Below are 144,179 nucleotides of genomic sequence, written 5' to 3'. Positions count from 1 at the left end.
TTCTGGAGCCGGAAACATGGCTGTAAAGTCCGGTTCTGGAGCCGGAAACATGGCTGAATGGGCCGGCTCTGGAGCCGGAATTGAAGCCAGAATCATGGCTGCTGGGTCCGGCGCGGAAGCCTGGACCCTGGCTGTGTAAACCAGATAATCCAGTATGGACGCAAAGCTGCGTGGGCCGGTACTGGAGCATGGAGGCATGGCTGCTGGGTCCGGCACTGGAGCCGGAACCATGGCTGTTGGGGCCTGTACTGGAGCCGGAACCATGGCTGCTGGGGTTCGGGCTGCTAGCCTGGCCTTGTGACGACTCCTCTTAGCAGCCTCCTGAATACTCCGTGGACCTCCATAAGCCAGACGAGTTCCGGAATACGACTCCTGGACAGGAGCAGGAACTGGGGCAGAAGCACGGGTTGACTTCAGGCGGAACCCACCAAGGCGTATGGTGCCAGGTTGGGAATTGGGAGACAGGGAGCTAGCATGCCTGGGGCAAGCAGGCCGGGAATCACATGCTTGAAGGAAGTCCAAAATCCAGTCAGGTAAGAACTCAACAAAACATGGTTTCTCTGCTGCCAACCGGAGCGCCTCTACCAGAGCGGCCCTCTTCTGCCGAACACTGGACGCTCCCTTCCACCAATCGAAGCAGCAAGCCAGATATAAAGTTAAATGCTGTAATTCAACCTCTCATGGATCATCTGCTGGTCCATTTTGTGGTCGGTTCGTACTGTCACGGTGTGCGAAGCAGGTAGGACCCAAATGCAGATTAAAGTGAGAATTCCTTTATTTCAAGGCTAGGTGCTAAACAAAGACAAAACAGAACACTCACCGACGAACTAGTCATGACTTTTTTTATTTTTTTTATTTTTTTTATTTTATTATATCAATCATATAAACAATATACAATATAACACTTTAAAAACATGATAGTCCCCCTCGCCGATCCCCAAAAAAGAAAGGACCCCAAGGCTTTCCATCACATCACATAAAACATAATTCCCCATTCAAACATCTCCCTTCATTATACATTTTAATTCCCTTTTCACTTTCATACATTAAACAAACATCTCAGTTTTCCATGCCTGTTCTCCCTCACACACCGAATCATCTCCCTATTACCCCACCTAATCGTGCTTTCACTCTCCCCATTCCCATTTATCACATATACCCACCAAATCACAACAAAGTCTCATAAAAAACAAACTCTCAATTCATATTTTGGCTTCCTTCAATTGTGTCCAAAATACATTCAAGCCCTGCCACATTCCCCCCACATTTCACCACCGTCAAACTACCTAATCATAATCCCACTCTCCCTTCTCCACCTCTCCCCGTATCTCTATTATCGCCAGTTTTTTTTTCTCTTCCCAATAATCCTCCCACTCTTCCAATGTTTCCCCCCTTTTCACTCCATACAGCCTTCGCAAAATAATCAGTCCATACACATCCTCCTCGCTCTCTACCCACTCACCCTTCCCATTCATCACCCCCACATTCACACCAAATTCCTCATAGTTCTCCTCTCTGAACCCCTCATTTTTCTTTCTAACTCTCTCATTCCTCTCCTCTGACTCTTCACCCTTCCCCTCCTTTTTTCCCTTCTTATCCTCATCTTCACTAATATCCTCTATCCCCATCTCTTCTTCCCTCTGTTTCCGCTCCTCCTCATCTTTATCCATCTTCTCCCCCCATCCCTCCCTCTCATCCTCCTCAATCTTCCCCTTCTCCATTCCCCCCTCCTCCTCTCTCTCTCCCTCTCTCTCACTCTCCCCTCCTCCATTTCTTCCTTCATCTTCATCATTTTTAGAAGCTCCTCCTCTTTTTTTCGCTGCTCTACCTCTTCCTCATCCTCTGTGTCTTTTTTACTCCCATCACTCCCTCTTTCTTCCACTCCCTCCATCCCCGCCTCATCATCGCCTTTTCCTCTTTCAACCTCCTTTTCATTCTCCTTCATCCTCTTTATATCTTTCCTCCCACTTGTTGCACCATCACTCCCACACACAGACCCTTCATCAACACCACCACCATCACCTTCATCACTTTCCCCATCATCATCCCCATTACTTCCCCCCCCCCCGTTGTCTTTTCCTTTCTACTTCACCCTCTCCTCCCACATCCTCACCACCATCCATCCTCCCCTCGTCATTTTTTCCCACACCTTCAGGCTCCAACCCACCCTCTCCACCCCCCTTTTTAGGGGGGGGGGGAGGGGGCTGAGAATTGGGGCCTTCCGGGGGGGGGAATGACTCCTCTTCCCCCTCTGCTCCCTTTTGGGGCCCTTGCTCCCTCCCTTCTCTCCTCTCCCTCCCCATCCCACAGTTCCTCGCGAGATGCCCCGACCCCCTACACCTATGACATATGATGGCCGGGCACTCTCTATAAATGTGCCCAGGCCTGAGGCAGAACCTGCAGACCTGGCTCTGCCTGTCATGCCTCACGTTAACATATTCAATACCCTCCACCCCTTCAAATTTTGTTGAGTAGGGGAGGGATTTCACCTCCTCCCCAAACTCCACCCTCAAAAATCTCGTGCCATCCACCACCCTTGTCCCCGGCAACATCCTCCTTATAATTTGGGACGCCGGTTTCACCCCCCACTGTGACAGCTTATCAAAAATCACCTTATCCCCCAAATAAACCGGCATGTACATAAAAGACACCACTGCTTCCTTTTTCCCTAATTCCCGTGCATCCACCTTCACCCCCCTCACCCTTACAACAATCTTTCCTTTCCCTCTTGTGTATGCATCGTTAATTCAAACACCCTTTCCCCTTTTACCCTACATCCCAAAACTCTCCCACACATTTCTTGCACCCCCACCATTAGTTCCATCATTGAAATTTTGATTTCCCCCCTTTCCACAGTAGCTTCAAGAGTCCACTCTGCTTTATATTCCACACCTCCTTCATCGTTCTCACTTCCCTCTTTCCCCGTTTCCTTTTTTCTTTTCATCTCTTTCATTCTTCCCTTCTTTGTTTTCCCCTCTTTCTCTTTCAGTATTCTTCTCTTTTTTCTCTTTCTTCTTCTTCTCTCCCCCTCCCTCCTCTTGGCTTTCTCCACCCGTCGTTTCCTTCTCTCCCGAGACGCCTTCTCCTTCATCACCTCCTGTTGCCGCCATATCGCTCACCTCTTCCTCTACTGCTACTGCAGCAGCGGCGGGGCCGGAGTTTACACTTCCCCACTCTCCACTTCCTCCTTCTTTTTCCTCCTTCTGTAGTGTCTTCTCCTTTTTTGTTCCACTCTTCCCATCAGCTTTCACCTTTCGTTCCTCATCCACTTCCATCTCCTCCTCCACCATCAAAGCATAGTCATCCTCTTTTCTCATTCTCCTCGATTTTACAGCATCCTCTTTTCTCATTCTCCTCAATTTTACAGACATCTCCATTTTTCCTGTACCCTCCTCCTCCTTCTCCTTATTTCTTCCACTCTTTCGATTAGTTTCCACCGTTATTTCCAGCTTCTCTTTTCCTCCACTATGCCCCTCCCCCTCCTTAGCAGGCATAGCTGCACTCACGGTTTAAGAACCCGTATTTCTTTACTTCTTGTTCCTTATTTTCCGCTCACAAATGTCCCCCCCCCGTCAGCAAAGCTGATTAGGGGGGTTTTATCCGGAAAAAAGTTCGTGTAATGTCTTTAAACACCCCTTTTTCCCCGGTTTTCTCCACCAAACAATTCGCTTTTTCCCCTCCTCCAGCTCACGGTTTCTGAATGCCCGTAATTCCTCTTTTCCTCTCCAATCCTCCAGTTCAGAACTCCCCCCCCGACAGCAATCCTGTTCAGGGGTATTCTTGCCGAAAAAATTCCCGTCAAAAAGCACTTTAATCCATTATTTAGTTCCCTCCGTCCAAACATTCCGTCCTCTGCTTCCGACGAACTGGTCATTACACAAGACGAACCGACAAAGACAGACAGAAAAACCAGAACTTAAATACACACAAGACTAATCACAGAAACAAGACACAGGTGAGGAGGGAGGAGAAAACACAGGGACACCAGGTGAACACAATCGGGTAAATTAGACACACCAGGGAAACTAACGACCGGGAACCACAGACAGATTTAAACAAGACACAACGCAGACAGAAACAGGCAAGACAGGAAGTGAAGACCTTTCAACCTAAAACATGAAACAAGACAAGACACCATAAAGACAGATCGTGACAGTTATTGCTGCTCTGGATCAGAACTGCAAGATGGAGAGACTGTCGTTCTTCAAGCATACACTGCAGTTGGTGATCAAAGATGGTCTGAAAGAAGCCAGTGGGCTGTCAGGTACACAGATAGCCAAGCTATCCTGCACAGCCAGCCTCCTCCATAGTAGCACCTCATTTAAAGACCGCTTTGAGTCCTGCTTTGGGGATGCCACAATTCCATCAGCAATTGCCACACGATGGAATTCAACTTTAAAGCAGGTAAAGGCGTATGTTAAATTTGACATGCAAAATCTCTCTTATATGTTGAACTCAGAGGGACACAAAGCCCTCATCTTATCCCAGCGAGATTATGCTCAGCTGAAAGAACTCATCGAAGTTCTTGACCCATTCCTGGAGGCAACCGACCTGACTCAGGGAGAGAAAACTGTCACAGCCAGTGTGGTTGTGCCCTGTGTTCTTTCTCTGCACTGCCATCTGCAGGAAATAAGAGGAAGAGTCAAATACTGTGGGCCCCTGGTGAGAGCTCTGGCGAGCTCCTTGAAAACAAGGTTCACAGAGATCTTCCAAGCAGTGAAGATGCCAGGATGCGAGCCAGCTGAAGGAAGAGGTCCCACCAAATTTCCTTTCACGACTGCCTACTTCATAGCATCAGTGTTAGACCCATCGTTTGGTTTCCAGTGGCTAAAACATGATGTGCAGCTGGACAGTGATGACAAAGATCAGCTAATGACTCAGATCATTGGTGAGACATGTTCACTTGTTATATATGTATGCAGGCTCTAACTTATACTAGCCATTATTAATTATAGTTATATGTGTACATGAATGTCTAGAAGTGGTTTATCTGTTTGTAGATATTGGGGTGTGTGTAGCCAAAATAAGAATACTCAATCCTTATGGAAAGAATTACCCAATTATAAGGCAATTTTTACACATTAGCCTCTTCAAGTAAAACAAATTAATATCATCTATAAATGGTATCACAAACAAAATAATAAGATCAGTAGCAGATTTATTCACAAAAGTATACCCTCTCATTTCAGATTGTATCAAGGCAGAGGGTGAGAAGCAAATGATCTCAACAGCAGACACAGCAGCAGGACCAGAACAAGGTGATGTTCCAGTGTCTCCTCCTGCTCCTGAAGCTCCTCAGAAGAAGCTGAGAATGTTCTCCCACTACAGCAAGACTCCCTCCTCCACCAACACAGTCGGTCTGTCCAGGCTCAGCTGACTGCATACCTTGACTTGATCGACAACCAGGCCTCAGACCCATGCTTCAAGTTTTGGCAACAAAATAAATCCCAGTTCCCTGTCCTCTATCAGTTTGCCACACAGGTATTCTCCATCCCTGCTTCCAGTGCACCCATTGAAAGGGTATTCAGTCATGGAGGCATTTTTATGAGGCCTCACCGTGCAAGGTTGAGTTGTTCGATGTTGTCAAATCTGATGCTTTTAAAATGCAACAAGGATGTTTAAGTGTGTGTGCCTGAGTGGGTGCTCATCTGCTCCTGACGCTAGCAGCTAAAAACATATTGTTATGCCAGACTAAAGTTCCCTGCCAGACTAGAGTGGCACAGTGACGCATCCTAAAACCCGGAAGTAAGCTGCGCATGGGTTCCTTCGACAAAGAAGCAATGCAATTTCTCCATAGGATTTTGGAAAATAGCTCGAAATAAGGTCTGTGGTTGACACACATTTAAGAGACAGATCACGTTTTGGATAATCTCCACGTGATCTGTCTCTTAAATGTGTCTCAACCACAGACCTTATTTCGAGCTATTTTCTAAAATCCTATGGAGAAAATGCATTGCTTCTTTGACGAAGGAACCGGAAGAAGTTTACTTCCGGGTTTTAGGATGCGTCACTGTGGCACTCTATTGGAATTGGCCTCATTCGGCTCTGCTGGTGTTGTTTGTGGTTTTCCGTACACCTGTAAGATGCTTTTTAAGTATTCTAAATGCATAATTTCAACTGGGTGTCTGTCCAATAGGGCCACATTATGGTAGGAGAGGGGACCCCATCACTTCACTAACATAGAGAGGAATTGGTTCTATGACTTTGTAATTCGAGCCAGATTCAAATTGGAAATTGAATGAAAATGTTACTTATATTGCGTAGAAAGCCCTGCATGCTTTCTCATGTTCTATTGTTCTTAATAATGTATTTTCAGTTTCTGTGGGTTTTCAAACCATTAAATAAGTTCAATTGTGACATTGTGTCATTGTGTTTAATGTATACCATTTTCATTTGTAAAGCAGCTCTTTGAAGATGCCAGAACGGAGCACTGGAGGCAATATTGGAACTGGACTCAACCTTGATGATGATAATAATAATAATAATTATTATTATTATTAGTAATAAGCTTTATATTTGTATAGCACCTTTTTTAATACAACAATTGTAGCCACACTCGCTTCACAGCAGTTCAATAGACACATTAGTATACCATGACAGGATAAAAGCAATGTAGAGGAGCTACAGCTACATTTCAACACATATATCCACTAAGATTAATACATGAAGACTTGTGACTCGGACTTGACTTGGACTCTTCTTGGATGACTCGGACTTGGACTCGGACTCGAACACAGGTAATGGTGACTCGGACTCGACACGAACACTCCTTGGGTGACTCGGACTTGGACTCGGACTCGAACACAGGTAATGATGACTCGGACTCGCACTCGACTCGGACACTCCTTGGGTGACTCGGACTTGGACTCGGACTCGACCACGACTCTCCCTAGGTGACTCGGACTTGGACTCGGACTCGAAGAGTGGGGACTCGAGAGTGACTTGGACTCGTGAATTGGTGACTTGACTACAACACTGCTACAATCCACTCCTACTTTTCTTCAGCACTCCGTTGCAGAAGCATTGACAGGCAAAACAAGTTCTTTTAAGAGCTACTTAGTAAAAGAGCAAACATTCCTGGTCCCCCTGGGCCCATCCTCCCTCTCCTCCGGATGGGGGAAACAGGGTGGGGGGCCAGTGTCAACCCGACATATGAGTTACGACCGGAGCTCACGGTGTGAGTTTTGCCGGGGATTAGAGCACGCAAACGCGGCTCTCACTCCCCAGGTGTCGTGCACTCATTGTGTCCGTCTCCCTCTGGCCCACAGGCAGTGGAGAGCGGACGTTCTCGCTGCTGCGGCCGAGGATGATTGGCTGGTCCAGGAGTTTTACTCTGTGGACCAAGCCCTTTATTTATTGGATCCGAGTGGCGGGTAGCAGTCAGGCGACTCCTTCCCCTCCATTCACGGATCACCATGTGGTTCCCCCGCCTTGTCTCCCTCTCCTCCGGCGGGGGAGACGGGGCGGGGGCCCGGGGTCAGCCCGGTAGCCGAGCCTAGGTCCGGCTGCCGGGCTGACGACGGGTCAACGGGTCCCTCTATCCGCCATCACGGCTCTGCCGTCGATAGGCGGTATTCTCCAGGAACTCCCGGAGATCATCGGAAAGGCAGCCGCCTAATGAGATCTCCCCGTTCCCCCGGTTCAGGAGAGCTCTCCTCCGGATGACATAAAAAAAGCTGCATAAGCGGCAGCCTCACAGCCTGTCGGTTGTTAGGCAGCAAAGCTTACGGCTCAAACCAGCTGTCTTTAAAACCTGTCGGTTAATTAGACAGCCCGGGTTTGTTTCCTATGTCACAAATGTGCCTCCGACACACACCTCCGCTCATTCCTCAAGCAGGTTTGAGCGTGAACCTCAATGTCCGTTTTACGAGTTTTCTCCTAAACGGCGACATGAGGAGAGCCGCTGTGTAATACAGCGTGTGGAGGTGCATAAGCCAGCTGTTTGTTACCTGTACGGTTAACAGACAGCGGGGCTCGCCGTTTGAGCCGGCTGTAACCTGTTAGTTAGCGTGGCAGCGGGGCTCGCGGCATAAGCCAGCTGTAATTAACCAGTAGGTTATTAAACAGCAGGGCTTGACGGTTAAACCTGATGCTCCTAACCTGTCGGTTATAGGCAGCACGGTTTTTCTCTGTCCCAGATGTGCCTATATTACACACGGTCGTAATGAGCCTAGGGCTGTTATTACGCACTGTGTGAATAGCACTGCACACACCTCCGCTCATTCCCTCAGCGGGTTTGAGCGTGAACGCGCCTCAATGTCCAGTTTACGAGCCTTCTCCGAAACAGAGACAGGATGAGAGCCGGTGTGAGATGCAGCGTGTGGAGGCCCCCTCGCAGCCTTTTCCGTCCGGGCCCCTCTTGGGCTGCTTCACGGGCAACGGCGGCGAGGGCTCTGACGTGGCTCGTCACCATGACAACCACAGCACATCCAAAACATGCGTGCGCTCTCAGAGTATTACTCAGAGTGGCGACGCGTGTAGTCGATGGACAGATTGATAAAATAATAAGCAGCAAGGCCCACCGGGTAAGCCGGCTGCCCCTAACCTGTCGGTTATAGGCAGCATGGCTCACTGCATAACCGGCTGTCTTTAAAACCTGTGGGTTTTAGGCAGCTCGGATTTTTTTCCTCTGTCCCAAACCTACCTCCTACACACGGTCGTAATGAGCCACGAGTGCCATTATTACAGTGTGGACAGCACTGCACACACCTCCGCTCATCCCTTAGGGGTGTTGAGCGTGAACGCACCTTAAATGTCCGGTTTACGAGCCTTAGGACATAAGGAGAGCCTGTGTGAAATGCAACGTCTGGAGGGCTCTGGCGTGGCTCGTCACCATGACAACCACAGCACATCCAGAGCAGGTTCGCGCCTTGAGTGACGGCGCGTGGGTTAGATGGACAGAGGGAAGTTAATATGCAGCAAGGCTCCCCGGTTAAGCCAGCTGCCAATAGCCTATTGGTTACTTGGCAGCATGGCTCGCTGCCTAAAGCCAGCTGGGTTTTTTAACTTATCGGTTAATAAAACAGCTGGGCTTGCTATTTCAAATCCGTCTACCGTAAACTTTTTGGGTTTAGGCAGCATGGATTTTTCCTCTGTCTCAGACACCTCCTACCCACGGTCATAATGAGCCCACGGAGGGCCATTATCACGCCTCGTGTGGACAGCACTGCACACACCTCCGCTCATCCCTTAGTGGTGTTGAGCGTGAACGCGCAGTTTACGAGTATTCTCCTAAACGACGACATATTGAGAGCCTGTGTGAAATGCAGCGTGTGGAGGGCTCTGGCATGGTTTGTCACCAACCACAGCACAGCCAGAGAATGTACACCCGGCGCTATCAGAGTACTGTATGGCAGTGGTTCCCAAACGGTGTGCCGCGGCACACTGGTGTGCCGTGAGGCAAGTCCGGGTGTGCCGTGGGATTTTGTGACAACCATACGTTATTATTGCAATATACAACTACACAAAAATAATTATTTTTTTATTTACTATAATATCAGTACTTTGTAGGTTTATATGTACGTAATCTGCGCGACTTGTGCGTCCACATCTCCACGTGCAGTGCTGCATAAACATGGCTGAGTCAGCGATAACTTTCGAGGGGGTGGGAGGTATGCCCAGAGACGTGCACACATAGACTCTAGGTCAGGCATCCTCAAACTACGGACTCCGGTCCGGATCCGGACCGAACCACCACTGTCTCCGGACTCTGAGCTAATTATACTTTTCATATGTATTATCTCTCTGTATTATATGTGAGACATCGCCACAACGTATTCGCAACGAGTCAAAATTCTCCGCTATGTCCACTGCAAACAGCGCTCTGCATGTCTGACTGTTCCACTGTGTTCCACCTGTGTGTGTCAACGCTTTGGTCCAATCACATTCAGCATCCAGTCAGCGTTTTTCCCCCCCAAACAATCTGCGAATCAGAGGCACAGTAGGGCGGGTCTTCGCGGAATGCGGGTGGGAAAAATGTGTGTGTCTCTTTCAACCTGTCTAAGTCAGTGCGAGAATAAAAAAATTCAGAGCGAGAGTTAACAGCTCATCTAGTTCCATCTGTACTGTAGCTAGTAGCCTAGTTTCACCTACCGGGGTGGCAACTGACACCCTAAAAATAGGCCTTGCCACCCCAGTTGGCAGCTTTGTTTTGAAAGAAAAGTTGTGGCTCATCGGACATTTATGAGAGAAAGTCTCTAATGTCCGAGTGCAAGTGAATGCAGCACAAGATGCACGTCATGCACGTCCCCCGGTCCTGGCGCGAGCGTGGACATACGTTTGGCGGCGATTTCATTTTGAACTGGACGGCGCAAAACGAGAAGCATTCGGACCCAAGCACTGAAGGAATGAGGTATTTGCGGTCTACAATGACAGAGAAGAGACTGTCAGTTTGGCTGTACTCAGCATTGAATCAAAACGTACTAAAGCTGTTGATCTTAATACGTTTGTGAGGCGTTTTGCTGAACAAGATGGTAATCGCCGCATTCATCTGTAATAGACATGTCAACTTGATGCTCTGCTCACGGATGAGCATACACAACTATTAAGATGATGACCTTACGTGTGTAAATATATTGTTTTCTTTGAGGGGGTCTGCCCCCAAAAAACTGTTTTAAGTCCTGAGAAAGTAAAATAAGACGGTGTGTAAAACTACACTGCCCAGCCAAAAAAAAGTAACCACTTTGATTTAACTAGGCCAGTAGGTAAGGACTTTCCACTGGATAATAACTGCAGTATAAAAGAATGCATGACTGAAGTGATGGAGACCATGTTGAAGGCAAACAAAAAGAGGAAATAACAGGTCAAATCAAGCAAATCCCCCTCTCAGATTCCACAGTAACCAGAAGAACATAAATACTGGCTGGTGATTTGATTCATCAGCTTTGTGATGGAATAAAAAATGCACAGTGCATTTCCTTAGCTGTGGGTGAGTCCACTGACACCACTGACAATGCTCAGTTGCTGGTGTTTGTGAGTTTTTATGATGAGGCAAAGGGGGAGTTTGTTGAAGATGTGTTGGGCCTGACGAACCTCAGTGGACACACAAGGGGGAATACATTTATAAAGCAATAATGGGAATGCTGAATGAAAGAGGGTGCAGCTGCCTTTATTCATAACTGCAGCTCTTACACTGCGACTCTGAGGGGTCAAACACAGACACAATAACAATGAAAACTGCTGCATACAGATTATTTTTGTTTTTGCAACCTCGTGTTAATGACCGTAATAAACTGACCTTTTTCTTATTGAAACATTTATTTTGGACCTTTAAGATTTGTATTTGAGTACCCCTGCTCTAGGTAGTGCTTGAGCACCTGCCCGTTTTGCCCACTTGACAGCAATGTGCCCTTTTGAAAGTTATTTTTTACATGTTTTTTTTTTGTTTTTTTTACAGTGTACTGTATGTGGCTCATGGTAACATCGATCAATTCTGGATTAAAAGCTTCTAATATATACAACAATGCCCCAAATGCGCGTTGTAATTTTGTCAGACATCCCCACACTTGCCCCGCGGCACTCCCATACGTGCTCTGGCTGCAGCCCTTCCCTTCCCTGCTCTCAACGTGAACGCGCAGCGCGCAGAGCTGACAGTCAGACAGGCCACGGTGGGTGTGTGGTGCAGCAGCACGCAGCAACACGATTAAAAGTGCCCTAGTGACGACCAAGTAAGTAACCACCAGGTAACAAATACAACGAGTGTATTGTTTAATCCCCTAAATCAGATGCCAAACTAAACTATACAGGGTTCGTACGGTCATTGAAAACCTGGAAAAGTCATGGGAATTCAAAATGCAAATTCCAGGCCCTGGAAAAGTTATGGAAAACAATATTTTTCCCAAAGTTTTGGAAAAGTCATGGAAATGTAACAAGTTGCGTCAAATATAATTTACATTTTATCTAATCGCCGAAATAATCTGCGGTCGCGAGCTGTTATGTGCCATCATGACGCGCATGGTGTTCTTTTTTAATATATGAAGCGCGAGCTGTGTGCTCGAGTCTTCTTGCCTGTCGGGCCGGCTGAACTCTGCTGCTCCGGGATGAGGGTCAGCTACATTATCTACGGTGTGTTCGTTAACTGTGCGGAGTCACTGTGGCACAGACTGAGCCGCTGGTGAACAGCTGTTAGAACGGGCCGTTCAGGTGTTCAGAGCAGAGCGGCAGAGCGTGATGTGAACTGAAAAGTGTTTCTGTCGCAATATCATTGTCACTATCTGCTAACGTTAGCTTTAGCCTTCGTTTTCTAATAGTTTTTTTCATAGGCTATAAACAGAGGTGGTATAAGTAAAGAGATTGTAGGCTACTAGAGTAGAAGTATACTCAGATCTTGTACTTTAGTAGAAGTACTCAGATCTTAATAAAAGTAGAAGTACTCAGATCTTGTACTTGAGTAAAAGTAGAAGTACCAGAGTGTAGGAATACTATGTTACAGTAAAAATCCTGCATTCAAAATGTTCCTCAAGTGAAAGTAGAAAAGTATTATAAAAATACTAAGAGGCATGAAAATACATTTTCAAAATGCTCAACAGTGCTGCCAAAATTATAAACTGACTGCTACACAATTAAAATAAATGCTTTTATATATTTCTATTAGATGTAACTCTTTGGCGTTTCTGTTATTATTACCTGCTGCTTTAGTTGTTCTGACTGCTAAAATCCTCTGTTATTCCTAATTTTAAAGCCGATATTCCGTGGGGTCGGGGGGCTCGGATCCTTGTCACCTTTTTCATACCTGATGAGTTTGCATCCCTGACTACAGTTGCTTTAGCGCGTAGAAGCTAGTAAGCCTACTATTTGATTTGTTTTAGATAGGCATCTGCATCAGACAGCATATGGTTATTGAAATAAATATATATGCAATTAAGACATACAAGATGTGCCTTTAATAAATCTCACACTGCTAAGGCAGCCGGCGGTTCCACCAGGGGCGTCAATCCCGGGGGGGGGGGGGGGATTTCGTCCCCCCCTTAGCTTCAGATTGGACCCCCCTAAGTCATTTAGAATAATACAAATACATGTTAAAATAATTAATTTTTTGATAATAAATCAGTAAAATCAGGCAAAAATAAGAATTAAATAACATAACCCTAACCTAACCCTAACCCTAAAACCGAAATAAAGTAACCAAAAACCGAAAAGAAACTAACAAAATCCAAATTTTTGCGCACAATTTCGGAGCGCACAATTTCGGAGCGCACAATTTCGGCTCGACCGCCACGACGACTCAGAAGGTGCCCTTTTTTTTCTCTTGAGCACCTGCCCCTATACATGTCTGTGCACGCCACTGGGTATGCCCATTATTTTGAGTTCGTCCGAAGAATAGAAAGGAATGTGACGGTGAGGTGCAAACTGTGTCCAGGCCAGCAGCTGTTATCCACTGCTGTAAACACCACGTGGTCAAACCTCAACACACACCTGCAAAGAACACATGCTAAGGTGAAGCTACCGCACAGCTATTTGTTGTTTGTTTATATCACGCAGTCTGTTCTTCTTCTCTGTTTTCCGGTTGTTGCCTGTTTTGAATGACAAATACACACTACCGCCGCCTGCTGGTAAGGAAAGTTATTGCCACGCACTCAGGCATGCGCAAGTTCGTACGTGCTCGGCGAGTAAAGTAACGAGTTACTTTATGTAGATAGTAACGAAGTAGTGTAATATATTACTTTTTTTAAAGTAATATGTAATATATTAAACATTTTTAGTAACGACCCCATCTCTGGAGTTGGCGTTCTCTACTCTGGTTTACATGAAGAACAACAGGAGGTCACGGCTCTCTGTTGAACAGGACTTGCGAGTGGCCCTCTCCTCAGTGCCACCAAGGATCAAAAAAATCTGCGCGCCCCGACAGGCACATGTATCTCACTAATTTGTAAGTCGGCAAAAATATTTACAATAGCACATGTTTCAATGCTGATTGCTGAAATGTTAATTTTGTGACCTGTCTGGTTTAAATGAGTGTGTTGCTGCTTTGATTAAACCTAATTTGATAAAGTTTCAAATTAATTTCTGAAATATTTCGTTAATAAATATTTCATGAGTAATATAGTTGTCTTTGTCACATTTTCTTTGGCATTAGTAAATAATTATGCACATTTACAGATATTTTACATGATATGAGTGATAACACGTGTTATAAGGGCTGTTTTGCACAATAGGTGTGCCTTGAGATTTTTACTTGTCCTTTGGTGTGCCTTGGGCACAAAAAGTTTGGGAACCACTGCTGTATGGTACTCAGGGTGGTGGCGAGTATGTCTGATGGACAGATGGATGAGCAGGCGGATGGGCAGAGGGTAGTCTCTGCAATTCGCCTCTCCCCCCCGCAGTTCTTCGGGATACAGGAAGTCCTGTCATCCCAGGAACAGTGTCTCGCGCTCCGTGCAGAGCGGCAGGAACTCTGGTTAAAGAAAGCCTTTTCCCGGGGTTCCTCAAAGGGAAGAAAATCAGGGGTTGTTACTCCCGCCATTTTCTGGTCCCGAAGGAGACGGGGCGGGGGGAATGAGACCCATCCTCGATCTGTCAGTGTCCAACAAGGGAATGGCCTTTTCCCATGCTGACGATCAAACTGGTGCTGGAGTGTGTTCACCAGGGAGGTGCACATCCATAGTCCTGAAGGAGGCTTACCTCCACGTAACCATCATCCCGAAACACAGCAAATTCCTGCGTTTCTCATTCCTGGCTCCACACACTTTTTTCAAAGTGGGTGGAGACGGTTGGAGCAGCTACTCAGAATGGGGATGAGGGTTATTTTGCCTGGACGACCGGCGGTGGCTGGCTCGCTCCAGGGAGGAAGCGGTTTTTCAGACGATACAGTTCATATCTCATCTGTCAAGCCTGGGTTTTCATTATCAACTGGAAGAAGAGCTGTCCTCTTCCCTCCCAGACATTTAACTGGGAGTGGAATTGAACTCAGCCCGCATGAGAGCGCGACTCTCACAGCAGAGAATGGAGAAAGTGACAGCTCTCCTCCGGTGCAGCTGTTAACCTGTCGGTTAGCAGGCAGCACGGTTTTTCCTCTGTCCCAGATGTGCCTACTACACACGGTCGTAATGAGCCCAGGGCTGTTATTATGCACTGTGTGAATAGCACTGCACACACCTCCGCTCATTCCTCAGCAGGTTTGAGCGTGAACGCGCCTCAATGTCCAGTTTACGAGCCTTCTCCGAAACAGAGACAGGATGAAAGCCGGTGTGAGATGCAGTGTGTGGAGGCCCCCTCGCAGCCTTTTCGGACCGGGCCCCTCTTGGGTTTTTCCCCGGCAACGGCGGCGAGGGCTCTGACGTGGCTCGTCACCATGACAACCACAGCACATCCAGAGCAGGTTGCGCGCTCTCAGAGTATTACTCAGAGTGGCGACGCGCGTGTTCGATGGACAGATGGATAATAATAAGCAGCAAGGCTCACCGGTTAAGCCGGCTGCCCCTGACCTGTCGGTTGTAGGCAGCATGGCTCGCTGCATAAACCGGCTGTCTTTAAAAAGCTATTGGTTTTTAAGCAGCTCGGACAGCTCTCCTCCGGCGCGTCACACCCCGCGGGGCGGTAACATCCCTCTCCGTGATGTAGCTGTTAGGTATGATATCAGCTGGTCACGTGGTTATCCCCCTGGGTCTCCTTCACAGTGAGGAGACTCCAGAGGTGGTTTATTTGCCTGCGTATCGACCCTGTGCGTCAGAGGAGACGGATGGTGTACATTCCTCCTTCCGTGGGTTTGGATTGAACCCACTGGTAAAATCTCCACCTCAGTGGGGGTGCCCCTGAGCAGAGTGACATCACACACCACAGTGTTCACAGACGCATCTCTCGCAGGCTGAGGAACGTGCATGTCGCAGGCAGTGGGGGGACAGTGGCTGGCTCACATGTCTCTCCATATAAACGTGCTGGAATTACTATATAGAAGTAATCCAGCACTTCGCCCTGTTGCTGTACAATCAACATGTGTTGATTCGAACAGACAACAAAGCAGCGGCGGCCTACATAAATCGCCAGGGAGGTGTTCGATCAGCGCAGCTGCTGAACACACATCCTACACAGCCAAATGGACAATGTTCCGTTTGTTGTGTAGGGAAAATCCTGGACCCCGTTGGGCCCCCTGCCTCGTGCTGTCGTTCCTCCAGCTGTTGCTGGACAGGAATTGGCTCATAGCACGGTCGAAACATATGCTGCTGCCATTTCATCTTGCCACGTAGATTGGTGTCAGCACGGTGTGTAGTCACCCTCTGACAAAACGTTTTCTACGGGGAGCACAGAGACTCAGACCTGTGTCACGCGCTTTGGCGCCTCAATGGGTTTTTGGCTGTAGTGCTGCGCGCACTGAGTAAAGCTCCATTTGAACCTTTAAATCAGGTTCCCCTGAAGTTTTTGTCAGCCAAAGTAGCTCTGCTCTTGGCTCTGACATCAGCTAAAAGGGTGAGTGATTGGTCTGCTCTCTCGGTGGCTCCGTCATGTCTCCGGATCCAAGGAGATGGCAGCTTAGCTGTTTTGCGCCCTAACCCGGTTTTTATGCCAAAGGTTATAACAAGCTCGTTATAGATCGAGAGTGATAACTTTGGATGGCTTCTTTCCTCCTCCTCACCTCCTTTACGGCGTTGCACGGAGGAATGACAGTGAAAGACATTTGCACTGCTGCATCTTGGTCTTCCCCCTGTTCTTTTATTCGTTTGTATTTGAGGGATTTCTCCCATTCCTCTCTGACACATTCAGTACTGTTTAGAGTTTTGAGAGGTCCTGATAATTTATTCCGGTAAATTATTCTGACCTCCTAATTGACCTTTCCGAAGTTATTGAGTCTATGTAAGTTTGCGGCTTGGCTCAGATCCACCAACGTCAGCAAGATCTCACCTCTACTAACTTCCCGAAGAACCAAGGTTTCAATTAACTGCTGTTTCAATTCAGACAACTCTCTTTTAATCTGTTTAAGCGATCCCGAAGGATTTTGATATCAGTAAATGGAGTGTGCTCCTACCTAAGTGTGTGTGGCAGGGTGCAATCTTACCTTTGACGCAGGAGAGGAGAGCACAGGTGTCTTTTAAAGGATCCCAATCCAACAGGTGGGATTCAGTTTATTTGAAGAAAAATAGGTCCAAACTAATACAGGGTTTTTACCTTCTCTCTCACAACATTATAATCATCCTAACAAAAAACCGTGCTGTGATCATGTTCAAATGAAACTTTAATTCACAGTCTTACATTTATTACCAAAATGTTTTAATTTCAACTGCCCATTTCAGTTGTGACATTTTAAAATTCTCCCGATAGAATTTAGAGGTATTTCCTCGTAAAAAGACCGGTGACAATAAAAAGCGCATTCAACTTTTCATTCACCCATTTATTCACATCAATTTCATACACTTTTTCCGACACAGACGGCGGATTAACACTCAAAAACCCATTCCTGTCCGCAAAATTCGGGGGACCAGATTTTTCCCCACAGGTCGCGGGATTTATAAAGGTTCATACACTTTTTCCGACACAGACGGCGGATTAACACTCAAAAACCCATTCCTGTCCGCAAAATTCGGGGGACCAGATGTTTCCCCACAGGTCGCGGTATTTATAAAGGTTCACACACTTTCTCTCATCAAATCATTCCACTCAGCCAACAACCAATAAATTCGAGAGATATTTACCCCGTCTAGAAAGACCTTACCGAGAGCTATTAACCCAGCTCTGAAGCACACAGCCTACCCGGAGAGAGTCTACCAGGGGTTACCCCCCCTCTCTCGCGCTCTCTCAAAAAACCAGTCTCTTTATGCTAAAAAAACTGGATCCTAAACCCAAAAAAACAAACTCCTCCTCTTACACCCAATTCAGTTGAAAACCGCGCATGCGCATAATGTACAAGGCTGAACATGTCCCAACATGTTCCACAGCTGTTATGGGATAAGACACCCTTTCATATGAGGTAAAAAGGACATGAACTCTCTTTGGCCTCTTAATGTGTCTCCTTAGTGTGAAGCCCCTCCCTGTGGACTGCTGCCAGAGGAGAGGAAGAAAACTCAACCTAAACAACCCACTTTGTTTTGTTTATACTGTAACTATAGAAAACCTAAAATATGAAGCATTTTCATTGTGGGTTATACAAGAATATAATTGATTATATTTGATTATAACTAACTTTCGTTTTTAAGTATTAAACATACTATGAAAACTCACAACAGTACTGAATAGCCTGCCAGAATGAGTAATGTCGGGGTTTTTCAATTGCATGCCCTCTCTCCTGCCTGTCGGCACTTAGAGAGCTGCCTTTTTTTCCCCTCTCTTGATCGTTTTTAACAAGTGAGACTCGATCTCTACTTTTTATAAACGACAGGTAGGCCGAGTAAGCCTACTTTCGTTCCCTGATGGAGAATATTCATTTTTTAATGCTATATTCCCTGGGAATGTGATGCTCCATTTACGCATGGCGAAATGGACATGGATTATTAACTGAGTAGGTGTGTTTTGTGCTTCTGGTAACGGATGGAACCAGTGGGGCGTAGACTACATCCTGCTTCGCCCTTAACCCAATAGCCTTAGAGGGCGAAGCCTTATACGATATAGAACTGGGGTTACGTAATGTAACCCAGCTTCTATGAGTATAGGCGCAGCCCTCTAAGGTTCGGGCCCCACAGGTTCCGCGAATAGCTGAAGAAAAGCTGTTGGAGTGGATTGTAGGGCCTACTTCCTATTTATACGGAAGTGAGCCCGGAGGTGGGGCCAGGGCTGCCCCTGGCCAACTTGGGGCCCCAAGCGACATTGTGAGATGAGGCCCCCCCCCCCCAACTGACAGGAGTGAAACTATTTTTTTTGGAAACAAAGTAGGCTGCTTTGCAAATATAATTCCTGTTTATTATTATTATCAACACAGTTACTTTTTTATACAGTGAGGTAAATGGTAAATGTGCATGTATGTCGTTCAGTATGCGTTAACAGGTGAATACGTCTGCATTTCCTGCCAAATACTAGCCTCAAAAAGATTAAAATATAATTAATGCAAATAAACTACTTCTACTAATAATAATAATCATAATCAATTCAATAATATAAATATATTATTTTATTATAATATTGTTGTAATATAGTCAAGACAAAACATGCTTATGACATGCTCAAAAACTGATATTTCTTAAATCTGTATTCAAATGTAGTTCCCTCTGTCAGCAATGTATCAACAACTACACACACATTTCTATCAGTATTTGTCTGTGTTGTGGTTGACATGATGATGACTGTCAGGAGTTAAGGGGAGAGGCTGAGCATCACCATGAAATGTGCAAATTGACATAAAAATGAATAAAAGGGGAAAAATGCTCCATGTTTTTTAGGCTGTAAACTTTAACTGTTATGTAAGCCAACTAGACAGACAGTGTATCACTCTTCCTCCTGTACATTAGCAGATAAAAGGCATAACATACTTGAATTAATGGTAAATAAAGAATGCTGGAAATAACTGCATCTCCATTAGCCTATATGCTCTGCAGAGACTGCCTTCTTCATGTCGTGAATTGCAGCTGATGTTTTAATATGGCAATTTGACTTATACAACATTCGCAAGTTGTTCATTTGACTCATACAATAACCCACCTTCGAGTGATGCTCTAGTTTCTTCATGTTTTGTTTTTTTTCCCTCTTGCTTGCTCCGGACTGAAACTGTCTTTTCACCGACATCTCTTCACCTGCACTAGTGGCCGTATCAAAGCCGTGATTGGTCAGATGTCGATTCATTGCAATGGTGTCGGGTTACAGACGTGCTCCCCTTGTCACCTCTCACTCTCGCGGGGGGTGCGCGGAGAACTGAGCGGAGAACTGCGCACAGCAGCTGAGGCCTCTGGGCGGGGCCCCCTGCACAAGGCGAGGCCCCATGCAGCCTGCGTGATTGGCCTGTAGGGAGGGGCGGCCCTGGGTGGGGCCCACGTCATAGGTGGGCGTGGAATAAGTCTGTCAGTGCTGCACACGTGCAGTGGGATTACCCAATAGCGATAGCCTTAGAGGGCTGCGCCTATACTCATAGAAGCTGGGTTACATTACGTAACCCCAGTTTCCCAATCAAACCACCACAGGAAGTAGAAGGTTGGTATGGTTATACGATTATATTACATATAATAAATAAGGCATTGGATGCCAACACTAACTGAAGCATGGACCGCTCTGCAATATGGAAAGGCCAATTCCAAGATTACAAAAGACGGGGATGTGAAAATTCTTCTTTGTCTCAAGGATATGGGCTCAGAACAGTCTCATAATACACACAGAAGGATTCACACTTGTATTTCATGATCCGCAAAAGGATTCACACTTGTATTTCCGGATCCACACTTGTGTTTTTCAATGCACACAGAAATGTATTCCGTTTCATATACATGTAAATAAAATCCAAACACAGAAAAAAGTTTTAGATATGTATTTTTGATCCTCACTTATTAGTTTTCCGTTTAAAACCTCTGAACCTTCAAACACAAACCGCTTTCTGTGCATGGATCGCTGTGCATTCGTGTGTGGGTTTTTTGAGACTCCCCTGACGGTCACCCGATTCGTACTTGTAATTTCTCTCATCTATAGCCAATCAGATGTCTCCTCCAGTCTAAGCCAATCACATGAGCTCGCCCCCACGAGGGTAGGATTTCTTGCATTCATAACACTTCATATACGCATTTTGCGCAGTCCGGTCAGCTCGCTAAACAGAGGGCGGAGCATCAGGTGATTATGCAGAGCTGCGTGTCTCCGTCAGACTCAGCAGCTGATCTGATCTCTCTCTCGCGTCGGGTTATACTTCACTCGCGTTTATGTCCATATCGATCAGATCCAGCTCTCCTGATCGGCCTTTATAGAGAGCACCGATCAAACTATTAAGAGTGAATATCGGCCGATAATGACCGGCGGGGCTCCCCCCGTTGACAGTTCACTGTCTAGCACTGGCTTCGTAGTGCACTGATCGATTAGGCACACTCACAACAACTTCATACAGACATAAATAAAGCAGCTGTATTCGCCATACAACACACATTTAAAACGGTTTTGCCTGCCGTTTTTGTGTACACACAAGCATTCATCAATGGTTCAGAAAGTGGCGCTGTACCTTAATACAATAATTTCCTGTTCGGAAAGTGGCAATGTACTGAGAGTGGAGGTGTCCTGAGATTAGCGCCTGTAGACAGGCTCCATGGACAGCGCAAAATGCGTACATGAAGCGCTACGTCATGAACGCAAGAAATCTACCCTCGTGGGGGCGCGCTCATGTGATTGGCTTAGAATTGAGGAGACATCTGATTGGCTATAGATAGAAACAATTACAAGTACGAATCGGCTGACCGTCAGGGGAGTCTCAAAAAACCCACACACGAATGCACAGCGATCCATGCACAGAAAGCGGTTTGTGTTTGCAGGTTCAGAGGTTTTAAACGGAAAACAAATATGTGTGGATCAAAAATACACATTTAAAACTTTTTTCTGTATTTGGATTGTATTTACATGTATATGAAACGGAACACATTTGTGTGTGCATTGAAAAACACAAGTGTGGATCCGGAAATACAAGTGTGAATCCTTCTGTGTGCATGTGTGTATTATGAGACTGTTCTGAACCCATACAAGGATGCTCCAGTTCAATCTCCTGTCTATTTTGCTAATCAATTGAGTACAAAGAGACCGGCTTAGGTTTGCAACTACAGTAGGCGGGATGTTTTTCTTTCAAACAGGATGGATGGTGGGTTTTGAAAGCCAGGAAGTGCAGCAGCTGTCCAAGTAATGGCTTAGTCACTGTTATTGATCCATAATCCTTTCAACTCCCACATAAATGTTTTAGTCATCGTGAGGAAACAATCGTACGTATTAGACACTTAAAAACATCTACCACATATTTTTTTTACCTTGATTGCAGCACCCAAAATATGAGAATGTGTACTTGAATACAACTAAATATTACACATTTTAATCAACAACAAAGTTTGATTGTGTAATTATCTAATTTATAAATAAATATAAATTCAGCCTACGATTTCACTTCTTAACTCACATTCTTAGTCCCCATCTGATCCAACAAATATTTCATAGACCAAATGTGTATTCTGGAGAATCCTACTATATATTATATATGTAAGATTGAGACGCTTAAGACCACTCTTTGTACATATATGAGGTTGTAGTGCCAGAAAAAGGGAGTCGGAGGCGGTGTATTAAGAACAGAGTTCTAATCTTTATTAGCCATTAATAACAGAGAGGTTATCCCATCAACTGCTCTGCTTGATGAGCTAGCAGGAATGGAAGCTAACGCTACAGGTGTTCCCACTAAAGGGTCCGTGTGGCAACACAATACGAGAGGTGAATTATGTCCAATAACGTGTCACCACACAAGCCCCCCCAGAATTCACGTGTAAACAAAATCCGTATGGCGGGGAGGAACAATCCGCCTGCCCCCACGAGACCTGCGCACCGGAGTCGGTACAGCGACCTCCGCCCGTGCGGCCCCTGACAGAGGAGGGACCGGAACAACAGGTCCACACTCCCTGACAGGAATCAAAGCTGGGGGTCGGCCCCGTCTCGGCGGCCGAGCCAGCACCACCGGCCGGTCCACGTCCAAGTGAGCAGCCTTCACCCGGTCAACCGAGACGTGCTCAGCCTTACCGCCCATGTCGACCACCAGGTGTTTTTCACCGTGTTCCAAAACCCGGAAAGGTCCATCGTAAGGGGGCTGCAGGGGGCCTCTGTGTGCGTCGTGACGAATGAAGACGTGCCCAGCCGAGCGTAGCTCCGCGGGAACTCGAGACCCTGGCGCACCGTGCTGAGTAGTCGGGACTGGAGTGAAAGCCTCCGCCGCGTCACGCAGAAAAACTCGCTGGGCCGTGGCAGACCAGGGAGCTGATGCATTTGGGAGGAAATCCCCCGGAACTCTCAGCTGCTGACCGTAGACCATCTCCGCTGTAGAACACTGCAGATCTTCCTTAGGTGCGGTCCTCAGGCCCAGCATCACCATGGGCAGCTTGTCGACCCAGTTACCGTCCGTAAGGCCGGCCTTGAGGGCCGCCGGCCTTGAGGGCCGCCTTCATGGAGCGATGGAAGCGCTCGCAGAGGCCGTTAGCCTGAGGGTGATAAGCGGTAGTCCTGTGCAGCTTAACCCCCAAACCGCCTGCCACAGCGTTCCAGAGCTCGGACGTGAACTGAGAGCCCCTGTCTGAGGAAATGTCTGACGGGGTGCCAAAACGACACACCCACGTTGCAATGAAGGCCCGGGCAACATCTGCGGCTGATGTCGAAACGAGCGGAACCGCCTCCGGCCAACGGGTCGTTCTGTCCACCATGGTGAGGAGGTAGGAAAACCCCTGAGAGGAAGGCAATGGACCAACCAGGTCAATGTTGACGTGATCAAACCTCCTCTCAGGCACCAGGAAACGCTCCAACGGGGCCTTCGTGTGACGGTGCACCTTAGCGCGTTGACAAGCCACGCACTCCCTGGCCCAAGTCCTCACGTCCCTTTTCAGTCCTTGCCAAACGAACTTCGCCGCTACCAAACGTACTGAAGGTTTAACGCTGGGGTGTGACAGGCCGTGCACAGCCTCGAACACAGGACGCCTCCAGCTGGCAGGGACGATAGGCCGCGCCAGGCCCGTAGAGACGTCACACAGGAGAGTAATGCCCGCGTCGCCGAACACCACGTCCTCCAAGCGCAGGCCCGCGCTCTCCACCTTCAGAGCCCGGAATCGCCGGGATCTGTGACCTGGTCCGCCACCATGCGAGTATAGTCCAGGCCCAACTGGACGGCACCGATGACGACCCTGGAGAGGCAATCAGCAACCAGGTTCGACTTGCCAGCCACGTGCTTAATGTCCGTAGTGAACTCCGATATGTAGGACAGCTGTCGCTGCTGACGTGCCGACCAAGGCTCCGCCACTTTTGACATGGCGAAGGTGAGCGGCTTGTGGTCGACAAACGCCGTAAATTCACGGCCTTCCAGCATGAAACGGAAGTGCCGCACGGCCAAATAAAGTCCGAGGAGCTCCCGGTCAAAGGCGCTGTATTTGCGTTCTCTAGGCGTCAGCTGGCGGCTGAAAAAGGCGAGCGGCTGCCAAGCGCCCTCCACCCACTGCTCGTGCACTGCGCCGACCGCGTAGTCCGACGCGTCCGTGGTGATGGAGATGGGAGCCGTAGATGATGGGTGTGCCAGCAAAGCCGCCTGAGCCAACGCGGTCTTGACCTCAGCAAAAGCGCCGTCCGCCTCTGCTGTCCAGTCGATCTCCTGGACGGGGGTCTTGCCTTTCAACGCTTCATACAGCGGCCGCATGATGTGTGCGGCCCGGGCAATGAAACGGTGGTAGAAAGTCACCATCCCCAGAAACTCACGAAGCGACCGGGCTGTGAGTGGGCGAGGAAAAGCCGCAACAGCCTCCACCTTCGCTGGCAAAGGTGTCGCACCGCCCTTGGTGACGCGGTGCCCCAGGAAATCGATGTCCGACACCCCGAACTGGCACTTTGCAGGATTGATGATTAATCCGTGTTCGTTGAGCCGTGTGAAAAGGGCTCGGAGGTGGGACAGGTGCTCCTGCACTGAAGCGCTGGCGACGAGTATGTCGTCGAGGTAGACAAACACAAACGGCAGGTCCCGCAGCACCGAATCCATCAGGCGCTGGAACGTCTGAGCGGCATTCTTGAGTCCAAAAGGCATCCGCAGGAACTCAAAAAGTCCAAAAGGCGTTATCACTGCTGTCTTGGGAATGTCCAGGGGGTGCATGGGCACCTGGTGGTATCCACGCACCAGGTCCACCTTGGAAAACACCCCCGTACCGGCCTGATGCGCCGAAAAATCCTGAATGTGCGGCACAGGCGTAGTGGCGTCGTTGAGTCGGCGGTAATCCCCGCACGGGCGGCACCCGCCGTTCGGTTTGGGAACGACGTGCAGGGGGGAAGCCCAAGGACTGTCGGAGCGGCGGACAATGCCCAGGTGCTCCATGGTTGCGAACTCCGCCCTCGCCACAGCCAGCTTAGAAGGGTTCAACCGCCGGGCCCTGGCTTAGACAGGAGGCCCCCCGGTAGTGACGTGGTGTAAGCGCAGAGAAGGTGGGTAGCGACAGGTCTGGAAACTCGGCCAACAGTCTGAGAAACGTGTCTGCCCCTGACAGCGAGCCTGACAGCCCGTCGTACGCTGCGCTGCCAAGTGTGCACACGAGGGAAGAAAACGTTAAGGCATCAACCAAACGCCTATTCTTAACGTCCACTAAGAGTCCATGAGCACACATAAAATCCGCTCCGAGGAGGGGAAAAGAAATGTCCGCTGTCACGAAATCCCAGCTGAAACGCTGTCCTCCGATGCACAGACACATAGGCCTCACGCCGTACGTGCGAATGGGACCGCCGTTAGCCGTCGTCAATCGCGGTCCGTGCCCCCCACGGGCAACGTCTTCACTCGACGCTGGAACTACGCTCCGTTGAGCGCCCGTGTCACACAGAAATAGGCTCCCCTAAACGCTGTCGCTGACGAAGAGGAGCCTGCACGTGCCGCCGACGCTCAGAGCCACTACTGAGCGCCGGCCCCTCCGTTTCCCGGGGGTTTGTAGCTGCACGGAGCGATGCATCTCTTCGCCCTTGTCCCGAAACGTGCGTGGTAAACGCACTCTCCGGCGTCTCCACGCCGGCTCGCCACAGCCGTGTCCGGCCTCCGCCACGCTTTCTTGACTGCAGGTGGGCCGCTGAGCGTCGCGGCTAACGTCTCTGCACCGGGCTGTTGTGTAGCCAGGAAAAAACGATCTGCTTCCTCAGCCAAAGCACGGGGCTCCGTGACAGGCGTGTTGGCCAGCGCCGTCTGTACCCGGGGAGGCAAGTGACGCAGGAAAATCTCGGTGAATAAAATCCGGGGATCCTCCCCCCCTAGCAGATTTAGCATTTTCTCCATTAGCTGAGATGGCTTGCTGTCTCCTAGGCCTTGAATGTCAAGTAACTGGCGAGCCCTCTCCTTAGCAGATAAGCTAAATGTCTTAAGGAGAAGGGCCTTAATCGCCTCATATTTGCCATGATGTGGGGGAGCTGCGATGAATCCCACCAACCTGGACGACGCAGAGCTGCCCAGCGCTGCTACAACATGGTAGTATTTCAGGTCCCCGTCACGGACCTGTCGGCAGGCGAAGTGCGCCTCCACATGTGCGAACCATGCCTCCGCGGCGTGCTCCCAGAATTCCGGCAGCTTTACGAACACATTCAGCCATGCTCGTTAATTTCCCGGAAACTTTCTCGGAAAAGTCGGGGTCACCAGTGTAGTGCCAGGGAGTCGGAGGCGGTGTATTAAGAACAGAGTTCTAATCTGTATTAGCCATTAATAACAGAGAGGTTATCACATCAACTGCTCTGCTTGATGAGCTAGCAGGAATGGAAGCTAACGCTACAGGTGTTCCCACTAAAGGGTCCGTGTGGCAACACAATACGAGAGGTGAATTATGTCCAATAACGTGTCACCAAAAGGTTTAATTTGTTAATTGGATAATGGAGAACTTTACAGATGTCTCAAACTGCTGAAACGTAGTTAACACATGTCTATTATCACAGACAGTAATATCAGCAACTCCTCTATAATTCAGTTGAAACCTGTAATAATAACAGTTCTGATAACGAACATGTGAAAAACATGGATGAAAATAATAAACCAACATTAAATTCACAAGGTTAGTTCTATATCTGCATGGAGCAGATCCTGGTTTGATTACACTGCAGATTTCCTTGTTAATTTTCCAGCTTTTCAGGGAGAATTGCTCTTTTCAACAAATTACGCTACCGTTTTTTTCATTTTATCCATGTCTGTAAGTGTGAATGCCCATGATACATTCATACACTGCTGGCAATACAGTGATTATTCATCATGACAAGTAACACCTACTATGTGTGGGTGGTAGAACATCGAGTGATTCGAGTCATATGTACATGTTTCGGCAGGCAAGCTGTGTGATTTTACACAAATCATGTGGCTGTTTTCCACCAGGTGCATGAACGTCTAAATTAAATGTTTTTTGCAAAAGGAAAAGTACATGAGGCTACATGTTAAGTAGTCCTCCAGGCTTTTTTGTCTGCCGTAATACAATGACGCTACTGACATTATAATGCTGTGGTGCCGAGTCAAGCTAACTAAATGTAGGCAAGTTAAGACAGGAAGTGCAATGATATGGCCTTCACAATAAAGTTTAAAAGTACAAAAAAAGTCAACTTAAACGTGGGGTAGGTAATTTTGGAGAAACCAGCTCGAGTGCACTTGAATTTGAAAATACACAACCGGAAAAATCTGCCACTTCCTTACAGAAGTAAGTGCGCGTTTGTTTGTGTTGGCGGAGGGGCTCTCCTCCGCCAACACAAACAAACGCGCACATGACCAATGAGGGCATGAGATAAGTTTGTGCACAGATGGAAAGCTGACAGGCAGGTAGGCCATCCAGTTATTTTAGCCGGGCCGGCTAAAATGATTGGTCGCCAAAGCATTTCATATAGAGAGGCGAAGTCCCTCACCTTCCGGTGGGACTCATGGGACCTTATTTCGGAAAAAGTATGCATTGAAGTCAATCTAGGGGTCATTCCAGAATTGGAGGACAATTTAGACACCAACATTTTTGAAAAATGAGCCTTTTATTTTATAATTTGTTTGTATGTATTTAGGAAAAACAGATAATAAACCATCAAAAAAAGTGATTTGCCCAGCTAGGCATCAAATTAATATTTTCCAATGAAGAATTACCCCTGTTACTCTAATTATAGTAACAGGGTTGAAAGTAACAGGGTTGAAAATCAATGCTAATTTGAGCTTTAACCTCAGGAATTATTGCTAGATGTAGCATGTAATGCTACTTTCAAGGTAAGGACAAACTTGGATATCTAATGCAAGAAAGATAACTTTTAAATGAATATGCTTTATTCTGATAATATCAGTAACAGGGTTGAGTGTGTCAGAGTGCCACACTCTTTTAAGACTGAAAAGATTGTAAAAATATGAAAAATAAAAGAGAGGACTTAGTTTTGGTCTACCCATGGCACTAGCACATGGCTTGCTGATGTCCTTTCCACTGTGTCATCTGACTTACAGTTTTTTCACTTCCTGTGCCAATCTAAAAAGGTTTGGGTAACAGGGTTGAACGCATGTTGAGGGACACACCTTCTGTGCAAAATTACTGTTATCTAAAATATGTTTATGATTTAACAAATTGATTTTACCATTACAAGAGACATATATCAATAGAATAACACCAAAAAAAGTAAATAAAATCCCTATTTTAAATGTTATATTTGACATGCAAGTTGGTCACCAAGAAGCGGGGACAAGAGAAAAATGCCATTTTAGGGGATGTTCGAGAGCTATTTGATAATTTAAATAATATTTTGAAACCACTTTTTCTACAACTTTATATACATTGTGTCTCAATACAAGTATGTTTAACACAACAAGTGCATGTTTTAGCATTTTGGGCATGGATTATTAGATTTTTTATATGGGGGACATGAAATGTCCTCCAATTCTGGAATGACCCGGAGAGAGAAATATTATCTTTTGATCCCGTTTGAATTGTGCCACGAATTACACATATGATGTTTGTCAATCTTAAATAATAATTTCCATGTCAAAAAAGTCACAGTTTGTCGTAAAACTGTTGAAATATAAGACTATGAAAAATACGCAACTAGAAAGACTACAAATCCCAGAATCCCGGTCCCGCATGCTGGCTCTTACGAACCAACAAACTCCCCTTTTGTGTATGTACAGCTCTCAACATGCCCAGACTTGTAGTGATTTTCACCTCTTTTAATACTTTTCGCCTCATTCTGAAAGAAAGAAGTGAAATGTGCCAACGTGACGGCCGTCTTGGTGTGTGGTGTGAGACGGGAGGTGTAGGTCATTGAGCAGTTCACACAAAAAAAAGTGTTACTTCACCGTTTTACGATACATTTTTTTTTTTTTTACTTGTAAAATTATCTTTTAAATTGACAAATATCATATGTGTAATTCACGGCACAATTCAAACGGGATCGAAAGATAATCTTTCTCTCTCCATTGACTTCAATGCATAACTTTTCAGAAATAAGGGCCCATGGAAGTCCCCCGGAAAGGGAGGGACTTCGCCTCTCTATATTCATTGCTATCGGGATGTTAAGAGCATTCCATGGAATAGAGTGGCGAAGTCCCTCCCCTTCCGGTGATCCCGTTTGAATTGTGCCACGAATTACACATATGATGTTTGTCAATCTTAAATAATAATTTCCATGTCAAAAAAGTCACAGTTTGTCGTAAAACTGTTGAAATATAAGACTATGAAAAATACGCAACTAGAAAGACTACAAATCCCAGAATCCCGGTCCCGCATGCTGGCTCTTACGAACCAACAAACTCCCCTTTTGTGTATGTACAGCTCTCAACATGCCCAGACTTGTAGTGATTTTCACCTCTTTTAATACTTTTCGCCTCATTCTGAAAGAAAGAAGTGAAATGTGCCAACGTGACGGCCATCTTGGTGTGTGGTGTGAGACGGGAGGTGTAGGTCATTGAGCAGTTCACACAAAAAAAAGTGTTACTTCACCGTTTTACGACACATTTATTTTTTTTTTACTTGTAAAATTATCTTTTAAATTGACAAATATCATATGTGTAATTCACGGCACAATTCAAACGGGATCGAAAGATAATCTTTCTCTCTCCATTGACTTCAATGCATAACTTTTCAGAAATAAGGGCCGATGGAAGTCCCCCGGAAAGGGAGGGACTTCGCCTCTCTATATTCATTGCTATCGGGATGTTAAGAGCATTCCATGGAATAGAGTGGCGAAGTCCCTCCCCTTCCGGTGATCCCGTTTGAATTGTGCCACGAATTACACATATGATGTTTGTCAATCTTAAATAATAATTTCCATGTCAAAAAAGTCACAGTTTGTCGTAAAACTGTTGAAATATAAGACTATGAAAAATACGCAACTAGAAAGACTACAAATCCCAGAATCCCGGTCCCGCATGCTGGCTCTTACGAACCAACAAACTCCCCTTTTGTGTATGTACAGCTCTCAACATGCCCAGACTTGTAGTGATTTTCACCTCTTTTAATACTTTTCGCCTCATTCTGAAAGAAAGAAGTGAAATGTGCCAACGTGACGGCCGTCTTGGTGTGTGGTGTGAGACGGGAGGTGTAGGTCATTGAGCAGTTCACACAAAAAAAAGTGTTACTTCACCGTTTTACGACACATTTTTTTTTTTTCTACTTGTAAAATTATCTTTTAAATTGACAAATATCATATGTGTAATTCACGGCACAATTCAAACGGGATCGAAAGATAATCTTTCTCTCTCCATTGACTTCAATGCATAACTTTTCAGAAATAAGGGCCCATGGAAGTCCCCCGGAAAGGGAGGGACTTCGCCTCTCTATATTCATTGCTATCGGGATGTTAAGAGCATTCCATGGAATAGAGTGGCGAAGTCCCTCCCCTTCCGGTGATCCCGTTTGAATTGTGCCACGAATTACACATATGATAATTGTCAATTTAAAAGATAATATGCCAGTCAAAAAAAAAAAGGTGTCGTAAAACTGTAAAGTAACACAGTTTTTTGTGTGAAACGGTCAATGAACTACATCTCTGGTCTTGCACAACAACACACGTCACCAAGATGGCCGTCACTACTGTCTTGTCAAAAAAGGGATTGACTACCCTCACTATCACCACAATGAAACACGTCCAGGAGAATGTCTTGCAAAGCTGCCTGCCTGCCTTCCTTTGATTCTCTCTGAACTGCCTGATCTGTTTAATGTTTAATGTCAACCATTTGTGCAGATAGCATGAAGTATAAAAGATCGCCGATGCTAATGTGGCGTTAGCATTTCTCCCCGGACTTAAATGGTGTATTATAGAATGATCACACCGGTGTGACAGTACTCTTCAAAGGGTTCACGAAATATGACTACTACTCTTGCTGTTTAACATTTTGGGTTACTTAATGCTTCCCGTCTGATGAAAGGACCAGGAGTGGTTGGATCAAGTTAGCTACCTAGCTAGTAGCAAGCACGTTAGTTAGCATTACAGTCTTAGCCTTGTCATTTTTATTAGCCTTAACATCAAGTAACATCAAGTAACCCAAAATGTTAAACAGTAAGAGTAGTCATATTTCGTGAACCCTTTGAAGAGTACTGTCACACCGGTGTGATCATTCTATAATACACCATTTAAGCCCGGGGGAGAAATGCTAACGCTAACGCTACATTAGCATCTGCAATCTTTTCTATTTCATGCTATCTGCACAAATGGTTGACATTAAACATTAAAAAGATCAGGCAGTTCAGAGAGAATCAAAGGAAGGCAGGCAGCTTTGCATGACATTCTTCTGGACGTGTTTCATTGTGGTGATAGTGAGGGTAGTCAATCCCTTTTTTGACAAGACAGTAGTGACAGCCATCTTGGTGACGTGTGTTGTGCTAGTCTGCGAGACCAGAGATGTAGTTCATTGAGCGGATTCACACAAAAATGTGTTATTTCACAGTTTTACGACACATTTTTATTTTTGTTGACTTGCAAAATTATTTTTTAAATTGACAAACATCATATGTGTAATTCGTGGCACAATTCAAACGGGATCGAAAGATAATCTTCGTCACTATTCTTTCACACACACATACGGGTATTGGGCCGAGGGCGACACCGTACTTCCGGTATCCGCCATTTCACATGAGGTGCAAGTAGAATATCATAGTCTATTGCCTTAATAAATATCTAGTCAACTCTAAAATACCACATATATGCAATGGCATGATACTATTATTGTGACAAGTGGGGTATTCACCTGGTGTTTCCAGAAATTAGATGTAGATGCAGCCAAAATCGACGAAGGCCACTTTCGAGGGTCGTTTTTCCATACATCTGCAGGCAGTCTGTAAGGGCAATCCGACAACCTACACAGCTCTAGTTTACGCTGGTAACGACCTAGAGCACACCCCTCAAGTCCAGAGATGTAATCCGAAGACATGCAGCGATTTCTTCGGTCGTTAATTCAGAAAAAAAACCTAGTGTGCTCTGCCTGGCCACGTTAGCCAGCTGTTTATATTTGCACCTCCAGGATATTTGCACCTCCAGGAAAATGGCGTATTTATATATATATATATATGGCGCGCGTTGCATTGTGGGTAGCTCGTGACGTCACTGTGTGTGAAAGAATCCCTACCTTTAATTAAGAAAAATCTAATGATAATGCAATAAAACAACAAAGCCTAACAATATCGCAAATAATAATAATAATTATATAATACATTTATTATTTATTGTCATTTATGGACATTTATGGACATTTCGCGCATTATGTTGTCAAGCTGTTTGCTTCCTCCCACATTATTTTGAAAACCTCTTAGGGAAGTTGGTTGTAGGTAATGCTGTCTCGCACTACAGTAGTGTATTGCTTTACCTTTTGAATAAGTGAACGGCTTACAAGAAGAAGAAGCATAACTTTTTTTCATAGCTTCGCCTTTTCCTCTACGTTATGGAGGCTCGGGCTCATTTCTACCGCGAGGAAATCAACAGTACGATGTGGGAAGTCCCGGAGAAATTCACACGGCTCAAACAGATAGGAACCGGGGCGTACGGCTCGGTGTGGTGAGTGTCGTCTACCTTAACGCTGTATCAAATGTGTGTCGTAGTTTGAACCTGACTGTGTGTAAACACTGCTTGGTCTGAGAGCCCAGCATTCATAAATGTGAGCTGTACACGCAGCCTGTGGTGGGCCTGGGTTATATCCATAGACTGTATCCTATAATGTACTGTACTGTACACTAACACACGGCCAACACGGACACAGCTATACCTCACACTATAACACCTGGTATTTTATACAGCGCATCCTGGCAGCATCATGTGTTAGCGTAAAGAAAACACATTGCATTACCCGTACCTTTTTAATTTATATGCAATTTATGCTGCTAGATGTTGCTATTTTAGATTAAATATGGCCACTTTCCACTTTCCTTTCTTCATGCACTCTTTTAAAATGTACATAAATAGCACAGAGAAGCCACATAAACAGATATGTGCATATAACATGCTTTCTATTTACATGTATATGCATTGCACAGGTTTGAACTGATATACATTAGACACACCCATCACTTAACATTATTGATTTACAGGTACCCTGTTGTTTATCTAGCTGACTGGATAAATATAATCAGTGTAATGGTCAATTAACCTGCAATTTCATACATTTGGTATACTTTGTGGTATTAAGTATTTTTATTTATCAGTCATATTGCTTTAAGAGATCAAAAACAAAAAAGCCTTTCAAGCCATAATGTTAATGATGGACCATTTTAAATCCACGCTAATAAGGATATCTTTAACATGTCAGATGGGGCAAAGTATTAAAAGTTGGTATAATTACAATTTAGATACATACAAGGCTGCTGTCAAGTTTCATATGGAAAATATCCACATTAAAAAACTTGGAATAATAACCTACACTTTATCCAAGATGTTACAAATAATTAATGCGTCCAAGTTCCCCCAGCAAAACCCCACCAAAGACATTTTTGCACAGCCACCAATCGATCTTCTCCAGACTTCCATTAATGTTATTGTGAATATTTAATTCCTTTATCAATTACAGAGTACACTACCTTGTTGCTCTACCACAACTGTGCCCTTATCTTATTACTGTGGCAGACCACACACTTTAGTCATTCAGTCAAATATTATTTACATTATTTATTCTTTCCACTGCACCATCATTTGTTACATTTTACTATCCATATTACAACACATACATTTCTGTAAATCACAGCGCCACAAAGAGGATAATTTGTTCATTTTATTACACAGATGCTTGAAAAGACAGATTGTACATACAGTACTATTCAGAAAACACTGTGTTATGGCTAGTTTTGGTTTAACGCCACACTCAAATTCAGTTTGATGAAGATGGTAATAGATCATCTTTCTATCTACTGACCAATGGCAAGGTGAACATGTTGAGAGCCAAAGTCACAAGGGTTTGAATCCGCTTTGATGATTCTGTCAGGGTTGCAGTTGTAGGCTTGTTAACTGTGGGTACCACTGATGTAAGCATTATAGTGTGGGAGTGGTGGTCTGTCAGAGCAAAAATATCTGACCTTTAAAGGAAGCACCAGCTGATGAACTTGGATCAAACCACCACCATTAGCTGTATTTTTGACAGATAATGGTGGTGGTTTGATCCATAAGAGCTTATCTCTCATTATTCATCTAGTGTGAAATTAGAACCACAGCAAGAAAAGAACATATTAATGAAAGAAATAACAGTTTCATCACAAATATATGTGTTAGATGAACTGTATGCTTTGTGGATGTTTATCTGGCTTGCTGCGTGTCAAATTGATAATGCAATATCCTACATTTGTGCGTCCTCCACAGCACTATGGTGCACAAGAGATGTGTGTCATTTGTGTTGGTGGATGTGGCTCCAAATAGCCTAACAAGCTTGTCCGCCTACGATTTGTTGCCCTGCAGATCACAGCAGACATCACGAGTTGCCAAACATTTACATGTTCATACTCAATAAACCACAGATCCCCCTTCACTCTGTTAGAGATTGAGTCCCACGTACAGTGCCTCCATCTGAGAACCTGTTTGCATTCGAGAGTGAAACTCTTTTTCTAACTGCTCTGACTTCAAAAGAGTGAAATCTTAGTGATACTAGAAGAGACACGCAGAGTGCAAGAGAATGACTTGTTTTTCCATCTCCCCTCACAGCTCATCAATAAATGAGAAGAATAAAGAGAAAGTGGCCATCAAGAAGCTCCACAGGCCCTTCCAGTCCGAGATCTTTGCTAAGAGGGCATACCGAGAGCTCAGACTGCTCAAACACATGAAGCATGAAAACGTAGGAATAAATATCGCTTCCATAATAAATTGCTATATAAGATATGATTATATCCTGTTAATGCTTCAGCTTATTGCGTCTGCTCCCATGCGTGTAACAGTCACCTCGCTCTTTCATTCCAACCAGGTGATAGGACTCATCGATGTGTTTTCACCCGCCACAACCCTTGATGAAATGCAGGACTTGTGAGTATTATTCCTAATATTAGCAAAGCCCTCAGGCTGAGACAGGCAACATCTCTTCAGAGGAGAAGTATGTGCTTTGAACAGAAAGTGTGACGATGTATGAACAAAGGATCACTTTAATGTTACAGTGTTTCCCCTACCATTGTCTTGGAGGGGCGCTGCACCCCGCCAACGGAGCCCCGCGCCCCCCCTGAAATTCAAGGTGTTTTTAAAAAAAAAAAGTATATATTGCACCAAATTGCAAATAATCTATCTACTGTCACTTTTCACATTGAACATGTGCTCTTTTATTAAATAAACTAAACGCTTTAATTTTAAGTTGTGAGTTTAGTGTTTTTGACTGTAAGAAACACTGATGCATTAATCAATAACAAGAATCCACAGCTCCTCTCTCTGCTCTAGAGGATGGATTTAAAAAATATGTATCCCAATGTAACCCCCCCCCCCCCCCCCCCCCCGCCTGCTCAGACAGCACCCCCCCCAAAGCAGTAAACCTAGGGGAAACACTGCACTATAATATGGCCCAAAGGATGTGGACGCCCCTTTTTACATGTTATTGTCAAACCATGTACTGCTATAACAACCTGGCCTGTAAAGTTCTTCCACACCAAAGTCTGATAACCATCTCTCCATACATTGAATATGTTTTTGTACACTTCATGTTAAAAGGACCTTGCCTAAACACTAGGATCTTATGATAATGTTATTCCCTTACTGTGTCCGAGAAATAGAGAAACAATAAGCCTACTTATTGGTTGAATTTTGACTTCAAAGCAAGGGAAACTTTAACCATTTCTCAATTACTAGTAGTTAAGCAAACCACATAAATTAGGGAACATTTTTTAATTGATTACTACGGTGGCCCTGAAGTGCAAGACACTACAGCATTTCAGAAAACACAACAGCATTTCACAAAACACCACAGCATTTCAGAAAACGCCACAGCATTTCACAAAACACAACAGCATTTCACAAAACACCACAGCATTTCACAAAACACAACAGCATTTCACAAAACACCACAGCATTTCACAAAACACAACAGCATTTCAGAAAACACCACAGCATTTCACAAAACACCACAGCATTTCACAAAACACTACAGCATTTCACAAATCGCCACAGCATTTCAGAAAACACCACAGCATTTCACATTGGACGGAAAGGGTATTCCTTTAGGGAGAACACTTCTTGTTTGTGATTGGACAGAGCCAGCCAGAGAAGCACTGCTGTGATTGGTTGTTTTTGCTGCCAGTCAAGAAATGACGCTTCGTGATTGGTCAGCCGTTAGCACACACTCAGAGCTCACAGCTCCTCATATCTGTTCAGAAACTGGACAAAAGTTAAACATGTACAAACCACAGACTGTCTATGTCATGGCGAATACAGTCGCTGCTTTATTTATGTCTGTATGACGTTGTTGTGAGTGTGGACGGAGCAGCAACAGGTTAGTTTAGCCTGATGGATCCGATTCCATTCAGAAAACACGCATTTTAAAAGCTTTTCGCCTGCCGTCTTATCTGCAGACTTGTCAAAGCGTTAATTTATGATTTTTACTAACCGTTATCAGTATGTAGTTACTTCGGCATCACTTTGAAACGTGTATTACAATTAAATCACGGTCAAATATGTTCATTTTGTTGTAGTTGGTATCTCATAGGATTTACTTGGAGATACGACCCGCCCCCTCTCAGCGCCTCTTGTTTGAATGACAGTCGCAAACACAGCTGACAGTCGCGGTGAAACTCGAGCGATTAGAGCGATGCGAATATTGGGTGGTCTACCATAGTATTTACATGGAGATAAGCCCCTTAAAAACCATGAATTAATAAAGCATTAATTCTGTGTTTACTCCTGTCATTCAAACAAGACGCTGGAGAGGGGGCGGGCCGTATCTCCATGTAAATCCTATCGGAATCGGATCGATCAGGCTAAACTAACCTGTAGCTGCTCCGTCCACACTCACAACAACGTCATACAGACATAAATAAAGCAGCGACTGTATTCGCCATGACATAGACCGTCTGTGTTTTGTATATGTTGAACTTTTGTCCAGTTTCTGAACAGATATGAGGAGCTGTGAGCTCTGAGTGTGTGCTAACAGTTAACGGCTGATGTGTTGGGCCAATCACGAAGCGTCATTTCTTGACTGGCAGCAAAAACAACCAATCACAGCAGTGCTTCTATGGCTGGCTCTATCCAATCACAAACAAGAAGTGTTCTCCCTAAGGCAGGGGTAGGCAAGTAAGTTTGGCCGTGGGCCAATTTTTTGCTGAGCCGCAAGATGGCGGGCCAGAACATAATCAAAGCCTAATTCAAGAAATTGATTTTGGTAAGAGGGCGCAGCGCCCCTGTTCGCCCAATCCAGAGCCTTTGGCTAGACCCGCCCAAAGGGAGGCTCGTCCTCTCTAGCCCCATTTCAGTCCCAAAGCCAGGGCTATTATCTGTATTTTAACAGACTTATCTTTTAAATTATCTTCAAAGTTTATTTTTCTCTGAAATTGTAGGGAGGATGGTCCTCCCTTTCCTCAATGGATGAGCCTCCACTGAGTAGAGTTATTAACTAGGTAGCAGTGTTATTTAACATACTTTTATTCTGATAAGTATTGTCAAGTTCTCTGGGTTTTTGGCATTTATTTGAGTGTTTGCCCATTTGAGAGGCTTGAGGGGCAAAGGGGACGCATGGACAACTGGAATCCTTTTTCCTTTTCTTTATTTCAACTTTTCAAGGACACATTAGGATTCTTTCAGGTTGAAAACCTTTAAAAAATATCAAAGGACAAAATAAATCAATTACAGCAGTTTTACTTTGCAATTTAATATATTATAACCTAAATTAATCAGTAACCAAGTATTTTACTCAAACTCAATGTATTTAATAGTTAAATAAGTACTTTAATTGACCTGGTTCCCCCCAACCACACATTTGCCATATGTGACCCGCTCTATCGAAATCAGTCGGAAGTCGCAACGGCTCATTTCAAAATAAACGTGGATTTGCGTAAAAAAATAGTTTATTTTACCGGACAAATTTGAAATTTACCGGTCATGTTTCAATAATAATAATAATAAGAGTTGTGTTGTGTAGCAGAGTTTCCGTTAGCAGGTAATCACCGGACTAGGACCGGATATGCTGATGTTTAAAACTCAGTTAATGGGAGTCATTTTTATATTGCTTCAGTTTATAATCGTTACAGATCAAAAAATTCAGATTCATTTTTCAATAAATGATTCCACAAACAACAAACAACATAATTATTACATTCAAACAAACTACTTGTAGTAGATGAAGTACATTATTCAAAAGTTTACATTAACTTTGAATAATAACACGGGAGAAACGGATCCTCTCTCCCTCCCTCTCTCTCCTGACAGCACGTTAGTTTCTCATGCAGCTCGCTAAACAGTGGGCGGGGCTTCAGGTGATTATACAGAGCTGCGTGTCTCCGTCAGACTCAGTAGCTGATCTGATCTCTCTCTCGCGTCCGGTTATACTTCACTCGCGTTTATGTCCATATCGATCAGATCCAGCTCTCCTGATCGGCCTTTTTAGAGAGCACTGATCAAACTATTAAGAGTGAATATCGGCCGATAATGACCGGCGGCCGATCGATCGGCCGCTAACGGAAACCCTGATGTGCGACTGTCGGTCCTATGTTGTAAAAAAAAAAAAAAATCTCAAAATAATATTTTATTTTTGATTCTCAAAATTACGGGCCAAATATTATTGCTGGCGGGCCAACAATGGCCCGCGGGCCGCCTGTTGCCGACCCATGCCCTAAGGAATACCCTTTCTGTCCAATGTGAAATGCTGTGGTGTTTTGTGAAATGCTGTTGTGTTTTGTGAAATGCTGTGGCGTTTTGTGAAATGCTGTGGTGTCTTGCACTTCAGGGCCACCGTAGATTACCGTTAGTTAGCAAACGTAGACTTTTGAATGGGCAAATTAGGAGGAAACGGCAAAGATGAAGAGTATAGTGAAGGTTGTATAAACTTTAGTGTTACATACATATACACAAGCACCATAAGCTCCTTATTCAACGTATACAAAGGAATAGATTACAGCATTAACAGGGTGTGGAAAATATCAGCGAACAGCAAAGGAATAATGTTGACTATTAGTTGTGATCTTTACTGAAAAAGGTTTACATAGACTCGTTATATAGAGGTGAACATATGTACGTTTCTCTCCATCCACTCTCCTGCTCACCCTCCCCCACTTTTTCTCAGCTACCTGGTGATGCCTTACATGTTTACTGACCTGTCCAAGGTGCGGGGTCACCTCACAGAAGACAAAGTCCAGTTTCTCGTCTACCAGATGCTGTGTGGACTCAGGGTGAGCCGGGAAGCCTAACTAGACTTTGCACAGATTAAACACACAATATGTAATTGTTGTGCCACTCATTTCAATCAAAACGTAATCTTGAAAATAATTGTTGGAAAGTCTTTAACAGAAGCCGAATTATACAGAGGTCTTCTCATCATTTGGTTAAAATACATAGCTAAAACATTTTAAGATCTAAAAAGTGCATCTCAAAAATGTTGCTGAGAACTGGAAGAAAATCTAATAAGATTTGTTGGCAGACAAATGTAAAAAGAAATGTGGGATAATGTTAGCACATGTAACATAGTTTAAGTTGTTTTCAGACATTTTGATGAGGATAAGTCACATGTTATAGCTTTAATGCACTCTAATTAAACTATAATAGACAATTGTCAGGTGAACTGGCACACTAATAAAAAAGACACTTTAGAGATAGAATCGCCATACACAATGCATATATTTTGTATGTGACTGCAATAATAATATATGCCCTATCTCTCCCTTTCTGCAGTACATTCACAAAGCTGGAATCATCCACAGGGTACGTACAAGTTAAGGTCTGTGTCAACTAAAAAAAAGAAAGCTTCATTATGATAAAAAAAATCCTTTTACAGACTGTTATTAAGGCTGTGCAATGTGTGCAGTGTGCAATAAGATAGCTCTTAGATAGCACACATGCTCATTTCCTGTACTGCAGAAGTACATGGGAATTGTATTTGTCATTGTTATTGCACAGTTTAGAAACCCTGCCCCAACAGGTAAGATGAGTTAACTCTCAGATGTTTTACTGCATGTCTGGAGATGTTAGGCCACACCCGTCAGAACCACTGCCAAGTGGGTGTGTGAGGAGAAGAAAGTCAGGTTAGATAAATACACCACTTATCTATCAGAAAGACAATTCATTAAGATAATATAATAAAAGAAAGATTAATGACGGCCTCTTATCTGTTCCGCATAAAATCTTAACAAAAAAAACACAGAACATTATTTTAAATGATTGGTACTGTTCAAGGGCATAAAGTTCTGATTTGTGTGGGATTTCAAAATGCAACATCTACTGTTAAAGGGCCCTGTTATGCTATTGGGGATTTCCCTTTCCTGTAGTATGTTCTATAGGTTTGTGTGCATGTAAATGGTCTGCAATGGCCACATTCCTAAAGTTCCCTCCAGAGGGAGTTTCTCTCCCACACACTCCCCCCCCCCTGCCTGAAGCGTCTCCATTGTAGACCTTTGTTTACTTTCGCAACGTTGTGACCTCACTGTGTAACACTCACGCTCTAATTGGCTAGCACTCCATCATAATGTATGTGATAGGCTAAGGTTCATCTCTAAGTGGTTGACCAATCACAACAGAGCCGGCCAGCTAACCAATCAGAGCAGACTGGGCTCTGGTTTCAGACCGAGGGTGAAAAGAGGTGCTGCAGCACAGGCAGTATGAGGAAAATAAAGAGCTTTTTGAACATTAAAGCACGGAGACATGTCACAGTAGAGGCACAAAACAAATATGAACCTTGAAACGAGCATAATGGGGCTCCTTTAAATATATTTTTGAGTTTTCCTTGCAGGAAGGTAATAATTATACAAACACAAAAAAGATTTGTCTGAAGGAATTTTTTATATGTAGTGGTTGATCTCTTGATCAGCTAACTGTGTTTTTGTGAATGTGTGTTTAATCTCCTGCTATTACTCTTGTAACTCCTATCGCAGTAAAGGTGTTATCAACACTCACTAACAGCGCCGCCCTTATCACACCTTCTGTCCCAGTATTTTATGAGTGACTCTGCAGAAATGCTGCAGTGAGTTTCATGGTCAACTTAGTTGAGTCACAACAAAGAATCCCTGTTTTAAATCCCGCAGTATACAGACATAAGGCTGAGCCACGGGAACTACAAGCACTAAGGCTCTTCTCAGCCCCTGCAGTGATACTACACAGTACAAGCAATATCATTTTCTGTTAATCTCTATGTGCAATACACAACCCTCACTCAGCAGCTCATTTTCTTTTACAGGATCTTAAGCCTGGAAACTTGGCTGTGAACCAAGACTGTGAACTGAAGGTTTGTACTTCTAAGGATTACATCAGAAAACATGACAAAGCTGAAATGATGCTGCTGCAGCAAGAACATAATTGGATTCAGCAGGTTTCAAAGAAAGTAACAAAGTTCAAGATAACCTTCAAAATCAGCCATATACGGGAAACAGGACATGGAATAAATAACAATTGTTGCCAAAAATGTCTCTAGTGATGCAAAATGGTTAAATGTTTTAAAATGAAAATGTTTATGTATGAAAACATCTTATGATGGGAAAAATGTGAACCATTATAATTTATGATGGATTCTCTATGCATTTGAGGAAGTGTCTACTGATATGCATGCACAAATGAAATACCTTTTCAAACAATTAATTTGACAGACATATTTTGTGAATATACTGTGTTCATGTTCCAGAGTGTGATCTGTGTTTTTGCTCACCGTGCAGATCCTGGACTTCGGGCTGGCTCGCAGTACTGACGCTGAGATGACAGGCTACGTGGTGACCCGTTGGTACCGGGCGCCTGAGGTTATTCTGAACTGGATGCACTACACCCAGACAGGCAAGACAATCGTAGCTGTTACTCATTCTCTCCTCCGTCCCTGCTGTCGGCTCAGTATGGAGTAAGGCCTGTTCGGTGCCGTAACTGTTTTCTGTTTGTCGTGTGAAAACATGCCAACTCTAGTTACAGGGCTTTCTTTCTTTGAGGCTGGCTTGTATGGTACGCTGTGGGTCAGCAGCTTCTATAATCCTGTCGTTGAAGCTGCATCGGTGTCATTTTGACTATCAATCTTTTTCTACCCTTAATCTGTAGCAGTTGACAGAGATGGATCTGATAGCAGTCTGATAGCGCTGAGATTCCATGACAGAGCTGTCAGCTCAATGAAACTGACTTTCTCAGGATTTATGTGTCTTTATGAGATAGTGGGATTTCATTTTGTAAACAGCTCCCGCAGAATGGAAAGTAGCACAGAAAGCAACTCTGGCGAGTTGACACCCTTAGTAAGATTAGCACAATATATTCTGCACTATGGTGAATAGGAACCTGCTCTGATGTATAAATGCCATCTTCCTCATTTGTATTGCACTGAGCATAAAGGTAGAGTTAAATTGTTTTTTTTATTTGACCTGTAGTGCTATTGTTCTATATTGAATGCTAGGTGTGAGTTTCAGAGTAATGTATCTGCTGTCAAAGTATCTGCCTGGTCTTAAATGTAAAAGAAATATAATGCATTGGATTGAGATTTAAAAACTCAACAGCAGTGTTTCTTTTCAGAAATCCGGTCCCAGTTACTCAAAATAATCCAAAGGCCTTGTTGTGAGCAGTTTCATGTAGGAACTATTTACTTTCTACCACACTACAATCGTCTGTCGTATCACCACTCAGAAGGAAGTGTGCATGGATATATTGGAGAAAAGGCAGCCATCTCTACAGCACATATCTCCAACACACTGCAACTCACACCTAAACAATTTACATTTGTGTTAATGAGTATTCTGCCTGGGTGCTTACTCACATTTTTCTTTTTTTTCATTCTAGTGGACATCTGGTCTGTGGGCTGCATCATGGCAGAAATGATCAATGGAAAAACCCTTTTCAAAGGGAGAGACTGTATCCTTTCATCAGCCCTGTCCATGTACTGGACTTAAAGCCTTTTAATAATGTAATGTGAATGTGCTGAATGATTCCCGAAGACAGGTCATCAAGTTTTAATTTCACTTCATTCAATCATTGTAATATTAAAGGTGATGAAGCCACTTTATTAAACATTGACAGTTTTATTTGATGATGGGAACTATAAATAAGGTGCAGAAGGGAACACAAATCACAGTATATTACATTCAGTAAAACCCCTTCCCTCAGGCAGCATCCAAGGCAGCTGCTACTGCACTGTATAACGTACTTTTTCTGCATATTTTACATTATCTTCTGATGTTCTTTTTTGCACTTTACTGATGTATAGCGTCTTAAAGCTGTCACTTGTGGCTTTCAATTTATTTTATTATTCTGTTTTATAGACCTCCGTGAAAATCCTACTTTCTACTGCTACTGAATGGATGTTATTGATTACCTGGTTAAGAAATCCTTGATTTTAACCCTTTATTACAGACATGGACCAGCTGACTCAGATCATGAAAGTAACTGGAGTTCCTGGATCAGAGTTCGTACAGAAACTGGACAGTCCAGAGGTAGGTCAAACTACCTTATGTGTATGTCAACAAATGTATATTTACGTCTTGAATCTACAGTTAGCTGGTTGCGCGACAACTTACTGATATTTGGCCTTTTTCTTTTTGCTTTACCTGTGGTGGGACTACAAGTATGAGGTTTGTCCTGAGGGTTGCAGTTATGGAACATAAAGTAATTTAAAGACATGGAATTGAATCAACATTCAACATACATTTATTGAATCCATGGGGCACCTCAAGTAACTGCTTAAACATATGTCTCAGTCAATCTGAAGCAATCTTCATCTGTTCAGGAATTTGTAAAATAAATTTAAATATATATAAAAACATGGAATCATTATGTAAATATGCATAATCATGCACTAATCTAAAAATGTGTGGCTTACCTAGACATAAGAAGACAGAACCATACTATACAATACAGTTCAACGTCACCAAAGTTAATTAAATTATGGAATGAGTCATTGAATTTTACAGTATCAACGATATTGCCTGCACACTGCAGCAGTAGATTACTCATAAGCTGATAGCTGTTTGGAAAATATAAAACAGTTTATTGATTCCCTCAGTCACAGTTCCTGATCAGTTGAAATGCATGTAATTGGAATAATTCTAGTCCATAACCAAAATAAAATACGATGTCTGCTAAATGAAAACAATAAAGCCTGAAGCTGGTACTTTTATTTGCATTATAATGACGTAAAAATTAGTCATTAATCAATTAATCATCTTTTATTTTTTAAAACAGGCCAAAACCTATATTAAGGCCCTTCCTCGCTATCCCAGAAAAGACTTCTCAACGTTGTTCCCCAGAGCCAGTGCAAAGGGTAAGTTCAGACACAGCCTTTGCTCCACAAACAGTATTTTCACCCTTTTAACACACTGTAAGAGCCACTTAAACAATTATTTAGCTAAATGTTAATGTTGGCATTATCGATTACATAGTTGTTGAATATCATTTAAATGAATACCAACATTTTTGCTAGGGTTATGTTTCAGTTTGCTTCTGTGGTAATCCACAGAGACCAAACATCTCAGGTTGGTCAAGAAAAGGACACATTCTCTTAGTTGATCATCTTGGCATTAGCAGAATCTCTTCTTTTTGGAAACAGCTTAAACTGTAACAATATGTAGACACCAAGCTAAAGCACTTTGAACTTGTATGTATAATATAATATTCTCTGTAGTATTGTCAGTAAAAAACACTCAGTTACATTGTTCTGCATTTATGTTTGATGAAGTTGTGGCAATATGTTGTGCCCTTTACTGTGGGCAGGGATCGACCTGCTGGAGAAGATGTTGGTTCTGGACGGGGACGAGAGACTTACAGCAGAGCTAGCTCTGGAGCACCCATATTTCGACGGCCTAAGAGACCCAGACGACTTACCTTTACCCAAGCCATACGATGACAGCCATGACAATGCCACATTGACCCTGGATGAGTGGAAACGTAAGCAAAAAAGAGTATTAAAAGATGCTATCATAATATAATCAATGTGCAGATTTGTTTAGTGTTAATGTACATTACTAATCAATTATGGCCTCATTATAAAATATTAAAAGAAGTAACTAACTGTAAATGTTAGCCATATTAAATCATCTACTCCAACTATAACTACACCTACCTCCTGTTGCAGGGCTTCTGTTAATAGGATAGTTTGGATTGTTTGTTGGTTTGTATACTTATAATAAAACAGTAGATGGCGGTAGGCCCCTAGTTTGTAAAACAAGAGTATCAGTTTATGAACTCTAAATTTAGAATATTTTCACCGCTTTATTTTGCCATCAGACAGCCCTTTAAGACGGTAAACTGAATCCGTATGCTATTCTCTCTTCTAAGCCAACAGACTCCATGTACAAAAAAAGTCATTTTACCTTTCAGAACATAGGAGTTGCTGTTGTATTACTGGCTCAAATCAATTCCTTTGTTGGTGTTATTGTGTGACTTTGATGAATGAGAATCAACACTTTAAAACATCACATTTTCGCAATCACAGAAACAAACCAACCAGTAAGCAACGGACCAGCAACTTCTGATTAAAGCAGGGAACAATTACTGTCAACACGTAAAAATAAAGCCGTGAAAATATTCAACATTTTGATAGAATTATGGGAATAAAATATGTCTTGCTGCTGCCCAATTCACAGCAGTAAATAGTTTCCGCTTCTCCAAACTGGGGATGTGCCGACCGCCATTATTACAAACTATGGATAAATACCTTATACAACCATTCTTCAAACTTAATCAAATATTTCCCTGTATCACTTGCTATGTATAATTGTTGTTAAGAATGAATATGCCTTATAATGGATTTCTGTTGAAATGGGGACATGCTGGACATAACAAAAATAAATGTTTTTCCTCTGCGCCCACAGGGTTGTGCTTCAAAGAGGTGAAAAGCTTTGTGCCGTTCGCACGACGGGACTCCAAGAGAAAAAATACCCTGACTATGACTCCGTGACCCAATGAATGTCTTGTAACTACTGATGTCCCAACCTAGAACACATACAGCCAATGGTGCCCTTGTATATTGCAGCCATGAATTCACTTTTACCCTGGATATGTTTATATTTTGAATCAGTGTTCAGAGGAGGGATTTTATTAAAACTCACAACTTTTTATTTTTGTGCAATTATTTCCCAAGTGTGGATTTCCCTTCATGTTACACAATCCTTATCAGTGAGTTGCCTGGCAAATGTATTGTGACCAAATATCACAGGGTTTACTGTAAGATTTACTGTAATGTTGTTTTCCAATAAAACAAGATATGTTCTCATTTTTGTTCTTGAGGTGAAAACAGCTTTGTTATACGTTCTATATTAAATAATCATCGAGGGACAAGTCTGGGTTTCGCCAATAAATGCCCTGAAAACTGAAACTCCTAACGAGCTAAGACCCCAAAATATTAGCAGTTAGCCTACTGTGTGAAATGTACTCAATGTTACCTGGAATTGGTAGCCAATAAGGTGCATGATATTGAGAACAACAAGTAGTGTGTATTCATGTCTCTGCTAAATATGCTCTATTATAACTTCTTTAATTGTACACCAAACCATAAGATTTTAAATATGTAATGACTTGGCTGGTACATTAAAAAGACTGCTTCATGATTTATAATATTCTTTAGGCTAAGGGGTACACATTTAGAATACTCTTTAGGGTAAGGGTTGCACATTTAGAATACAGAAAGAAACACCAATACCTGACTGGTCTGTCATGGCACTGTTGAGTATCTTGCGCGCGAAAATCATGGCCTGGTCATGTCAAAGGGGCGGGCTAAACTTTTAGCAAACTGCTGTTATGAAGTTAACATTAATGCGGAAGTAGGCTGTTTCGCCGTGACAATAAAATATATCATGAGAACTCATTTTGCGCATTTCTTTCATTAAGACCCTTTAAAGTTCTACTTTATTTGAAAGTTATTTACATTGGACATTTCAAAAGAAAACTTAATACAATCAAAACGTAATATGAGTGCATTATACGAGTGATTTAAAGTAAATTACAACAACCACATGTATCATAAAAACAACATTCATTTATTTTGACTCTATTCCAATAATATACTGGGGTAAGGATATGCTGGCAGGAGGGAAAAAATAAGTGTAATTAAATGTCGTCTTATTTTGAGTTGTTCTAATCGTGAAACATTCAAACACTTAATGTGCCAATAAGGACTTTATTTTGAAACATTTACCCGGAAGTCCTATGATTTTATTCTTGCTAATGTCGGTGTACATACTCAGGATCCCAAATAGCTAGCCAGCTAGCCGAAGGGGGCTACAATCTCTCCTTCTCACAAAATTAAGTCGACAAAACGCTGTTATTCATGTTATTAATGCAAATGTGCCGCTCGTGTTCTCAGTAAGCCTTTGGGATTGACTCCCAAACGCCGTCTTGTGAAGAAACGGAGGCGGTATAAAATAGCTATATTCACCGGCGCTGCCAGTAAACTGTAGCTGGCTAACGGTAGCTAGTAGCTTCGAGAGTACAGCAAGTAAGGCGGCTGGCTGGTCAACCATTACTGTAGAAGCGGCTTCAGACCGCCGGCTGTCGAGCTACCTGTGTCAGTCAGTTGCCATAATAGGTAAGATGGTTTAAGTTTGCTACGCACTGTTTATTTATTAAAGAGAGGCTTAAAACGGTTAATCCCCTTTTAACCTAGCAACGGTTTAAGTTGTTATGCGCCTTGACTATGGCAAAATATAACGAGTCAGATAATGTTAGTTATGCCAATCTTTTAAAGTTAGCAGGTTAGCTAGCTGATATCTTTGACTACTTCTCTTGGCACTTTTTTTTACCAGAGTAACGTACGGAAATACTGTCACAATGATGTTCCTTTTTCATCCCGACTTGACAATACAAAGCACTGCATCGGCATTCCAAATATGTAGTTTAAATGAATCTAAAGAAGAGCTTTTTATAGTGTTTTTAAACTGTAAATATGGCTGACATTTTACGCTCGAAATAAGGACACTGTTCTGTTGAGACCGCAGTATTCTTAAAGCTGATTGGCTCAGACGAGGATCAGTCAATTCTTCCTCAAAGCTGATTGGATGCGCTTATTGCGTTGTGCCTAGCCCTGATAGTAGTTGCCAACAGTTTATGAGATAAAGTCAAGAATGATCTACATATCATATTTTTATTTGCCATGTGTTTACTGTCAGTGAAACGTTTGGCAGTGTTCAGCTGTCAATGCATCGATCTATTAATGTAGCCACTTGGATTGAGTGAGTAAAGAGTTGTGCGAGTTGAGGTGTGTGAAGGAATGTTTACACCAGCCCTGCCTAATAACACTGTGCAGCAACATTCAAACTATGACAGGGATGTTTTGAATGACTTAATATGTCAAGAAGGCATGAAAGCTGTTCATATTTCAGTTTCATACCGTCGTTGTGGCAATGGCATTAGATATTGCTTATTTCTGTAAATATATTAGGAACACAAGGGGGATTAAAGCTGTTCAATAAGTCTAACTAAATAAGAATACAAGTTTGCTTCACAATTATGACATAATAATCTACAATTCATCATGAAATGCTTAATGTTGTTCAGAATATGTTATGTCTATTATTATTATTATTATTAACAGACTGACAATAATGTTTTCTCATATTATTATTTCTGCTTTTAAACCTACAGGAGGTAAATTGTGATTGGTGGCCTATGAGGAAGCCACGTCGTAAAGGCCAGGTGGCCGCAGGAAGTGGGGCTGATGTCAGGAAGTCCAATGGGACGGTTGGCGGGCGTGGGGGTGCCCGCCAGCGATCTCCATCCCCTTACAGCCTCAAGGCATCTCCGAGCAGAGAAACCCTTTCTTACACCCAGGCCCAAAAGGTAGTAGAGGTGGAACTAGATGGTAGGCTTCACCGCATTTCTATTCTGGAGCCTCTCGAGGTCATTACCGATGATGAGATGATGGCTCAGGACATAAGTGAGTGTAACAGCAACAAGGAGAACAGTGAGCAGTCATCATCTCCCACCAGCAGTGTCCGCAAACCCCCCACACCCCGAGGACGCAGGAAAGACTCCAAATGTCCTGTCAAATCGCCTTCCAAAAACCACTGTACCAATTCTCATCCCCAAACACCAGAAAAGTTAAATGCATCACACCATCAGCACATGACTCTCCCTGAACCTAAGTTTCATGTGCTAGAAACCTTCAAACCGGTCGAGGCTCCTCCTCTACCTGCGGCATATTACCGCTACATTGAGCGCTCAGCTGAGGATCAGGAAGCTGAGGCACAATATGACATGGACGACGAGGACACCGCCTGGCTGGAGATGGTCAATGCCGGCCGGACGTCGGCGGGATACTCAGCTGTCAAACCGGACACTTTTGAGCTGCTTGTTGACCGACTAGAGGAGGAGGCGTACCGGGAAGCCCGCAGCCGGGCGCCCTCCCAGAGTGCTATTGACGACGATGCCTTCTGCTGCGTGTGCCTGGATGATGAGTGCCTCAACAGCAATGTTATCCTTTTCTGTGACTCCTGCAACCTGGCTGTGCACCAGGAGTGTTACGGTGTTCCCTACATCCCTGAGGGCCAGTGGCTCTGCCGCTGCTGCCTCCAGTCCCCTCAGAAACCTGTTGACTGTGTTCTATGTCCGAACCGTGGTGGTGCATTCAAGCAAACAAGTGACGGACGCTGGGCTCATGTGGTCTGTGCCATCTGGATCCCTGAAGTGTGCTTTGCCAATACAGTTTTTCTAGAACCAATAGAAGGGGTTAGTAACATCCCCCCGGCACGCTGGAAACTGACATGCTACCTGTGCAAACAGAAGGGCCGTGGTGCATCAATTCAGTGCCACAAGGCCAACTGTTACACTGCGTTTCACGTCACATGTGCTCAGCGCGCTGGCCTGTTTATGAAGATCGATCCTGTGCGAGAGACAAACGTTCACGGGACAACGTTTTCTGTTAAGAAGACTGCGTTCTGTGTGGCCCATTCACCTCCTGGACAAGAGGCCGTCTCAGATGAGGAGAGTGAAGGAAGAGTGGTGGGCAGCAGGGGGAGGGCCAGTAGAGGACGGAGTGCCTACACAGATGGCCCTGTTACACCGAAAAAAGGCAGGAAGTCGGAAGATGGTGCCAAGAATGACAAAAAGAAAGGGAAGAAGGGCGCAGAGGCAATAGCGCAACAAAGTTCATCACCACAAGCCACAGTGCCTCAGATACCCACAAGCAGGTTGGATTTATTTTTTAATACAACAACATGTTGTCAGTTGGTCAACTAAAATGAAATGTTTTTTTGTTCTGCTTGCTAATTTAAATACACAAATACAAATTTTTCTTTGGAGATGCATAATCTGTTGTCTGTCTTGTTGAAAGTAAGACCCCTTGCATCCATCTCTTTTGTACAGGCTGAATATCATCTGTAAAGGAATTCTCTTTCAAAGGAAAAACCAGTTCACCCATAGGCTGCATAACTACTGGCTGCTGAAACGTCAGTCCAGGAACGGTGTGCCGCTGATTCGGTGTATGCACTCTAATGTCCAATCCCAAAGGATTACTGAACAGGTCAGGGCCGCACATTGTTCTACACTCTGTGACATTTTCTGTACTACCATAATTGGTGATTTGTGTTGCTTCACATTTTTATAACCCAACTATTTCCAAAATGCATTGAATGCCCTTAGTTACATCTCTGATACAGTCACTATACAACAGAGCTGAAAATAATAAATGTTATTTGTGTACTTGGTAGCCCGAGGTGGATGAGAAGGTTTCTGCTGCCAGAGAAGCACTGAGGTACTGGCAGAAGCTGCGGCATGATCTTGAAAAAGCCAGGCTGTTGGTGGAGCTCATCCGAAAGAGGGAGAAACTCAAACGGGAACAGGTGACATATGAATATCAAACACTCACAGGCAACTAATGGCGCGTTTCCACTGCAGGCCTCGCTCGGCCTCGCTCGGCCTCGCTCGGCCTTGCTCGGTTTGGTTAGGCCTTATTAGGCCCGGCTCACTTTAATGCTGCGCTTCCATTACAGTTTAGGAACTGGGGTAGTTACTATAGTAACGCAGTGTAGGCGGAGCCGTGACGTCATCTTCAATGAGCGCCCCAGAAAAACAACACAGCCGTTAGCTGTTAGCACTCAGAGCTCACAGCTCTTCATATCTGTTCAGAAACTAGACAAAAGTTAAACAAGTACAAACCACAGACTGCCTGTGTCATGGCGAATACAGTCGCTGGTTTATTTATGTCTGTATAGGCCGTTGTTGTGAGTGTGGACGGTCGGAGCATATACAACGTTAGCTTAGCCAAGCTCCATTTAGAAAACACGCATTTTAAAAGGGTTTTTCGCCTGCCGTCTGTCTGCAGACTTGTCAAAGCATTAATTCATGGTTTTTACTAACCGGTATCAGTATGTTGTTACTTCGGCATCATTTTGAAACGTGTATTGCAATTAAATCACAGTAAAATATGCAGGGTTCGTACGGGTGCTTGAAAAACTTGAAAATGCTTGAAATTTGAGGTGGTGTTTTCAAGGTTGGGAAAGTGCTTGCATTTTGGGAATGTTGCTTGAAATTGAGATAAAGTGCTTGAAAATGTAAATGCTTTACTTTTACAATAAATTGCTGTCTGACTGAATAGTTCGCTTTTTAGATTAAAAGAAAAGAATTGCTTCGCTTCTACATAAAACAGCTCCGCTGCACCTTCCCGCGCTATGCGCGCGACCTGCAAGTGTTTGTGTTACGTGTGACCTGGGCATTCTGATGAGAGTGATAGATGACTGTGTGCCAGGAGGTTGCCGTTTCAACGAGCGTTGGCTAGCAGAAGACAAATACAAGCCATGGCTAAGACGAGGGTCAAGCCCACGAGTAGCCTCCTGCAAAGTTTGCAAAAATAACGATGCGAGAGTCTGCGCTGACGAGCCACATGAAAGGTACGCCGTAGTAGAGCATTTTAGATTAGGCTAACGTTGCATGTTACGTTTGTTTAAGCTAACGTTAGCGAGCTGAATAGCGAACTCGATTGAGGGATAATAATAATAATTGCAGGGGACGAACATTTCAGAGGAGCGTACCTATGTTATGTGCGTTACAGTCGCCATCGTGTGGTGTTCAGAGGATGAAGCACTCACGGCATTTCGTGTTATAGTCACGAAATATAATCTATTGATTCGACACAGAGCGATTTTGAAAGCAATGTATTTCTACTGGTAGTATGTTTCGTGCCTAAACCAAATGTAACTTGCTCCATCGAAATCAGTCACATTGACCCGAAGACACATTTTCGTTTGTATTACTGGTCTGGGGGAAGCTCGCGAGTGTGTTTGTGTACCAGGGAAACACTCACAAGAAACACCGGCTGTTGTTATGCTTGCTGTGAAGTTACATCAGTCCGTTCTTTGCTTGTAATTATGCCGAAGCTTCAAAGTTGTTTTTATCATCTGAATTTGCCGAAACAAGTTTAATATTCTGAAAGCCAATACTTTGTTTATTTGAAAACAGATGAAAACAAACTGTCTTTTATATAAAATTGAAGTATTATACAAGTAAAACTACATGTTGCTTTAATCCCATGTAATTGTAGAATGAACACAGTCTTCCTTTGAAGATGTATAAGTCAGGTGTCTTGAGTAGTCAAAATTACCTACAAATCATTGTACACATTTGTAAATATTATTTTCCACTTGTTACCATTGTGAGTCTATTTGTATGCAGCTCTGTGTGATTTTGTGGCTACAATTCAGACTAATACACTACCAGAGGTGGAATAAGTACTCAGATCTTGTACTTGAGTAAAAGTAGAAGTACTCAGATCTTGTACTTGAGTAAAAGTAGAAGTACCAGAGTGTAGGAATACTCTGTTACAGTAAAAGTCCTGCACTCAAAATGTTCCTCAAGTAAAAAGTAGAAAAGTATTATCATCAAAATATAGTGAAAGTAGCGACAGTAAAGGTATTCATTGTGCAGATTGGTCCATTTCAGAATAATATATATGATATGTTTTATAATGATTGATCATGAAAGTGTTCTCAAAGCTGGTAAAGGTGCAGCTAGTTTAAATGACTTTGTATACTGCAGGGTAGCTTGTGGATTTACTCCAGGTGGAACTAAAGTCTGATTCAACACTTGGTTATATTTCACACCATCCACATCTGTGAAGTAACTAAAGGTATTAAATACATGTAGTGAAGGAAAAGTACACCATGTACCTCTGATTTATGTTCACTGCCAACCTAAAAGTACTTCAAAAATAGTAATCAATAATGTATTGAAAAGTTATTTGGCTGATTGTTGTATATCGGCTCAGCCAGGTTATATGGGATGCCCAGTCTACGTACAGATCACTCATTTTGAAATATTAAACTTAGTTTTCTTTTCTTTAATTTTTCATCCTCGTGTAGAAGGCTATCACAAAACACACATTTGGTTGTTTATAGCATAAAGAACATCTGATTTAATGTGAGGTAGGGAAATAATCATTTGAGTATGTGTATATAAATATGTAATTTACAACAGCTGTAAGCTGCTGGAAAATGAACCTTGAAAATGCTTGAAAAGTGCTTGAATTTGACTTTGGAAAAGGTGTAAGAACCCTGAATATGTTCATCTTGTTGTAGTTGTAGCCCCCTTGCCAGCGATTCTCTCTCTAGTTTAGCATACTCAGCCCGACTCAGCCTGGTTGTTCCTGGCCCTAGAACCACGATTTTATGGGGCCAGAAAAACTGTGAATTAGGACCCGCTAGCCGGTACTAGGCCAAGTGGAAACGCAACCAAAAACGGCCCCGCACGGCTCGGCACGCTTAAAGGGAGCTACCCGCTGCAGTGGAAACGCGCCATAACTGTATTTCATTGTTATGTTTGTTAATGTATCTGTTACCTATTTACAAGCATCAGGAAACAAATATATTTTTTATTTTATAAGCAGTCAATTATACAGATGATGTACTGGACCTCCAGTGGTCTTTGGATGTTGAAATGTGACCAGATGTAAACACAACTTGATATTCTGGTCTGCTTTGGACATCTTTGTAGAAATAGATAATGTACTGTCTCTTACAAAAAACAATTGGCTAGTTTCCCTCACAAGTATCGCCCCACACTGCGTCCCTTCCCTTTAGCATTTAGGCTATATAAAACTTGTTTCAACTTTCACATATGGTGACGTCGAATGCTTATCCCCTCGCAACTGCAGGTCAAAGTTCACCAAGAAGCTCTTCAGATGCAGTTGACCCCAATGTTGATGCTGCTCCGCTCCACTCTGGACCAACTACAGGAGAAGGACACACCCGAGATCTTTGCAGAGCCAGTGAACATCAAAGAGGTCAGACATTACACTGCTTCAATACCTATTGCCAAAGTACAGATGTATGCAAACGGGATGTATAGAGTTGTGACGTGGAATGACATTTTTTATTTAATTACATTACATTACATTACATTGCATTTAGCTGACGCTTTTATCCAAAGCGACTTACAATAAGTACATTCGACCAGGAAGACACAACCTTGAAGAAAACAGAATCATATAAGTATATCAGGTTTCATAGAGCCAAACATTTCAAGTGCTACTCAACTGGCTTTAGATAAGCCAGCCCTTTATTAGTATAAAAGTGCTTCGTTAATCGTTCTAACGCTCGAAGTGGAGTCGAAAGAGATGAGTTTTCAGTTTGCGCCGGAAGATGTGCAAGCTATCTGCCGTCCTGATGTCAATGGGGAGCTCATTCCACCATCTTGGAGCCAGGACAGCAAACCCACGTGTTTTCGCCGATGGGAACTTGGGTCCCCCTCGCAGCGAGGGCGCAACGAGTCGTTTGGCTGATGCAGAGCGTAGTGCACGCGCTGGGGTGTACGGTTTAACCATGTCCTGGATGTAGGAAGGGCCAGATCCATTCGCAGCACGGTAAGAAAGTACCAGTGTCTTGAAGTGGATTCTAGCAGTTACCGGAAGCCAGTGAAGGGAGCGGAGGAGCGGAGTGGTGTGGGAGAATTTAGGAAGGTTGAAAACCAGACGAGCCGCTGCATTCTGGATGAGCTGCAGAGGTCGGATGGCACATGCAGGTAGACCAGCCAGGAGGGAGTTGCAGTAGTCTAGGCGTGAGATGACGAGAGCCTGGACCAGAACCTGAGTCGCTTTCTGAGTCAGCTGGGGACGTATCTTCCTGATGTTGTAAAGCGTGTATCTGCAGCAACGGGTTGTAAAGCGTGTATCTGCAGCAACGGGTTGTAGCAGCGATGTTTGCAGTGAAGGACAGGTTGTTATCTAGGGTCACACCCAGATTCCTTGCAGTCTGAGTCGGGGAAACAACTGAGGTGCCGATGTTGATTGTCAGGTCAAGAGTTGGACAATCTTTTCCCGGGAGGAAGAGCAGCTCAGTCTTGTCAAGGTTGAGCTTGAGGTGGTGAGCAGACATCCACTGAGAGATGTCAGCTAGACAAGCAGAGATGCGTGCGACGACCTGGGTCTCTGAGCGGGGAAAGGACAGAATTAATTGGGTGTCGTCAGCGTAGCAGTGGTAAGAAAAACCATGCGGGCTAATGACTGATCCGAGCGAGTTTGTGTACAAGGAGAAGAGGAGGGGACCAAGAACCGAGCCCTGAGGGACCCCCGTAGTTAATTGACAAGGGTCGGACTCAGACCCTCTCCAAGTCACCCTGTAGGTACGGTCTTTCAGGTATGAGGTGAGGAGGGAAAGTGCAGAGCCTGAAACTCCAAGTTTTTGGAGAGTGCGAAGGAGGATCTGATGATTCACCGTGTCGAATGCAGCAGACAGGTCCAACAGGATGATGACAGAGGAGAGGGATGCAGTTTTGGCAGTGTGCAGTTCCTCCGTGACAGCAATGAGAGCAGTTTCTGTGGAGTGACCTGCCTTGAAACCAGACTGGTGCGGATCCAGAAGGTTGTTCTGATTGAGATAACAGGAGAGTTGTTTAAAGACAGTGCGTTCAAGTGATTTAGACAGGAACGGGAGGAGAGAGACAGGCCTGTAGTTTATAACATCAGACGGGTTAAGAGTGGGTTTCTTTAGGAGAGGGTTTACTCTTGCCTCCTTGAGACTGTTTGGAAAGTGACCAGAAGTTAGAGAAGTGTTGATGAAATGGGTGAGAAACGGTAGAATATCAGGAGCGATAGTCTGAAGGAGGTTTGAAGGGATAGGGTCCAGAGGACAGGTGGTAGGGCGGGCAGAGGTAATGAGGGTAAGAACCTCACTTGGAGAGAGAGGGGAAAAGGAGGTTAGTGTGTTGGTGGAAGGAAGGTCTGGTGACCCAGCGGTGAGTAAAGGTGAGTCAGAAAAAGAAGAGCGAATATCATTAACCTTTTTTTCAAAGTGGGTAACAAAGTCGCTTGACAGAAGTGAGGAGGGGGGAGGAGCTTTTGGAGGGTCCAAGAGGGTGGAGAAGATGGAAAATAGTTTTTTAGGATTGGAATAGGAAGATTGGATCTTATCTTGAAAGAAAGTGCTTTTTGCCTGAGAGATCGAAGCAGAGAAAGAGGAGAGGAGAGCCTGATAGGTTAGGAGGTCGTCACGGTGTTTGGATTTCCACCATTTCCGCTCTGCTGCCCTAAGGACGGTTCTATTAGCACGCAGTGCATCATTTAGCCAGGGAGCCGGAGGGGACTGACGAGCCTGCCGAGATGTCAGAGGACAGAGCGAGTCCAGAGTGGATGAGAGAGTAGAGAGGAGAGTTTCTGCAGCAGAGTTTGGAGGCAGTAGTTGGAACGAATCAGAGGAAGGGAGGGCTGAGAGCACCGACGAGGCAAAGGTAGAGGGAGAGAGGGAGCGAAGGTTACGGCGGACAAGTGTAGGATGGGAAGAGATTAGTTTGTTATGTTTGGAAAGGGATAGAGAGAATGAAATGAAGAAGTGATCGGATGTGTGGAGCGGGTTTACAGAGAGGTTAGAAGTAGCGCAGTTCCTTGAGAATATGAGATCAAGGACATTGCCAGCTTTATGAGTCGATGGGGACGGAGAGAGTGAGAAAGCAAAGGCGGTTAACAGAGATGTTAGTTCGTCTATCTTCCCCATCTGGAGGTTGAAGTCTCCGAGAAGTACAGCGGGAGGGCCAGTTTCAGGGATGTGTGAGAGGAGATGATCTAATTCCTCCAAGAAGTCCCCCAAGGCGCCTGGTGGACGGTAGAGAACAACAATGGTTAACTGTATAGGATGGGTTAATGTGACGGCATGGAATTCAAAGGTGGAAGGAGTGAAGTTAGGTAGCTTGAAGAGGGAAAAGCTCCATTTGGGAGAGAGCAGGAGACCAGTGCCACCTCCTCTGCCAGTGGGTCTGGGTGTATGGGAGAAGGAATATGCAGTGGAGAGAGCTGCTGGGGTGGATGTGTTGGATGGAGTAATCCAGGTCTCAGTGAGAGCAAGGAAATCCAGAGACTGCAGGGAGGCGTAGCCAGAGATGAAGTCAGCCTTAGGAACAGCTGACTGGCAGTTCCACAGGCCACCTGAAACTAGATGTTGGATCTCAGTGGAGCATGTGGGATAGACGAGAGCAGGCCGGTTATATCGATTACGAGATACACGGGGCCAGTGATAATTGCGAGAAGACACATGAACAGGAATGGAGAAAATACACATGATTATAGCATGAGGGGCTAAACAACAAAATTAAAAATTAAAAACACCAACGATACTTAGCTCAATCAAAGTAGGATTTGCCTCCTCTTTGCCTCCCTCGTGACTCCTGTAGGACTCTAATGTCTTTGTCAGTCTTACTCCTGTAGGACTCTAATGTCTTTGTCAGTCTTAGCCTGTCTGCCGCTGAAGCTGACGCTCCAGGAAAGAGCTACCCGAAATGGACGCCTGATTGCTCAGTTCTCACAGCTGAAGTTAATTAGTTAACTATCTACAGCTGATGGGCGACAATAGACTGGCCCTGCCTATGTTAATAATGCAGGCTTGAGTGCTGAGAGCTGTAAAGCAGGTTTCGCCTGAGCAGATCTGAGATTTAAAATCTCTCAAAAGCGATTTAGCCGTTTAAGCTACAGTAACAATTATACAGAGTCGAATAAATGAAACCGAGAAGTCTAATTAAACAAGAATATAACTTACAGTGGTTGCTGCGTCAATAGGTAATGTCGTCACCAGGTCCATAATTGACATGCTCCGTCTTACTTATCAGAGAAACTTTTCAATATCCTAGATAATGTTAAGACCATATAGGTGTATGTTCTTTCCCCTCTGTAAATCTTACCTTCATTCAGGCAAATTAGAAAGAAACGCGTCATCATAGTTGCCGTATTCACCCAGATTTAACCCAGATATTTAAAGTGAACAGATTTAAGCCACACATTGTAAATCAGTTATCTCAACAGCATACTCTTTATTTCCATTCGAGGTGCACATGAATCATTTAATTCATGGTTATGAAATGATACCTTGTAGAAAGCCATTTACCTTTTTCCACTTTTAGGCAAAGTATAGTCAATCTTCTTAGCCAGAACCAGATATTTTATAATATAGTTCTTTATCTTTTATATTGACAATTTTACTGGGTGAGTTTCTTGCCCATCAAAGCTGCCAAAGCACTGCACCTGTAAGTTATGTGACATTTGTAGGGGTGGGGGTGAATGGGACTTTCACTTCCTGGATCAAGGATGCCCGATGTAGCACCTCATCCATCGATAGCCTTTTCCACCTGTCCTATTATTTACACTTGAACTCATTTGTATTTGTTCCTACCAATACGTGTCCATTCCTCTCAGTAACTGGAGTTATGTCTCCCCTCAGGTCCCAGACTACCCGGAGTTCATCAGCCAGCCCATGGACTTTTCCACCATGCGCTCTAAGCTTGAGAGTCACGCCTACCGCTCAGTGTCTGACCTGGAGACCGACTTCAACTTGATGGTGTCCAACTGCCTCCTCTACAACGGGAAGGACACCGTTTTCCATCGGGTAGGGCTACGTCTCAGAGACTTAGGGGGAGCCGTACTGCGTCACGCCCAGCGCCAAGCCACCAACACCGGCCTGGACCTGAACACCGGCATGCACCTCCTAGAGTTGCCGCAGAAACGAGACTTTTACAGCTGCACCTGGGAGGATGGTGAGTCACAGTGCTGGAAATACACATGAGATGTTAACACCATTTGTTCTTTAGATAGGGGTCTGTATATACTGTATTCCTCTCATATGATATGATACATACATGGATGTAAGGTCTAGTCCAGTGCATTTAAGAAAAATATTTATTTTCAACAATAATGCAACAAAACACAAAGTTGATTTAATGAGATCAGAATTCAATTCAGCTTGGATTCAGTTTCAGATATGGTATACAATTTAAACTTTTTTTTTGACAAGATTGCAGGAGGTTGTATATTTAACTGGGTCTTCTTTTTCTAAAAACTGTTTCCACATAGAATCTGTTTGGGATCTGTGGTCTTGTATCAATCTTCTTCAATTTACTGATGTGTAATTATTTAAACATGTATAATCATAATATACATTTTGTACTGGCAGGTTTAAATATGCCAATCAAGAATTCACAATATACTGTGTCTTTAGACAGTTTACCTAGCTTTGGCAAACTGAAAAGTGATGTAGAAGTACCTTTTATTGCAGTAGTGAGTTGGTTCATCAGAGATAATAGATTTCTTGTTTTCAAATGATTTGCTCTTTAGCACACTACCAGTGTTAAACTCATGTTTGTGTCCTGTTGTGTGCAGTTGACAGTGTGTTGGACCCAGACAACCGGCTTCACATGACCGTGGAGGAGCAGCTGAAGGAGCTGCTAGAAAAGATGGACTTTGTCTCCTCCATGCGATGCAGCGGTGCCCGAACCCGACGCATCCGCCTGCTCCGTCGGGAGATCAACAACATCCGCCACAGGCAGGGCCAACCCTCCCGCCACAGCCTCCTCAACGGTCATCTGAAGGAAGAGGATGAGGACGAGGATGAGGAGGAAGATGACGACAAAGATGCCAAGGCAGACAACAGCCTTTCGTCTTCGGACAAAGGTGGGTGATGAAAAGCACATCAACAGTATGAACATTGCCAATGCATGAACATTTTTAAAGCCTCTTTTTTTTCTTTTTTTCTTTTTTCTTTTTTTTTATGAGACCAGTTGTAAACATGAGCTAACAGAACATTGTCCTCAGGTAATTGAGCCAGGGTCCCCCCCACGCACCAACCCCAACCACCCCACTGTCTCCAGTCTAGTAAGTAGGGGCCCACAGAGTCTCGTTAGCCATGGCTGCCTCACAACTCCTCTCTCCCAGTGCACTCTATGTCTGCACCTTCTATACTTCACTCTCATGGACTCACCACTCTCCATTGGCCACGTACAGTCATGCCATGTCATCCCACTTCTGACTCCAGACTGCTCCAGTCAAACAGTCTCTTGCTGCCGTAGAGGAGGTGGGCAGAACACCTGTGATTTGTGTCAGTCATTAAATACTGCCATGTTACCATGTTGCTGGTGTACAGTTGTGAGAGCAAAGTTAATATTCACTCGTCTTGATAAGCTCGTCCATATCTACAGAACGCCCCAACTCCCTTTGGGCTCTGGTTAGACTGTTAGAATGAAAGTGTAACCCATTATGAAGTGACACCATGTGCAAACTACACCACCACATCACACTACATACTAAATGGACATTCATTTGAAATTAACGCTGAGTGAAATTTGAGTTGATTTTTTTTTCTTCCTTATCTTCTAGAAGACGTCAAATCCACTTCTCCCCCAAAACTGGAGCCAACAGGGCCGGCTCCGCCTCCACGCTGCGGAGACGCACATCTGGGGCCTCCCACCCTGCGGCCAATCACAGGGGAGCACCAGCCCTCCAACTGGGCCTGCAAACGCCTCAAGATGGAATGTGAGCCCTCAGACGGCACCACAGAGAACTTGAATTGCACGAAAGCACAGGAGCGGCCGGCGTCGCCCCCACCCATTTTGCACAGCGAAGGACAGGCGGTGGTCAATGGCCTGCCTGAGCTCAGCTCCCCCCCGCGGCCCACCACTGGGGGAGTCGGCCGACGAACCTCTGTATTGTTCAAGAAGGCAAAAAATGGAGCGAAGCTGTTCAGAGAGAGAGACAATCCTCTGCTGAACGGGAAGGGGCCGCAGGACGCCCCTACAGCCCCCAACTCCACAGCCAGTACCCCAGCCTCTACACCTTTGTCCACTCCATCCAAGACCCCACAGAAAAGCCCCGGACCCCCCACCCTCAATGAACAACGGACCCCCAGTCGAAATATGGGCTCAGATAGTGAGCTAGAGAAGACGCCAAACCATACACTGGAACGGGGTGAGAGGCTTTACTTTGTTACATTGGTTTAACATCGCTGTGTTAGAAACTCTTGTATGTATTGTTTGCTACCAGTGAACATGTCCTATATAATATCTGAGGGCAAAGTGAAGTAATGAATGAAATGTACGTTGCAGATGCTACAGTTTCCCTTCTAAGTAAAGCTAAATGTAGCTACATGTTTGCTTTAAAAACAGGCTTGTCGTCGCTCGTTAAAAAGATAAAGAAGCAGTCTGTAACTTGTATTTTAGCCATTTAAATGTTTTGTTCATCACATCAGGTTTGCATCCTCTTGTTACCTAGTCACAGAACAGGAACTCGTTTCTGTTCATTTAAGTTTACCAAATCATCAAAACAAAAGCTCCCTCTACCCTTACACTTATCTGTGTTTATAGTGTGCTGTATTCTTTTTGTATATGACGGTAATGCTGTGTTGTTTTCCTTGCTACTGATATGAGATTCAAGATTGCTGCGCTTGGATGTGCCCGTAACTGTTTTTACCTCCTGGTTTTCTGAGATTTTTCTCATTTGCTTTCAGGACTAACAAACGGCTTCAACAAGCACAAAGACGGCGGGTCCGACTCTGAGTACAGCCCTTGTCCAGTCCTGCTCAAAGAAATGTAAGACGTGACATATCTGCTGTCAGTGGCTGTGTGGTGATGGTAATGATTAAAATACAATAACAGTACGATGTGCCGTGTTACAGCTGCTCTCCACCCAAACGGAGCCTCGGGAAACCAGCTCTTTCCAAAGTTCCCTTTCTGGATATAGTCAATGGAGACACAGACTACACTGGTATGTTTTTCCCTGCTGTATAAGATTGTATGTCACCCTTTTGTCCCTCCATTTTGCTAACAAAACATCAAAACCAAACACTTTGGCCTCAAAAGAAATGACATGTGTCCCGTAAATGTTCTTCTTTTTAATAAATATATGTTGCTGCTGCAGGGAACAGCAGCCAGGTGTCCGATGATGGGACGGAGCTGGAGCCTCTGGATCTGGTGTGGGCCAAGTGTCGGGGGTACCCCTCCTACCCTGCTCTGGTAAATCCTTATACTACTATGACTGTTTATGACATAAGACTATTACTTGTTTAGATTGTTTGCCTTTATTGTAGAGACAGAATGGAAACAGGGTTATAGAGGGGATGACAGGCAGGAAAAAAGGCCGCCAGCTCTACCAATACCAGGCGGCCCGCAACTATTACTTTTTTAATAACTTTTTTTCATACATTAATGACTTTTTAGGATATATTACGCATTTTTATTTACTATAGTATGACTTTCTTGTCACAAATGTTTCCTTATGGATGTCCAGTGGTCTCCAGTCAGTGCACTAAGACTGAGCCAGTTCCTTTGCTTTCTTTGCCTTTTCACTTCCATGCAATTTATGGTAAATCCAAAATTGGTATTGTGATTGATTTGCATTAATAAAAAAAATACCGCGTTGAGATTCAGGATTTAATGCAAGCATTAACGTTGTTTTTTTCTCACATATAATAATTTGACTTATTTTATGGCATGCTACTTTTTTGACATACTGCTCTCCATAATATCACTATTAAGTCTAGCTCTTAAATACTGTATGCCCCTTTTGCAACATTTATATAAGTGAGCTTGATGGTGATTTAAACCGATGTAGAAACTGAAATAGGAAGAGAATGGCTGTGTGAGTGCAGTGCTAAACAGACTTACATTTCTTGTGAGACTGACTATGTGTCGGTTCCAGATCATCGACCCAGAGATGCCCGAGGAGGGCATGCTGCACAACGGGGTGCCCATCCCTGTCCCCCCCAAAGAAGTCCTCTGTCTGGGAGAGCAGAGGCAGGAGGAAGCCAACGAGAGGCTGTACCTGGTGCTGTTCTTTGACAACAAGCGGACATGGTGAGGGTCGAACGGACACGTTTACTGCAGAGCTCCTCCTGACACACTGACGGCTAGCCAGGCTGCTGCTGCTGCTCTTAAAAAGAATACTAGATTTGTATTAATTGTATTTACATGTTTTATTGGATATTGGCAGGTCAATGTCATCAACCATCATGTGAAGTAATGAAAAAGGTGGTTCTAAACCTTGGGTGTTATGAAATTAGAATTCAAATTGTTACAGTTAAATACCCAGCAAATTATCGAACCTCATAATGCCTAAGTTGCATCCTATACCCTCTACATCAGAAAAAAAACGACACTATGTGCTTTTCCATATAATTTCAACAATAATGTACACATTTAACTTGCATAGCACTTGTTTTGAAAACCCATAGCGTAACGATGAATAAAAGTAGGTCTTTAGAATCGAAACAAGACCGAATCTTCTGAGTAAAATTAATACAAATTGACTGAAGTTTCAACAGACCCAAACGTTATATATAATATCTAATTTGGAAATATATATATCCCTACATAATAACTAGTTTTTGTAGGAAAATAAAATCCTTGGTAAAGAAGTGTTACTTTTTTTTTTTTTTTTAAACAAAGACCAATCTGTTTCTTAGATCTAATTTAATTTGTTATCACATTATAAGCCTATACAGTTTAATAAGAAAAATACATTTATTATTATTCAGTAATTGTTTCATCATTTTATTCCATTTGCTTTTTTGTGGCCTGAATTTTATCTTATTTAAAAATAATGAATATCTGTATAGTTTTTCTGTACATCTTTATATTAAACACAAGGATCAGCATGCAATGGGTCCAAAGCAGTGACATCATCAACCTGTGTCTCTGGTCCTATAGGCAGTGGCTGCAACGTGACAAGGTGACACCCCTGGGTGTGGACGACACAGCGGACAAGCTGCGGATAATGGAGGGCCGCAAAACCAGCATCCGCAAGTCTGTCCAGGTGGCGTACGACCGCGCCATGATCCACCAGAGCCGGGTTAGCCACAGCCACGGCTTCGTGGCCTCCAACTACCTGTAGGGGGCGCGCTGAGCCCTGAGAGCCCATTCAGACACTATGCATCTCCCCCTTGGTCTTAAAGCAGCAGGTGGGCCTACTCGAGTGGAATCTGTATTCACACTGCGATCTGAAGAGGTCGCCACAGCACAGAGTCCTGGACTGTCGTACCAAACCACTAGTGTGTGTGACACACACACACACAGCGGTGGTGTTTGCCTTCCTGTTGGGGGGGATGAAGTTCCCTTTAGGTCCTGCGTTGCTGCGTCAGTAAGCATTAAACCCTGTTCAGGGACGTATCGAGGTATCTGCTTACTCCACCTAGATGTGTTGTGGATCAAATGTAATAATTCCCCTCTATTTTGTATGATGCTACTGCCAAGGAATCAAATTGTCAGGAAAAGAGATTTGACATATTTATAGAAGACGTATGAATGGATCACTGCCATCTTTTATACAATAGCTTTTTACATTTTAATCTTTTACAAAGACACTTGTATATTATTAAGGCACACTTTGTGTACATATGTATGTGTTTTATCAGGCCCAATTTAATATAATGTTGCTGTTTTTAAAATGCGTATTTCAATCAAGCCACAGGGGCAAAGCGAGGCTGCGTATATTTGCGGAGATGAATAATTCCTGATGTGCTGCAGTGTGCTTCGCTCGTCTTTACGTCATTTCATTGTGCTGTGTTTGTGTGTACATTGAGAGCATACAACACAATGAGCCATTGTTCTTTATATCTGAATTCTCTTTTTGATACAGAGAAATAATTTATTTATGGATGACAGAATTATAGAAATAAAGATATATTGGTGAACTTTGAGAATTAAATCTTATTTAAAGTGAGTGAGGTTTTTAAAGAAATGCAGTCAACATTTTAACAGATTAGATCATGTTTGGTTTGATGTTAACGATGATTTTACTCAAGACCCCCCACCATCATTCACCACTGACCCCCAGAAGATTCTATTTATTGTCCAGAGCCCCATTTGATCAAATGGAAAGATACACCTTATAAGCTTGTAGTACTACCTGCATATTTTACCTGCTCACCAAATATGTTGTCTAAAACAGTATTTCCATATTTGGGAAATAAATGCTCTATTAAAACCTTTTGGGATACTTAACTGCAGTCTTTTTATTATTTAAAAAAAAAAGCAAATGTGGGATCAGTTCACACTCTTCCATTATTCAATTATAATCACTTGTTAGATATTTAAATACTTTACAAACAATGATTCACACAGATACCTCAAACAGTACTGTAACTGCAAGTTAGCTGTTATAAAAATACCTATACATTTAATTGTTTTGAAAGAAAGACATGTCTAGACAAAAGCTATTATATAATTATTATCCCATTACTTATTACATTTTTTTAAATGACTGATATTTTTGCCATTCTATACGATTTAGTTTTTGAAATGTTTTCACAAACTACACAATAGCCGCGTTCCCACCGGAGTACTTTCACCCGTACTTTTCCCCTTTAGTTCCGTTAGTGCCAGTGCCTGTTGCGTTCACACCAAAAAGTTCACTTGGTTCAGGGCACTTTAGCCCCATGTTTAGAGAGGTGGTACTCTCCTGGGGGAAAAAAGTGCCCCAGTTCTGATTGGCTGGGCGAATTGCACCCGAAGTCCCCAGCCGTAAGTCCCCGGAGTTGGGGACGTTCCGAGTAAATCGCCAGAACGCCGACACCTCCTCATCACTCCACCGCTCCCATGTTTTTTTGTGTTGCCATAAGTTATTCTCTCTCCGTTGGTGCGCGGGGCTAATGCTAATAATGCTAATGCCAGCAAATACAATGGCGGCTTCAAAAAACATTTCAGAGTTTTACAGGGCGTGGTTTGCAATCCGCCCAGCCAATAGAAATTGGTACTTTTTTGGTACCACCTCTCTAGCAGGCACTAAACATGGGGGTAAAAGTTCCCGGCAAAGTACTCTTTTTGGTGTGAACGCGACACAAGGGTAACGGAACTAAACGGGAAAAGTACGGGGAGAAGTACTCCGGTGTGAACGCGCCTTTTGACATGTTTTTGAAAAACTATGCTATTACGTTTTGCATATTTATTAACATAATACACAATGACTTCATTTATTTTCCCGACAGTAATTCCATTTTCTGACATACTTCAGTATACATTTTTTTGTCTTACCTTTTGATTATAATGTTTGAAAGAGCCAACAGGTCTGGAGAAAGTATTGTCCATTTAGTCCCGGGTTTCACTCAAACTTTTGGTTTTATTTTTACAACAGCATAGTGAGTAACAATTACATGTAAGCTGCATACACCAGTTATAAAAGTACCTATAAAATATATTTGTCCAAACAAATTAGCAGTCCGCAAACATCTTAGTCCCATCAAAAGCTTTCTTCAACTCAATGAAAGCTGGACTATTGTCCGCTGAGCAAATGGTCAAAGATTTGTTGTTGAGGCCATATAATCCAATACAGGCTTATCAATATCAGATAAAACCTTGGAATTTCGCAAATGTTTTTGTAAAATTGCCCAGCTCTTACAGCAATTGTGTTGCTGTTTTTCCCTATTTCCACCATGTCCTCCCAGTCATTGTCTGAGCTGCTGTCTCGTCAGGAGGAGGTAGTTGTGACGGAGGGTCCGTAGCTCCGTCAGTCTGCCCAGCAGGCGGCCAAACCGCTGTGGTCCCCCTCGCGCAGCTCCAGCCTGGGCCCCACACACTCTGGACAGCAGGTCCAGGATCATTTCCTGCATTTTCTCAACACAGCTGGCAGCCTGCAGGGAAGCTCGGTCTGCAGGACAGAGAGGTGCCAGTTAATAAGACCTAAACATAAATCTGTCTGATTCATTCAAGATGCCAAACAGCTGGGTCATTCTACAGAAAAGGTGGAAGTACTGTCACTTACTTTTGCAGACACCAAAATACATGACATTGACCTAATACTCACATTTATTATATATGTTGAATAAATAGAGATTGTCTTTGCAATGGTACTAAATAACACATTTAAAAAATGGTTTTATACATAAATTGCTATTTAAAATGCCAAGTTCAAGGGCCTTGTCACTTTGATTTGTGGAGCCTGTAGTTTTCATTTAAAATTAAAAAAATTCTATAAATAAATCTCATTAATATTTACATAACATTACATACATTAAATATAACACTGAAATGGTAAAAAAACGCAAATTATTATTAATAATATCCAATAAATGTCAGTCACCCAAAATTACGTCATTGGTGTTACTGCTACACAAAACGCCTTTATTTTTGAAGTAATGTACTGTCTCTGAAGTGCCTCCTTTAACAAGAGATCATTTGAGGCAGTGCAGTGGACAAAGACATAAGGAAAGTCAAATACTTCTTACTTTGTTTGTTAAAAGGTGTCATTTTATCTTCAAATTTTACTTTCAAGTCTGTCATTAGTGTTACTCATGTCATAAGCCCTAGGGGGTGAACATTTGAATGGGAAAATGTATTGTATTGAAGAGTTAAACGATTTTGATATTGACTGAAGCCATATTTGGTCTGACACATGGCAGCCATTTTGTTAAAATTGTAGTGTTTTCTATTGTTACCGTCACTGGTGTTACTCTTCTTCCTGGTAACACGTAACCCCAGTGACGTTCCTATATAAATATGCTTTCTATAATGTATAAAAATAATAAAAAATACTTTAAGCTCTACTTGTTGTGGATTCATCAAGTTAAGAGTAGGGATGCTCCGATCGATATCGGCCGATACTCACTCTACCGATCGATCGGTGCTCTCTAAACATGCCGATCGCATGACGTAAAATACATGACACTTTTCTCTGTGTGCGGCAAAACAAGCTCGCCAAAATGGCTTCACCGGTCTGGCATTATTTTAAGGTGTCCGAAAAAGACAATAAAATAGCGGTATGCAACGTGTGTGAAGCACAAATCCTGCAGCTCCGCCCGCCGGACCGGTAAGCGCAGCGAAACACACACACAGGGAGAACCATACCGCAGTTAATTTCCTCATATTCCAAACGAGAAATTACGGTAGCAAATCACCCGGTTCTTTACGACCAGAACTATTAACGGGATACAAACCGGAGGAACCAGGCATGGAGGGAGGTGGCAGAGACAGTGGGTGAAACTGGTAGGTTTTCGCCTGTTTGGGGAGTTCATATATATATATATATATATATTGCTCGCATAAAATCCCCGGGTTTTTTTTGCTTTGTATGTCGGGGGCGGGAGATTCATGTGATTGGTTGTTGGTCGCGTTGCTCGCAAAAAATCCCCAAGCTTTCAGACACGCCCAGCTCCAAGATTTTCAAGATTTTTGAAAAGCTGCTGTGTGGACGTACCGTAACGGAGCGTCCACACAGCAGCGTGCGTTGACGCTTGGAGGTGAGCGTATCTGAAGCTTGGGGATTTTTTGCGAGCAACGCGACCAACAACCAATCACATGAATCTCCTGCCCCCGACATACAAAGCAATAGCAATTTTAAAACGAAGTAAACTGGATATAAAATCCCCAAACAGGCGAAAACCTACCAGATTCACCCACTGTCTCTGCCACCTCCCTCCATGCCTCGCTCCTCCGGTTTGTATCCCGGTAGATCAACAGAGACTGATCATACAGCACCGGGTGATTCACTACCGCTATAATGAATTTTCCCTCCATTTTTTTGAATATGAGGAAATGACCAGCGTAGTCTCTCCCAGCATACACGCGGTTTGATTGGCTAGTGCTTGTACTGGCAGATTTGCATAAACGGGTCGAGGTGTCAAAAGTTGAACATTGCTCAACTTTTGATGCCAGCTACGCCAGCTACGCCAGCAACGCTCCACGTCGCTTCCCAAAATGCAGTTCGGCTAAAAGTGACGTCACCCCATTCAAAGTGAATGGGCAGAAGCGTTGGAAGCTTCAACGCACGCCGCTGTGTGGACGGGCCGTAACGGCCCCTACACACGGCGGCGTGCATTACCGCTTGGCGGTGGGCGTGTCTGGAGCTTGGGGATTTTTTACGAACAACGCGACCAACAACCAATCACATGAATGTCCCGCCCCAGACATACAAAGCAAAGCATTCATGCTACATCCATGCTGGCTAAATATACTGTCTATGCTTGCTAGCTGTCCATTCAAACGAAGTACACTGGATATAAACTCCCCAAACAGGCGAAAACCTACCAGTTTCACCCACTGTCTCTGCCCACCTCCCCCCATGCCTGGCCTCCTCCGGTTTGTATCCCTGTATGTAAAGAGGGACTGGTCATATAGTACCGCCACGATCATTTTCTTCTCCATTTTTTGACATATGGGAAATAACTGCGGTCTGGCTCTCCCAACATACACGCGGTTTGATTGGCTAGCGCTTGTAATGTCAGATTTGCATACGCGGGATTTGATTGGCTGACGCCTCCGTCGAGGCGGCAAAAGTAGAACATTGCTCTACTTTTGCATCGAGCACCGCGAGAGAAGCTACGCTTTGCTCCCACAATGCAGTTCGGCGAATCGTGACGTCACCCCATTCAAAGTGAATGGGCAGAAGCGTTGAAGCGGCAACGCACGCCGCCGTGTGTAGGCTCCGTAAGAGTTAGACCTAACACACTTAGCTATTTTATCTACCTCTGGAACAAGCTAAACTAGTTATTATAAATATATTTATTCTTCATTGTCGGGTCACTCATTACTGGATCAGTGAGCTGCATGAGATACTGACAGGCTGTCAGGAGAGGGAGAGAGAGAGGGAGAGAGGAAAAGAGAGCGCTTCCGCTAATTTCTCCCGTGTTATTATCCAAAGTGAATGTAAACTTGAATAATGTACATCATTTGAATGTAATAATTAAGTTGATTGTTGTTTGTGGAAGCTCCAGTGAATGAGCCCCATTAACTGAGTTTTAAACATCACTTTAAATGGAAGATTTCAAGTGATGTTTAAATCTTCCATTTAGGCCCCGCCCACTCAATCGAATCGGCGATCGGTATCGGCCGATACTGATTCCGGCGATCGGCCCCGAAATTGGCGATCGGAGCATCCCTAATTAACAGGTTTTAGATGTGTTTAGAAGGAATATATTTCAGCAGATTTGTATCACCCAGATTCCACCTTTTCTGTAGAATGACTCAGCTACTCAATGGGGAAAATACAAATTTGTACCACAGCTTGGGTAGGTAATTTTGGAGAAACCAGCTCGAGTGCACTAGAATTTGAAAATACACAGCCGGAAAAAATCTGCCTCTTCCTTACAGAGCCCCACCTCCAACACACACAAACGCGCACATGACCAATGAGGGCACGAGATACGTTTGTGCACAGATGGAAGGCTGAAGGCCATCCAGTTATTTTGGATTGGTCATGCTTTTTACAGTACTATTTTATGGATTTTTTGTCAAAGCACTTAAGATATTCATTGCTATCGGGATGTTAAGAGCATTCCATATAATATAACAAAAAGTGTATCTCAAGCCGGTTTCTCAAACTTACCTACCTTTAACCTGTGGTACAAATTTGTATTTTCCCCAGTTGTGAGTTGTGAGGCTTTTAAAATAGCAGCAGAGCCATTTTAGGCCTTGATGAAGTCTACGGTCACCAGTTGTGGAAGAAGTACTTAGACCTTTTAAAATTGAATTTAAAGAATATAGTAAAAGTCCTGCATTCAAAAAGTATTTGGATCAAAATGTACATAAACAAACGGAAGTAAAAGTATTCAATTCAGAATTAAAAACCCTATGATTAATAAATAAATATTGTATAATAGAAGTGATGCATTAATGTAATCATTTTAAAGTTGCAGCTGGTAAAGGAAGGTTTCATTTTCACTTCATTTGAATTATTATAATTTGTGTTATTTGGAGCAATTAATCAGAATGTCATCAGAATCGCAAAAATATTGACTGTGCAAATCATAGGAGGCAAAAACCACTATGATCAAAATACCACTCTGAATTAAGTGTTGTGGAATGGCAGAGCTTACAAAAGGTATCCTACAGACATAAAGAGGGGCTTGTATGCTTTTGGGTTTTCCCTTCCTTATAGTGTGTGCATGTAAATGGTCTGCAAAGGCTAAAATCCCAGAGTTTCCTTCAGAGGGAGTTTCTGGTCTGACCTGAGCAGAGCAGAGCTGTCGCAGTGAGCAGGGAGTACTCTGCCTCCGTCACCCGCAGCGCTGCCATGCTGTGGAAGAAGTTGAGAACGGGCCCGAGGAGATTCTCACTGCATCCTGTTCACACCAGGAAATGGGATATTGTTTAATTTACCTGTATTTAATTTCCAACCTTTAAGATGTTTTCTGAGTGAGTCTGCATGTACCTGAGTTGACTGGCAGCATCCTACTGTGGACGTTTTCCTTTGACTCTACATTTCTCAGCCAGTTGTGTGATGACATACTAAAAATCTGCAGGGCTGATGAAAGAGAAAAATAGTCAATTGTTTTCAATGAAGTGTTTGGAAGCCACAAAGCTATGACATTTTATTTTTTCCATTTTTTAAGTCTGATCTTATTGTTGTCATTTCTGTTTTTATGGGGAAATAAAAGGGTTTTTCCAAAATCATCTTTTTATTTAATCTACAAAATAGGTGGTATGTTTATATATAAATGTTTTGCCAGGTAAAAATGTATTTTAAGTGTTGTTGTAATGCTCCTTTCGCGCAGAGGAGGCTGAAGTACACCACCTTGGTAACACTAACGGCTAGTTTAATTGTCCATTTGTCTTTTGAGGTAATGCTTACGGCTAATTAATGCTTATTCAAATGCATCCCTTGCCAAAGAACAACCTAAAGTTAGTTAACATAACAAAATGAGTATTACAACGACAAACACTTTATAAAAGAATCCTGACAATTTAAAAATGTCACCATCCAATTTTTTATCCAATCTGTTTTCGCTCAAATCATATAAACAAGTCACTTTTTAACTAGATTCAAGTAAAATAACTTTATTTCCCCCTGTTTCAATAAAAAAAATCCATGTTATGTCCCTCAGGGCTTCCGTAGACTGAACTCTCAAGTGGGAGGTGGTGTGTGTGTGTGTGTTGTGTGTGTGTGTGTGTGTGTGTGTGTGTGTGTGTGTGTGTGTGTGTGTGTGTGTGTGTGTGTGTGTGTGTGTGTGTGTGTGTGTGTGTGTGTGTGTGTGTGTGTGTGTGTGTGTGTGTGTGTGTGTGTGTGTGTGTTCACCTGGACTGGGGCATGCTGGGTTGTGGGAGAACAGCTGAGCGGAGAGCAGGAACATGACCTCCAATGAAGAGACAGACAACAGAGATCTCTGGTCTGAAAAATCCAGGAGATCAAAACCTGTGAGGGGAACACCATGATTTGTTTTTAAATGTGGATTTTGTGTGTTTTATGGTTACAGGATTGTATCATTTATTACAGAATGTGATAAATTCCTACTAAACTCTTTGACATTTGAGTGTCCTTTTCCTTTGAGAATATTTCCCATTAATAAGAGACTATATTAATATTATAAACATATGTATTTATTGTATTAAAATATACTTTATATAGATGTTCTCCACTTTACCTGGCACTGTCCTGGCAAACTGTAGCAGTCTTTGCATGTGGGGAGATATGAAATCAGACAAGCCCTCCATTTCTTCTGTACATGGCCATTCAAACTGAGCACAGAGCACAAGATCAACCAACATGAAGAATATATCTCTTTTAGCTTTCAGATGTACACATGATTGTTCCACATATGTGTGACCCACCCTGCAGTCGCTGGTGTCCTGTGCTCTGTACAGTCGATGGGCCTCCGCCAACCGGTCCACAATGTACCTCTGTTCTCGGGTTAAACTGACAGACAAAGCCTGGAGCAAAAACAAAGTTAACAAATGACCATTAACGAAATAGCTAAATGATGTTGTTTAAATCTGACCACCTTAAGGGGAAGGGGAGTTTACCATTGTCTTATACAGGTGTGCTTGATCATCCAACCAGCTATACAACTGATATTTGATTCATCAAATTACCTATCCAACAAACCAATTAGAGATGTAACAAAACAACATGTTGGCCAAATATACTCAAACCTTAAAAAAAAAAAATGTGATCATATTTTGAACCATTTATATAACCAAAGATGTTGTCGGCAGGCAACCAACCACTTAACAAACAACCAACCTGATCATTTGATAACTAAAAAACATATGACAATCCGACTGTTTAACCAACAGGGGCTGGGCGATTTGAGGAAATACTCTGAAACAATATACATTTGCCAAGAGCCATAGCTTTTCTGCCTGCGGCTTCTATGCTTATGTATCAGGCCGTTGTAGGCACATGTTGTGAATCAATGAGCAAGACTGCTTATGGCCATAATATGTTTTCCATCAGATCAATTTCGACATTAAAATAAAAAAAAAATCTGATGGAAAACAGTAACAACAACTATACAATTATGAAGCCAGGACTCAAGATCAAAGCACTATACAATATAATGCATGGATATTTGTTGCAATGGCCATGGGATCAAACCATTTAAAAAGTTTCCAATGGAATGGTTCTTAAAGATCGGAGCATTTTGGCTACAAAAATGATATAGACTTCTTTTAGGAGCTTTTAAGAGTTTGAATTCCAAAATGTAAAGAAAGAAAGTAAGAAAGGGGATAACCAAAGTCAGTATTATATATTCTCTGGGGACCATGAATGTCTGTACAAAGTGGCATAGCAGTACCTCCAGGAACTGTTGCCCAATTTCAGTCTGGACCAGAATTCTCCAATTGACAGATCAACACTGTGATCCGTAGGGCTATGAAGCTAGCATGAAAATAAATGGCAACCATCCAATCAGAGTGAGTCCTGCTCTCTACCTGTCCAGGTAGCCTGCTGGTGGAGCTGACCCTCCTGCTCTCTGGGCTCTCCTCTTCCTCCTGTCCTCTGCCCTTCCTCCTTTCCTCAGCCGCTTGGACTGGCACTGCACCTCCGTCAGAAGGCCTGAGAAGAAAATGGGCATTTTGAGTTAAATAAAAACATTTTGTTTAAGGATGATATATACATTATTTTCTTTCTTTTATAACATAAAGTTGAATATTTAATTTCACATATTAAAAGGGCAATGGTGCTTGCTTACACTCAGCCAGCATTCCCACAGCGCGGCACTTCCTGAGCCGACAGTCTTGGCACTTCCTCCTCATGTACATGTCCATCTCACAGCCACCGCCACTCTTACAGTGATACACCGCCTTTTTGGTTACACTACGCCTAAAGAAACCTGCAAGTCAAGACAAGGAAAGAGAGCGAGGTTAAAAAAAAAAAACCTTTCCAAGAAATAAAAAAACAGCATAAAAAAGTGAGAACTACCTTTACACCCCTCGCAGGTCAGAGCGTTGTAGTGATACCCTGACGCTTTGTCTCCACACACCACACACAGCTCCTCCTGGCCTCTGCCCTTCCCTCCACACCCCACCCGCGTCCTCCGCCCCAGGGGCAGTCCCACCGCTCCGAGCCCCTGAGCGAGGCCCCTGCAGTGGGGCTCCGGGCTGGGGTCACAGGGGGCCTCCAGACAATGATGACTGTAGTGGTAGGGGAGGTGGCAGGGCTGTGAGGAGGAAGAGGAAGAGGAGGGAGAGGAGGTGGAGGAAGGTGGAGAGCCATAGAGGGAGAAGGGTAGGTTGGCAGGGCTGTACTGTTGTTGGCTGTAAGGGAGCAGCTGGAGGTCAGGGTCCTGCAGGGGGTAGCCCATAGGGTCCGCCAGCATGTCTGACATGGAAAAAGAAAGTTTTAGAAATGAATAAACTTTGTAAAGCTGCAAACTCAAATGAGGCTCTTTGTATTTTGTTTGTATCTTTGCGATCTGATTCAGTTTTTCCAGCAAGGACGCTAGCAACCATTTTTAGGCAGCCTGATCTGACATTTAAAGGCCACATGTAAAGGAACTTTCAGTTATGGCCAACACCAAAAAATAAAAGAATCCCTCAGAAAATAACAAATGAAACACACAGTGACCACTTTAAGACAAAAGACTAGTTACATTTAAATAAAGAACGAGAAGGTCTGAGGCCATTTCTGAAAGGGAAAAAAGATTGTGTGCATCTGGCCCATGATTTACATCGGTTCTAAAATGTAATGAGTTATTTCTAGGCTCATTCCAACACCCTCACCTAGTAGTGTTTCCTGTTTTCCTGCTGAAAGACAGACAAACCAACCTTACAAACATGACCATTATAATAAAGGTGATAAGGCAGCACATACTATAATAAAACCCAAGGAATACATATGTCTATATTGACACATTAGGCAGTGTATAGCCAGCCTTACACGCAGAGGTAACTCTTCAGAGTCTAGGGAGAGACCTCCCCTGCGCTTCAATCATGATCTTGCACAACCAGAAATAACTGGTCAGCAGACCTGAGTGACCTTGATGTGGTTGAAAAAGGTCAGAGAGAGGTCAGGTTGGAGCCAGCCTGCAATCGATTTGTCAGCAAACAATAAAGACTTAAAATCAATCCTTAAAATAAAGAAAGCCAGTGACGGGACGACAGTCGGGTGTAAATGTGCTCTTGCTTGTGTTTTCTGTTCAAAGAGAAGCCACTGCTTTCTAGTCAAACTGCAAGCATGATACAGAGAGCTGGATAAAACACACATAAGGAGCATCATGACCCAACAGGTCTCTTAAATGTGGAATCTGGTCAACACCATAAACAGTTCAAACGGGTCACACATACTGAAAACAACAAAATAAATGGCGAGAGTCATGAATGAACATTTCAAGCGTCAACTAAACGCCTTTACAAAGTGCGTCATAGGAATGTATTCTTACGTGACTTGTGTGACTTCACTGCTTCTATGGCTCTTTGGGGAAATAATAAAAATCTTTCTAAATCTTTTGAACTTTCCGCAACAGGATGCAGCTGAGAGCTCCCAGTGCCATTTAGGATTTTTTGATCCCCTTTTTGGGAGGTTTCATGCAGCCCTGTAGTGGTTGTTCAGTGTTGTGATGGGCTGAAACGTCTTTGAGTGTGGATCAGCAGCTTGTTTTCTGCTCGTCCTGTCTCCTTTGAGAAAACATGTGTGACCACTGGCAGCCTCTGAAAGAGCAGCTGGACCAGGACGACTGTGGGATCTGTTAGGAGCCGATTAAACAGAGAGCCAGCTGACTGTCAGGAGTCTCAGGACTGCTGGAGATAGAGGTTAAAATGATTGAACATGTGGCAAGATGAGGGCTAATGTCAATCTGATAATGTGGGGTCAAATTAGGGTCGAAGTGTGCCTTTAAGCTTTGACAGGGAAACCATCCAACACTCCATTTAGCTTTTTTAAGCTAAGGTGATAAGTGATTGAATCACAGGAGCCAGATGTAAACGTAATAATGGTCAAAATCATGTCAAGTCTCTAGTATGGCTTGAGGGAGATAACCATAATGACAATAATAACATCTGCAGTAGCTTTCCTAAAACACATTCCAATTATTGTATGCAACTTTGAACAACAAATTGTGGAAAAGTACTACTTAAAGGTCCCATGTCATGTTTTTCCGGTTATTACCCGTCCCCTTGTGTGTTATGAAGGTTTTTATGCACGTAAACGGTCTGCAGAGTCAAAAACCCTCAAAGTACACCCTGTAGGCCGTAGGGAGTAAAACTATAACAGTCTATGCTGCCCCAAAACGCCTCGTTGTAGATTTCTCATTTACTTCCTACTCTGATGTGGGGATACCCAGAGGGCGCACCCTCTGCCAGCATTTCACGAAACAAAGCTTCCCAAACCTTTCAGCAATTCATGCCGGATATGTACAGCGTAGGGCACTACTTTGTTTGGACTAGCGGGAGATTCGGGTACACAACCTGTAAGTATTCATTGTTGTTTGTGTATTTATGATGTTTAAAACAAACAAGGTATCTACCACGACTGTTTAAATGGGTAAACGTTTTTCGGGCTGCTAAGTTGGGATTGCGGAGAAATGCTCTCCGCAGACCCATGCTCACAGCGTTATAAACCTTTTTCTTACTCAATATCAAGCCACACTTATTGTTTTTACTTCGGCTGTGAGTGTTTGTGTGTGCTCAGGATGAGTTTCGCTTGTTCTCGCTGTATCGCCAACCCGGAAGCCTGTCCGCTCCTCGCAGCAGCTCGTAGCAGCAACGAGCCTCTCAACGTCGTGACCAATCAGAGCACACTGGGCTCACAGGGAGGGGGGGCAGGAGCTCCAACAAGCCGTTTAGGACAGAGAGTGAATACCGGTGAATACACATACTATATAGAGATGCACAGTATTGCACAGTATACATCTATTTTAGTAGACCTCAACAATGGAATTATGATCAGTAGAAATGGCCATGACATGGGCCCTTCAAAGTAGCAAAAGTAAAAGTAGTGATTCTGCAGATTGGCCCATTTCAGAATAATATATATGATGTGTTTTATATCTATTGATGCATTAAAGTGTTACTTTGACTGATGCAAGGGTTGATTATATTTCACATCATTCATCCAAATCTGCAAATTAAATAAATGTATTAAATGAATGTAGTGGAGTAAAAGTACAAAGTAGCATAAAATAGAAATACTCAAGTAAAGCACAAGTGCCTCAAAATGTTACTTAAGTACAGTACTTGAGTAAATGTACTTAGTTACTTCCCACCTCTGTCAAATTCAAATACAAAATATTCAGCTTAAATTGCCATTTGTTAGGGTTTAGCCTTTAAAAAAAAAATGTTTTCTGTTTAATCGAAACCTTTTGCTCTCCCGCCCCAATTATGGTTCCCAACTGTATTAACGAAGGGTTTAGCAGCAAAATGGCAAAACTGACAAAGGTTGCGATGTCCGAATCAGGGTTATTTTCCTGACCCTCTAATATCGAGTCTCAGTTAGACTTCTGAAATATCTCGCTCTCTTGTAGTTACAGCGTTTTCAGAAAAAAGTAACACATCCCATGTTCCCGGCTTATCTCCTCATCACCCAAACACATGAAATATTTTCTCCCATATCCACAAGATGTTTGGTGAAACTTTCTCACCAAAAAACACAGCCAGCATCGCCCTTACGATCTTTAGTCTTTAAAATGTTCAGATTTGAGACCCCAGTGTTTGTATAAAAAGACAGATGAGAGTAGAAGTAGAAACCAGTGTATGTAGTGATCAACACCCTTGTCCTGAGTAATTGTCACCACCCCCCCTCACTCCTTCCTTTTGTCCTCTCTGTCATTCTCTCTCCAGATGTTTCCTGTCTTCAGCAGACTGTGTGGACCACGGTTGGGGGGGTCCTTGGTTTCTCTGCATGTAACAGAGCTGTGCTCCACACTGTTTGTAAACCATTTGAACACTGTCTAAACACTCCTCAGCCTCCCTTCCATCCCACGCACACCAGGGAGCAAAACAACACCAGCAAGCGACCCCCCATAGCCCCCCGCCTCCCTCTGCTCCGAGGTCCGGGAGGGGAGACAACTGGGGGACTTGTTGATGATACATGTCAGTATAAATAGATCCTCTGATGCACACCGGCTGAACCTCCTCAAAAACTATTCTCCTCATGTCAGCAAGTTCTCAAAGGCGGTAAATAAACGCTTGGTGTTCATTCATCAACTGTGAGAGAGCAGTCACGTCCTCATTGTGCAACACAATAATTAACTACTTATTTAAATCAACACTTTGTGACAATCACAGTATGATGTTAAATGAGCAAATGTGATGTTACAGTAGAAATATAAAAGTAAAAAAACATTCACAATGTCAGCAGACTGTTTTACAGCAATATCTACCCGTAGTTTGCTTAAGCTAACATTAGCCACCATAAGCTCAAGTCACCGTGACGTCCCTGATTGGTTTGTGGACTGCGGGTTAAAGCTTTCGAATTTGACACTTTTTTAGGAAATGGTATACTGAAGTAAAAACATCAAGTGAGAAGTTGGTAGGGTGACCAGGTCCATTCAAACTGAATGTTTTTAAGCTCTTTACTTCATAGTTTGTGCAAACAATGTAATTCATATTTATAGGCTATAGTTTCAATAGACATTTTAATTTGTTAGGGTTAGATGGAGGTCATATTGTACTACTTTACGTTACCATCGCAGTAGCATGTCCCGCATTGTCCCACACAAACACACTCTTTGTCCCACATGTGATTTGTTGTCACCTGGTCACCCTACAACTTGGTCATTTTCTCATAGACTTCTATTCAATTGGACTTTTTCTTCCAACCGGTTGACTTGCCCTTGTTGAAATATAGATAGGAGGCAGCTTTTATGCACCCCAAATGTTTCACTTCTCATCTGGAGGTTGGCCCCTAGTCATACAAGAACAAGATGAAGCAGTAAAACCCTGAGTGTAATGATTTAATTAATGGATTTGCCTATGAGCTCAATCTTTCATTTCTGAGAAGAAGAATGGATATTTTCATCGTTCACATTTTACATCGTGGGACTATAAGTCAATATCGGACGCAAATCAACCAACACGTCTTTTTAAAAAAGTAATTTTTTCTGAGATGTAGAACAAATGGCATCTCACCTCTGATACCATAAATTGTAAATGGCCATTAATGTTGTTCAGTAACATAATATATTTTCACAGTTTAGACTAGGGTCAATTCACCCACAGTTTGTTTGGGAACTACATTCCACTGAAGAAATAGTCCCTAATATACAAACTATGGTCTGTGGATTAACCAGGGGCAAAGGGGCATGGGCACATTACAGATGAGATGTGTTTTTTTTATATAAATGTGGTTATAGAACATTTATTTATTCACAGTAAATACCTGAAGAACAAAGAGCATTTCAACCAAAACTATCTGCAGTTAGAGAGCAAATGACAACAGTATAAAACAGAGGATGCATCTGTTGATATTGCAGATAAGTCTATAACTACCAATGACACAACTTCATTTGAATTAATTGAACATGGACTGATAACACTGGAAGTATTTTGCATTAAAAATGTTACATTGATAGCACATAACACATTTCGAAGCATGACAGCATATCCAGTGTTTCCTGTTTCCAGTGTCAAAACGCCAACAGTCTAACTAAGAAATCCTAATTAGTCCATCTTCAGTGTCTTATCTATTATTGTAAGAGTTTCTATTTCACATACTTTGTTTTAAAAGAGCAGAAAAAAGCGGAAGTAGAGGGAGAAGAGAAAGTAAAAGGCAAAATAAAATAAAGTCAGGAGGGAGGGAGGGAGAGAAGTGTCACTGAGGACTCACCATAGTACTGGAGCGGCTCTGTGGAGCAGTAACCATCCGAGGCGGAGAGAAAGCCCCCTGCCGAAAAACTCATGTCCAACTCGGTCCACTCTCTCATCTGAACAGAAGATCCTCTCTCCAGCTAGTAATACGGGATCTATCTCCACACACACACACATGCATGGACACAAACACACAGACAGATTACTCGGAGGATTCACACAGATATGAAGGGTCTGGGAGACATTCCTCAATCCCCAAGATGTGTCCAGGTCTCTAAGCTGTCCACACTGATATCCCAGCCTATTTTTAAAAAAAGCAGAGAGGACGAGTGCAGCTGAGGCTGAGGTCTGGGTGGATGATGTGCTGGAGGAGGTCTTAACCACCCCTCAGGGGGGTAGACAAAAGGGAAAGTAGGGACACCCAGGATGACAGGGATGGGACTTTGGTCCAAACAGCTAAACCTGGCGGAGACTTAAGAGGCTGCAGGGATGCATGGAGGGAGACATATCCCTCATGGGCAGAGTGTGTGAAGGTTTGGCCTAATTGGATGTATCCGAGAGTGCAACAGCTGGCCTAGGCGAACATTTTGTCAATTTAATCTGATGACACATACAATCATTTACGTCATTAAAACAATTGTTAAAAGTTACAAGTCTTAAAGGGATGGTTTGGATGATTTTATGTATTGTATGAGGTAGGATGAAAGTTGGCATGTCCCCAGTTTGGAAAAACAGACAGGAGCAGCAGCGCTGAGCAAAGCAATGTAGCCTACTGCTGTAAAGAGGAGCAGAAGCAGAACATAGTCAGTCACCTGAAATATCAATATCAGTTTAAATGTGCTTTAAACTTTCAATATTTTCACCACTTTACTTTGTCTTAATTCTCTCTTGAAAGCCATCAGACTCCTTTGATAAAACCTGAAACTTCACCTCACAGAACAGATGTTGCTGCAATAAGTAAGGTCTGCTAAAATTACTGTTTTTTCAATGAATTCTGTTGGATTTTAAGGGATGGCACACGTAAGGCTTAAGTTCCCTTGCGCCCAGTCAGCAAGGTAAACATTGAAAATATTTTTAATAGTGTAAACTTGAATTATAATAGATTTGTATAGCTTTTTCAGGGCTTCCTAAAGAACAGTAAATTGCCTAATGTGCTGGTACTCCTGTTCTACTGTACTCAAAGGGGCCTTAATTTGCTCATTTTCAGCTTCATATTTGCATTTTATGTCTCTACTGTGACATGTTAACATCCTTTAATGTTCAAAAGGTCTTTATTTTTCTCATACTGCCTGTGCGGCAGCCACTTTTTTCACCCTCTGTCTAAAACCAGAGCCCAGTCTGCTCTGATTGGTTAATTGAGAGGTTCGGTTGTGATTGGTCAACCGCTTTGAGATGTGTTGGAGATGTCCCGCCCCTTAGCCTATCACGTACAGTGTTGAAGCACTAGCCAATAGCAGCACGAGTGGTACATAGTGATGTCAATAAATTATGGAAGTAAACAAAGGAGTCCAATGGATACGTTTGGATTAGAGCATTTGCGGACAATTTATACGCAAAAAACCTATATAAAACAATACAGGAAAGTTAAAACACCTTTAATACCTTGGTTGGGATTCATAGCTATCTAATACAACACCACTTTAAGATATTCTGAACTATCCCATTAATGCGTTGTGTGTGTGTGTGTGTGTGTGTGTGTGTGTGTGTGTGTGTGTGTGTGTGTGTGTGTGTGTGTGTGTGTGTGTGTGTGTGTGTGTGTGTGTGTGTGTGTGTGTGTGTGTGTGTGTGTGTGTGTGTCCATGTTTGTCCTCTAAGCCTACGGGAGTGTGTTTACTCTGCTCTTTTGTTTACCGCTGTTCTGTTTGTGCTGCAGTTAATATTGGACAGCATTTAGATTTAAGGGGCTCGGGGACCTCCGCCTCCCCCTCAGACAGTTAACCAGGCCGGGGCAGAGCGAGAGGAGTCGAGGCCTGAACCACCAGAGGAGAGACAGGGAAGAGACCTCTACGCTGTCCTGTAAATCTGTGAGCAGGCCTGTTTGACATGCAGCATGCTTACTGAGGATTAACGGCGTACTCCCACCCTCATATCATGGCTTTCACTGACTCATTATGGGAGCCAGGAACTACCGGGGGAGAGCAGGGAGGGTGAGAAGGCCCACTGAAACTGCAGCCTTCAATGTAGTAATCACGATCGATCTCAGTGGAATTCGGTTGCTAACTGCACCGTGTCATTCCTCTAAAGATTGTGTCCAAAGGGTAAACTGGTACACATGTGACTACAGTGCTCGACGATCAATAAATTGTTCTGTCAGCGAAAAACACAAACTAAGAGAGAGAGAAAGAAGCAACAAGCTTAAATGTGTCGAAAACAAACTGATTGGATGAATTTAACACACATGGTGACGAATCAAATGTCTAATAACTACATTGATATAATACTTTGAATGTTTTAGGATTACATAAAGATAAAGGTAAACAGCATTACAGGAGCAATTCAAAGCTTTATTGATGTAATGTTATTATTCTGTTTCTCAGTGTTGTAATTCTACTAGACTACGGATATTTCGGTCTATGTATAGGCCTATACTGAATACATCACAGCCTTGAGCTGAACATCAACACGATAGCCAAACTGTCTAACATTGACAAAGTTGACATAGTTTTGTTTAACCATTTCCACCATCTTAGTTAGCACATTAGCATGCTAACATTTTCTAATTAGCACTCAACACAAAGTACAGCTTTAAATCATGGGAATGTAATAATTTCTGCAGGTATTACCATTCATAAATGTAAAAAGTATTGCGTAAATAAAAAATCAGTCCTTGTGAGCGCACCAGAGGAAAGGTCAGTTGACCATCAAAGTTATCACAAAAAGGGGGGCATGCATTTGTGTGCCAAATTGAATGGCAATCCACCTTATGGAGGGGCCAGAAGAAAAGTCAGGGGGTCTGTAGGATTCATCCTCTGGGAACCTTGAACGTTATAATATGTTGACCAAATCGAATGCCAAGTCATCAAAAGGTTGTTGAGATATTTTTAGGAAACATCAGGGAATCACCGGCGTCGTTAGCAGTGTTAGCATGGCCTTACAAATGTATAACTACCAATGACTTAACATCAACTCACTTTATTTTAGTTAGAACCTTGTTTAATTTTATTTAAATTACCTGGCATGGAGGAGATTTCTCAATTTGGTTAGTTCTTTGATTTGGATAAGAGGAATGGTAATGGCATATATTTCATCATACTTGTTTGGAGGGTGTAATGGACCATTACAGTTTGGAGTGGACAATTATGGACAGATACAATAACTTTACTAACATATTGTGAGATAGAGCACTTGGCCTTGGTGGAGGGCGGCTCCAGATCCGTTCTAGGTTTCTTGATAATGCTAAAGAAATCTTGATGAATGCAAAAAATGTAATTGAATTGCTAAAGTAGAGGCTCTTAATTCCCAGTTAATAGCGATGTTGTGTCCCAAAATGTGAGGAGGAGGCACAACAAGCTGACTCCGACCTCTGGGAGTGCAGGCAGCAGAGCTGGGAGTGACACTAAACGATGGGGACAATATCTGAGAGTGTGCAAATGTCACCATGGATCTTATTGAGGTGTCACACTGTTGGACACAAGCCTGAAGATGACATGAGGAGTGTCATTCAAAAAAAGAGCAGGAAGTGGAGGGAAATATTTTTAGGGCACGGTTAGTTCAATTAGACTCTGGCGCTTTAGTTAAATTAGTTTTGTTTCTGTGGAAAGATTCCTCAACACAATGACACAATGATGAGGTGAACACCAGAGAAATACAGCAACGTTTAAAACTCTGGAAACTTAAGTAACTTAAACTCATTACTCCTGAATCACTCAGAGAACAAGCCTGAAGATAAATTCAACACATCATAAATCCTGTTTTTTTTCTTCATGAAACCAGCTCCTTTATCAGAGAGCTTGTGGCTGGTAGCTGCAGCTCGATAACGGCCCGGATTGTTTACTGATCCTCGCAGGAAACCAACGCTCACTTTAAAAGTGGCCTCTGTGTTCGTGAGTAAAGTCGATAGCTTATGTCTGAGCGTATGTTAGCGAGTGTGGTGGGGGGGTTGGCTATCATGAGTAGGAATGTAAATTGTCATATGGTAGTTGCAACAGACCTAAATGCAGCATGCTCAACTGGCCATCATGAGCAACATCTGTAATGAAATGCATTGCAGATCTATCCTGGCTGGAATTGCATTGAAATGGCAATTGAGCGTTGAAATCAGTACAGCAGAAAGAAATACAAATATAAAACTTCATTGTGATATTTTATGAACAATTCTGTTTATGTTGCAGTTATCTGGATTGTGGACTCACCGTTGATGATGGAAGCCTTCTTAATGCGCCCGAGCGTCCCGATGTCCTCTCCCTTTTGTCCGACTCTCTCACTTTTTTGTAGTCCAGCCCAGACTCAAACCTCATACACACACACAGAGTAAACAGACAGCTGCTCTTGATGTGTGTTTTAGTTGGACATGTGGGAACCCGACCAAAGATCCTCTTTTTTCTACTTTCAGAAAGAAAAAAAGTGTCATTGAGAAGGTGAATCATTAACAGACATTTGATGGGCAATAATTGGGGAGACATGAAAAGGTAGGCCAGGGAACAATAGCGTTTTTAGGCTACATGTCCCGACGTACGTCAGAATTGAAAATATCAAAAATTCCCTATGACATTTCCCAGGATGAGGCTTACTGGTTGCACTAGGGATTTGAACTGCCAACCTCTGAGACCCCCTCTGCCCTGCTTTTAGGAACTGAAACCATCTCATTAAAAAATTCCCAGTATAGAGTGTTTATAAACAGCTTCTTGTTCATCCCTTGTGATGGATGGATGCTCATGCTCCCTATCACTGGCTCTTCCTGCTAACTCCCCGACCCCCTTCACAATCTCTCTGCCACTGTTTCACAATCCTCCACCCCAAAATACACACACACAGTGAACCCATGATGTTTTCTGTACTGACCTTGCTTCCTTGGTGGGTGGGCCCTTACTGTTCTGAGTGTGTGTGATTGCATTATGTTTAATAGTAAGGGGAAAGTTTGTGTGTGTGCGTGGGTGTTTTGGGGGAGGAGGGTGCATCTGAAAGGCCAGCGTGAATCTGCTAATGATGAAAAACAACACGGCTGTCAGGGCCTCCCAGGAGCCGCTCGAACTCGGTCACTGAGGGTGGAGGTCAGCAGAGGCAAAGGGTCAAAGGTCAACATCAAGGCCAAGGGCAGGCCTTGGCTTCTGCTGGGCTAAACAGAAAGTGGGAAGGGAAGAGAAAAAAACTCTGAATAGTTATTCTCAAGAGAAGCAGCTAGAATAAAATCCATTAATAAAAAAGTAACACTTTTATGAAGACAATCAGGAGAATCTGACCAACAGTGGCAACAGCCCAAAACACTTCCTAAGGAGAACCACGCTGCAGGTTGACAAACGATGATATAACCCCAAATCTGCCAAAACACATGCAAACCAACTTCATCAACCTTACGAAACATGCACATGGTTAACTGAAAGCGATGCAAATACAAAGCACTAGTCTGCAATTGCAAAACGCTGCAAATACAAAAAAACACAACGGAAACCGGGGACACTAAAAAGTGATGCACAGCGTGGGTCTACATCTACATTTATATATACAGTCTATGGTCTACATTCAGGGATTATACAATTGGCCAACCGTCACTGTTGTGTTGCAGTGTTGGTCTGTTTCATAGTTGTAGGCTAAGTATTTTGTCTGTAGGCTGTAATTAAAATGACTAGGTTAGCTACGTTAGCTAGCTAGCAGATCTGCATTATTATCAGAAGTAATCACATTATTAAAATAAGCCAATAAAACGTACATTTTACGTCCATTCCAGTGACAGTTCCCCAGTAATTTTATAATCCCCGCTCACCAAACCCTCCGTTCCCAGTCCTAGATGTGTGCATCACTTTTTAGTGTCCCTGTTACTGTTGTGTTTTGAGCTTCTCAGTGTTTCACTTTTAGTAAACGCTGCCCATGTTTCATCAAGTTGGTGATTCTTTCTAAATCCTACACGTGTTCTCAAGCTGGTAGACATGTTTCTTCTTTTGCATGTATTTTGGCACATTTGTTTTTATATTTGCATGCAAGTGTTTTTTGATCACCTTTCGGCCCGTACAAATGGCTCCCTATATTTATCCAGAATAAAAACACAGAGAAAATAATTCAATGTTATTCTTTATTTTTACAGCTCACTGAACATTTTATCAACATTTCTCAAAGTACAAAACCGACTTTTGTTGTGCAAAACTGAGAATGATAAAAACGAAAATGTGTCAATTAAACATGGTGGTGCTAAATGACTTATCACCAGTGCAAACTAATCTGGTCAAGTGTCTGTATTTACAAAAAGAAAGAGAAATGTATAACTACAATTAAAAGATATCTAAAATGAACAAAAAATATACAACTTTTTTTGCGATTACAGCACTTGGTGTAAATATCAATGAAAAAATTGACAGAGTACAATTTACACTTGGTCATGCTTTACAAAACATTATTTTACGCTCTGACCCATCACTGGGGTAAGACTGGGCTTCATGCAGGGCTAGTGTCATAACTGTCAAAGTGTTATGCAGGTTAGAGAAACAAGATACATTTAGAGAAGAATCTGTGTGGTCCGGTCGCCCTGGCTAGGTTTCTACGTAATCTACGTGAATTTAAATTGAGGCTGTGACCGAAAAATTAAAAGAGAAGAAGTTCAGGCTGACAGGAGTAGTTTCCATCCATGTCAAACAAGTGAAGAACTTCCTCTGTCACAGTACTTTGGCAGATAAAAACACATTGTAAACATTAAAAAAAAAAAGAGCATAATAAATATAACTATAAATGAAATCAAGATATATTTTATTTATTTATTTATAAATCAATGTTCTTTCATCCTGATTCTGTTGGCAATGTGATGTTGAGGGTTCACTGGAAGAGAGCGTCCCACACTCAGTTTGTCGGTTTAGCTTCCGATCAGAGGCGCGGTCTCTCCGTGACTGCTGCCGACCTCCTCTTTGGCTTTGCGGTAAATCAGGAACTGGAAGGAGATCTGAGCCGCAGCGTTAAGGAAATTAAAAGGAATCCTGGAAGAGATTCTGTTTAATGACACGCACCATGATGACAAATACAACGTACTATTTGAAAAAGTGATTAAATACTTCCCAAACTGGTCAACTTTGTTAGCATTGTTAACATAATAATAATACATTTATTTTGGGGGGCGCCTTTCATAACACCCAAGGACACCTTACAGGGTTACAGATTTACAATTTACATTTACAATTTTACCTTACAAATTAAAACAGCGGATTTAGTGAAGTATCAGCCGGGGTAAGACAAGACAAACAACAGGAAATTGACTACAAAAAGACACAGGGTACAGATTATAGAGAAAATGCCAGTTTGAACAGGTGGGTTTTGAGTTGGGTTTTGAATGTTGTTATGGAATCAGACTGTCGGATGTGTAGTGGCAGGGTGTTCCAGAGTCTGGGAGCCGAGCAGCTGGAAGCTCGAGCACCCATGGTTTTGAGGCGATAGCTTGGGACGGTGAGAAGTCCTACGGACGAAGAGCAGAGGGTGCAGGAGGGGGTGTACTCCTGAAGGAGGTCAGAGATGTAGATGGGGGCAAGGTTATGGACAGCTTTGTATATGAGTAGAATGTTTTTGTAGTCAATACGGTAACGTACAGGAAGCCAGTGTAGCTGAGTGAGAATGGGGGTGATGTGGTCGGATGAGTTGGTGCGGGTGATGATCCGGGCAGCAGAGTTCTGGATTATTTGCAGTCTATTGAGGAGCTTGATGGGAAGGCCAGTCAGAAGTGCATTGCAGTAATCAATCCGGGATGTGACGAATGAGTGGACCAGGATTTCAGTGCTGGGTTGGGACAGAGATGAGCGGAGTCTGGAGATGTTCCGAAGATGAAATAAGGCGGTGCGGGTGATGTTTTTTATGTGTGGTGCGAATGAGAGGGGAATCCTCTACATAAGAATCCACCTGACCAGTGCATTACTGGCTGTGAAAATGTCAGACACCACTGTATGTGTCAGCTGCTAAATGAGAAACTCTGTTGGCCTGCAGACTTTCACAATGGTTAGCTTTTAGTTTTAAAGCTCTCTTTTCAGCTGGTTACAGACATACACATATGTGTAAAAATACTAAATCAATATCGCCTTGGTCTCCAAGGTTAGGACAGAAATAGGCAAACAAATATGCTGCCCTAACCTACCAAAGACATTGACATTTTTTGAGATTATTACTATGGGGTTCCATTTGAAAAAAAATGCAAATATAGCACTCTTGGACACTATGACCTACCTTTGAAAGTTAATCATTTAAGAAAATTGGACCCATGTTAACCAATTGGGCTGTTTAAACAGGATATGTATGTCCACATTATTTAGCAATAGTTTCAGTGTCTGGTTTATTTCTCCACGTACGCAAGCAACTCTGGCGAAAAAAAACACGAATAATCCATTGACTGTATACATTAGATAAAAAAATATCTGATCCTGATTCATGCGTGCCAACGCTTTTGATTTTCATTCCCTCTTCCTGCAGTCTGGAGTTTCATTCCTCCAGGTAAGACCTTAGAGCAGTGGTCCCCAAACTAAGGCCCGCGGGCCGGGTACGGCCCGCCTCCACATTTGGCCCGGCCCCCTGAACAATACCAGAGACGCATTATGATTTTTTTAATTTTAATTTTTTTTTAAATTAAATTTAAAAAAAAATAATAATAATTCAGTCTGGCCACGCGAATCCTAGACTAGCCCCTGTCAAAATGTTGTGACCTGCTCTATCTAAATCAGTCGCATTGACCCGAAGACACCTTTTGAGTTGAATACACTGTTGGAAAGAGGATATTCCTAGCTTTCTAATGATATCAAGATTGTTTTTGTACTTCAAATATTAAGCGAAATATGTCACATTATATAATGACTGTCACCGAGTCATCATTTTGAGAAAAAGGCCTTCAAAGTTGTCTCTTCTCTGGAATCCATCGATCTGATTGATTATTAGCAGAGCAAATGATCAAAATACTACCGAGGGAAGATATTTTTGTTTGGAGGGGAAGCTCGCGAGTGTGTGTGTATACGTGTGTGTGTGAGTGTGTGTGCTTGTGTAATTTTGCATTTGTGTGTATTGTGTTTGTTTCCCGGGGAAAACAATCACGAGAAACACCGGCTGTTGTTATGCCTGCTGTGACGTCAAGTTACTCCGTTCTCCGCTTGTAATTATGCTGAAGCTTCAAAGTTGTATTTATCATCTGAATTTGCCGAAACAAGTTTAATATTCTGAAAGCCAAGACTTTGTTTAATTGAAATCAGATGAAAACAAACTGTAACGGACCCTGCAGTGTTATCTATGATTACTATACTCTTACATTCATAATTTCAGCGGAGTGAGGGGGGGGGCGGCGCTGCGGAAGAGCAGATTGCGAGTGAGAAATAAATAGGAAATAAAAGTTTCATATTCTGAAAGCCAAGACTTTGTTTGTTTAAAATCAAACAAAACACCCGACACCTTTTTTTACGTAAATCCACGTTTATTTTGAGAGATTCTGCTCTGACAACTAAGCTAAACTTTTACCTGTTAAGATTGTGCACGGCACAACAGAAAGTTACAGTAATTTTCAATGGACTTTTTTTCTGTGAAGAACCCAGAGAGGGTTATTTGGTTATTATTTATTTCATAAATAGTGTTATTTATTTCATTAATAGTGTTATTATTTATTTCCTGACTTTTTTTCTGTGAAGATCCCAGAAAGGGTTATTAATATTTGGTTATGTGTGGCTTTCTAGAAAACAATAAATGTTTACGTTTAGACACCCATGCGATCGTCACACTTTTTCTGTTACAAACTGACCCGGCCCCCATCAGAGAAGGGAAAAGTTATGTGGCCCTCACAGGAAAAAGTTTGGGGACCCCTGCCTTAGAGTCAGTCCACCACTTGTGGGGTGCAAAGAGGCAGATGGCCTCCAGAGGGCCCTAGTGCAGCTTTTTGCTTTTCTTGTTTCTTTGCCTTGGCTCATTTCCCCCTGTGTGCTTGGACCTTTGAGACTATATTGTATTTCCACAGACACAGTCATGTGACCTAACTCTTCTGATGAAGTGACCTGTCAACCAGCTGAGCACTGACTAAAATGTAGCATGTACTTGAGATTAAGGAGAACCTGGAGGCCCTTTTTTCTTGAAAGGATACGATGACGTCTAAGGAGAGGGTGCCGAGGCTGCCGATGAGCCAGGGCAGGTGATGGATCATGTAGCTTTTCTCTCCCTGGCCCTCATCAGGGTTCTTCAGCAGGACACTCAGGCCGTATGTGGAGTTTCCTAGCATGACCAGTGCAAACAGGAAGTAAGACACTCCCTCTGTCGATTTCCTCTTGTACTGTGGGAATAAATCAGAGGGCGGGGGAGAAAGTGAGAAAAACATTTTTTAAAGCATTTTGGGGGAAATGTTATGTTTTACAGCACAACCACAAATGTTCGCTCGGATGGGTTACATTCAATTTTGCTTCAATTTTTTTATCTTGTTCAGATTAAAACACATTAAAACACAATTTGCAAGGCTTGGGAATGTAAATTATTATTACATTTCCCATTTGGCAGCTACTATATATTTCATTTAAATAATTTACTCAATGCACCTTTTGTTCCTGACTACAAAACTTTATTAAAAGTGTATTGTTCATAAAGTAATTTATAGAAAATTATATTATATATATATTATATAACAAATTATATGAGGATGCTCATCCTGTAAATATTTGTATTAGTAGTCCCAGTTAATGTCTATGAGTAGTAGTACTCAGCCAGTAGCACTGGTCATACTCACGTTAGTGTACATCTGGGGGAGTCTGGAGCAGAGGTAGAGCACGGAGGACACAGAGCCGATGGAGAATCCAATAATCTCTTTAGGGCTGAACGCCTGCAGCGACAGAGAGGCAGACACAACAACGTGACAACAGCTCATAACAGTTGACTTCCCTCAGGTCACTTGTTAAACTCATGACTAGGGTTGGGAACCGAAACTCGGTTCCAGATGAGAACCGATAAGAAAATGCCGGGTACCGGGTACCCATACAAAATACACCATTTCGGTTCTGCTTAACGGTTCCTAAACGCGGTAGACCCTGTATTCCAGCGGGTCCGTCTGCACCGCGGTGCTGCGGTGACCCGGTGGAATACAGGGCGGACCTGGAGAATCACAGAACGGCCGGTCGTCAGCGGGCCGTTGACGGCCGGCTCGGTACGCTGACGGCCGGCACCGCCCTTCATTTTTTTAAAACGGCATCATATAAATTGCGCTGACAGGCGACAGAGGTCCACAGTTGCCCCGCAGCGATGCCCCCCCCGCCCTCCCGTAGACATTTCACGAGCTCAGTCACTTCATAACACCAAAGATAGGTCGCGGTAAACACTCTGAAGTGAGGCTCCACTACACTAAAAAAGAAAAAGAAAAGGCAAAGTGTAATGCCTGTTAATAGCTTGCCACAGGCATAGCTCAGTTAAAATAAAGCACAGCTATTGTGCAATACATTTGTATTGCATGTATATTTTTTAGTAACAATTTCAGTTAAAGCTTTTAAGAATAAATATATTTTTGTTATCTAAACGTTTGACCTCTTTATTTTACAATTTTGGAATCGAAACGGGGAATCGATAAGAACCGGAATCGATAAGCAGAACCGGAATCGAAATCGGAATCGATAAATTTCAAACGATACCCATCCCTACTCATGACTCACCTTGATAACACTGAGGTCAGAGGTTGAGAGCAGGGCACGACTTCTGAACTCTGAGGGAATAACTTCCTGTTGGGCTCCTGACCCGGGGAGGTGCACGAGGCTGGAGGTGAAGCCCAGGACGCAGGCTACCCCCGCCACATGCAGAACCATCCTGCCTGGGGAGAGACAACATGAGGGCTCAGCATCAATACTTGGAAAGACTTCTTAGCACATTCCTCCAGACAGTGAGGCCAAAGGTCGCCATGAGGGAACAAACGCCACAGAGGACATCATGACGGGGTGCAGTCATTATCCTCTTCCTCTGTCTGGCCTTGTGATGGATCGATGTTCATCAGAGCTGATAAGAGAAGCTTTTTCACGAAAACACTAGATAATACTAATCTTAGAAATAGACCTAGGGAGTAATTCAATCAATAAAGATTATGGCTACAGTTACACCTGGAGATAAAATGCATGTCTGGGGTTATTCATTCTATATGTTAACAAAGGCCTTGGTGTAGGATACCAAATGAGGCACTAGGATGCAAATAAGGCACTGACACTCAGATGGCACAAAGAAAAAACATCTTTAGTTGTGAAACGGAATATTTAGAACACAAAGCACACTTACGTTGCCGCATTCTGTTCTTCGTCATGTAGTATAAGTACAATGCCAGCATCGTCAGGTCAGCCATAACGTAATAAACAGCTGTATATGTCTGGAAGACGGAGAGAAACACCAATTGAACCATGAGCTCAACACAGAAGGCCTCAATAAAAAAAAGTGCAATATCGCAATTGTTAGTGATGCGTTTATCTAGGTAACGTCAAAAAGGGCCTTTCGCAATACATTGCGAAAAATCATGTTTGCTTCACTACAAGTCACCTGAAGTGGAAGTTGGTCTGCCAAGAAGGAGCCCACCAGGTTACAGCCGTCTCCTCCCAACCACAGCAACAGAAACCAAATGGAGAGGGCGCTGTCCATATTCCCCGTTTTACACGAACTGTAGTACTGCCTGCAATAAGAAACAACACAGAGAATTATACACGATGTTCGGATACAACAGAAGTTCCTCTTATGAAAGAGAAGTTCCTCTAAGAGGCGAAGACACTTACGGAAGAGAAGAAACCATGAAGCAGAGGATGGACAGGAGGCCGAGGTAGATGCTTGCCATGTCCCTCCCGTCCTGGGCACATTCCCCGAGACCTTCCCAGACCCATTTTGAGCCATTGGGGCAGAGGGTAGAGAAGTTTCCTGAAGTGCTCACTCCAAATAACCCCCGCGAAAGGACTCCATCTGTCATCATATTCACCTGAAGAGGAAAGGCTTTGTGAATAACCAGTTAAATTAAACAAAAGTCACATCCTGATTCTACATATGCAGCCTATATACAATGTTAACACACTGCTTCCAAGAAAGAATAAAAGGAAAGTGGCACAAAGAAGCTCCAACTAGCCAACCATATGGCACTGATGTGGAGTTTTTGCAGCTTTGTAACACACACTCTCAAATCAGACATATGCATACCATGAAGAGCAACACGTGTGTACCACAAACCTCGACATAAAACAAGTAAATGTGTTCGTTATGTGGTCAAAGGGTGTTAAATAACACATGTAAATAGGTTTAGGTCCACATTGTGCCGTTGCGTTGGTTACATTTGGTTGAAAACAGTAAAAAAAAAGTGTGTTTTGGGTCACATTAATACAATGGGCAACACAAGAAAACAACAAAAGCCACAAGAAAACAACAAAAGCCACAAGAAATTAACCTTGTTTTGTTAGTCTCTTCGCTGGCTAACTAACTAGCAGAAACTAGCAGAAATCTGATTCTTGGCTGTAGCTTTTACGTTAAATAATATCAACAAAACACAACACTGGAAAGGAACAAAGCAAATACAAAATATGTTTTTCTTGCCTGTGTGGCCGGTTGCATACTGATAAAGTCCTTAGAAGAACACAAACCTCTGAACTGAACAAACAACACGGAAGCCAGAATAGGTAATAATCAACTCAGGGCTGAGGCCGCGAGCTGATTGGTCGTGAGGCTGATACGTCACTGCATTATCACGTGACGAGTGGCTCGTGAGCTCCAAAACAAACCAATGAGCCTTCAAAATAAAAGTTTTTAATTGGATCAGGCTTCCAGGAAATACTCGTCCATTTAATAAGAATTGTATCCATGTGTTAAAAAAAAAAGTGCGGTAGACAGCCTTGTAACTTGTAATTGTTTAACACAATGTGAATTTAAGAAGCATAGAAGAAGATTTTAAGTGCAATACTGACAACTAAACTAATTCAGAATCAGAATCAGAATAATTTGCCTCTGGTTATTCTGATAGTTCATCTGTTGCACACCTTGATCATCAATACATAAAATGGATAGAACAAAACGACTGCAATCAATAATTTATCTCTTGATTATTCATTTACTTATATTTTGGTATTATTTTAAAGTTTGATGAATAAATGTTGCCACATTACATTCCTTGGTTGAGACTATTATTATTCACAACTGTAAAACATTTGTGAAGACTGTGGAACACGCTAATGGCTTGCTCTCATGTTAATGTTACTTCATTTTTAAAGCTGGGACACCTTAAAGATGCCAAAGTAAACTCACCACCGCTCTCGTACATTTTTCACATAAGCTCCTCACATATCAACAAGTCTTGTTAAATTGGATTATATGACTGCACGTGGTAATTCAGTTATTAGTTCTCAGCCGACATTAGCTCAGAGGTCTCCTTACATTCTTTAACTACTTTTACATTTGAGTGAGCAGCCGTGAAAAGCAAAGCACTTGTTTGACTCAGGTCAGTGATGGGTAATTCCTGCGTTAAATCAAACGGGATTGTATGCAAATGTTCCCACTCAGTGAATTAAAAAGATTATTAATATATATAAGTGTTCTTTAAATGTAGGCTACTTTAACAGTGGCAGTTCTTCTCTTTTGTAATATGCAGATATGATGAGATGGCTAATTGTCGTTATCACAATACAACAGGGGTTGCCTTTTAATCATAATGACATGTCCTATTTATCTTATTCTCAAGTGAAAACATCCTACCTGGGAGAGACGATTCAATCCAAAGTCAGACTTTGAATGAAAAAGGAAAGAGGTGCTATTTCCGAAATGTCATAGCAAAGTGTGTCAGCTGACAATCTGACTCCCAGAATGCCGACTCAGCACCTCCCCACTTGATGTTAGCGTGTGCAGTTTTATTTTCAGATTTGCTAAAAGTGAAGTTTCCACTGTCGTCACGTGCTTCTCGTAAAATGGGCCAAAGTGCTCGAAACCAGATGTGGGAGGAATACTCAGATCTTGTACTTGAGTAAAAGTATACGTACCAGAGTGTAGGAAAACTCTGTTAAAAGTAAAAGTCCTGCATCAAATGTTACTCAAGTAAAAGTACACACATTAACATCAAAATATACTTAAAGTACCACAAGTGAAAGTACTTATTATGGAGATTGGTCCATTTCAGAATAATATATGATATATATATTTTTATATTACTATTGATGCATTCATGTGTTTATCAAAGCTGGTAAAGGTGCAGCTAGTTTGAATGACTTTGTATACTGCAGGGTAGCTTGTGCATTTACTCCTGGTTTAACTAAAGTCTTATTTAAGTGTTGATTATATTTTACATAATAAAATAACTAAAGGTACAAAATAAATGTAGTGGAATAAAAGTACAAAGTAGCATACACTTGAAATACTCAAGTAAAAAAGGCAATGCAGAAGCCGAGGCTGCGATATTCTTATGGAGCCTTAAATCATGGCAGCATTTAGTTTCTGTGCACCACAGACTTGAACAATCAACTGGATAGGGAGGGGGGAGGCTGTGGCTCAGTGGATAGGGATAGCAAGTTCGAGTCCCACTGCAGTCAGCATGTCGTTGTGTCCCTGGTCAAGACACTTCACCACAAATTGCTCCTGTGGGGATTGTCCACAGTACTGAATGTATGTAAGTGGGTTTGGATAAAAGTGTCTAACAAATGACATGTAATGGATATGAAACTGGAACCTACGTTCACCCGCCATTAATAATAATTAATTTGCACAACTTTGTCTATGCCCATTTCAGCCAGTAAGAAAATATGAAAACATCGCTTTATGATTATTATAATGAAAAACAGGATTACATTTTTTCACCACTGGCAAAACATTTATTAGAAATGTATTGGTCTGTTTTAGACATTTGAATTCCCTTTTTAATCGGTTTCTACTCTTTAAATCAGCAGTTTAAATATGTTTTAGGTCATTTTAAATGTTAAAATGCATGTGCGAAATAGGATATTCAAATAAAGCAGCCTTTTCCACATATCGCTATTAAAATGTACCGTAAAGATTTGGAGCTGTTAAATTTACAATTTGAAAATGTTATCCAATTACATTTGTGTTTCCATGGAGGCATACATTTTAAAATCATGAGAAAATTCAATCAAAATGACCTCCAGCGGTACTACTTTTCACCTTGCCTATAGAAGTATAATCAATAAGCGCTTTACACTAGACCACACCACACAGTGATACAGTCAGGTCAAACTACTCCTTCAACTTCAAGACTATTCAGCCTGGTGTTAGGCCGCTCTCTTACTGTATTGCATTTCCATGGGGGCAGACATTTTAAAAGCGGGACAAATTAAATCAAAAATGGCTAGATACAACCATGGAATTTATTTTGTCAATATTTTTCTTATTAGGATAGCAACGTCAAACCTACTCCACAACACACATTTTCTTTGATATATTTCAAGAACAGGTTTTATTGATGATGCACCCAAACATCTATACTGTAGGAATACCTTCAGCGGGCTAGATTCTCTTATTTACATTTCACTTCCACAAAGTTATACAAACACTTGGTAGGTTTCATGTCAAAGTATAGATATAATACATTAAGAACGGAGGACATGGGATTCAAATGTTTTATGAAGCACTTTTCACAACAAATCTACACATGAGATGGTGGTTTAAAAAAAAAGAAGGAGAATTCATTTAATGTATCTACTGCAAAACAAGTCCTACGGTAAAGTCTGTACAAGCGAGTTCTTGAGTGTCCATGAATGTAAGGAGGTAATGCAGCTCTTCTGTGATTCTGTCCTCCAGAGTTGTGATAAAGGCAGGTTTTTAATGACAGTATATTCTTTCAAAGGCAAGGATGAGATAAACCAAGCAGTTTGTACAGCGGACCTCCTCGTTTATTGACGGCTGCCTCAAACAGACGAGAAGTCGGAGACGTGAGGAAGGCAGTTTGTTTTACTTCTCTGGTGTATTTTGAGGTCGTTTCTCACTTGATGTGGAACACTTTCTCGTCTATTTTTAACCGTTTGCGTCTGGGCTGTATGAAGTCCTCGTCAGAGTCCTCTGTGTCCTCCTTCTCCTCGGTTGCTGGACCCTCTGTTTGTGGTGTTTCAGGGAAGCTCTGCCCGGGAAACGACTCCTGCAACTTCTCCTCAAAGTACAGGCTCACTGCCTTGCCGGATATTGCCATCTCAGATCCGGCCTGTCGGAGGAAGAAGAAGAGGAGGGAGAAGAAGAGGGTGATAAGAGGCAGAAGGGTAGTGACAGACAATAGAAAAGGAAAAATGGAGGGAAGAGGAAGAGCAGAATGAGGAGACAAATTAGATGTGGTTAAGACTTCTGATGGTTGTTTGCCCCAGCTCAACGTTGCTGTACAGAGCAGAGATATCCTGCCGCCTCATCCCACTGTTGCTCCATGAAGCATTCCCAAAATGTGGAAAAAAGGGTGCCAATTTTCGCCAAGGCTGTTTTCAAATACTTTTTTAGGGTAAATGAGGGAAGCAGAGGGGCAAAGATAAAGCATGTGCATTTTAAAAGGCTGGTGATAATTAGGTGATTAATACCCGTTGGAATATTGTGAACATTAACAAATGTGCAATACCACGAACACAAAAATATATAATGAATAAATATATTTGCATGCTAAGAGTTATATTTGATCTGTAGCCCAAAGGTAACTCGAACTCGAGAGCCCTGATTATGTATGTCTTGTCAGCTAAATTAACTGAAAATACCAAACTTCAAAGCCCAGTTCCTGAAAATAAAACTTGACTCAGCAACAGGAAGTGAGCAGTTCACACAAATGACCAGAAAGACCAGTCAGTTTATTCTTTATCTAAGAGAAACTAAAATGTAATTCTAGACTACCTTTATGTGCATATTCACATCAATTAATCAAATACCTTGATGGGCCATGCAAGCCACAATTCATTTTGGGCTTCTCACATGCACTGGCTTTCACTCATGTTCTTTATCAACATTTCACTTTTCACTTCTCTATATACATTACATGTATGCTCTGCTTTCACATTTGAGAGTAATTTAACACCCAAGAAAAATCTTGCATTTGCTGACCTCCCCTTGCAGCAGTGAAGTATAATCAAAAACCACGTCACACTATACCACAGCCATCAGTGATAGTCAGGTCAAACTACTCTTTCAACTTAAAGACAGCACAACACTGCTTTTCAGCCAGGCGTTAGGTCACTCTCTTAGTGTATTGTGTATATATTCAGGTTGTACATATACAATGCAATACATTCTTATTTATCCATTCATTCTAATCTTACAACCATATTTTCAATCTAAAGATATATATGAAATCTAAATTAAATAGAAAATACCAAAAGTTAAATATCTATTGTTCACCAAGCAAAAAACATATTTTCCTTTCAATATGTGTTGCATAGCAGAATGAATTATATACACGCTACCCAACTTAACGCCGTGGGCCGTTAAAACTAGAAAATAAATTGTCGGACCAAACCCCATCAACCAAATAACATGGAGATGTGTTTTTTTACTTTTTCAACTCCAGCAATGTCCTTACCACCTCTCACTATGATACATGAAAATAAATGTAATGACATTTCAGCCTTCAGATGAAGGGCTTAAAACATTTCTTGGAGCATCAGTGGGAGGAGACAGGACATCTGTTCTGTTTTGGAGACCTGCTTACCTGCGTATTAATCTGATTCTCCTCATCATAAACCTGGATTATTCGAGACATCTAAAAAGGGGCAATAACATTACAACACACACAGTGAAGCAGCAAGGGGGGAAAAAAGATTTCACAGCAAAGCAGGTTAGAAAAATATCAGATCAGAAATCTGTTCACGGCCTACTCGCGCCTATGCAGCGTTCATCACCGAGTTATTACAGTAAGTAAAGTCTGCACTCCTATGTTCATTTAGTCACATAGGCTACAGGAAACAGAGAACATGTTATCAGTTTGACTTCATCTCTAGTTATAAATACATCTACTGATCAGAATCATTTTTTTTAGGAGACATATCCTGTTTTGCCAAATTCAGTTCTGTCTTTAAATGAATCAACCAGTCACATCAAAGTTCTATATGTTGGTGGCATGTGTGAAAAAATACTTTTACAACTAATAAATCACAGAAATGAATTAATGTAGATTACGTGCAACTAAAAAGGTGTTATACTTAAAGAATGTATTCTCTGGATTATCTTCACAAAAGGTGATGCTCTAAGTATTGCTGTTCTTCAAAGCTCTCCATTATGACCTCTTCGAGTCATTGAGTTTTTCAGTCTCTAAATTGGTTTTCAGGAAAGTTGTTTTGACAGGGAAAGCTTCTTAGATGTATACATTATTGGTACTTGTTCATCTCAACCTTGTTTAATGCTCCTCCCTAGAATTATTTCATTTTTCTTGTGTATATATTCTGTGAAAACAGATTTCCATTTTAAATGGCCAACCAACAGCGTCTAATTACACCACATACTGACAACAACAAAAATAGTCGTTCCTTATGTCTTTAGAAAAATCTGAATTATTATTAAATTATTAAAGAGAAACTCATTATTCGCTTAAATAAATTCACTTTGTTGTAATAAGATTTCAAAAAAAATGTTAAAGCCTCCAGCAAGATGTTTTTGTGGTGCCTTATACCTGAGTAGTGATATGACGTTCAAATGACTTACTTAATATTTACTTGATCCAAATTGATTACTTGAAACAAATCAAAACAACAAAAATATTTCTTAAAGGTGGGGGAGGTAAGTTTGAGAAACCGGCTCGAGATACACTTTTTGTTATATTCCATGGAATGCTCTTAACATCCCGATAGCAATGAATATCTGAAGTGCTTTGACTAGAAATCCATAAAAAAGCTGTAGTACTGTAAAAAGCACGACCAATCATCTGAGCCGGCCCGGCTAAAGTAACTGGATGGCCTACCTGCCTGTCAGCCTTCCATCGGGGCACAAACTTATCTCGTGCCCTCATTGGTCATGTGCGCGTTCGTGTGTGTTGGAGGAGGGGCTCTGTGAGGAAGTGGCAGATTTCTTCCGGCTGTGTATTTTCAAATTCTAGCGCACTCGAGCTGGTTTCTCCAAAATGACTTACCCCACCTTTAAGCATTACCTTTTTTTTTAATGTGAGAACTCTTCGTACTGTTCATTTTGGCTACATAATAGTAGTTATATTTTCACATTTTGTGAGGTTGTTCTGCAGTTAAGCGCATTCAGGATCAATATTATCCAAACATAGAGATCCTTAAGGGCAGACTGTTTAGATGTTGTTTTTATAAAATAGAAGCTCCCTCATGTGGTTGGAAGGTGTAATGCATGGTAATACATGTTTTATCGTCTATTCCTCTAGGAAGTACGACTGTGTTTCTATTACACACAGAGGGTACATCATCAGAACATAAGCAATGTGGCCAATACCCATCCTAAAGAATCAACCAAACAAACACATCCCACTCCCATCATATCCCCAGAGAAGAATAAGAAACAAATCAAGTGATCACAGCGATCCATTAATGACCAACTTGTGATTTATCATTGGGATGCAGACGGTGTTAACAGGGTTTCAGACAGTGGTCTGCAGCCAGGGTGACAACAGCACAGTAACCCCCCCCCCCCATCCTCCATCAGCCAGTGTTAGTACTACTTATACAAAACTGTACACACTATAGCACCCTTTCCCACTTTTTCCTCCAAGGTCAGCTTGTGTCTCCACATTAGGTTAGACTTATATATTGAGGTGGTATATGATTCATACTACTAATATTTGCTATTTTTCATCTATTAATTTCACTGCACTCTAACGTTTTTGCAATTTGAGGCCTGGTGTGATAGCCTAGTATCTAATGATTAAATCTAAGATACTCAATTAAACTTCAACTCATATCAGTCTAACCCTTGTCCAAATACACCAGACAAACACACGCGCGCACACACACATACACACACACGCAGATGCCATTCCCCAAAGCAGGCTCAGGACTCATGCTGCTCACCTCGTTGTAATTTGCGCAGTTTGTGAAGACCAGGCGCATGTCGGACACAAACTCCTGCACAGACTGGTAGTGCTGGGAGCTCCGCAGCTGCAGCCTCTTCTTCACCTTCTTCAGGTCCATGGGCTTCTTGATAATCTTGTAGTAGTTGGGCACCTGGTTGAACAACAACAGATAACATCTCTTACTATTTCAGAGGAGGGGGGGGGATGATGAAAATTGGACTTGAACATGGGAGGCGGAGGACAGTGTGTCTTGCAGTTTGACAGAAACAACAGAAATCTGAATCAAAAGGCAGTGGAATTGAAGTTTAGGTTTAAGGGAATAGTAAACATGTGCTTTTTCAGAACAGCTGTTGTTTTAAGATCAATGCATGTAATACTGTATAATAGTAATAATAATATCATCTTAATTCTGTACTAGATTCAAAAGCAACTGTCTCTTTTTTTGTAGTTTGCCCAGTCTGGTGGCTTTAGGACATTTTCTTGGAACCAGTTTTAGAGCAGAGACAACAGGCTCTTAACACCTACACCACAAGGTGAACAATAATTAATTCTAAGATGATTAAAATATTAAATTGTGGAGCTACTTACCGAGCTGAGAACAGGTTCCCTGAAGCCCACGCTGAGCTCGTGGCAGTAGATGTGCAGCAGGAGGCGTTCACATTTCTGCAGACGGAGGAAGAGAGGGTTTTAGCTGCCAAGTGATAATCATGCAGAGCTCTTTGAAGTTGTGATGATGTACTGACCCTTTGGTCCTCAGGACTGAGCCCCTGTTCCTCTGGGTTCCTCGTGCTTTCGTCACAGTACTCAATCTCGGGGGTGGTTAGACTTCGGCAGAACGTGCAGAGAAAATCACCCCTAAAACATGGGAAAAAAAGAGGACATATCAATTAACAGCTGCTAAAGAAAATGTTTTAAGAAGATCAACCAATATTTGGAAGAATATGGAGTGATGAACTGGGATGTTATGTTCAGACCAGTGGTTGCGACTTTTTCCATTGTCCATCATTTTGACCGACAGGATCGTAACATTTCCGTCATAATCTATTATTACCCGTCATTTTATTTTTCATGTTTTAATGATGAGACATATTTAATATTTATGTTTGGGTACTGAGCAGCAAATGTTCATTCATTCCTTTTTTTATGATTCATACAGACATTTTAAAGGCATGAAAAAAAAAGAAAGATGAACAGAGACACCGACCGTCCGGTCACTTTTCATGTCAACACGAATATGAATGATTTATTTTTCCTTGCCACTTGCTTGTCCCTCTGCTGCTGGCTGAACATTGTCAGTTTTAGTCTTACTGGCTTGTCCTTCATCCTCCACCACATCGATCCCTCTTTTCACCTCGTTTATCCACACCATCACAATTACTGGGCTTATTAAAAAAGCTTCGGACGATCAGCTGCCGTGACATTTTGCGATTGCTAAAGCCGGTTAAACAACGAGGTAAATACAAGACTAGACAATAGCTACTTAATATGCACACACTCGCCACCAACTGGACAGGGGTATGAATGACTAAATAACAGTTACAGACTACAGTAGACTACAGTAGATCGCCCTCAGTCGACCTGGCCACTAAGGATGTAATATAATGTGGGCCGCTGGTGGACATTTTGGCGCTGTTCCGAGTTGTGTTCTAATCTGTCAAAATGACGGACTGCTTTCAGATTTTTCCGTCATTCTTGGAAAAATTCCGTCATAGACGGAAAATATTCGGTTAACTCTGGTTCAGACTGACTTTTCTGCCGGCTAGAAGTCCTGTTAATACAAATCGGGTATCAATTTTGTCGATATCTGAAACATGTTCGGATTTTTAGGAGTTTACCATTACATTACATTACATTGCATTTAGCTGACGCTTTTATCCAAAGCGACTTACAATAAGTGCGTTCGACCAACAAAATACAACCTTGAAGAAAACAGAATCATATAAGTACATCAGGCTTCATAGAGCCAAACATTTCAAGTGCTACTCAACTGGCTTTAGATAAGCCAGTCCTTTATTAGTATATAAGTGCTTTGTTAATAGTTCTATCGCTCGAAGTGGAGTCGAAAGAGATGAGTTTTCAGTTTGCGCCGGAAGATGTGCAAGCTATCTGCCGTCCTGATGTCAATGGGGAGCTCATTCCACCATTTTGGAGCCAGGACAGCAAACCCACGTGTTTTTGCTGATGGGAACTTGGGTCCCCTTCGCAGCGAGGGTGCAGCGAGCCGTTTGGTTGATGCAGAGCGTAGTGCACGTGCTGGGGTGTACGGTTTAACCATGTCCTGGATGTAGGAAGGGCCAGATCCATTCGCAGCATGGTAAGCAAGTACCAGTGTCTTGAAGTGGATTCTAGCAGTTACCGGAAGCCAGTGGAGGGAGCGGAGGAGCGGAGTGGTGTGGGAGAATTTAGGAAGGTTGAAGACCAGACGAGCCGCTGCATTCTGGATGAGCTGCAGAGGTCGGATGGCACATGCAGGTAGACCAGCCAGGAGGGAGTTGCAGTAGTCTAGGCACATCGATTACATCGATCTGGATTGATTCAATAATCCAATATCATCGATGCAAAGTGAAAACATCACTACATGTCATTGTATTTCAAATGTACGCCCTTATGCTGGAATTACAACAGCAAGTGCGTGTCCCCATATCCATTCAAACGCAACCTAAAAACATGAGAAATGTGAAGGTCTTTTATTTATCTTTTAAAGATAGAATGCATTTCTTTTAAATGACTGAAAGAGCCCAGAAATAAAATGTTCTAATCGTATTTTAGTTTTGTGAGTTGACCTCAATATAACCAATTGATAAATGGGCATTTGATTTCATCTCATATCGATTGCAGACGTCTGAATTGAATCAAAATCGGAAACATGTCATTATCATATAATGTATCGTTATTGAGAAAAAATATGCATTCTAACCCATTCATGAACAACAAAATGTTACACCACCTAAAATAAAGATGACTTAAACTAATGACTTACGTTGGGAAGATTTTGATGGTGGGAACGTGGCACTTCATGTGGAACACTTTGGGGCAGCGGTCGCAGCACAGCAGGTCTCCTCCGTTGATGCAGACAGCACACCAGTCCTCATTGGGGTCGTCCCCCTTCTCCGAGTTGCCATTAGTGAGCGAAGCACCGGCCGTTCTGCTGCCGTTCCCGGAGTGTAACGAGGTAGCAGAGGTCGTTGTGGGAGTGGAAGAGGTGGCGGCCCCGGAGCCACTTCCAGAACAAGGCGTCCCAGATTGGGGTTCCGATTTGATGCGCTCCCCTAAAGCCCTGAGAGCATCTAGGCCGGAAGATACGACTCCCAATGTAGGATGGGTGCTGCTCTCCGGATTGCTCATCTGGGGGTAAAACACACAAAATGTTTTATTTAAAAAAAGGCAGTATATTAATAAGTCTTATTTTCACAAACTCAAATATGGAGCCCCAAAAAAAAAAAAGTCAGAGCAAAGATTATTTCCTCACTTTTATCATTTCATCAGTTCTAGCATGTGTATACTTTTTTTTCTCTTCCATTTCCTCCATTCTGCATTCACACTTTACATCTTCCTCGATATCTTACCAATTCTCTTTTTTACATATATATTAAAGGTCCCATGTCATGGCCATTTCCACGGATCATAATTCCATTGTTGAGGTCTACTAGAATACATTTATACTGTGCAATTTTCCAAACTCACATTGGTTTCGCATACAGCATCTCTGTAAAGTATGTGTATTCATCAGTATTCACTCTCTCCACTAAACGGCTCGTTGCAGCTCGTTGTAGCTCTTGCCCCCCCTCCCTGTGAGCCCAGTGAGCCCATTGGTCGGGACCAGTCGGGACGTTGTGAATCGCGCTGAGCTCCGTGGAGGTGTGATTTCCTTGTTTAGCGATACACAGCGAAACACAGCCAAACTCACCCTGAGCACACACAAAGTCACAGCCGAAGTAAAAACAATAAGTGTGGCTTGATATTGAGTAAGAAAAAGGTTGATAAACGCTGTGAGAATGGGTCTGCAGAGAGAATTTCGCCGCGATCCCAACTGTCTGTTATCAGCCTGCAGCCAGGGAGGAGAGATCAGTGTGTGTGTGAGGAAGTCCGTGGATTGGTCAATTTGGACCAATCAGCGGAGGCTTAACGTAACGGCTCCACGGATTGGTCCATTTCGTTCCGGGGACGACATGACATCATGATGTACCCGGAAGAATCAAATGGATGATGACGTATCTCCAACGAGGCGTTTTGGGGAGGTATTTTCTGTGTTAGAGTTTTACTCCCTACAGGGTGTACTTTGAGGGTTTTGACTCTGCACACCGTTTACATGCATAACAACCTTCATAACACACAAGGGGACGGGTAATAACCGGAAAAGCATGACATGTCACCTTTAAATAATAAGCAGATTTCTAAGTATGTCAAAAGGAAAAGATGAATGGTTCTGACAGAATTGATCAAGCCAAGTTGTGCATAGTAGCTTTGATGTAGCTGAAAAGGAAATCACGGCAAAAAGTTCCATACCATACAAAAGCAATATTTACTAGAATACATTTTGTTAGGAATCATTGGTTCTGGCCCATTTAATCAATATTACCAGTAACAAGGCATATGGTTTAGCATGTATTGAATTGGAAATGCTTCCATTTCGTACGGTGGCTGAGAAGGGCAAACGAGAATTACAAAGTGTGAAACACTAACAAAGCTCGAGACAAAATGTACATTTTATCAAACAAAATTACATTAGCAAAACACTTTTACCAAGGAAAAAACTATTTAAAATAAACAATAAAAAATAAACAAGATGCGAAACACTTTTAAGAGAACTGAGACAAATATACAAGTCCCAAAACACTTTAACATTTGCCGAAACACTTTTACTAACTAGAGAATCAAAGCGGAAAGGGAATGTCCATCACACCGGAAGTGACGTGCAAGTGATTGACTCAAACTTAAGTTTGTTTTTGGCGGAAAGACAGACGGTCTGTCAGGTCTGTGCCCTTTACGCTCTCCAGAGATTGTCCACAAGATGAGCAAAACCGTGTCGCATCTTGTTAATTTGTTATTGTTAAATGTTAAATAGTTTTTTCCTTGGTAAAAGTGTTTTGCTAATGTAATTTTGTTTTATAAAATGTAAACTTGTCTCAAGCTTTGTTAAAGTGTTTCACACTTATTCTTGTTTGCCTTTCTCAGCACCGTCATTTTGGCTGGGATCATAAAATACCAGTAACAGTATTTCATTTGAAGCTAAGGATGAAGAAGAGTGTTCATACCATGCAATCACTCCTCCCATCTTTCCCCCGCTCCATCTTCATAGAAGAAGTTGGACAGCTGTTGCTTTCTTCTGTTCCAGGTTCCTGCTTCACCCTCACCTGCTCCACCGCAGCGCCACCTCCTGGCCCCGTCTTTCCAGCTGAACTACAGCTTAAACAGACAAAAACAAAGCGTGCAGAAAGAGTTAACGTAGGCTGTTCAATTCAATTCATACTCATTACATTGTTAAACCAAGAAACTGTTTATTATGATCCTACTTGTTGATTAAATACAGTGACATCAGTCCCTATGTGGAGCACAAACCAAACCTACAGAATACTTGTGTAAATGGGCCTGTTTGTGTTTAACAAAAGCATGTAAAGCAAGACCAAACTAAACTGACATTTATATTAAATAAGATGGTGATGAGGCAACTAAAACGTCTTTCTTAAGTTTAGGAAAAGATTGAAGTAGTGATTCAATAAAATGCAAAAAAAGGTGTATGAGACAAGAGGTGTCACACTTCAACATACACCTTCTGTCATTGACCCGGCCACTGGTTTTAAAGGTCTCCTATTATACTATTTGTAGGCATATATTATAGGTTTTAGATATATAAAATCATGTCTATGAAGTGTTTTGCTCAAAATACCAAACCCATTGTTGCCATGCCTCATACCCCTCTATTTCAGCCCTGTTACTAAAGTGCTGATTCTGGGTCTGTAGCTTTAAATGTAACCCAGGGGTCGGCAACCTTTTTTATATGAAGTGCCATTTAAAAAAAAATTGTTATCAGCGTGCCAACGATCGAGAATTATCAACGGGGGGGCGGGGGGCGGTTGAGGAGCTTGACGCTCGTCAACTATCAGCAGGAGGGCGGGGGAGCCTCGCTGCGGGGAAGCACTGTGTGGACCTGTCAGCGCAACTTACATGATGCCGAATTTAACAAACACATTTAAATAATTGGTTTAAACGGCATAATAATAAGGACGATCGTCCGTTCTGTGATTCTCCAGAGCACACATGTTATGATATTAGGGTCATGCAGAGTGAGATGAGATCGCTGTCCCTTTAAAAAAAAAAAAAGAGAGAGAGAGAGAGAGAGAGAGAGAGAGAGAGAGAGAGAGAGAGAGAGAGAGAGAGAGAGAGAGAGAGAGAGAGGAGAGAGAGAGAGCGAGAGAGAGAGAGAGAGAGAGAGGAGAGAGAGAGAGATGCGAGAGAGAGAGAGAGAGATAGAGAGAGAGAGAGAGAGAGAGAGAGAGAGAGAGAGTAGAGAGGTGTGGCTTGTGTATGTGTGTTTGTGGATGGTGGGTAGAGCGACAGTGAGGGAACGTGTTTGTTTCTGGAAGTGAAACGAGGCAGCAGAAAAACAGAGGTCTGTGATGTATTTTGTGAAACAGAAGAACAGCTAAATAAATGCAACGGCCTCCCAAGAAGAGCTCACCTCTCTCCAGTAATTTAAGCTTAAGTGGGTTATTGAACCTGAAGCTTGTTGCTTCTGCCCTCCTCGACTACGGTCTGGGAGCCGACAGGAAAGTTCAACACACAGATGGCCAGTCCGCCCCTTTGTAGCATATTATTTCAATGAGAGATGAGCAGATCGCCACTGGGCTTGAACTAAATACACAGCCACGCAAAAACCGCGGCATTTGTACAGCTCCTTATGGGTACTGCAATTAGTGAAGTGCTTTCCTCCGTGGTGAAAGGATCAGCACTGCACCACGGAGGAAGCGGCAGAAAGTCGCCTGGAGTTAAAGAGAGCGGGGCTGCGTTGCGTGCATGGCTTCCTTCTGCAGGTAGCGGGGAGACGTGCTCTGGCGGCGGTCTCGTTCAGGATCCGAAAATACAATTTAAATATTTTGCACACTTATTCCACTTATTCCTAGTGTGCCACTGGTTACGGTGCCGCGTGCCAGGGGTTGCCGACCCCTGATGTAACCCGAGCTGCTGTGGCCGCGCCCCCTTTGGAGTTTGCATGAGCTCTCCTCTGAAGAAAGAGGTTTCTACCCAGATTCTCAGCTAAATGCTGCCGTGATTAAACGCCATATTAAGTTCCAAACCACATCAAGGATTATTCCTGAAACAGTATGGAGCTCAAATGCTTTTTCTCTCACGGGTTTACCACAAATAGAGTACCTTTTTATATCCTGCTTTATTAAACATACTCTCTCCAGTACAGGTTAGCTCTGAGTGTTAGCGATGCTTGTTAATGTAAACACAGATCATATTACTTCCAAAACACGTCATGCATTGTTTCTGATAGAAACATTTCTGATAGGGCCGTGGGCGTAAAGCCAGCCCACATTTTAGTAATGTCTTGTGACCGCAGCAAATCTGGATCAGCTCCAATGTACACCCGTTTTTAGAGATGTGGATAAGGAGGAAAAGAGAGAGGGTTGTATTTTCTGACACTTTGTGAGTGTCCTTACACACTAGAAACACATTTATGTATAAAATACATCAAAAAGTGAATTTTGCCAAATAGGAGCCCTTTAAAGCTTGTGGTTTGAACTGCAACACAGATGTAGTCATGTGGCATGACCTTTTTGTCCACCTGCTGTTAGAATGGTTGTTTGTATCAGTTGTTGCTAAATATTTGCTTACTGTGATCATGTCACCCTGACCAGATGTGTTCTTAGCAGTGTAGCTCAATTTAAAGTTAGGTTAAGTCTTTGGTTCACGTACAGAATCAATGAAATGTTATCGCTGGACATGTTCCAAAAAGCATGTTAAAGGAAGGCTCCAGTCATTGGATAGTTAATCAAAACTTCAGTATTTAGTGAAACATTATGTTTAAACCATACCCTGAAGAAATCAGCGATATTCCCCGGTAAATAATGATTTTATAGCTCTTTTTTATCAAAAACCTGTATATTCCGTCAGGCAGCTACCATTTTGGCCATTTTCAGTAGTCACATGATCCGAAAAACTAGGTCGTGACGTCATCTATGCGTTCACTTTGTAAACACACGACGAAAACATGGCGGAGTATTTGAGTTCGGACTCGTCAGCCGAGGAAGAAGTTTAGAAAAATAAAGTCCAGGCGGACTTACTTTGAATTATCACTATAGGTATTCATTCCATCCAAATACAACTGTAAAAAAAATAAAAAACATACTCTGTTATCCTCTTAGGCCCCACGGACCCGGTTCCGGGGCCGAAATCGCATCATTTGCAGGAAACAACGTATAAGGAACCTTAATATTTAATAAACTATGAATATTTTATATCCATATAACGGGAAAAAAACTAATTTAACTGATCTTTTTCATTTTTTTCTTCAAAAAAAAACACACAATGCTAACAGTGAGCCTCTGAATTAGCCCAGAGCGAAAAATGCTAACCTATTACTGCACCGAAAATCACTCCTAGCTCCCTTATTACTTATCCTAGCTGCACATCCAACACATCGTTTATGATCGTAAAGACACAGAATCTAACGGTGCCCACCTCAACACTGAAAGATACAAACTCGCGACATTATCAACAAAAACGTACATCAAAACAAGTGGCGCTAGGTACTAACATGCGCTAGGCTAACATGGCTTACCTTGGTCTTTGTCTGGTCTAAACTGGTCTTCAATGGCATTACAACGATAAAAACGATGATGTATTTAATCCATAGGTTAATATCCAATGTGACTGTGTCCCCTTTGAAATGTTCTGATAATCTATAAGCAATAAAACTGCAATTCCGTTATCTGCTGTCCGCTCTGTGCTCCGTGCGCTCAGGGTCCTGCAATTCCTGCTTCCTTACGTAGTAAACAATAAGTAAAGTCTGCTGCGTAATGTGCTTACGCTGGCTGGCATTGGCAGTGTACTGCATCCCCATTAAGTAATGGTTGATTAATAAATCCCATTTTATGTTTCATCATACTCTCAGAGTAGTCGTCCGGAAACTTGAAATGTTCGCGGCATACATGCGCCTGTGGATCTTTCGGTTCGGGCCGAGCACATTTCGCTAGCCACTGCCTCCGAACGTACTTCCTACGCTTACCCGTTGGCAATAGAGGGAACCGAGCATTCCGTGGATTGTTCCTATCCGAATTGTGGCAATGTTTCGCGATACAATGAGGCATATTTCAATAGAATTGTGAGAGTAACTAGAGTAAACAACATGAACAAAGCACATACGTCAATTTGTCCTCGACACCAAACGCATAGTTCACGTCACTTCCGGTCAAATAAGTCATGTGACTCGTCAAAATGGCGCCGCCCACAGGGTTGATGTTATTTTGGTAATTAATCAGCTTAAAATCACTGATAACGTCATCGGATTTATAAAAAAAATTAAAAATTAAAAAATTTAAAAAAGACTGGCAGAGACTGGTCTGTTTTATCGGATGATAATTATTTAAAAATGCGTGTCATGAGGATTGCCTCCCTTTAAGGAGGGTGTTATGCTACTAAAATACATCTTTGATCTGCTTACCTGCCTCTGCTGCCTGTGCTGGACGTGCTAGAAGGTCGTGCTGGTGTGTGTGCATTTGACAACCCTGAAGGCAGAAATGGGAAAAGAAACAGGTAAATCATTACTTGTAATAATGACAGGGTCCTTTTCTGGATATAAAATTAAAATGACTTCTACATTTGTTGGGAAAATACTGAATGTACTCTTCCAATATCAGAGTAGCACATGATAACAAAGGTATCCCAACTGTAGCTGTGTACATGACAGGATGTATGATTACCTGGAAGAGCCTCTATGGAGATAGACATATGACAAGCATGATCATTTCTGATGTGGACTTTAGCTAATCTAAACTAAACATTGTACACGTTTGAACCGGTATTCCTCCATCTTGTGACTGTGTAACTCCCTCTCTTGTATATAAGCATGTGAAGGACACTGTTCAGGAACTAGTTGTATCAAATGCTCTGTATGTGAGGACTACTTCCATTCTTGCAAGGATAATAAATACATGGATCCTGATATTAGACCCTCCAGAAAAACGCGATTCTGCGATCGCAGAATTTACCGCATAATCAGCTAAATGGCGCAGATTTTTAAAAGGCCACATATTTATCAAAAGGCCGCATAATCCCCGCATTTTTCCACACAATGTTGAGGGGAAAAAAAGTTAACTCGTCTTGACGTGAAGTAGTGATGATGATGTAGATGACGCGACGTCATCAGCTCGCGCATCACAGAAGGTAAACAACACCGTAGAGTGAACGTGTGGAACTCCAAGATGAAAAAAATCTAATCCATCTCATTTACCGACGAACATTTCTGCTAAAGACCGGGCAAAGCAGTACCCCGATGTCTTGCACGAAAGTGCGGGGAAACTATTCTGCACCCCGTGCAACTGTGTGTTGGAGCATAAGAGAACATCGACGGTGACGACCCACTTTGATTCATTCAAACTTTCGAAAATGCTTTCTGCTGCTGCGGACAAGAAAACCAAACAACTCACGTTCACCGAGGCATCAACCTCCAAAACCCTTTCGAGGGCTACAAGAAACGAGGTGAGAAGCCTACAAGATTGAAACTGGTCAGATAACGAAAAAGTAAAGGAAAACAGAATGAGGCGGAGAAGTGTGTGTGTGTGTGTGTGTGTGTGAGAGTGTGATTAAAATAGCCTAATTGCTTTTACAATAAATAAACATTGAATGTGTTTAATTGAATAGTAAAGGGGTTTAACGTTAGTGGCAGGTTGTGTGTGATGGGAATAAATAAGACAGCCCAATATTTCCCAAAAAATATTTAGCATATTTCCGCATATTTCGCAACTTTCCGCAATTTCACCACATAAAATCACAAAAACCCTGCATGTTTAATCGCATAATCAAGGGTTTTTGCCCGCGTTTTTCTGGAGGGTCTATGATATTAAAGCTCAAGCCGGTGACGACGAGTGATATTTTTCTAACAACATTCAATACTTTTTATAGGCTTTCGTGGATACTTGTTTTTTCCTTTTCAATTATGGCATTGTACAGTTTTTGTTATAGCAGACAACTACCATGAATAACAGACCAGTGCCATCGACCCATGCCGACCTCAAAAACAGCATGAAAAGTATTTCTTTAAGATAAAATAATAGTTTGTGCCAAATTATTGATTTATTGAGTAAGTAGCCGTGAAATAATGTCATAGGATAATGTTCAGCAAGCAGTTTTTTTCATTCAAATTGAAACTTTTGGGTAATAAAGCCCAGCTCTCTGTACATTATCCATTACAAATCTTATAGCTTTTGTACTTATGCTTAAGAAGTCAGCTTTCAATATTTGGCAGTATATGACAAATCTTAGAAATGAATCCCTTAGGTCTGTTATCATGAATGTGAATCGAACAACTTTAGATAGCCAGAAATAAAAATAAAAATAAATCTGTTCTCTGTAAGATGTGAATGGGATTCCATCTCCCTAAATGCGTGGCTACCTGAGGATCCAGGAGAGTGTGTGGACAGGCCAGGCGAGGGGTTCATGTCCAATGCGGAGAGATGCTGCGTGCTGATTGAAATGTAGCGATTCAGGAGGTGTCCAAGGCTGCTCGACCCTGCATCCTCCAGCTGCAAAAGCACAATGGCAGGATAAATATAAACAGAGTAAAAAAGGTCAAGAGGTCAAGGGATTTTCATCAAAGAGGTATGTGTTTAACAGATACTTTGAATCAGGAAAATAACACCTGTTCATTTTGACCTGCACTTATCTTGTCTATACATCAGACTTAGAAGTTGTGCTTCTCGATTTTCACAGTGAACCACACATCTTATACTTTTCTATAAATTAACATTTGCTTATTTTGTTCTAGACTCTTTTTTCTATATTGCATATACTTTATTTTATAATTTCTTTAAAGAGGTCCTATTGTGCTTTTTTGTGTTTTCCCTTTCCTGTAGTGTGATATATAGGTTTTTGTGCATGTAAATAGTCTGCAAAGGCTAAAATCCTAAAGTTCCCTCCAAAGGGAGTTGTTCTGCCACACAAGTTCTTCAATATTAAACTCTTATTTTAGTAAAAAAATACATTTAGAAGTGGCAGATGAATAAAAAGAAGATTTTACGGATTCTTCCTAAACAACAAATAGATGGTTTGAATATTGGCACCTGTATGGGCGGGATTTCGGGTAGGCAGGGCAGGTTCTCAGGATTGGTAACGGAGGGGATGAGCTCGATGGGCCCTATGATGGGGCTGGCGGGGCCGCGGTGAGCATGGGCCCCCGCCATACTGGCACTGGTGGGACTCGTGGGGTTTGCGTTATGGAGGGATGCCACTGGGAAAGGGCCCGCATGCCCTGGGTTGGAATGCTGCAGAGAAAAACAGAGAAAGAAGGATGGAGGACAATTAGAAGAAGAAAGAGACAGAAATAGAAAAAAGATGGGACGACAAGAACAATGGCACATGTCATTCAATGAGTTTATTAAATAAAACATGTTGCTTTACAAACAACATGGTTGCATGATCATGCATTTGGGTGACACATGCTGCACAAGACACACAGACGACAAAGTAGAAAAAAAGATGCCAAACCCCTGATTGTAGTAAGAAACGAAACCTTTGGTGGCTCATCTCAGATTCTAAAGACATCTGGACACAAAGAAGAAGGGGCTGGATGTATCCTGGATATTTCACTTACCTAGTCTTACATGCAAGTAGTAAATATATATATATTTTCACACTGTACACATTCTCTGACTTCTCTGAAAAACCAGCTTCATCTGTATTATTACATTGGAGACAGTGTGAAGCAGGACTGGAGGAGAACACAGCACAGTTGCAGCCTTCTATGAAAATGCTTGTTAAAAAACCTTTGTTGGCTGGCAGTTTGTTTTAATCAGAATACACACAACATTCTCGCAGACTTGATTTGAGGAATCTGTGTTTTTGTGACCCATAAAAACAGTTGGTAGCAGATAGTCATTTTCCACAGCAGGAACTAATCAACATTGACATGTTATGTGTTTCTATTTTTTGGGGTTAACAGTTTTTGTCTTTATAAAAATGCTATGGGGACGACGTCCTGGAGCAAAATTATATTTTGCAGGTTCTTTGAGGGATGGCCAGCAGTATATTGGTTTGACACAATGGAACCCATTGTCAGCCGCAAACTGGCTCCCCACTCCTGCTCCACTATCTTTACCAGCTGATAACTGTGTCTGTCTGCTGTTGTGGTGCTGAGCAGGTGGTGTACAGGAAGTTTCAAGACCTTTCTAGCTCTAAACAGGTGTCTCTTGCAGTCAATAATGATTTGCTGGTGGTGAACTAAAAGAGTTAGGCTGTAGCCTCATGGTAAACATTTGAAATGCACTTTAAAGCTGTGTAAAGCATAGAACAGCTGCGGATTTGGGTGATAATTCTCTGCAGGTTTATAACCACAAGTGACCCCATTAACAGTCACACTGTCATTTGATATACTGGTATTATAATGATTTTTGTTATAGCCACTCATTTCCTGTAGGGGATAATGACTTGCTGAAAAGGAGGACACCATCATCCGACATAGGTTTCTGGCCTAGGCTGAGATATCTGCTGAGGTGATGCATTTTGGCCCAAAAAGACAAACAGTATGGTTAAGGCTTTTTTTAGTCTTTCCCCCCCCGTCAATGCACCAGTTCGTTTGCGTCTGGCTGGATAAAAAAATACTGCAAATTAATCTGCAAGGCAGCGCTCCATATATAAATTTTATGGAGTCAATTTAGGTTTTTACTTGGTAGTAACCTGGCGTATGTCAAGTTTTAATATCATATGGTCTTTTTCAAGTACAAGTAATCGTATTTGTATGAATGGCAGCTCTAAACCTTATTCCTGAGAAAGTTGAAAATAATAGTGCTTCCTTCCTTCAATTTAAGTATATTCATTTAATAATTTCACAAATAGTCAGCTTTTGAATCTACTTCAAAAGTATCAGCTGACAGATACTGTACTTTTCAATATTTATAAAAATCTTTAAAAAAATATATTTAAGAATTGTTTAAATAACCACATAACAGGAACAAGATGAATTAATGTGTCATGTGCTTTTCACTCAAACACAATATAAACAAACATCTGTGATAAGAGTCCCTGAAGTTAGTATGTATTTCTTAATTGTGACAATAAAATGATCTGTGTAAATACAAGTAGGACATGTTTACAGTAAAATAAACCTGGTAGTTGCACAAACCATTTACTGGCTTCATGTTGACCTTTTTCTACACAAACTCAAATAGTAAAAAAACACAACCCCAGCCACAAAAAAAGAAGAAAAAAAGATGTTTGTTGTAGCTTTTCTAGTTGCCCTTAATTTCTACAGACTAAGCACATAAAAGCTAAATGAAACCTCTCAATGTCTGTTAGTATTCTCAGAAATATGTGCACAAACTATACACCGCAAAAACTGTGTATTTCTTTCTTACTGCTGTACACATTATCTGTACATTTTGCTTTAAAAAAAGAAAAAAAGACACATTGAAATGCTAAATCCAAACAGTCAAAGTATGCTGTAAATTACCAAGCATTGGAACCGTTTTTCTATTTCCATACAAAGAACCCAGAGTGTGTGTGCACCGACCTGTCTCTGTAGCTGAGGCTGCATCATGGCGGGATACTGCTGTCCGTTGAGTCTGGGCTGAGCCGTAGGCATTCGGCCTTGTGGGGGACCCTGGAGACGCATGTGGTGAGCGGAAGGGTACATGGGGGGACCTGGCCCCCCGTTCATACCCCCAGGCCCTCTTGGTAGCTGCTGCATACTGATGAGCCTCGGAGGCTGTCGGAAAATCATAAATATACATGAACTGCGTGAAAATCTGATGATTTGATGAACAAAACTCTGCAATTTATGCAAACCGCAAACCATTTTCAGGGTCATGCAATTATAGATACAAAACATAATGAATAATAAGCTGCATTCACGTGATACACAACAAAACGGCTCTGCACTGAGGTTGCTGTTGTGTCCTCGGTGAAGAACACCGCTGAAATTGTCGCCCGGCGCTGCGCTCAAAGTTCAAATCATTTCAAAATATGACCATATTTACCGCTAACCTTTTGACTCGTAACCAATCAGATAGCAGCTGTTAGTTGAGCCGCAAGCTAGCAGGGAAGGTAACCATAGAAACACAACTTAGCTAGCTGTTTTCGCTGCAAGTCTCTGCGCCTAACCAGCCTCAGTGAGCAAAGAGCAAATCACATATCATGAGAATGCAGCTTTATAGATTCCTCAATCCACAGAAAACATACTGCATTTATGATTTAGAAATACCAAATACTCACTGGTCACTGCTCAAAGGATTAGATTAGACTGCTTTTTCATAGATAAAATATATCAGATATGTTCAGGCTTTTGACAGTTGATTGGAGAAATTAAGTGAGGATTAAGTCTAAGATTCCATAATTTGTTCCTTGTGAGGGCCATTGAGTCTTTTTAATTTAATTTTGTTTACTAAAATTATGAAATAAATACTTAATAAAAGATAAAAAGAGGTAATAGATTAATTTGATATGTATCATTTCAGTGCAAGATGAAAGTCTTTACTTCCTCTTCCTTGAGATAATTTCTTGAACATAGGCAATACAACATTTTGACCAAAAAAAGTAATTTTATTATTAATATTATTGTCAAGTGATGATGCCATGTCATGTAGCGACTGTCTCCCCGTTGGTGGGTACAAGGCTTCCTCCAAATAGCAATAAGTGAAAGGAGAAGACTAAAATTCCAATAATCATTTTCACAACAGCCACTTGATGCCTTGTGAGTTTAATTTAGTGACAACACAACCAATGCAAGTATGCAATGTTTTTTTGCAGCCGTCTCTTATATCTTGAAAAGCACTTTGGCTTTACCACACCACAGATAAGAATGTTAAGTTCCTGCTTACAAATGCATTACCACAAATCATCTGATAAAATAAAGGTTATGAACTCTTGACTTCCACTCTCCATGCAGTTCAAATTCTCTGCATTATAATTTTTTATCTGAAACTGCATGCTTGCAAAAATAATTTAGAAATATGTTGGGCAGAAGTTCAATGATTTGTACTTAATGACCTGAAAAATCTAAACACTGTTATGGTGTGTTGCGTATCGTAAACAAAACAGAAAGCAGGGGAAAAAACACCAACATCATCTCCTATAGATATTTCAGTAAAAAGAGGAGAACTTCAGAACAAAGGGGGGACCTTGATAAAAAGAGAACTTCATACAAAATCATGATATAGAAAAAGAGAACTTTAAAGATAAGGGGGAACTTTATAGAGAACACTTCAGACAAAAAGGGGGAACCTTAAAGGAGACCTATCATGCTATATTTGAATAATATATTGTAGGGCCATACCTATATAAGGTATATTTATACGGTTTTTTTTCAAAATACCAAACAGATCATGCATTTTAGCCATGCCTCATTTTGCTCTATTTTCCTCTCCTCCACCTTGTCTTTGCATGTGCTGCAGCTGACCACGCCCCCCTGCAAAGGAGGGGGCCGAGTTACGAGTTTCATGTTACCATGCTGTTACCATGCCACGGGCAACCTCTCATTCCCCTGATAGGTGTAGAGTTGGCCATATAGGCGGAGCTCCTCGTCACTGACGTCACACTATTTTCAAATCTGTATCAGTCTGTATCTGATCCGTTGCAGCCCAGTTTTTAGAGATTTGGGTATGGAGGAAAAGAGAGAGGGTTGTGTTTTCTGACACGTGGTGAGTTCCCTGACACACCGGGGACACATATTCATGTATAAAAGACGTACAAAAGCGCATTTTGCATGATAGGTCCCCTTTAATGAAAACAGAACTGCAGAAAAACAGGGGGAACCTTATGGAAAACAGAACTTCAGAGAAAAGGGGAGGGGCTTACAAAAAGAACCTCCTACTAAGGGGAGGTCCCTTACAAAAAAGAGAACTTCAGACAAAAGGAAGCCTTATTAGAGAACTTCAACCCCCATAAAACAGGTAACTTCAGATAAAAGGGAGGCCCCTATAAAAAACAGATAACTTCTAACAAAAGAGAGGACCCTATAAAAACAGATGACTTCTAACAAAAGAGAGGACCCTATAAAAACAGATGACTTCTAACAAAAGAGAGGACCCTATAAAAACAGATAACTTCTAACAAAAGAGAGGACCCTATAAAAACAGATAACTTCAGATAAAAAGGAGGTCCCTATAAAAAAGAGAATTCCAGACAAAGGGGGGGAACTTTACAGAATAGAGTACTTCAGGTACTTCAGACAAAAGAACTACCCTTCCCGAAGAGAACCTTAGAGATAATTGGAGCCCAGCTTTTCATGGTTATATACAGTGGTACCCTGAATGGTGAATGCTTTTTTACCTGCTGCTGACCCATGGGGGGCCCGACCGGTCTGACTTGCTGCTGGGACATTTGGGAGGCGAGGCGCATCTGTTGCTGGATCTGCTGCTGGTGCTGCTGTTGTTGTTGTTGTTGTTGTTGCTGCTGCTGCTGTTGCTGTTGCTGCTGCTGCTGCTGTTGTTGTTGTTGTTGCTGCTGCTGCTGTTGTTGCTGTTGTTGTTGTTGCTGTTGTTGTTGTTGTTGCTGTTGCTGCTGCTGCTGCTGATGAAGTTGGTGCTGCTGCTGCTTCTGCTGCACGTAGGCCGCCTGCAAGTGCTGCATCCGGAGCTGGGCCAGGTTGATCTGTGTTTGCGGGTGTTTGCCGTGGTGACCGTGGCCCGGGGAAATTGGCGGTCCCCCTACCATCACACCGGGCGGCTGCACGGGTTGGGCTTGCTTCTCGATTACCAAATTACCTACAATAAGGAGAAGAGGGATAACAGTAAGCATTATTTTAAAAAGGTGCACATGCCCAAGACCGGTGTGAAATATTCCTTTACTTAATGACTTATACAGTAGTATAAGGATGCAAGACCAGAACATATTGTATGAGAGACATTCCAATGACAAATTATCTTTCCTGTGATAAAGAAAATAATATGCATCACTCACCAAGATTCACCACATTTTTGGCCCAGAAGGTGGGGTCACAGAAGAAGCGCACAACTCCATTTGCCTGTGGCACTGGCTCTAGTCGAGCCTTGTATTGCTGGCGAAGCTGGAAGAGCATCTACACACACACACACACACACACACACACACACACACACACACACACACACACACACACACACACACACACACACACACACACACACACACACACACACACACACACACACACACACACACACACACACACACACCACACACACACACACACACACACACACTCACACACACCACACACACACACACACACACACACCACACACACACACACACACACACACACACACACACACACACACACACACACACACACACACACACACACACACACACACACACACACACACACACACACACACACACACACACACACACACACACAAACAAAGGGTTTGGGTTACTGAGCTTAGCAGTATTGTAGCAACAAGGAGCCAATTTGTCAAGATGCTCTCTGGAAGCAGTTCTCCAAATTAAAGTTATCTCAACATTCAATTTGCTCACTGTCTTGTGGTAATGGGTCAAATCCATGTGGCAGTAGCCTCCATTGAATGGTATGGTATAGTATACTCCAGACAAAATTGCATGCTCTTAAGACTGCTTTTGAAAACAGATATGAAGTACATATAGGACAACAGCAGTATACCAGCTACAACCGTGCCTAATGTTTTATTGCTTTTAAAGCCTGAAATGATGAGGCTCGGCTACAAATTTCATAAGAAGCAGATACAACTCAAATGTCCAATTTAACTAGATTTCACCTCAACTAGTACAATATTCTCATGTACAGCATGAGCACAGCACAGTCATGTTGGGAGCACACTGTCAGCGTTAGCCTCTCAACCTGCTGAACGTCTGACGCTCATGAAAAACTGTTAGAAAAATATCACTCGTCACGGGCTTGAGCTTCAATATCAGGATACATGTATATTTTATCCTTGCAAGAATGGAAGTAGTCATCATATACAGAGCTGCGTGGGACAAATAGTTCCCAGAACAGTGTCCTTCACATGCCTTATATACAAGAGAGGGTGTATTCAGTCACAAGATGCATGAATACCGGTTCAAAGCAGTATTCTATGCTAAATTCAGATGGCTAAGGCGTAAGCAATGAACATGACAGTCATATGTCTATCTCCATGGAGGCTGAATCATAATGTTAATCGTTGTCACATAACTATCATATGCTTAAAACAGTGTGTGTCCTGACTCTCTTCTAGGTAATCATACATCCGGTTACATACACAGCTACGTAGGGCCTTTGTGATCATGTGCTACTCTGATATTAGAAGATTACATTCAGTATTTTCCCAACAGAAACATACCAGCCTCTTGCTGTAGAGCAGCGCCGTGCTGCTGCCAGTGCTGATGGCCCATTGGCAGAAGCTGAGCACATGGTGGATCTGTTGGGCCAGCTGCGTGGTGTCCTTTTGCTGAGACACGAGCCTCACATTGCGCTCTTTGGTGACACTCTAGACAGAGGGACAGGAGAGGGAGATCATTTTGGTTAGGGATCTGCTACTGAAAGAGCCTGAACACCCAAGATAGATGAATGTTGGAAGCCATTAAAAAGAAGTTAGCATATGCATATAGAGGGATAAGATAATTCGATTTTATTAGACTAAAATGGAATGATCCCCGTGGGGATATTGGTTTATTACAGCAGTGGATAGTAGTATGCAGCAAATGGGGAAGTAGTCACGTACACAACATATAAGAAACCAGATTCAATGATCAAACTGAGTTAAGATCGGAGAGGGAAACAAGTCATATCAAATCTGTTAAAGAGAAGTAAGCCTGAGCTGTCTAATCTAAATAAATATCTGACATATTTACTTAACAGAAGGCATATAAATATCAAGATATTTTCAACATATATAATAAATAAAAACTTGAGAATAGGGATGGGTACCGAGCCCCGGTATTAAACGGGCCCGAATTATTAAAGACCGTGGTACAGTTAAGCTCCGTTATCGGTCTTTTTATCGGTACTAGAGACATGTAAAAAATACATGTCATACTTATTATTGCTACACAAACATTATATTGCAGTTTTAGTGTCGCCAACTCCGTTTCTAATATGCAAATAGACTGCAAAATCTATGATTATTGTATTTCATCATATGTCTGGGTAGATTCCTGTAAGCCAGATTCAAGACTTCTATATGGGGTGTAGTTTTACTAAGATTAGGACTATTATAGCTTACAAACACTACTGTTTAGAAAATAAATTACAAATCATTAGGTCTACTTTTGTTTCTAAAATGTTTCTAATATACCTTATGCAACTCTAACCAAAAATTACGTAATAAAACCAGCTTACATCCAACTGTTGCAGCAAGGACTTTCCCTTCTTGTTGATCTCGTTTATAAGAGTGAATACTGCGATTTTGATCTCGTGCTCCACCTTCTTCTGCGTTTCACCCGCCTCCTTTAACCTTGAAATAAAATGCATGTGTTAGCCCATTGCAATGGGTATTGACATGCAGTAATGATGTCAACGGGCAGCACTGGATAGGAAACTGGTGATGAAAAACACGCACCTGTTTTGCACCTGGCAGACCGAGTAATGAACGTAACTCTTCTTTTCCTGTAGTTTGGCCATGCTGGACTCGATCAAGCCTTTCTGGTTCTGAAAAGCCTCCTCGAGGAACTGGTACCTGAGGGTAGAAGGTATTAGTCGACTTCTACAGATGTAGCGCTTCATTTCAGACGCCTACCCGTGCGGGTCCGTGATCTGCATGGGGTGGGCCCCTGCTGAAAAGGAAAACCCCCCCCGCAGGACTTGATACGCCCCCTTGATAAATAAATGTAATTTTAATGAAACCAGCTGCAATGGATCATGGATCCGCCAGGGGGAGCCGTGTAAAGCTGCCACACTGGAACTCATGTGAAATAAACAGCTGATAGATCTACAGGTATCTGATCGGCTATTTGTTAAGATCCATATGTCACGGATAGGATCATATTCTATGCTAAATAAGAGACATGTAATCATTTACAAAACATCACCATGTTTTTATTTAACAAAATAATGTGGTTTAATTCACGTAGGTGTAAGTACAAAACCATCGCTATGTTTTTTCATCAGGAAATGCAGCCCGGCTCAAACAAACGATTTTCAATCATCATCCTCACGATCATTTAATGTATCATATGTTCGCGAATTTAAATGAATGCACTAATACATGTAGTTTAATCCACGTGAGTTTACAACAACAAAAATAATCGCTTTGTTTTTATATTACATTACATTGCATTTAGCTGACGCTTTTATCCAAAGCAACTTACAATAAGTGCATTCGACCAGGAAGACACAAACTTGAAGAAAACAGAATCATAAAAGTATATCAGGTTTCATAGAGCCAAACATTTCAAGTGCTACTCAACTGGCTTTAGAAAAGCCAGTCCTTTATTAGTATAAAAGTGCTTCATTAATAGTTCTAACGCTCGAAGTGGAGTCGAAAGAGATGAGTTTTCAGTTTGCGCCGGAAGATGTGCAAGCTATCTGCCGTCCTGATGTCAATGGGGAGCTCATTCCACCATCCTGGAGCCAGGACAGCAAACCCACGTGTTTTCGCCGATGGGAACTTGGGTTATATCACATCCGACCGGAGGAAAATGCAGCACGGCTCTCACTACCGATAATCCTAATCCCACGGGCAAACAATAATATGTACAGTGTTAATAGTTTACTGTATTATTAGTGTCTAATATTACTGCTATAACAATCACACATTGAGTTGTTAAAATCAGACCGTTGTTTTTTTTGTAAACAGTCTGAATGAAACGGCAGCTCTCAGGTGATCAGGTGTGTGTTTACCAGTGTTGGGACTAACGTGTTACAAACTAATGCATTACTGTAACGCAACTACCTTTTGCGGTTACTAATAACGTTACTAGTTACCTATTCCCATTCAGTAACGCCGTTATAGTTACTGTGATTTAAATGGGTGCGTTACTGCGTTACATTATGTGATGGAACTGAACCGAATCTCCCTGCGGATGTAGCTTACAGGCGAATACAGCGATGTCCTCTCACAGTACCATGGAAAAGTGAAAGTAACCAGAGAGGAGTGATGATTGGTTAACGCGGGGTAACATTTCAGGGTAAGCCAATCAGAGACAGAGTTGGGCGGGTCTTGCCTTATGGGGAAAATACACAGACACAAACACTTGCTAACACACACACATACAAGGCAACGCTCACCACCAGCACACACACACACACACACACACTATGGCAGATGCAAGTATCAGCGAGAGCAGCAGCGCATTTACAACTTGGAGATATAACCACTATTTTCAATTTGTGGGGATAAAGGACACAACATATTATGGTCAAATGTAAACTGGGTGCAGGACAAAAAGCATTGTCCACATCGAATAACAGCAATGCCAATCTCCTGAAGCACCTAACTAATGTAGCTACATGAGGCTATAAAACTAGTCGCCAAAGACCCCACCGTCCCAACCACCGGCAGTGACCCAGATGGAGCACCATCTAAACAGCTAAAAAACGATCTTTTAAATCGCCACATGTCACCTAGAGTCAACTAAACAGATTGATTGCTGAAAATAGTTTGTTTGTCTTCAGTGTCAGTCTGACAGTTTATTATTTATCTAATTGTTACTGACAAAAGAGTGTAGTTCTTGTTTAATTGTTACACTGCCAAAATAGTGTAGTTGTTGTTAATGTGTACACTGTGGTGATTTACATTATTCACCCACGGATCTATGGGTTGGGGTATTGTTCTGCACGGACATTTTAGTGAACCGGACTTCCTGTTTCCGCCGGTCTTCGCTTCCCGAGAATGAAGTTGTGTACAATGGTTTTCAGATGCTAAATAAAAGTCTAGCTTGTACCTTTGATACCCCGCCTCCGACTCCCATCTCTCGGCACCACAACACTGCCAAAAGAGTGTAGTTGTTTTTCAAATCAAATCAAGTTTTATTTATATATTTATAAACGATTTTTGGTCGAGCCAAAGTGCTGTACATATAATAAAAATAGCCTACAGTAGAGACACTTTACAGCAAATACAACAGCACAGATTGTTTTAGTTTTTATTTCATATTGCACTACTTAGAACTTGATTGTTGAGGCTACAATAAAGATGCCTCCTTTATTGTTATTGCACATATTACAGGTACTGAGACAACGAAATGCAGTTTAGCTTCTAACGGTGCAACAAGCAGTAAAGTGAAAAGTAATGTACACAATCTACAGAATAAAATATAGAATGAATTGAATGATGAATAAACAGTGAGCTTGGGTATGAATACACTAGCAGCCTGTGAGCAGTATTAACAGTGTGTATGAATATGCTAAGATATATAAAGTATGAAAACGGTAAGCAGTGCAAGTATAGTATAAAATATATGGATATTAATTTCATGATAAACATTGTGGAACAATGATGAAAATGTGAATGGAAGTGGCGACGTAAAACTGACACAAAACAACAAACAAAAATCTTTTGAGAAGCCCCCACCCCCCATGTTGCCTGTGCTGTATGCTGCAAACTCTTTGTTTAAGACGAATTGGCCATCGGAATGTGTGGAGTAAGTCTCCAAAGGGGGAAGGTCACATTCCACAGCTCTCCCCCCTCCTTCTGTGATCTCCCAACCCCCAGTCTGTAGGTTTGTGTTCGCAAATTTCAGTGTTAATTTTGGCAGCGGTTTTTGATTTAGTCTTAAGACGAAAATGGTTATTAGTTTTAGTCACATTTTAGTCATTCCTATCTTTCGTAGTTTTAGTCTAGTTTTAGTCGACGAAAACTCAAAACGTTTTAGTCAACTTTTAGTCGATGAAAAATTACATTTTAGTCAACTTTTAGTCAAAATGTGTCTCTATACTCTGAACGCTCCGTCCCCGGCAGATCTCTGTGTCCGCTGCAGCATGTCTGTTAGGCCCCGCACACAGAGAGACACAGGGAGATCGCTCTTCTGGAGTGAAGAGAGCGGAAATAATGATATTGCAAGTTAGAAATGTAAGATGCATTTTGACAGACAAGATGGACACTTGGGGGAAAATATGCTGCATTTTGAATGTCCGATAGTCCACCATTAACACCTTAGTCCTGTCTCGTCTCGTCAACGAAAACTAAATATACATTTCGTCATAGTTTTCGTTATCAAGAATCTATTTTTAGCTCGTCATCGTCTCGTCTTAGTCATGTAAAAAAGGTTGTTGACGAACATTTTTCGTCATAGTTTTCGTTGACGAAATTAACACTGGCATATTTAAACTGTCGCACTTTCTGTTGTTTCTATCGCGCATTGCCGGTATGAAAGGGTCTGTGGCGGAAATATCAAACATTTAATAAAAGTGAAAAACAATGAACAAGACTTAACGTATTCATCATAATTAATTATATTTATTCCGTTTGGATGTAGGATTTTTGACTTTGTTTAGAGCAGTGATCTTCTCTGCAGCAGAGAGCTAAGCGCTGTCAGACCGGACCTGACCCTGAAAAGTATTATCATCTGAAATTAATCATTATGTTACTAATATTAAATACATAAGTATTTTTACAACTTGTATTTATAAATACTCTGTTGTAATTATTGATGCTAAATGTGTTCATCCATTCAATGTGGCATCTGCTATAATGGGGTTAATGTATGATATTACTTAATAATACATACATTATAATATATGATGTGATAATTATATTTTAGTTTTATTCATTTCTTATTATATAGTTTCTCATTATTATAATTTTTATCGCTCATCTTATTTTTGATTTTATTAATCTGTGTGAATCTGTGCTATCCTGTTTTTCACTCTCACCCTGTTGCTGTTTGAACTACTGAATTTCCCCACGGGGATTAATAAAGGTCCATCTTATCTTATCTTAATGTATAAGTTGATTTACTTCAATCTACTGTACTGTGTAAAAACACCCCAACAATATTACAAAAAATATACTGCATAAAGCAAACTATATACTTTATTTTATCTAAAACATTGATGTTTTTTCATTATAGTAGCTTGTGAAAACCATAACAAATAAGTGATTAAATGCTACAGTATTCAGCAAACACAACTGCAGAGCTGCAAACATTGCAAACAGACTAAGTTCTACAACACCCAGTTGTCTTTGTGTATTTGTGAATGAAGCGCCATCTCATGGTTAAATCCTGTAATTAAACAAATGGGGAAATTTGGCAACGCCCTCTAGCAATTTGGCAACACCCCCAGCCACTGGGATCCGCTGGGCTTTTGACTGGGACACACCCATGTGAGTCCTATCTGGAGTGCTACATCTGTAGTTGCCAACACCTTTCCATGAACTCAATAGCCGCTTTCACACCAAGTACTTTGCCGTACTTAGTGCCCAGCACTTAGTGCCCAGCACTTAGTACCCCCATGGAACTGAGTACAGATCTCGTTCACACTGGAATAAGTTCCCTGTGGGAAGATTACGCAAATGAAGCTGCTGACGTCAACTTCTTCTTATGCTTTGGGTTTACTGGGAGGCCGCAAACCACTTCACGGCGTATACTGCCACCCGAAGTCCCCGGAGTTGGGGACTGGCTTCAGTAGAAGCTGCTGGGACTCCCTGCAGCTTCTACTGAAGCCTTCAGAGTAAATCGCCAGAACGCCGACACCTCCTCATCACTCCACCGTTTCCCATGTTTTTTTTTTGTTGCCATAAGTTATTCTCTCTCCGTTCGTTGGTGCACGGGGCTAATGCTAATAATGCTAATGCCACAAATACAATGGCGGCTTCACAAAACTTTTCAGAGTTTTATGGGGCGTGGTTTGCAATTCGCCCAGCCAATAGAAATTGGTACTTTTTTCTCCCCAGGATATTACCACCTCTCTAGCAGGCACTAAAAATGGAGATAAAAGTTCTCTGAACTAGGTTCTCTTTTTGGTGTGAACGCAAAATCCCAGGAACTATCTGAACTAAAAGGGAAAAGTACGGGGGAAAAGTACTCCGGTGTGAAAGCGCCTAATTTCTGCACTACCAGGTGGGAGATTCCAATGACTTTGCAAGATATAAATCAGTGCCTGTTTAGATAACGAAAATGAAAAAAAAACCAGCAGGGGCTTCAAACCACAACATTTTCAAACTACTGGTATTATTTGACAATAGTTTTTGGGAAACCAACCGTATGCAGAATATTCGACAATGTGGTCCAAATATAGTTTGGTGGCTGACAGGTGCCTTAAACACTTCCATTAGGAGAAACGCACTGCAGCTTCAGAAACCATTCAAATATAACACAAATGCTCCAAAACACATTGAGATGAAGAAAAATGTTCACCAACTTGGAGTAACCTGCACAGCGTTTACAAATATCTCTGCATAAATGAAACTGCAAATTAAAAAAATTGATTTTGGGCCTTTATAGAGCGTTTGCACCTGTCAGCCAGTACAAAGGGGCAACACATTTGTCATTTATTTGAACATGAAGTTTTAGAGTGAAGCTCTGACTGTCTGCTTTAGGATGTCATCGGTCTTAAAATAAAAATAAATAAAAGTTCTCTAAATGTTGTTTATTGGGCTGTTGGATTGCTGCAGTGCTACACCACCTAATTGATAGAAATTACCACAGTGGAAATCATTTATTTAAGAGGCTTAAGGGGCAACACATATTTATTCAAGCATAACACTTTGTTCGGAATAAAACAACACAATGTGTATTTTGAATTAAAGCTATCTTTTTCCAAGAAATGTTTATTTCAATGCTCTGGAGTTTTTGGAAATGTCTGCATCTTATTAGTCTGAAACAATGCTACGCAGTCATTACTGGAATCGAACTCTGCAAATAGTATAACAATAATCCGATTAGTATTATAGTATTAAATTGGCCTAATCTTTATCTAACAATAAATGTGCAGAGATGCTTAAACAGAATAAATAGAAAAGAAAAGGTTGTTCAAAATAAGAGAGTTGATTTAGAATTGCTTGGATTTGAATGAATTGGGCTTGGATCTTAAAACAGATAAGCTTCTCGTTCCTTTAATAGAAAATACCACTGAAATGAATGCCCTAAATCAAGTCAACTAGTTCACAACCAATTCACAAATTTCATATGCACAAAATATTGTTTATTGCTGGCAGAATAGAATGGTGCAGTGACGAGTCCTAAAACCCAGAAGTGAGTTAGCATTTTACCAGTACGGGTTCCTCAGTCAATGGGATTTCTCCATAGGATTTTGGAAAATAGCTGGAAATAAGGTCTGTGGTTGACACAAATTTAAGAGACGGATCACGTTTTGTTCTACGACATTAAACACATCAGCAGTGACCCCGCTGGTGATTTTTGAAGAGTTTACGTGTCTGAAAAACGATGGTTGTTAACATGTGGCTGAATAGGACTTCAGAAATTGTCGAGGCCGTTGTACGTCATTACGCCGAACACGTAAACACTCAGGCTAAGTTTGTTTGCCCCTGTTCTGCTTGCAAACTGTTAAAACAAACGCTTCAACTTGTACAATTTGGAATATGTATTTTTGAATATCGCCGTGTTGGCGTGACGTTGAAGTTGTTGCTGACGTTGTTGTCCCTGCTGTACTAGGCTATAGTTAGTTTATAGCATAACGTTAGCATTTGGCTTCTGGCGATTAGATTTATGATTCGAAAATTATAAAAGTAGGGTAGACATGTTGATATTATCCAGCTGAACAAAACGTGCATTTATCAAACAGGTTCGTTTTCCACAGACCTTATTTCGAGCTATTTTCCAAAATCCTATGGAGAAATCCCATTGCTTTTTCGTCGAAGGAACCCATGCACAGCTTACTTCCGGGTAAATACGTCATCCCTGCACCACTCTATTAGTCCAAAAATACCATATCATACCAAAGCAGAGTGGCAGTCACTCAGCAGCACATTGTTTGGATGAATAAGATATTAGGTTACCTGTGCTCTTTGTGCTCCAGCAGCTGGCAGTCCCGACAAGTCAACGTGTCACAGGTCTCACAGAAAAGCTTCAGGGGCTCCTGCTTGTGGATGGGACAGAAAACAGGCCTCTGCCCAGCACCAACAGACTCTATAGAGACACAGAAGACACCATTGATGCTAACTTACAGAGACCGGAATGAGTGCTAAAAACCTGTAAAGGAGTTAGCATATTACCACTTCTGGTTCCTTCTTTCTCAACTGTTATCCTGAATGTTTGTTTGCCCAAGATTGAATTATCTTGCAAAATTCCAAAATCCAATTGCCTTTTGTCAAATCAGTCAAAAATATCTCAACACTGCAACACTCTACAAAGAGGATATTTAATGAAAGTAACCAGAGAAAAAACTAAAGACAGAAATAAATGATAGCTTAGGTTTTCAAACGCAGAGAGAAAGCTTTAGAAGACTCTCTCTCTCTCTCTCCTCCCCCCCCCCCCCAGCTGAAGGTACCATCTAAGCAACCAGAGTCTGCAGCACGGTTACTATGGCAACAGCCTTTCTGCAGCACCATATTCACTGTGTTTCTACAAGGCAAAGTCTTATTTGGACTTTGGCAGTTTAAGCTCCATCGAACATACATCGGCCCCTTCAGGTTCGGCCTTCTTACCGGAAGCAGCGTCAGCGTCCTCCTTGGTGTGGATTTTGTGGTCCTTGGTAATTTTAACCCTCTGGTGAGCTTCCACGCAGGTCTTACACAGCCATTCCCCACACTCCACGCAAAAGCCTATGGTTCCTGCATTGTCCTCACAGCTTGTGCACACCTTGAGAAGATCACACCACAAAGCATATTTGAGAACCATTTCCAGAATCACTATAGTGCTAGATGATGTCGTTCATACAAATGTGTAATAAATTCCCTGCCTGAAACGTCTCCATTGGACGCCTTTAGTTAGTCCCATAACATAATGAAATCATTATTTAATAATCACACTTCTATAGGCTAAGGTGGAGGGACATCTTTAAGTGGTTGATCAATCACAACAGAGCCAGCCAGCTAACCAATCAGAGCAGACTGGACTCTCCTTTCAGAGAGAGAGTGAAAGAGATGCTGCAGCACATTTTTGACCATTAAAGCATGTTAACATGTCACAGAAGAAGCGAGAAATGTTAATGTGTTAATGTACTAGTGTATTAATTTAAGTTTTCCGCACTCTCGCGGGAATATGGAGCGAGCTTAAGTTTCACTTTTGATTGCATGATATAGCCAAGCACAACACCTTCGTCAAACATATTGCCACTTGTTTGTACCATTTTCAGGCGATTTGTAATCCGTTCTAGAAAAACAGTATTTTTTAGGATTTCAAGAAGCATATAGAACAAACAATAGATGTATTTTATGAACATTTATCCATGCTGGAAGTAGGTTTAGATGGTTTAGGAGTGAGATAGAGATTATTATCTAATATATGCATCCGATTGAATGAAGTCTGTTGATGATCAGAGGCTGTTGTTGGGGCTGCATAAATGTTTTTTTATTTTTGTTTTGCAGCAGGCCTCAGAGAGTTAAACTTGGGCATGCGACCATAGTTTTACTGTATTTTGTTTTGAAAATCCACAGCGGAGGTTTGTGTCGTACTACATGCGGTGTATTTTGCATTTCTCTCAGTAGTAGTTGGCTCAGACATAAAAAAAAATTATTTCGTATTTGTTCATATATTCGTGTATTTATTCCTATATACATTTATTTATACTTATGTCATTTTCTGTCCTCTATATTAAAACAAAGCAATGACATGATCTCACTGCAATATTGACATTACACAGAAACATTTGAAATTGAGGATGATTCCTTAAATGAAATAGTCATTCCAAGTAGGTTACATTGGTTTTGAACTCTACATGCAATAAAACCTATATAACACGCTACAGGAAATGGAAAACCCCAAAAAGGGCCCCTTCAATTATATTGGTGTTCACCTATTAACAACCGCCCTGAATTATGGACGAATAAGACTGGCTCCGTCATAGTTTTATTAAAGGTCCCATGTCATGCTTTTCCGGTTATTACCCGTCCCCTTGTGTGTTATGAAGGTTTTTATGCATGTAAACGGTCTGCAGAGTCAAAATCCCTCAAAGTACACCCTGTAGCGAGTAAAACTCTAACACAGAAAAGACCTCCCCAAAACGCCTCGTTGGAGATTTCTCATTTACTTCCTGGGTATCGCTACGTAGGGATACCCAGTAGCCACGCCCAGAGCTATGGCCGCACCCTCTGCCAGCATTTCACGAAACAAAGCTTCCCAAACCTTTCAGCGATTCATGCCGGATATGTACAGCGTAGGGCACTGAAGGACGATGCTGTTCCTACTTTGTTTGGACCAGTGGGAGATTTGGGTACACAACCTGTAAGTATTCATTTTGTTTGTGTATTTATGATGTTTAAAACAAACAAGGTATCTACCACGACTAGGGCTAGCCGATATACCGTGTCATGGCGATAACCGCGATATGAGCATGCGCGATATTCACACCGTAGGGACGTGCGGTTTTATTCTTCTTTTTTTTTTTAAATGCTAACGCACTTTAGCACAGAATTCAAAAATAAAGATACCCTTATTACTTATCGAAACTGCACATACAATATATCCGATTAAAGCTGAGACTCCACAGATTATTTAAGTATAGTATCTAAGCGACCCGATCTCGCAACGGGGGAAGCAAACACAGACATCACAACACGTACCTTTTACGGAGCTTTTACGGGAGATCGTCTCACCGTAGCTGTGAATCTGATCAAAAAACGTGTTCAATGGCATTAAAACGAGAAAAAACGCGGCTGAATCGGTTGATCCATAGGTTGATAATGTATCTGTGGCTTTGAAGCAATTGTTTATAATCCATAATTCCATGTTTATGTAAACATCGGAGCACAACAGTTAGCTGCTATTGGTAGCCACCAGAGTGTATGCAGCTTCCGGTTTTGGCTACGCGTCACTCTCACTCCTTATTTGGTAATGTGTGTGTGTTAGACTGCGCTGGACTGCCGCATTGCCAAGACCGGAAGCAGCAGCCACTATGGTGGCTACCATTAGCAGCTAACTTTTGCTCTGCGATTTTTACATAAAAATGGAATTATGGATTATAAATGAAATAATTTTTTTATACAGAGAAGTTAAAAACCTATGGATTAACCGATTCAGCCGCGTTTTTTCTCGTTTTAATGCCATTGAACACGTCTTTTGATCAGATTCACAGCTACGGTGATACATCTCCCCTAGAAGCTACGTAAAGGTACGTGTTGTGATGTCTGTGTTTGCTTCCCCTGTCCGAGTTCGGATCACTCAGTGATGATACTATATACCTAAATAATCTGTGGAACCTCGCTGTATTTGTTTCGCCGACACGGAAGCCCTGTCTGCTCCTCACAGCAGCTCCTCACTGCTCGTGAGGCTCACAGCCTCACGTCGCTTGACCAATCAGAGCACACTGCACTCACAAGGAGGGGGGGGGGGCGAGCTCCAACAAGCCGTTTAGGACAGAGAGTGAATACACATACTTTACAGAGATGCTGTATGAGAAACCAATGTGAGTTTGGAAAATTGCACAATATAAATCTATTCTAGTAGACCTCAACAATGGTATTATAATCAGTAGAAATGGCCATGACATGGGACCTTTAAAATATGATATATACGAATCTCAAAGTTATGCAGACATCCCTCCAACAGCAGAGGAATGCCTACATTGCAGAGCATTGATTGCTGAAACACTGATGATGTTTGACATACCTGTGCAGCCTTTTCATCAGACGTGCTGGTGGCGTCTGAGGTATCTTTGACAAAGTAGTTGTCAATGATGTCACTCTGTTTGTAGTCCTGTTGGCACACTGTGCAGCGCATAACATTTACTGAGGACAGAAAAGGGGACACGAGTCAAAGGGGATGAAATGTTAAATGCACACATTCAATGCTTTGTGATGTTTTACATTGACTGACATTTGAAAAAATACAAAAAATAAAGAGGCTGTGAACATCAAGACCATGTGAAAACGATTACCTGAATTTTTAAGGGGGCCCCTAACCTTATGCTAAGAATAGTCGTGCCTCAAACCAAACAGAATTAAAAAGAAGTTTCTCAGCATACTTTCTGCTTATTTCCACAATTTCCTTTAGGTAAAAATCCTGTTGTTAAAAAATACTTGGCCCCATGGGAGACCCATTGCTCATTATTCGCAGGGGGTGGGGGTAGTTGATTTAGCGCTTGTCTACAGAATATTTGTTCCCATCATCATTGGCATTTTTATTAGAATATTAAATCACATGGTCTAACGAGGAAGACTGTATCACTTAATCACTTTAGTTGACTTCGTTAATGGATTTAGTTGAATTACTACTACAATAAAGCACACCAACAAATAATTAGTTTGGGTCATTAACTTTTCCACTTATTTCCTGAGGTCTAAAAATGTGCATAATTTTTACCTTAAATGTTATAAATTGAGTCAGCATAATATATGTCACCCCTCCCCTGCCTCATAAAACCATAAATTCCCCCCTCACGTGCTAGCTGAGGTGAAAACCGGTTGAGGGCGGTCTAGACCGGATTGAGCAGCACATGGCTGGTTTGTGCAAGCTCTAGCTCACACCACACACACACACACACACACACACACACACACACACACACACACACACACACACACACACACACACACACACACACACACACACACACACACACACACACACACACACACACACACACACACACACACACACACACACACACACACACACACACACACACCCACACACACACACACACACACACACACACACACACACACACACACACCACACACACACACACACACACACACACACACACACACACACACACACACACACACAACACACACACACACACACACACACACACACACACACACTACACACACCACACACACACACACACACACACACACCCACACACACACACACACACACACACACACACCACACACACACATCACACACACACACACACACACACACACACACACACACACACACACACCACACACACACACACACACACACACACACACACACACACACACACACACACACAACACTTTTACATTGAAAACCATTGCCTGGATTATTTAAAAAAAAAATCTAACAAAAAAAAGGTTGATTATTTATACCTAAGATACAACATTGGTGTTGAAGTTGTTTTGTGTTTTACAAGCTATTTTCAAGTTGTAATTTTTTAGTGATGCATCTGAATGTGTGGCTCTGATATTTCAAAAACTAAGGCTTTATGGCCACACAACAGTTTGTTGGATTGATTCTATAGATTATCGAAAACCGTTAAAAACTGGACAGTTGTCCGCTGATCAGTGATATTTTGAAGGGTTAGCATTGTTGTGACTTTGCGGCACCGGTAATACCAAGAAGAGTTTTATTATGTGTTATCATCAGACATTATTCCCCGGTTTTCTTTTGGGGAAGTTAACCACGTTATTTAAAAGTGGGATATACTGCAAATCTTTTTCAGTTGTATTTCATTTGTCTGGAAACCTTTTCATTTTGAGATTGGTTTGAGTGAGAGTGAAAGAAAGTCTGGTAACTTGGTCCAGTTTTAGAGAAAATGTATAGTATTTCATACTCAATTATTTATTATTAGGGATATGCGATAAGATTTCAATTTTCCATTGCAGTACAATCGGCGATAATAGGAATTGGCAGTTTCACATTTTTCAAATCCATAATTGGCTAAAATATTTAACACACAGCTGTCAAAATGAAATGGAGCCGCCCAGCTCCACCTCTGTATCCCCTAATTAACACAAATAATTAAAACCTTCTTTTCAAACAGGATAAGAGCAAGACTACAGCAACATATTTAACCCTAATAACATGTTGATTTGACCAAATTACCTAAATATTGTGCAAGTGCTGGATACTTCAGTACATGAGCTGCCCCCAAAGCTCACACTGGAATCAAGATAACATAAAAATCTCCCTGAAAGCCAGGGAGGGTAAAACATCTGTGGGGACATCACTTATCTTGTAGAAGTGACAGATGGCATCACATTTAAACATTACTTGGTGTCGAGTGTGCACTTTAACTTAACCACAACAAAATGGAAGCCACAAAATAGATTAGGAGATTTGGTTTTGAAGAATGCGGTCCAATTTAAAATTTGATTATAATATTAAATTCACATTATGAATAATGCAATGAGGGGATGGGAGCATCAGATAAAGCAGGAGTCTCCAACCTTTCTTCATCTGAGAGCTACTTTGAAAAAATGAAAGTGGCCAAGAGCTACTTGCATCACATCGCTTACATTTATTCACATAGCCCTCATCAATTATTAAGCTATACTTTTGTACACGTGTGAAATTGCAATACCTATAGCTTATCAAAAATCTTAACTTCACATCAAGGTCCAAGAACACGAAAATGTCTCACATATTATTATGGCCCACATAGTAAGTACATCACTGAAAATTCACATAAATGTCCTTAATCACCACCTAACAAGCATTCACTCTTTTTCACAGTTAGTGAGATGATTGGCACTGCATGGAGTCCGCCATAGAGGGGTCTGCTGGACCCACTTAGGTTCACTCTAATAGTCATTTAAATGTTCATCAGTCAGTCTTGTTCTGTGTTTAGATTTCATGACATTCATGTCAGAAAAAGCTGCTACACAAAGGTCTGTAGAACAGAACCAAATAAATCAGACATTTTCAGTGCTGCTTGGTGATGTTCTTATAGTTTTCTGGGTCTACAAGGCTCCAGAAATGTTGTGAGTTTTGCTGAGACTTAAGCTGAACATGATTTTGGAGATTTATAACCTCCAGGGTTTCCCACACAGACTATACTTGGGCGGGCCGCCAAGGTATATTGACGACCCATTTAGGTTTGTTTTTTATATAATAAAAAAAATATTCGTCCGCGACCATGACGCCATCTGCGATCAATTAACTTGTGGACAATGATCCCTCGCTCTACGCCTCCTGTACCCAGTCCCGGACTGGCCATCGGGAGGACCGGGGGGTTTCCGATGGCCTGGCCTGTTAAGTGGCCTGCCTCACTCAGGGTGACTGGCTATCTGTGTCTACATGATGTGGCCTGCCGACATGGCCACTGTCATACAGATCATAAATCAAAGCCGTTGATTGGTCTCTGTGTGTCATTCAAGCTCAGGATAACCTCAGCTCAGGTGAGGTAGAGGACTCTGAGTGTTTAGATAGTTAACTTAGTCTAAATTCTCAGTGGGTCTCAAATGGTTTGGTCACCATTTATGTAAACACATATTTCCATTTGAGGGTGTCAAGTGTTTTTTCATATTGGAAATGGTATGTTATTGGTTATGGCCATGATTTTATGATTGAAATGTATACAGTTCTGTTTCATAGGTGTTCCCATAGATCTAGTCTCTTTATTTTCCCCACAAAATGCACCAGATTGATGTATTTAAGTCCAATATTTTTTTTTCAATCGTACCGGGGGAGCATGCCCCCTGTACCCCCCTAGAGGATCTGAGGTCCACCCCTACTTAAAATTACATGGACAGGTTCCTAAATACATTTACAATTTTTTTTTAAATAGTAACCCATGTCCATATGTTTATTTGTGGGTAGTTTAAACTATAGGGCTATCACTACGGGCCCTGCCTGTACCTGTTCGCTCTGCCATCGCATGAAGGGTCTGCTAACAAACGACCAACAGAAAGGTTAATGTTAATGTTGATGTTGTTGCATGTCACAAAGGCACGTCACCTCAACCCCCACCCCCCCCAAGTATATTTCAGATCTGTGGGAAACACTGACCTCCATCTCCATCTCCACAGGATTGACACTGAACAGTTCAGCCATCTTTTTCTTCATCTTGACATTAATTTATAAACCAAAGTAAACCAATTGTATAGGTCAAAAAACAAATACTTCTGCAGTCTAGCTGCAGCTTCTAGTACGGTCTTCTGTTAAAATAAAAGGACACTGAAGGTCCTGAATGTGGCATCACAAACATGACTTGAGTCTGAACACAGCAGACAACAGGATCAATCAATCAATGTTGATTTATATAGCCTAATATCACAAATGTTACATTTGTCTCACTGGACTCCACAGTTTGTACAGAATATCAGTATGACAATACGACACCCTCTGTCCTTAGACCCTCACATCGTACAAGGAAAACCCCCACAGTTTAAAGGGGAAACAGGCAACAGGAGTATTTACAACAGCAGTATAAAAACAAAAATAGTGCATGTGGGTGCACACTTACATTCTCTGTTTTACAGTTACATAAATCCCATGAATGTATGAGATTAAGTTGGCTTCATCATATCTCAATCAGTGATTAAGTGAATAATAAAGTTTCAATCGGGTCACTATGAGCCTGTCACTCATTATTTTTCAGGGGGGGGGGCGGGGTTTGGAGGAACGGAGAGGAGATGGTGATCGCGGAAGCTTTCCTCCTGCCTTCACACAAGTATTTATCAACTGAAAATAGCAAGAGGACAGTATACATCCATTTTAGTATAACTCAACAATGGAATTATGATCAGTAGAAATGGCCATGACATGGGACCTTTAAAACACAACTGACAGGAACTTCCTGATATTCCACCACCTACATTAAAAAGTACCATAGCATCATGCTATATTACATGCTGCTATCACCTATATATAGCAGACATTAGGAGATGTGAATTACAATGGATTAGTAAATAAAAAGTTTGGTCCAAGTAAGAAACATTTAAGCCGTTTCTGAACCCAATGTTCTCACCTGGGATTTCCATTTCCTCATGTCATGTACACAACCCCAGAAATAAATAATAACTTGAAATGGTTATGATGTAAAATATTCTAAATCATTATCCCAGTTTAGTTTAAACAAGGGGTGTAATACTATTAATCAGTACCCTGACTAAGCGTTGTGACTGGGGCAAGATGGTGTGTGATCCTTGCTATGAATCCAGGTTAATCAGTGCTACCAATACAATTACAATGTTTTTTGTCATATTACCCAATGATCCAATAAAGGCTAATGGCAAACCCAGTTTGAACTCAGAAGCAAGGCAGTTCTCTACTTATAATTCAGACCATGTCAAACTAATACAGCTAATACAGTTATGGCTAGGTACTGTGTTGAGGTAAAACCTTCTTCACAGAGCTGAATAGTTGAGAATAGTATGAGCTGCCTGTCACCGTAAAAAAATATGGCACATTGTTTTACTTGATGTAGTAAATTTGTCAGTGGAATAATTTCTTCTTGTAAAAGATTTGCATAAACAAACACCTTCTATTAAAGGATCAGTTGTTATACGAAATACTGAATCGCTGAGGTTTAATTGGATAAAATCAACTAGAATAGATCTTTACAACCTGGTTGCTCAGGGCAGTGATTCTCAAACTTTTTTCAATAATGTACCCCCTTTGAAAGTAAATTCAGCCATGTACCCCCTGATCAGCGCAAAAACAATTTGTTAGGGAAGAAATGCCTATATAAAGAGGTACAGTGCTGCACCATCGGTGTCTGATTTATTAAAACAACAACCTTGTAACTGAGAAACACTTAAATGCTACATTTCAAATGTTTACAATCCATCACTAAATTCATGGCAAACCAATTTTAACATCATGCAATAACACTAAGACGACATTAGTTGCATTGAACTGATCTTTTTAATAAGTTGTACTTACAATTTAGTGAGAAACATGGGCTTGTGCTTCACTGAGGATCTTTGTTATTCTCAGTGACAGGAAGGCCACTGCAGTTATTACACTTCGCGTTTTGAAATATGTGTAACTCTGTTAATATAAAACCCACTCTGCTCAAACTTCGTTACATTTCCTAAAATTGGTATTTATTTATTTTTTCAATTAACATAAAAATAAATCTCACGTACCCCCTGCAGTACTCCAACGTACCCCTAGGGGTCCGCGTACCCCCTGCAGTACTCCAACGTAACCCTAGGTGGTCTCTCTCTCTCTCGAATGTGTTTAATTGAATAGTAAAAGGGGTTTAACGTTAGTGGCAGGTTGTGTGAGAGAGAATAAATAAGACAGCCCAATATTTAAAAAAAAATTCACCACATAAAATCACAAAAACCCCGCATGTTTAATCGCATAATCAAGGATTTTAGCCCGCGTTTTTCTGGAGGGTCCACTTTGTGAAGCAGCTTTTTCTGACATGAAATCTAAATACAGAACAAGACCCTCTATGGCGGACTCCATGCAGTGCCAATCATCTCACTAACTGTGAAAAAGAGTGAATGCTTGTTAGGTGGTGATTAAGGACATTTATGTGAATTTTCAGTGATGTACTTACTATGTGGGCCATAATAATATGTGAGACATTTTCGTTTTCTTGGACCTTGATGTGAAGTTAAGATTTTTGATAAGCTTTAGGTATTGCAATTTCACACGTGTACAAAAGTATAGCTTAATTGATGTGATGCAAGTAGCTCTTGGCCACTTTCATTTTTTCAAAGTTAGTAGCTCTCAGATGAAGAAAGGTTGGAGGCCCCTGCTGTATGACAATTTGATTAATTGGAATACGACACATATTTTGATATGAAGGATATTTTTAGTTCATATAAAAAAGATATTCCCAGGTCTACATTATGCCACATTTCCACTGTATGGTACGGTGGCCCTGAAGTGCAAGTCAAAACAACAAAACACTACATCATTTCAGAAAACACCACAGCATTTCACAAAACACTACAGCATTTCACAAAACACTAACTGACCAATCAAAAAGCGTAATTTCTTGACTTGGCAGCAAAACAACCAATCACAGCAGTGCTTCTCCGGCTGGCTCTATCCAATCACAAACAAGAAGTGTTCTCCCTAAATGAATACCCTTTCCGTAATTTTTGAAATGCTGTAGTGTTTTCTAAAATGCTGTTGTGTTTTGTGAAATGCTGTGGTGTTTTGTGAAATGCTGTGGTGTTTTGTGAAATGTTGTTTTGACTTGCACTTCAGGGCCACCATAGATATTGGTTGTTAATATTGATTAGTAGTCCGCAGGTTTTGATTATAGGATCCACTTAAGTTCATGATTATGTTTCTTAATCCTATGACAAGTGTGGCTGCACAATTTCTGGAAAATAAATCACTAATTGTGATTATTTTTGACAATATGGCTCACGACACTGAAAGGATAGATACTTTTTGCTTTACTATTGTGATTATAATTGAAAAATGTATTTCATTTGATCATCTGTACCTAAAAAATACATTTTATTAGGTCTGAAGAAGAATACAGATTGTGGGCTGGGACATGCATGTAGCACCACAATCCCTAATATGGAAAAATATTTAAACATATTTTGCCTCTTAACTGCGCAAACCTATTTCTTAAAAAAAAAAAAAAGAATTATAATTACAATATTCCTGGACAGGTGTGGGGAATATATCGCTCAACCTTGGGATTTATTGGCATTGCAGAAGCCATTGGAAATGTGTCAAATTGAAATAGTGCCTTACTAACCAAGGCCATTATAATAGAACATCAACAAAGTTGTGTATCTTACCTAAGACAGGCCTGCCAATGCAATTTTTTGACATTCAACTATTTATCCTGAAAGTGTAATTAGGATACATCATAAAAAGGTGATGGTATGTCATAAGAAATGCCATAAAAAAGTCATGGTTTAATATACCATACAAATGTCATGGCAAAATACACAATTAAAAAAGATCATAGTATGGCAAAAAAGGGCTATAAAAAGTCACATATAATATGCCATAAAATGAAATACAAAAGTCAAAGTATATGTCGTCATAAAAAAGACATGACATATATGTAATTGAAGAAATGCAGTGTATAAATGTCATACAAATGCATTATATCATTTTTTTTTTGTTGAAAAAGGCACAGAATAGAATGCCATAAAACGGCATTAATGTGTTATTAAGGAAAGTTATTGCATTATATATATATTTTTTTTTTTAAAACAATAGTATGAGGCTCTGACACCGAGTTTTACCCAGTGTCGGGTGACATTTCTACCTGCATCACAATTGCCGTCTGCCGGTAAGCATCTGTGAATTCCACACTAGGTGTACAGTCTCAGATCACCAATAGGTGTCAGTTATCTCCTATCTATTGCATCCGGAAATAAATTCACATATACGATTCCCTTCCAACTTTAAGCTAAAACAAACTTCTGACAGGCAGCCATTGGTTTGAGAGCTGTGTACAGGTATACGTTCGTGGTTCTTAGCGTTAATGGTGAAAAACTCACCTATATGTGTATCCGTCTGCCCGTGTGGTCCAGGCACCTGCATGCTTATCTGTCTGTCTGGTTGCGGAATGCATTTCAGGCAAAAGGAATGCAGACAAGGCAAAAGTTTTGGATCACAGTTTCGGCTCTGAAGACTTTGTTTACACACTGCGCACGTATCCAAAAAATTAAACAGGGTCGATACCGGCGTGCCCGCTGGAGCAGTAGCAGGGGGCGACATTTCAGTGCTGGGTCCGCCAACAGGAGCATCCACGGCGGGCAGGGTTTCAGCTGCCGTCGGCTCCGCATTGGTGGTGCTGGTCTCCGCCGGGCTGTTACTAGTGCTACCATTCGCTTCCCCTCCCTCTACAGCAGCCCCGCCGTTGCTTACGTCCCCGCCGTCGCTTGTGGGTGTCGGTGCCTCGTTCACGGTATCCTGGGACTCTGTTTCTTCGCCGACTTTTGTGTTCGCTTCTGGGACTATTACTGCACTTTCCTCTTTCGTTTCTGGCTGCTCGTTATCTTGCGCTGAAGGCACGGCGTCCGAGTTTGCAGACGATTCCATATCATCCTCGCCTTTGTTATCCGCCATCTTCCTTCCTCTTTGAACCGCTGCAACCACGTACTGCGTAAATGTTCGGAGCAGGAATACGTACGAATACGTCATGACGTCAACCAAGATCCGACTTTTATGAAGTTGTTATCTTTCGGATCTGTTTGCAGTTTCCTCACAAAAAGTATAATAACGATTATATAAGTGCTATATTTTTTAATAATTACGTTTTAGTGGAATTGCTTAACTATTGCTTTTCTGATTGTATCCATTTGAGTGCAACAATGTTAACAAAAAGTAGTTCTGAACGTGCAATTACAATTGTAACAATTGCATTGCACATTCATTGTATCTTAGAACTAAAGCCCTACAAGTCATTCTGTTCCATAGGTGTTGATCATAGGTGTTGATCATAGCAGTGGCGTAGCCAGGAATTATTGTGTGGGTGGGCCTGGAGAACTGTAGGTGGGCCAGGGTGAGACATATTAAGCGTGGGGTCTGAGCTGAAACTTCATTAATGATTTTAATGATTTTTTAATGCGCTAATAGAACATTAAATTAGCAGTGAAAACAAAAAACATAGGCTCGGCGGCCTCAGAATGTGTGTAAAACTGACATCCACATAGGGATGGGTATCGTTAAGGCTTTAAAGGTACTACTACTTTTATCGATAGCGCTTATGCTTATGCTCCAGGTTCAGTACCAACCACATCATAAAGTACGCGGACGACACAACAGTGGTGGGACTCATCAGGGACAACAACAAACAGGCCTACAGGGAGGAGGTGAAACATCTGACAGACTGGTGTAACCAGGGCCGCCCCTGGCCAACTTGGGGCCCCAAGCGACATTGTGAGATGAGCCCCCCCCCCCCCCCCCCCAACCGACAGGAGTGAAAAACAAAGTAGGCTACTTTGCAAATATAATTCCTGTTTATTATTATTATCAACAGTTACTTTTGTATACAGTGAGGTAAATGGTAAATGGTATGGTATGTCGTTCAGTATGCGTTTACAGGTGATACGTCTGCATTTCCTGCCAAATACTAGCCTCAAAAAGATTAAAATATAATTAATGCAAATAAACTACTTCTACTAATAATGGTAATCATAATCAATTCAATAATACAAATACTACATTGTTTTATTATAATATAGTTGTAATATAGTCAAGACAAAACATGCTTATGACATGCTCAAAAACTGATATTTCTTAAATCTGTATTCAAACGTAGTTCCCTCTGTCAGCAATGTATCAACAACTACACACACATTTCTATCAGTATTTCTCTGTGTTGTGGTTGACATGATGATGACTGTTAGGAGTTAAGGGGAGAGGCTGAGCATCACCATGAAATGTGCAAATTGACATAAAAATGAATAAAAGGGGAACAAATGCTCCATGTTTTTTAGGCTGTAAACTTTAACTGTTATGTAAGCCAACTAGACAGACAGTGTATCACTCTTCCTCCTGCACATTAGCAGATAAAAGGCATAACATACTTGAATTAATGTTAAATAAAGAATGCTGGAAATAACTGCATCTCCATTAGCCTATATGCTATGCAGAGACTGCCTTCTTCATGTCGTGAATTGCAGCTGATGTTTTAATATGGCAATTGGCAATTTGACTTATACAACATTCGCAAGTTGTACATTTGACTCATACAATAACCCACCTTCGAGTGATGCTCTAGTTTCTTCATGTTTTGTTTTTTTCCCCTCTTGCTTGCTCCGGACTGAAACTGTCTTTTCACCGACATCTCTTCACCTGCACTTGTGGCCGTATCAAAGCCGTGATTGGTCAGATGTCGATTAATTACATTACATTACATTACATTACATTGCATTTAGCTGACGCTTTTGTCCAAAGCGACTTACAATAAGTACATTCGACCAGGAAGACACAACCTTGAAGAAAACAGAATCATATAAGTATATCAGGTTTCATAGAGCCAAACATTTCAAGTGCTACTCAACTGGCTTTAGGTAATCCAGTCCTTTATTGGTATAAAAGTGCTTCGTTAATCGTTCTAACGCTCGAAGTGGAG

General features: G+C 42.0%; 6 protein-coding genes and 1 long non-coding RNA gene across 13 annotated transcripts; 3 read left to right on the top strand and 4 right to left on the bottom strand.

Annotated features, from left to right (window-relative positions):
• The first annotated feature begins 4,106 nt into the window (after positions 1–4,106).
• LOC117532812 lies at positions 4,107–5,694 on the top strand. Its single transcript, XM_034196320.1, has 2 exons — positions 4,107–4,888; positions 5,190–5,694. The coding sequence occupies exons 1-2, from the start codon at positions 4,186–4,188 to the stop codon at positions 5,375–5,377; spliced, it is 891 nt and encodes a 296-aa protein (XP_034052211.1). The 5' UTR covers positions 4,107–4,185; the 3' UTR covers positions 5,378–5,694.
• A 26,598-nt stretch (positions 5,695–32,292) lies between these two features.
• Positions 32,293–46,318, top strand: mapk13 (mitogen-activated protein kinase 13). Its single transcript, XM_034196417.1, has 12 exons — positions 32,293–32,553; positions 34,681–34,810; positions 34,937–34,995; positions 39,224–39,329; positions 39,829–39,858; positions 41,327–41,374; positions 41,799–41,913; positions 42,892–42,963; positions 43,462–43,541; positions 44,290–44,368; positions 44,818–44,991; positions 45,918–46,318. The coding sequence occupies exons 1-12, from the start codon at positions 32,441–32,443 to the stop codon at positions 46,001–46,003; spliced, it is 1,092 nt and encodes a 363-aa protein (XP_034052308.1). The 5' UTR covers positions 32,293–32,440; the 3' UTR covers positions 46,004–46,318.
• A 949-nt stretch (positions 46,319–47,267) lies between these two features.
• On the top strand, positions 47,268–65,274 carry brpf3b (bromodomain and PHD finger containing, 3b). The gene is made up of 13 exons (XM_034196402.1): positions 47,268–47,629; positions 48,685–50,228; positions 50,404–50,560; positions 50,748–50,879; positions 54,185–54,313; positions 58,731–59,043; positions 59,666–59,956; positions 60,659–61,246; positions 61,785–61,866; positions 61,953–62,041; positions 62,195–62,289; positions 62,975–63,129; positions 63,982–65,274. Exons 2-13 carry the CDS (start codon positions 48,709–48,711, stop codon positions 64,163–64,165), a joined length of 3,735 nt encoding a protein of 1,244 aa, XP_034052293.1. The 5' UTR covers positions 47,268–47,629; positions 48,685–48,708; the 3' UTR covers positions 64,166–65,274.
• A 925-nt stretch (positions 65,275–66,199) lies between these two features.
• Positions 66,200–81,552, bottom strand: nr1h5 (nuclear receptor subfamily 1, group H, member 5). The gene is given in 11 exon segments (XM_034196352.1): positions 66,200–66,916; positions 71,211–71,324; positions 71,414–71,506; positions 72,278–72,394; positions 72,624–72,717; positions 72,811–72,909; positions 73,912–73,985; positions 73,988–74,035; positions 74,172–74,312; positions 74,402–74,800; positions 80,243–81,552. Coding segments are annotated over 11 exon segments (1,479 nt in total). The 5' UTR covers positions 80,340–81,552; the 3' UTR covers positions 66,200–66,713.
• A 4,878-nt stretch (positions 81,553–86,430) lies between these two features.
• Positions 86,431–95,243, bottom strand: slc66a1 (solute carrier family 66 member 1). Of its 4 annotated transcripts, none has more exons than XM_034196355.1 (8): positions 95,053–95,243; positions 93,099–93,295; positions 92,869–92,998; positions 92,614–92,701; positions 92,004–92,158; positions 91,091–91,183; positions 90,458–90,643; positions 86,431–87,307 (listed from the first exon to the last, which is right to left on the bottom strand). In XM_034196355.1, exons 2-8 carry the CDS (start codon positions 93,287–93,289, stop codon positions 87,221–87,223), a joined length of 930 nt encoding a protein of 309 aa, XP_034052246.1. In that variant the 5' UTR covers positions 93,290–93,295; positions 95,053–95,243; the 3' UTR covers positions 86,431–87,220. The 4 variants fall into 4 exon arrangements, with proteins under 4 accessions (XP_034052246.1, XP_034052245.1, XP_034052247.1 ...); XM_034196354.1 differs by lacking the exon at positions 95,053–95,243 and adding an exon at positions 93,901–94,046; XM_034196356.1 differs by lacking the exon at positions 95,053–95,243 and adding an exon at positions 93,948–94,043.
• LOC117532826 lies at positions 87,340–88,974 on the bottom strand. The gene is made up of 2 exons (XR_004566928.1): positions 87,945–88,974; positions 87,340–87,854 (listed from the first exon to the last, which is right to left on the bottom strand). It is a non-coding gene; the product is annotated as an uncharacterized LOC117532826 (long non-coding RNA).
• Positions 95,244–96,650: 1,407 nt separating the features above from the next.
• On the bottom strand, positions 96,651–142,206 carry trim33 (tripartite motif containing 33). Of its 4 annotated transcripts, XM_034196339.1 has the most exons (21): positions 141,598–142,206; positions 133,109–133,227; positions 129,988–130,141; positions 129,340–129,469; positions 122,002–122,118; positions 121,782–121,896; positions 120,784–120,930; positions 119,402–119,519; positions 118,772–119,205; positions 116,016–116,210; positions 113,996–114,052; positions 113,572–113,772; positions 112,905–113,034; positions 110,955–111,018; positions 106,543–106,693; positions 104,268–104,632; positions 102,031–102,142; positions 101,876–101,950; positions 101,286–101,438; positions 98,975–99,025; positions 96,651–97,498 (listed from the first exon to the last, which is right to left on the bottom strand). In XM_034196339.1, exons 1-21 carry the CDS (start codon positions 142,166–142,168, stop codon positions 97,283–97,285), a joined length of 3,675 nt encoding a protein of 1,224 aa, XP_034052230.1. In that variant the 5' UTR covers positions 142,169–142,206; the 3' UTR covers positions 96,651–97,282. The 4 variants fall into 4 exon arrangements, with proteins under 4 accessions (XP_034052230.1, XP_034052231.1, XP_034052232.1 ...); XM_034196340.1 differs by lacking the exon at positions 98,975–99,025; XM_034196341.1 differs by lacking the exon at positions 113,996–114,052.
• Positions 142,207–144,179: the final 1,973 nt, after the last annotated feature.

The sequence above is a fragment of the Gymnodraco acuticeps genome, unplaced genomic scaffold (genome assembly GCF_902827175.1).
Source record: "Gymnodraco acuticeps unplaced genomic scaffold, fGymAcu1.1, whole genome shotgun sequence".
Taxonomy (NCBI): Eukaryota; Metazoa; Chordata; class Actinopteri; order Perciformes; family Bathydraconidae; genus Gymnodraco; species Gymnodraco acuticeps.
The sequence above is the reverse complement of the archived record's forward strand: the minus strand, read 5'-3'. Positions and strand labels throughout refer to the sequence as shown.

Coding starts and splice junctions, on each gene's coding strand:
- LOC117532812 (XM_034196320.1), top strand. CDS start 4,186: ATGGAGAGACTGTCGTTCTTCAAGCATACACTGCAGTTGGTGATCAAA. Junction 4,889..5,189: donor GCTAATGACTCAGATCATTG/GTGAGACATGTT, acceptor CTCTCATTTCAG/ATTGTATCAAGGCAGAGGGT.
- mapk13 (XM_034196417.1), top strand. CDS start 32,441: ATGGAGGCTCGGGCTCATTTCTACCGCGAGGAAATCAACAGTACGATG. Junction 32,554..34,680: donor GGGGCGTACGGCTCGGTGTG/GTGAGTGTCGTC, acceptor CTCCCCTCACAG/CTCATCAATAAATGAGAAGA. Junction 39,859..41,326: donor AAGCTGGAATCATCCACAGG/GTACGTACAAGT, acceptor TTTCTTTTACAG/GATCTTAAGCCTGGAAACTT.
- brpf3b (XM_034196402.1), top strand. CDS start 48,709: ATGAGGAAGCCACGTCGTAAAGGCCAGGTGGCCGCAGGAAGTGGGGCT. Junction 50,229..50,403: donor CCTCAGATACCCACAAGCAG/GTTGGATTTATT, acceptor TCTTTTGTACAG/GCTGAATATCATCTGTAAAG. Junction 61,247..61,784: donor AAACCATACACTGGAACGGG/GTGAGAGGCTTT, acceptor ATTTGCTTTCAG/GACTAACAAACGGCTTCAAC.
- slc66a1 (XM_034196353.1), bottom strand. Junction 92,999..93,098: donor TTCATGGTTTCTTCTCTTCC/GTAAGTGTCTTC, acceptor TTCTTATTGCAG/GCAGTACTACAGTTCGTGTA. Junction 87,308..90,457: donor CCCTCTCCTTAGACGTCATC/GTATCCTTTCAA, acceptor GCTGCGGCTCAG/ATCTCCTTCCAGTTCCTGAT.
- trim33 (XM_034196339.1), bottom strand. CDS start 142,168: ATGGCGGATAACAAAGGCGAGGATGATATGGAATCGTCTGCAAACTCG. Junction 119,520..120,783: donor TGCTCTACAGCAAGAGGCTG/GTATGTTTCTGT, acceptor GTGTGTGTGTAG/ATGCTCTTCCAGCTTCGCCA. Junction 114,053..116,015: donor AGCCTCAGCTACAGAGACAG/GTCGGTGCACAC, acceptor CTTTGTGTCCAG/ATGTCTTTAGAATCTGAGAT.